This window comes from Calypte anna, chromosome 2 (assembly GCF_003957555.1).
Source record: "Calypte anna isolate BGI_N300 chromosome 2, bCalAnn1_v1.p, whole genome shotgun sequence".
Taxonomy (NCBI): Eukaryota; Metazoa; Chordata; class Aves; order Apodiformes; family Trochilidae; genus Calypte; species Calypte anna.
In genome coordinates, this window is record NC_044245.1 from 66491803 (window position 1) to 66617362 (window position 125560).

General features: G+C 41.8%; 1 protein-coding gene across 2 annotated transcripts; it reads left to right on the top strand.

Moving 5' to 3' along the window:
* The first annotated feature begins 59321 nt into the window (after positions 1 to 59321).
* F13A1 (coagulation factor XIII A chain) lies at positions 59322 to 118795 on the top strand. Of its 2 annotated transcripts, XM_008492578.2 has the most exons (15): positions 59322 to 59401; positions 60274 to 60425; positions 66173 to 66361; positions 77216 to 77467; positions 84705 to 84823; positions 90294 to 90401; positions 92926 to 93100; positions 96806 to 96944; positions 102774 to 102877; positions 103718 to 103806; positions 104766 to 104919; positions 105495 to 105782; positions 109654 to 109814; positions 112991 to 113127; positions 117849 to 118795. In XM_008492578.2, exons 2-15 carry the CDS (start codon positions 60275 to 60277, stop codon positions 117991 to 117993), a joined length of 2211 nt encoding a protein of 736 aa, XP_008490800.1. In that variant the 5' UTR covers positions 59322 to 59401; position 60274; the 3' UTR covers positions 117994 to 118795. The 2 variants fall into 2 exon arrangements, with proteins under 2 accessions (XP_008490800.1, XP_030302200.1); XM_030446340.1 differs by lacking the exons at positions 103718 to 103806; positions 104766 to 104919.
* Positions 118796 to 125560: the final 6765 nt, after the last annotated feature.

The following is a 125560-nucleotide window of genomic DNA, read 5'->3' on the forward strand; positions in this document are numbered from 1 at the left end:
ACGAAGTTTGATTAATTCTCATGGCAATAGTAGAGCAATAGATGTGGCAATAGGGAGAGTGCAAATGGAAGCTCATTTCAGTGGATGTTCTTACTCTGCTGCTGCTTCTGCTGCTGGAAGAAAGGTGTCTGAGCGATAACACAGATGGCACAGCAGCCTGTCAGCTACCTTTCTTCATTAACTTAGACTGCAATAAAACACAGCTTTAAAAACAAAGTTCAAGTAGCCAGAGCCTCTCGGTAGAAATTAATTTCCTCTGGAAGCTGGTTCCACGTAACTCACCACCTACTTCACTGAGCATAATTCAGCTCTGTCACTGATGACAGAAGTGCTCGACAGAGCAGCTGGAAACTGGGTCGTGTGGTGGATAAAACATAGCCTGCTTTCCCAGGCAGCTTTTAGTATGGACCTCCGGAGATCACAGTAAATAATAAATACCTGCAGGCCACCACAACCACTTTGTGTGGGGTTGCAGAGCTCATCTTGGGTCCATGAGAGGAGGAGATTGTGTAATGATATTAGTCCATCAAGTAGATAATGCAGATACAAACTTTTTGCTGCCTGTCTCTGCTTCTGAGCTGTTACTATGCTGATTTTTTGCCAAGTATGGGTAGGTGTGTACTGTTGGACAATGCAATTCCTACCCTCACAGGCCTGCTTCCCAGCTTGGGAATTGCTTCTGAGGACTTCTCTGGTGTGGTGATAGCAGCTGTGGGTCACTGATGCCTCAGCAGTCGCTCTGACAAGATGAGTCCTGAAGGTGCTTCTCCTGGGTAAGCACAGAGCTATGCCTGGTTACAGGGGGAGATATTTGGCTGTGAGATCAGCAGTTGCTGCCAGAACAGCCATTTCATGTGTCCCCCCATAGGAAAAGGCTGTAGGCCACATAGAAGTCAATGTCTTTAAGAAGTCTTTATTAAAAGTACAAAGCAGTGCAGTTACAGGCTTTTAAAAACTACCATCTTTTACTTGAAAAGGAACCTGCAAAGAACTAAAAAAATTAAATTTGCAATCTGCTCCTTTCCCTTCCCTTTCACTTTTCAATTCTTCCCTGAAAGATCAGGAGTTATCCCAGTCATTTTTTAACAGCTTGTCATCCAGCCTGTAAATGCTGGATTTCAGTGCTTCCTCTCACTGGAAGAACAAGGCACTGAATCATTAACAATGATGAGCCAAATGTTTGTTTGTTTGTGATTTATATTAAGCAGATTTTTTTAAAAGCAGTTAAAAGAAAAGATAAAAATATCCTATCTACTAAAGTTCTCGTGCTATGATTTTCTTCCACAAATATTTTTTCTTTTCTGTCAGAGTGTAGTGTGAAGAATTTTTACCCTTCCTTGCTCACCACTCTACCTGGATCCCTTTGCAGTGATGAGAGACAACACACCCTGTGATCCCAAAGGTGAAGTTGCATGTTATGGCTGAAGTTTACTAACAATTCACACCTGCTGAGGAGGAGAGATCCTCTTCCTCCTTGTCCTCCCTACCCTTGCTTTCAGACGTGCAGTCTCATGCTGACTCTGCACTTTTTACTGAAAAAAATTTGCAGAAAACTCAATCTACCCTGGCAGAAAACTCAATCACTTTTTCTGAGATAATTTGCTGCTGGATTACCAGCTTGTATCAATTCCTAGGGGCTCCCAGTAAGCTCCTGAGCTGGTTGAAGATGAGCCAGAAAGCATGTCTAAGAGTGATGTAGTGGTGTGGGACTCCCTCCTTTCAACAGTGGCATTGAAATGTTGGACAGGCTCAGCCATCCTGTGCTGCTTCTCCACTGAGACAGAGTCACTCATTGCTTGAACCACAGTAATTCATTGTATGTGAACCCTCAGCCTGCCTCAGGGATGAAATGTGGATGTGTTCACATAGAAATACTGTCCTGAAAGATCAGCTAAGTTGAGCATTTCTACTGTCTCTCAAGCCACATTTCACCAGGATGAAGGCTGCTCCTACAGCAAGTGCTGTCTGGTAGCAGAATATCCTCTTGGTGTAAATGGGGAATATTCCCTCCAGGGGATTTTTCAGGGTAAAGTGAGATGTGGATTTTGTCCTTCCAGAGGTTTTTTGATAGTAATTAGTTCATGGTTAGCCTTGAGGTGATGCTAGTCAGAGGAAAAAAATGAAGAGAACTGCCTGCATTGGAAGCACAAAATTCTATTAGCAAATACGAATTTCAAAGGGCTGCAGAGATGTGAAAGAAAGCTCCTGTTAATTCTGGAGTCCTGTCAGAATTTCATGTCCATTGCCTAGCAGTTACATTTGGGTGTCTCCCAGTTCCCTTAGTACAGGCAAGCAAGGAAGCAGAGATCCCTTCTGGGAAATGACACCTTTGTTACACTTCCAGCTCGGAATGGAAACGTACACAAAAGAAAACAGCAGGGAGGGCTTCATTAGCAAAATAGAGAGCAAGAGCAGCATGACCATTATGATGGTAGATGGGCACTATTGCCTTTAATAGGTTATCTTTTTCCATTACAAGACTGTTTAAATTTTTAAGTGGTGCACAAGCTCGTAAGGGCTTTTACAGTGTGGGTTCCCATCTTCATGTGGGTTTTGAACCTGTGGGAGAAGCTGATGCATTAAGAACAGCTCATGAATCTCCTCTATTTCCAGTCTTGCCCCTGGGAACTATTGATGGTCATTTCATCTTTCTTATGTGACTTTTAAGATCCTCAAAGAAAAAAAAAAGGGGAAATGGTTTTCTGGTTACTTCCCAGTGGGATATCTTACAAAGAAATACAAGGGCTGAAAACAAGAAGTAGAACTTAAATTCTAAACAGCAGGCAGCTTAGATTCAACTAAACTGACAATCAGAATCCTCAATTTTTAATTTTTTTTTTAATGTAAATTCCAGATAAAGTTAAAGCCCTGGAAAAGTAAAGAAAAAATAGAAATATATGACATTTTTTCTATTGCAATTTGGGTTAAGAGTGCTGAATAGTTGTACTGGTTCACAATACATCCAGCAATATGACTGGCCTCCAGATGGGAGGTGGTGGAACTGTATTAATGAATTATGGGTCTGATGAAAGACCATTTTTTTTCCCCTATCACATAGACTTCAAATCAGTCAGTGTGTCTCACTTGCTCTTTCTTCTAATCAGAATGCCATATATTCCAAAATCTCTTTTTCCTGGTGTTTTGCAGCTAAAGTAATTTCTAATTTGCTTTAAAACTTGCTACAGGTATGGAGAGAAGCTTAGTTACATAGAGAAAACACTCCTCACTTTGAAGATCTCATTTGAAGGGCTGATGGAGAAATGCCCTGAAATTAAAGATATTTTGAGGTTCAGAGAACAAAGGGAGGGGAAGCACACACACACAAGAAAGAAAGGTAAGCAACTTATCTATTGGAGAAATTGCCTTGAAGTAAGTGAAATTATTTCCCTAGAGATAATTTGGTCTTAGGAGTCAAATTGTCACTAAAAAAAAACCAAATCAAGAGCAGTGAATTGATTTTCTTCCAGTGTCTTTTCTCCATTTTTTTTCCTAATTAAAAAGTAAAGAAGGATGTGATAAATTCAGCTGGTTTTCTCCCCCTCCCCCTCACTGTTGCACCCAGCCCTGCAGAACCTCTTCCCTGTATCCATTTTGTTGAGTTGGAGGGTGGTGGTAGAATGAAAGCTCCATGTTTAAAATTTCAGAAGTGAGCACCTACATTCACTATAACTGTAGAAGTGATGGTTTTACAGACAGCAAACACCTGCATCTTTGCCTGTTGTATGTCCTGCATCTATGAGAAAAGGGTCACATACATAGATGTGAGGTGTAAGCACTCAGATGTGTGGTTTTGGATTTGAGTGATCCAGTGAAACACATACAGAAGCTCATGGTGGGAAGGGGAAATTAGAAGTTGTGGTTTTTTTAAATATTGAAATAAAGGACTTTGAGCTTTTTTTTTCATTACAAGGGTTTGTCTGCATCTTTTGTGATCATCTGTTTCCTTCCCCAGTACATGCATACTTAAGAGACTACATGTTGCTTCCTACTTTTTTGTCTTGCACAACTTTCCTTTCCTGCTCTTGGACACCCAAAGCACTTTGCCCAATACTTCCCTTTTGCTTTCTCATTTTCCCATATCTGACACTAGTGTTTCTCACTAGGTTCCTTCTCTCTCTTATTCATTTGCTAATTAAACACTTTCTCCTTGGTGTCAAGAAAAGCAAGGTGCTCTGGGGGAAAGCTTGGGGTTTCTGATGGATAATTTGTTTTTTATATTGCAGTAGAATGTGGTTTGTTTGGTTTTTTTTTTCCTGGGTCTTCAAAGATGTAACTTCTATTACATGTTTTGCAGCTCCTCCTGTATCTAAGAGAGTAAAGGGCACTTTGACTCACTTGAGATCCCTAGAAATGTTAGAAAAATAGAGAGAAAAAAGTACAAGGAAACACACTCATGAAACTGCTGAGGTGATGTAACTATGTGTCTTTTAATGTTTACCCTTTATTTTCTTTTCTATTTCATCAAATTTAAATGAGCTGATCTTATGAAGGATTAAAGCAGTAAAGTCTCCATGCAGTGTTTTGGTGTTGTGGGCTTTTCTCATGGGTTATTGTTTAGAGCAGTAATGAGCTTTGGGGTTTGATGGAAGCAGAGGATGTGACTATTTACACACGAAATGGTAGAAGATAGAGCCTTTTCCTTGGTGAAAGGATGCTGTTATTATCTCCAGTCATGATGAAATCTCCTCAGTCTGTCAAATGGCTTCTTAAAGCACCTGGGAAATGAGATGTTTCATTTGGGTTCATCAAGACTTGATTTGCTCTTTCTAGGTGGGGGACAGGGAGGAGAACTGATGCCAGAGGAGAGATGGCCTGGACTCTGTTCCTGATCAGGATGCCAAAATCAGTTCTGCTCTGCATAGGCTCCCTATGCACCTCAGCGTGATGGGGATGCAGAGATCCCTGGTTATTTCTTTGGAAATGCAGAGGGGATGACAGAGGTAGTGCTTGGGCTGGGACAGCTGTGGCCTGCTCCTGCCCTTGCTATCAAAAAGGGTGGTATTTGAGTTCAGTGGGACCAAGGAGCAGCCTGGAGAAAATAAGAGAGTTATGCAGAAAATTAGTGAAATTTAAAGAAATAAGGAGAACATAATGCAGTGACTTGCTCTGGGGGAGAGCAGAAGAAACTGGTGCTGATGGAAGAACCAGGAGAGCTGCCTCCCAGCAAGGAGAAAAGAATAGGGGCAGCACTGGGCAGACAGGCTATGGCACCAGTGTTTTCTGCAGATACAAAGCAGTTTGCTGCAGGACTGCTTGATTTTACCCAGGCAAGGAAGCTGGTATCTTTTGGAGGTGTTAGGGTTGGGAAGGTTCATATTTTATCCTCCCTGTTACTACATGGTGGATTTCATGGTGTTTGCTTAGGTCTGGCATATCTGGCAAAATAAATATGAAACCTGTGCGTGGAAGATCTGAGCATTTTGCCATACAATGAATCTACTGTCTGCAGCAGTGGCTGCCCAGTTGCTCCTTGATTTGGCCATGCTAGGTGCCTGGGCAGTCAGCAGTCCCAGTTCCCCAGACTTGCATGAGGGTGGTGACCAAGGGTGGCTGCCTGCTGCCAAAGCCAATGTATCTGCCCAGTGGTTCATTTCTGAGGGGTTTTTTTCAGGCTTATCATGCCAGCATGAGAGGAAGTCAGGAAATGTATGTGTTTGGTTGTTGTCAATTAATGTCTTTCATAAACACTTTGGGCTCCATCCAGTACACACTGAAGTCAATAGTATTCTTCTGAGCCTGAGGAGCTGGACCCAGCCTGTTTGTAGCCACATGCTATGAAATACGAGAGTCAGATTCAGAATGCATCTCCCTTGCACACTAATACTTTTTTCCATGATGAATTTCATTCAGTGTGTGCCAGCTTAAAGAGATGATCATTTTGCCCATGGTCAGTGCCTGAAGCCCTTTGCAATACAATACTGAGTTAGTGATTTCCCAATGTGACTAATAGTTCAAAGATGACACCCTGAGCCTTAATCCATCCTCTGTGACACACTCTGTTGGGTTTATTCTCCTGAGTGCAAATGGCAGTACATGAGGAGTCTGTACAATTCTGCCTAATAGAGAGAGAACTGATTACCTCCTGCTCCCTGTGGTCAAATGTTTGCATAGGAAAGTCCTGGAACTGAAATCCTGTCTTCCTGCAAGTGCATAATACAGACCCTGGCATCACAGGCTCCTTATTTTCTCCAAATGGGGTGAAGAGTTGACTCCCTGGTTGTGGCCCTTGTAGAAGAAACTTGCAAAAAGTGCCAGTGAGTTCTAACTGTGAAGTACTTACATGTCTGCTGTGGAAAGGACTGACTCCTGAAACTGGCTTTTAAAGGTCTAACTCACTCTGATCTGACCTTCCTAGTTGCACGCACAGTGTGACATTTGGATAATTAAGCACATAATTTATGGCTGAAAAAAGAGTGCAGCGTTTTTTGTTTTTTTTTTTTTTTTCCTGAGAGCTGACCCAAGGTGTGCTCCCTTGCTTGCCTGTACTGAGGGAGCTGGGAGACACCCAAGGTGTGGATAGGTCATGCCAATACAAGTCCTTATATCTCTTTCCTGACTTCAGTAAACTCACCCTGAATAGGTTATAAAGCGAATATTGATAAGTGGGCTATGAGAGGTAGCAGGTATGAATGATCTCTTCCGAAGTGAGCTGTTGTAGGTAGGGTGCTTCAGGATAGTCTCAAAGGGGTACAAACTATCCTTTCTTCTAGACAAAGATAATGCTGGTATTAAATATTTATATGGTTGGAAACACTCTCTTTGTGGTTGGCACTGTGGTTATCCTATAGAAAGATAACCCATGCAGTTCCTGTGAAACCACTGCCTATCTAACTGACACAGTGTCTGCTGGGGTGAATAATAAGGTTGGTCTGAATCTGAAATGTCTTGACAGCCCTTACTTTATCAGTCATGGCATGGGGACACAGCTGGGAAGGAGGAGGATCATTTGGGCATGCAATGGGAGTGCAGCATTCCAAGCAAACAAACCCCTCTGTCACCCTGAGAAGTCAGGTTTTTGGAGAGAGAGCTTTCCACTTGCATGAAGCCACCTTTTGCTGTATTTCATAACCTTCCCCCTTTTTTGTGGTTCAGCAAGCATACACATGCAAAGACAATGTAATTCCCTGCTGTGGCTTTATGGGAGCAGAAAAATCTTTCATGATTCATGAGCTGCCTTGTACACAACTCGCCAGAAACCATAGCTGGGTGTGGGATTACTCTTTTGTGCCAGTCTGATGGTCAGTAATTGCTGTGTGGCACTTGGCAGTGATTTGGGCAGGACTTTTGTCTCTGAGCATCCTGGATATGTGCAAAGGGCTGGAAGCAGCCCTTGCCCCATGGAGCTGGAGGCAGCATGTTTAAAAAGAAGGGATCTACATTATACTTGTCCAGAAAAAGTTTTTTTGCTCACAGCTTTTTTTTTTCCCCCTTTTTTTTTCCCCCCTTTTTTTTTTTTTTTTTTTTTTAATTGAAACCATTTCATATTGGTTTAGGTTACAGCTGGACTGCTCTTCCCTTGTAAAGTTGCTGTGTGTGTCTCTGCTGGTGAAAGAGGCAATGGATGACTCGAGGCTGGTGCTGAACTGGACCTCTGGAACAAACCCTATGAAACTTGGAAAAAAGTCCAAGTCCCATATTAAGCTCTAGGGCTCTGGGTCCTGGCTGCTGGGTAGGTCTAACACTGGGCTACAGGGCAAATGCACAAAACCCAGTTGTGCCAAAAATTTGTTTCTGAACTGTATGACACTAATGCCTAACACAGAGGTCTCAAACTGGCTCAGTAATGTGCTGCAGCCTGCTTATGAAGGGGAACTCAGAACTAGTTATTGGTTTTGAGATGCTCTCTAGAGTTTTTAATACTGGAGCTTGTTTGGGTATAACCTTGTGTTTTTAGAGACGCGTTTCCCAAACCTCACATCTGTTTTGTAAAAGCTGTAGATGCACTGGAATGCCAAGTTTTTTACTCTGTGTCCATAGCTCAAAAGCACATTTCTGTCTTGTTAATTAGATGTTATACATAGCCCCATAATGTCCAGTGTTCTATTTTGCTAAATGGCTTTGGGGTCTTGTTATTTCAGTGCTGCAACTGGTTCCTTTTTCTGCATATTACAGTGAGGAACCTGTCTTGTAATATTTACCAACACAGCATCTATTTTCTTGCTGGAATAACTTCAAGTGAAGGAAAAATGTTCAGGTTTTGGAGGATGGAGAGTTTTCTGCCACTCTAGAGGCAGAGTTCCTGCCTCTCATAAGTAATTTTTAGTAACCTCTTTGAAATCTCCTTTTTCTTGACCTGCCAGTGCATAAGAGTTAAAATGGAAAAAAAAAGTGATGAGAACAAACCTTCTTGGTAGTTTCCATCAAAGTTGCAGCCTGGCCATCTTGTCACTCTGCTTTGCTTTATGGGATCTGAGCCTTTACTGACATGCTGAACAAATATAATAAGGTCAAATGAAGATCAGGCTTTTGCTCTGCAGAGAGTCACTTGTTTTGCAGGGACACTGCATACTTAGCCCCCAGCTGAAGACTATTCTGAAGCACACTGGTCTGGAGAAAGAACAATGATTTATCTCTTTTTCTTTTTTATGTGTTTTTTACCTCCCGAATTTCTCATCACCCAAAAAAAAGTGCAACCAGCTGGACAGTGGACAGTAGACAGTAGAACTGAAAACACTCTCTGTAATTGATGGTTTGGTTTAAGACCACAGGAAACTACATGCCACTATCCATTAATGAGCCCTTTGCTAGCTGTTTGCCATCTTAAGAAATATAGATGATGAAGCAGAAAACCCACCATCCACTGTCCGCTATTCTATCCCTCTGTCAAATTAATACTGAACTCTCCACACAGAACACCGTTTTCATTATCTGTGCTCACTAATTTTTCCCGGCCTCATTAAAACCTGCCAGAATAAGAAAAAAATGAGCTAAATTCACAGTGAGCTCATTCTGTCTTGGTAGCAGGGAGGCTGCTGCTTCTCCTGGTGGTGGCCAAGTCAAGGCTGGACGCTGCTCAGTGCAAGAGGGAGAATAATTTCCCTGGGACATCGGGAAGTGTCTGAGGTGCAGAATTGGGCTATTTGTCCTGGCCTGCATGGGAAAAAATGAAGACAGAGGGACAGGGATATTGACCCATGTTCACAACCTGAGTGTGTGATCAGCATGGCAGCAATCTCAAACCCACCCAATGGGCAGGTCTGGCTGCAACAGCGATGTAAATAATTTAACAAAGTAATTTATAAGCTTCTTTGTCACTGTGGTGTCTTAGATTGTATTTAGTCACATTCACCAAGATAATTGCTCTGAACTCATTTGCTGATGGCATATTAATGTGTAAGAGCAGAGCTCTTTCAGGTCACTGACTGAAGGGGAAAACCTCTTTTCTTCTCTTGAAAAAACATGTGAATGGCTCTTTTCCTCTGTTGTTTTTATTTTTTATTTTCTGGATAGGTTTTAAAAGGCACAATGGAATATTTCTACTTGTTGACTTGGCATCTGTTTGGATTCAAGGCTCTTTGGCTGTAAAAGCTCATTGTTTTGCTCATTCTCACATTAATCAAACCAGTATGTCAGGCTTGAAATGTATATTTCACACAGAGGAGGATTTAGAAATTGCTTTGTGAGGGGGCAAAAATGGAGCTGTTGCTCACAAGAAAATAATTTATTTTAAAAACTGTAAAAATTCCCTTTTTTGTTTATTTGTTGCTCTGAATATCCACAGTCATTTTCTGATATGTAAATTCCATTTTATTTTTATGTGGGATAAATCCTTCCTGTGTGTTTCCCACTCTGTGAAATGAGGTTGGGGGAAAATACGCTTTTTTCCATGAAAATACTGATGACTGAATTAAAACATGACTCAAGTGGGTACTGTTCTAAGCAATATCAAAGTTGCCACAACTGTGTGTGGGATTTAATGTTCCTGGATGGTACTAGCAATTAGTCTGCAGATCCATGAGTTAAGTTAAAATCTCTCTGAATCTTAGGTGAGGCCCAAATGACTTATTTCAGCTCAGTGATATAGTCATTTGGAGACATAAAAGAGAACGGACTGAAAAACAGGGCCAGCCAAGAGCATGGGAGATGCAAGTTGTTGCCTTGTGCAGCAGCAGCCTGCCAAGGGCACAGCATAATGGTTGTGTCTTCATCTCCTGCTTTGCCTTTGTCAGTGCCCAGGGAAATCAGATTTGCTGCTGCTGCCAGGGCAGGGATCAGGGTGTGTGAGGTTGGGGCCAGCTGCTTTTGGCAGGCACTGCTTCTGCCTGGCAATTTACCTTCTGACAGCAAGAGCTGCCTGGATGAGATGTATGGGGTCATGATTTAATAGGATGCTTTCTCCTGGTGAACTTGGACACAATCCTTCCCAACCCTGGTGGCTTGTTCAAGTCCTTCAAGATTATAGCCTGTGTGAGCATGGGCTGAGTCTCTGCTGTGTCCCTGCTACCAGCCTGTGATGCAGCCTGGCTGGGTGGTCACAGCCATCCTCATCCTCCTCTGTCCTCTGAGCTGAGTTTTGTGTGAGGGCTTGGTATTCCCATGGGTGGAATGTGGGGATGCAGTTTGGAGCTCTGACAGCTCTGCAGTGCCTGCAAAGTGGTTATATTTTCCAGCACATGGAGGTATGGATGCTGTTGGAAACTTTGATGGTGAATTTCAATGTAAAAGTAAAGCAAAATTTATTATAGTACATAGAATATACGTCATGTGAAGGGAACAGGCCCCCAAAGACATGAGTCTGAGATTCTGAAATCAGTGTTGCTTCTCATTGACAGGTTCCTTCTTCCTTTGACCCTCTTTGTCCATGCTGGTAAGTCTTGTAATTGACCAAGTCATCTATTTATCTCCCCTTTAAAAAATTCTTGTGTCTTCCATGATCTTCCACAACATTGGGACTTTGCAGGAAACCAGAGTTAAAAGAAACCTCTTGATTTCTGAAAATGGAACCCTGTGAAGGATCAGCTCAGAGTCTTTCTAAAAGATGTGTCTAACTTTCACCATCTCACTACACAATTCTCTCTTCAGGAAGGACTCTTAGTGAAACAGAAGTACAGTCCCAGCAGTGTACTCAGAGGCTGAAGCACAGAGCTAAACAGAACATCTTATGTTCCAGCTGGAAAGATTTCTTTTTCTGGTAATCCTCACTCAGTGCCTACACATACTCTCTTCAGGCAGTTGTATTAGAAACAGTTGTGGATACTGCAGAATTGATTGGCTTCAGCAACAGGATGGAAGCTATTTCTTTGAGAATCTGAAAGCCAGAAATGGTTTTGCAGTTGGCTGCAGGATGGATATCATTACTTCTGAGACCAACAGCTCAGGGTTGTGTGACTGGCTTGGAACAAACATCCCAGGCAAGGCTTGCTCAGGTGGTGGTCTTTCTGAGCATTTCTTTCCTTTTTTTTTCCCCCCATAAATATACAAATATTTGTATGGGGGACTACGTTGGCCATTTTTTTACCCAGATTCAACTAATTAATGTCACAGCTGTCATCTGACACTGTCGTAATGGTTTCACTGGTGGAAAGTGATAGCAGAGTACCAGAGAGTGGCAAATGCAGGAAGATGATTTCTTCTAATAGCTATAAAAGTTAAAGGTTTCTCCTTTGCTGTTCCAAGAGGCAGTTAAAGAGAACCCTGTCTTTAACCATCATATGCATCTTTTTTTAGAGATATTTCTGTACTGCTGCAAGTAACCAGGTTTTGTGGCTGACCAAATGAGCTCTCCTCAGGCAGCTGAGGTGTGAGCACTGCAGATGTATCTTCTCAGAACCTATCTCAGCTGCTAAGGAAAACACCTCAGCAGAGACTGCTCCCTGACTGTCTTTGGTGTAATAGCCCTCATGGGGCACTTCAGAGAGGAGGAGATAACCCAGATCACTAGAACTCTGTTGCTGGTTGTGGTGATATTACAGATGTAACTGTTTCAGGTTGCTTGTATTCAAGCACCTCAAATCAGAGGATTTTTCATTTTTGCCCACACAATCTGATATACCAGAAGGCTGTGCTGCCATTCAGTGGGACCTGGACAGGCTAGAGAGCTGGCCAGGGAAGAAACTAAAGAAGTTCAACAAAGGCAAGTGTAGGGTCCTGCACCCAGGGAGGAATAACCCCATGCACCAATATAGGTTAGGGACTGACCTGCTGGGAAGCAGCCCCATGGAGAAGGATCTAGGAGTTCTACTGAACTTTGTGGCCAAGAAGGCTGATGGCATCCTGGGGTGCATTAAGAAGAGCGTGGCCATCAGGTCCACCAGGTTACCTACCTCTTCTGCTCTGCCCTAATGTGTCCAGTTCTGGCCTTCCCAGTACTAGAAAGATAAGGAGCTACTGGAAAGAGTCCAGCAGAGTGCTACAAAGATAGGTAAGGGGACATTTCTCTTGTGAAGAAAGGCTGAGACACCTAGGACTCTAGCCTGGAGAAGAGAAGGCTGAGAGACGACTTATTAATTTAGCTTATAAATACTTAAAGGCAGATATCAAGAGGATGAGGTCAAACTCTTTTCAGTGGTACCCAGCAAGAGGACAAGGGGCAAAGGACATGAACTGGAACAGAGGAAGTTCCACTGAACGTAAGGAAATACTTCTTTACTTTGAGGGTGACAGAGCACTGGCACAGGCTGTCCAAAGAGGTTGTGGAGTGTCCTTCTCTGCAGATATTCAAAACCCACCTGGATGAGATCCTGTGCAACCTGCTCTAAGTGAACCTGCTTTAGCAGGGAGGTTGGATTAGATGACTTCCAGATGCCCAGCCCCTGCCATTCTGTGATTCTGTGAAATTCAGCTCTTTACTTTAGTGTATAACTGAGCAAATCTCACAGGAATAAAAAAAGGAGAAGCTTTGGAAGAAAAAAATATCTCTGTAGAATAACTAAAACTCAGCAGAAATATTTCCAGGCTCTTCATCTACATGATTAGCTCCTAGTCAAGCACAAAAGCAGTATTTTCCACTGAGACTGTTTGAGACATCTATGCATTTATTGGCACTTCAATAGTGAATGAGGCAGTATACATTTTTAGTTACGCACTTTTTTTGTTTTCTTTTCATAAAGAGGGTCATATTTGATCTCTTTGAGACCTGGAATTACGGTATGCAAAATGAGTTTATGCTTATTCTTAAATGTGCTGCCGTTTTATTCTAGGGAGTATCTCATTCAAGGTGGCTCCTTAAGCAAGGGATTGCATCCTCTGAAAAAGTCAATGTACCTCTGATGGATGTGCACAGTGCCTGCACATCCTTGCAGTGCTATAGATTGAAACTTGACTGATCCCAGTAGTGAACTAGATGATGGCAACATCAAAGAGGCTTCAGTACCTGATGGCGAACTTTAGGTCAAAATGCTGTTTAAAATGAAAATCAAGTGATCTTCAAAATATATATTCCTAGCAAGTAAGTTTCAATTTTTTGCCTTATTGCACAGAAAGATACCCTCTGAAATTCTAAGACATTGTCATCTAACCTTTGGTGCTACCACTGCATTGCCTTATGGCAGCAGGAGCAAATCACTGGATGGTGAATATTTAATGAAAAGGTTGACGTACATTCACAGTGAATCATTTGCTACATAACTAAATAAAACAGTATTTCTTATTCACTGCCTAGATCTATTTAAGTATAGCATGTATGAATTATGTCCACAGGGGAGAGAAACTAAGGTTTAAGTAACCTGGGCTACAAGTTTGGTAGCATTTAAGTATATATTTTATCTTGTAACAGCAGGTGGTGTCTGGATCGATTTTCAGCATAGGTATGTGTGTGTTTGTATGTCTGCACCAAAAATGTTTAGATGTGCCTAATTTAAATTCAGCTGTTCAAACCTCCATTTTGTACCCCATCCTTTTTCCTGTGCTGTGTGTCTGTTTGCACTAAGACAGTCTTGAAGTAGGTGGTCACACTGTATTTTCTCACTTTGGACTTCTCACCTCAGTCAAGATGGATGGTGCTTTTTTCCTTCCTTCTATTCTCCTTCACATTACTTCATCCACATCATATGTGTATGAATACAGGCTTTCATCAGGAAATGCAAATACTCTGATCATAATTTCAAAGCTGTTCATGTATACAGGTGGATGTTTGCCTGCAGCTATCATTCCATGAGATGAAGTTGTCCTAGGCCTGTTTTTTGGTCAGCATCTGAGATGCAGGTGTTAAAGCCTGTTACTGTCTGACGTGCCCACTCATTTTGGATTCTGTATATGGAACCAGAGAACTTAGCATGTTGTTTTCTTCTTGTATTTGCATTAAAAGCACAGCTCCCGTTGACTTTTAGGGAGAAGGTGGGAACTTTAATGAATTATGCGTATACCAAAGGTCCCAACCTGGAAAATGAAACATGAGTACACTAAAATTGTTGACTTATGAAGGACCTTGGGGAACTCAGTGATGTAGGAAAGCTGTGCCCAGAGAAGGATGAAAATTCTGTTTTCCAGGATGGGGCAAAATTTTCAGTAGTACACGCACACTTTCAAGGCAATTTGGGAAACAGCTCAATCTCTCTCAGCCAAATTTGCTGAATTATAGCTTGTCCTCATGTCGGCTATTTGGACTGTGCCTCTCTCTCTTATGGTGTTTGGGCCCTTCCTACTCTCAGCCCCCCTCTCTCTACTCAGTAAACAGGGAGAGGACCTCCCATCCTGAACAAGAGAAGCTCCTCTGCAAAACTCAAAGCTTTTGCATATCTTCCCTGTGGACTCCTTTCACACTTTGCCAGTCAGCCCAGAGATTCCCATCTGCAGGACTAGGCACACAGGCAGTGTTTGCTGCTTCCTCTCCCACACTTTCCTATTGACTTTGCAGGAAGGGATTTAGGGCAAGAAGAGGGGCTCTTGTTCTACACTATCAAGTCTCCAGTCTGTGTGAGTATGCAGGAAGGCAATCCCTGATACTTTTTATTTGGAAAGCCACCTGATCCCCAGGTTTTTAACCAAAGGGAAGCACCACACATCTCCCAGCTTCTGTGACTGTTGAGTCCTGTCAGATCAAAGTTCACTTTTTTATGGCCCATTCATGTCCAACACTTCACTCATCCTATACACTGAATAAGGCTGGAAACTGTGCGGAAGTACTATATAACTAAACATTGGATCCTGGAATAGTACAGTCCATGGGGATCCATTAGGGTTTGCACAGTCCTCTCCTGACTTTTGGTAGCTTGAATTTGCAACACTTTTTTCTTTGAACTGAGGAGTACAGACTACATGCCCGGTCATTCTGAAAAGGAGGGAACAGTCTGCCTCAAAATGGGTCTTTGATTCCAGTTTGTTTTTTGCTCATTGCAGTTATATGATTTCGTAGGAATGACTTTATTCCTGAACTTGAGCACCTTCCTTGACAAGTAGCTTCACAAAGCAATGTGCTACAAAAACCAGCAGCAGTATGGAGATCAGTATCTGGCAAGATTGGCTGTTTAAGTGCGGTAGAAAAATAAAAAGAAAATAAGCATATGTGAGACCAGAAGGCCAATTATCCTACTTGCAGTTCTCATATGGGTTCACTCAAGCTTACTGTGACATACCCTGGGGACTCAGCGTAATGACAGAAACATTAAACTTTGACATTAAGGGAATAAACTGTATAAGTGGGTTGGAAGGGTACCCAAAAGGTTTTATTATTTTGCTTGTAATATTAATGGTGAAGCATCTTCAGTTTTCCAGCAATACATCTTAATTAATTTCCTTCTGAGAATCCTCTGTTATCAGAGGAGTTGGTTTAAAAAAAAACTGTGTAAAAAATAAGTAAACAGTAAATGTCTCAGAAATGTTTCTGTTGTATTTTTCTGATTGTTGTAGGTATCTAAAAATCTCACTGTTCTGAGATGCAACATGAAAACAGCTGAAAATCAGTTTGGGGTTTTGGCAAGCAATACATATTCATGAGGCCAAGAAGAGTGAGACTAACTTGACATTATACCAGCCAGGGCTCTAAGTGAAGAATGGAGACACACAGATTAAGTAAATTGAGTGAAGATGAACCAAGTGAGATTCAAAAGCCAGAACTTCAGAGTAGTCTAACAGGTGAGAAATACTCTTAAGAAGATGAATTCCCACTCCAGTTTCATTAGAAAGGAGAACCCTGGAGCATCAGCATCCCAGATGAATGCCTTCATCCTTGGAACTAGTGGAAAAAAGTCAGAGACTTCCCATCCCCTGCTGACTTGGTGTGGAGCACAGGTATGATAAATTCCTCTTCATCATTTTCAGATTCCTCCTACTCCTGCTTGGTTTAAAACATTAGATTGATCCCGTTTTCCTCTCTCCTGAATTTCAAAGTCTTTTTGAGGGGGATCCATCCCTATGTAATTGACTATGACTTCCTCAAGCCTTTGCAGTGCTGTTCTTTGCCAGGGCTTGCTGAACCCCGAGGAGGGGTCAGTGCTGGAGTCAGCCAGAGCTGCCTTAGACATTGCAGCCTTTGAGCTCTTACTGCTTCAGCTCTCAGCCTGACAGAAAAACAAAATGGAAATTAATCAGAAACATGAAGCAAAGTGGAGTTGCTCCTAGTACGGGTGGAAGAAGCAACCCAGAGGCCTTTGGCAGGGGATTATAGATGTCAGCTTTTGTGTTTCCTTGGTGAATGAGTCACTGTGGCTGTGTGTCTTCCCTTTTTAAGCATTCGCAACAACATTTTTTCCCTGTTCATATGACTGCTTCCAAATGCTAACTTCAGATACATCCATGAGGGCTTTTGCAGCTCTCTATGAACTCCCTCTGCTTTGCTGGATAGAAACCAGCTTTGACCCAGCAGCTGTTTAGCCATATTAGCATGGTCCAAAAGCTGGCCTGATCTCTCTGGCAGGATTTAAAATTTTGCTAGCTGGCTGTGTGTTATAAGAGTGGGTTCTTGTGCAGATGGATCAAAATAGAGGCAGACTGAGCTTGCAGTTACTTGCAAAGCAAGGCTGACTTTATCCTATGAATTTGCAGTAGAGAAAACAACAAACCTAAATAAAATGTCAGCGTCTGACTCCATTTTTCATTGCTTCTCCTGTTCTGGGAGAGCTGCTAACTTGTCAAAATACAGTATGTATGGGATAAAATACCAAAAAGAAAATAAAGAAACATATGGGATTTTCTCATTGTATTGCATTTTATGCTGGAAGATGAGACTGTTCCCTGCAACACCATGTACTAGAGATCATGCCGTGGTATATAACTTCAACTTGAACTTTCTTACTGCCAGTTTTGTTGTGTCAATGTTTGAGTACTCTGCTGAGTTGGCACCACCGGATGCAGGTTTTTCCTTATCGAGTGCTGGCAGGAAACATTGCACCAGAGGAGTGGACACAGCCCAGGGTGGCTGCTGGGTGCTTGCAAGGGGAGATAATTTCCTGAGTGGCATGAGACAGTGTGGTTTGTTCATCATATAAAAAGCCCATCATTTGCGGTATTTTCCTCTGATTGCTAAGTCCACCGCAGAAGAGTAAAAACATATGACACATAAAAATAGGATGTATCCTGAACCATTGCAAATGCCATCTGTTCTCAAAGAAACAACTGGTAGAAAAAAAAAATAACCATGGGTTGAAACCTTGCATGAAGTTTCCATTTAAAATAAGTGGGGTTGGCTTTGTTATTTTTATTTTTTGGAGGTGTGGAGAAAGGGCTGTTTGATGGCAACTGAAAGAAAACAAATGTGGAACTAGAGCGTATGAGCTACAGACATGTAGAGAAGTCATGTCATGAATATCTGTTAAATAGCAAAGTCTGGTTTCTAAAACCACAGTGATGCTGGAAAGGACCCATGTGTCAGCTGATGCAGATAACCACACTAAGGTGTCTATCTACCACCAGAGGGTGGTTCCGAGTGAAAATGTCTGCCTTACTAGTCATAAACAGAGTAAGAATTAATCTTATAATTAGGCCCAATTCTCTGGTGAATGGCATGGCTTCCTCACCCATTCAAATTTCATCTGGTCTGGCAGAGAAGGGTGATGGATCAGCAGCTTGGGGAATACTGACTGCTTCCCTGTATGCTACTCTGAAATCACACCCAGGGCCTGTGAGGACATGAGCAAAGACTCTTTGGGCATTGGCTCTTCTCAGCAGTCAGCACTGCTTCTTTTGGCACCACTAAGGTGTGAGTCTATGATTGAAAAGAGCTGAATTTTCAGACAGTGGAAAGCTGCTGTTCCCCATGGAGCTGCAGTAACTGGCCAAGCCACCTGCCCCAAGTCTGATGAAAAATCCCCAAAACCCATGGGCAGACTTGGTCACTTATGCTGCTTTGGATACTCTGCTGAGGAGTAAATTGGGATACCTTTAGTGTATCCCCAGTATTTGCTGTGTAAATGGAATAGTCTGAAGGTTAACAGTCAATTACCAAGCTGAGGGGCAACTCATTTGCCTCCTTTTACCTGAGCTGATGGCTTCAGAACATCTGTGGGCTCCATGCAGGTGTGGTAGCATGTGAAATTGTCAGGTCACAGTAGTGACACAAAGACTGTTTTTTGGGAGTCTTATACCAGCTAGAGATGTGAAAATGGGATGCCTGCATTTCAGTGAGTTTGCTCCTGTTCCACACTAATGAGAAGGTCAGCAGCCTTGTATCTAAGATGTATGGCAAGAAACTGAGCATGAGGTAAAGTGAATGAACCTTGCATGGTGTTTGCTCAAAAAGGATAATCATGTTTCAAGGGAGTGTCCTAATCCTGTCAGCCTTGCTGGTTTTGATAGTCCCAAGTAGGAGAGTGTGGTGAGATAAGAAAAAGGCATTTTAATGAATAGGTTTGATAGTGATGTTTCTGACTCTCTTCTTTTTTTTACATCTTGCAATCCAGGAATAGCTGCAGTGATGTAATGTTGCTATGTAGAATATTTTTCAAAGCATGTTTTGAGTTTGGTGTCTGTGGGCTTGACAATTTTGCTTTGAAAATGAGTGCACCTAAGGTAAAAGGCTGTGTGTGTGCATTTCCAGGCTCTGTTAATCTATCTGAATTTGGTCTGCCATACCTCCTCTTATCTCCAGCCTGAACATCAGAAGATTTGAGCAGTACTCACTTGTGCTCAGGATTTGTGAAAAGGATGGGGCAAATCTGTTAAACACATTCTCTGCTTCGTGGGAGAATAAAGCAACGGCCTGCTCTCCAGTGTTTGGTCCCAGTAGACCTAACTCCTGAGATTAAGACCTTTTGATATTTGCCCCAGGAAATGAGTAATTCCTTTGTGAAGTGCTGCTACAGCACATTTCTGCTGACATGCCTTAACCTGGCTGCAGCAAAACCTCCCTGCATCTCCGCACAGTATCGTCACTGAAGAGTGCAACCTTGAAGGTTAAGCTCCCTGGAAGCATGAAGAGGGATGTGGTTCAGAGTGGATGGGAGAGCAAACTTATGATTTCACAAATGATAACAACACAAAACCCTCAGTTTTGCAGGAACTCTTCTTCTTTTTGAAGAAGACTTACTTAGCAGCCTAACTCAAGGCTAACTTACCACAGAGAAAGGTGATACTGAGCCCTTTTTAAACAAAATACACTGCTCTTGCAGCACAATTTTTCTGGTTTCAAGCCTTGTTTGTGTATGTGGGTCAACTATAGTTAATGTTTTAATAATCCAGCAACATTTCAAAAAAACACTCTGCTTTTGTCTACTCACTTTTTCCATCTCTTGGCAAAGATGGTCTTGATCTCCCATGGCAGAAGTTTGATATCTCTCTAAAGCTGGAATAAAGCCTCCTGTACTCTAAAATGTTGGATCAGCCTCTTTTTTTTTTTTTTTTTTTTTTTCCAGCTGTCAAGCTTAATGCATTTTAAAAACATCCTTCTACTTTAAGGTACATCTAAAATTGTGAAAAATGAATACGTAATGGCACATATATATTTACTTTACACATGTACATCTCTGTTCATGAGAGACCTGCACTGAAAGCTAAATTCTTCCACTCCTTAAATTTGATGTAGATCAGCCTTGCTCATAAGTTTAGATATAGCTGTGAAGTTTCTAGCTTTGTGGATCTTTATAATGGGTTAAATCAAAACTCTGTTTTTAGGCAATACTAAATTCTGGCCCCCAAAATATGAGTTAGTTTGCAGTACGACTCCACTGTAGGCTTCTATATCTGTATCCTATCGTTCTCTTCTGTGACTTCTACCTCATGTTTGCTGTAATGCCTAATATTTAAACAAATTCATTAGATACATCCGTGTTTTAAAAATATAAACTACATTTTTCAGGCTATGGACCAACATGTTAAAAACCATCTGTGATATCAGTTGCTCAACTTATGCTCTCAGAAGAGCTTGCTTTACTTAAGGCGAGTGCTCTGCACTTACAGAAAATTAAGATGGTCACTTAATGACTCGATTCACTTTTGAATACTTCAGCTGAGACTCTACCATTACAGCTTTTATTATACCTGACCCTGTGGGCTCTTTTGAAAATGTGGCAAGGTTAAATACTTCTGTCATTTATCCCAGTTATTTATGAGCCCAAATGTGAAGTTACCTAACTGGTTTCAAACACAAAACCTTGAAAACAAGTGATGAAAGTGGTGAATAAAAACTAAATGAAATTCCACAGCCTGAAGCTTAGGCAAAATGTCCCTTTGGCTGTTCAGGTTAATGTGATTACCAGGGTTTATTTCCTGGTATGTTTCCAGGTATGTTATTCCAGATATGTTTCTTTAGCCCCTGCTCTGCTTTGCTGACAATTTGATGCCTTTCCTTGCTCTTCTGTATATAAATAAGATGAATTGTTAGATAACAAATTAGGAATTCTCTTCTTCTATCGGGATGGTCTCTAAAGAGGGTAAGATTGTTTTTGAGAAGAAAAAAAATATATAATTCTAGTTTGGGTTTTGTAAGCCACATTGATCACACTGAGGGTTACCTAAAATTGTCTTCTTGTAAAATGCAGCATAGATGGTGTAGAGGTACAGAGGGAAAATGCATGTTGCACAAAAATTCTGTTTACAGGGAGGTCTGCACCACATTTTTAAGCATTGAAAGTGCTAAATCCTAGCAAGTCACCAAGTTTTTATGTCATTTTGTTCAGAGAGAAAAAAATAAAAAACTTCCCTACTTGGGCCTCCAGACTGGGTTGTGAGCTTTCTAAACTAATGCTTGGTCTGGGTTGCTCTCTTGCAAAGAGAGACAGCCATTCAATGTGGCCCATTCTAGATGCCCAGAATATGTCTTTTGTTGTTAACTGTTGCTTCTTGCAGTTCTGGAAAGTTCCAGTACCTTCATGCTAGACTGTATTGATCATTAAGGTTTGTGAAAGATGTTGAATCATACTGTGCAAACTGTCTTTAGTCATGTAAGCCCTTCGCTGTTCACTGAACGTTGCTCAGACATCATCTTCCACCAATTTCTTCCTCACAACTCCTCCCCAGGTTATCACTTTGGTCAAGCAAGACTCAATGCTTGCTTCTGTCCTTCCAGCTTTTTCTAAAAATACCCACTTTCATGTTTGGTTACTCTGTGATCAGTGTTCTCTGATTTACTGTTAGTATCTTCTCATGTGAGAGATGAGAGGTTTTTTTGGGCTCAGGTTTTTCCATTGCTGATAGAATACATGAAGCAGCTCTGTGTTGCAACCAAGATGGTCCCCACACCTCAAGTTGATTTGCATTTTTGTAGAAATATCAATTGTAAAAATTCCCTTTTCCTACTGGGTTCTCAGCTAACCGTGTGACTGTATCAGCATTAGATACAATGACATCATTTACACACTTTTCCTCCTAAAATAGTTGGGATTGTCAGATTCTGATGGTATAGCTGGCAGCTGAGTTACCAAGATAGCAAAGTTTCTCCAGAGCAGAGGTGGGCTCCTGTGCTTGGCTTGGCCATTTTATGACTGCCTGGTCAAAACTAAAAGAAAAATGCTAAAGCAGAAATTTCCTCCTTCACTTGATGAGAGCTTATGGCTGAGTTAATTGGCTGCATGGAGCTGGCATGGCACACCATGCATGGCACACCAAAGGCACATCTGCTCGTTGTCGCCTTTCAATCTGGTGACTCTGTGAAGACAGAGAACATTATTCCTGATAACATTCCCACTTCCATTGCTATTATTATGGTATCTTATCATGTAAAGATGGTCTGAACTGTGGGGGTTATATCCTGATGTCAAACAGAAACACAAACCCCTTTGTACTAGCTGATGAAGTTGCCCAAAGTTCCCAGAAGTAAATAGGAACCTGAAAGGGTTATCTTACAAAGGAGAAGAAAAGCCACAGAACTCAACTCATATCCAGCTATGCTTTACCTGAGAAACTATTTCTCTCTCTGCTGTATTTTGTGCTAGAAAAGGAGATTCTGGATAAAGGTCTTAATTTACCAAACTTTTTTTTCCCACTAAAACTCTGTATCCTTTAAAAATTCACATTTTTTGGTACAAACAAATAAAAAAAATATTTTTTCTTAAATCAGCTTTGTTCCCTTACAAATATGAGTATGGGAAATCATATGTTTTTGATGAAGAGATGTGAATAGGGCACTTGGCTGAGGTTGAATATGGTGTGGAAACCCATTTCAGTTAAAGCATAAGAAAAGTGTATTGCAGTCAGCTCCAAGCTGGGAAAGAAAGTCTTTTCAAAGAGCCCCCTTTCTTTACAGCCTGTAGTCTACAGTTTCTGGTGAAAATAATGACTCCTTGATATTTCTGTCTGGGAAATGGAGACATTAATATACTCCCAGTGAACTCACAGCAGTGACTGTAAATTACATGATACTCTGGAAACACAGCAGGAGGTGTTTCCTTCCTTAGACAATTTATTACAGGGCCTTCATCCCACAGTCTATTGCCCATATTTAACTTGTATTTTGGGTAATATCAGTGTGTCAAACAACAGTGTTGTGGAAGCTGTAGCACATCTTCTCCTGGATAGAGGGCTGGCAGAGGTGACTGTCTGAGCAGGTGATGGTCTGGGGCTTACCCTGGGTGAAAGCACAGAGATGTAAGGTGTGGGATGCAATGTTCAGTGTTCCTTGGGATTTATTTACTGTTTTTAACAAAATTTATGAGACTTAACCTCCTTCTCAGACTTGAAAAGAGCTACTTTATTACATTTACTCATAGAGATATCAAATATTTTGGGAAGTTTCTTTTGCTTTATCTGGGGCTGTTGATTAAGCTGTGAGATGTTATCATTGGCAATATGGATTTTTTTCTGAATAAGCATAAGTATCAGACTAAACACTTTGTGGACATAGAAGAAGGACTAAGTCTGGACATCCTGGTTTCACTCTAAGGGGAGAATGGAATGTTCATCCAGGATGTCTATTTTACTGGGAACTCTTCTAGTTGTTGTTTTACCTAACAATGGTAAATTGTGATGACTGTTACTTCTTTTGTTTGTTTGTTTCACATATTTTGCTTCTCTTGACAGTTATTTAGACCAAGTTTTTTAATAGCTTTCCTTTTTTAAAGGTGTTAAAATAGAACAATTCACTGCCCATAGAAATACTTTAATTTAGAGGATTTCAGTGTATTGCTATTGGCAGATAAAAGTACAACTTTTTTCATGTATTTTTGTAAATTAAAGCTTTTCTTCTATGGGCAATTTTTTCTGCACCTTCTTGCAAAAGCTGCAAGACAGTAGTGTTGTCTGATGTCAGTCACCTGGTTACTGCAGGCACGGGCTAGAGCTCATGGAGGAGGGAATTTTCTCCGGTGCTGTGCTGTGGCTGATGTGTGGTCCCCAAATAAAGTACCCCAGGCTTTTCCTAGCATGGCACTCATCTCTTAGGTAGGTGGGGAAGGATCTCAGTGCACATGGAAATAAAAGCACCAGAATGCAGTGGTTGGGGGGAAATAAAAAGCCCTCAGAGAAATGGCCTTTCACTTAAAGATAAGGAAAAATCTGGATATTATGTGTGGATTTGTTTGGAGAAGGTTGGAGAAGGGCTGATAGATGATCCTAGTCTGGGTGATAAAATAAATTCAAAGAAAAATTACTGTAAAAGGTCTGACTTTTTACAGACCAATGAGGCCTCTCAAGCATAATATTCAGGTGACAGATAGTTTTGGCCAGAAGTATTTTCTGGCTGATATCTAGGGTCAGGTATGTTGGTTCATCATGAATAGGAACCAGAAAACTCTTTAGAAGATCATATGTGTTCTTGGAGGGAAAGAGTCAGAGTCTCTGACACCTGAGGCAGCTTTATTTTGAAATCACAGAAGTACAGCTCTCTGCCATCCTGAAACATAGTTCTCCTTTGGCTAATCTTCCTGAGTTAGATAGCCTTTATTTTACCCTTGGAAGGTATTTGGTTTGTTTTTACAAAGAAAAAGCTGGTAGTTTTGATAAATACACTTGTTTCATCCCTACCTGTATGCCAGTGAGGGCTTGTAAGCACTTGCCCTTCTTTTACAAGATCCTGAGGCAAGGGAAAAAGATTTCTATCAGGCATCTTCATGGCGCTGAGGTCAGTCGTGGTTCTTCTTTTATTTACTATGACACAATGCTGTGAAGCCATCTCAACTTGGAGTATAAAAATGAGGAGCCAGAGACCTGTGCTGTGTTACTTATCTCCCAAGCAGGGCAGGGCTGGGTTTTCCCTATGGTGTGGGAGGATGCACGTGGGGCAATTTTTCCCAGCTTTGCTGCAGTGTGGTTTCTCAGCTGGCAGAAAAAACCACGTTGTCACAGGGCAACAAGCCAGGTCTGGGGATTTCCATGTACACCTTCCTTCTCAGCATGTGCATTCATCTATGCATGCAGAGGAACTACAGCCAAGTACTGCACTGCAGGTAGAGGTGGGGGCTCTCTGGGAGGCCACAGAGAGGGTGAGCAGGAGCCCGGGCACGGCGCTGAGTGTGTGCCAAAAAGTCAAGCCTCTTTGAACATGAGGATTTAGACCTGTGGATAATAAATGAATGAGGCCAAGAAATAAACGACTTTGTAATGCTATGACAGGCGGAGGCTGATTCCCTGCATTACTTTGTTTGTCCACCTTGTAGTCTCTCTGCTCGCTGTGTGCTGCTGGCATCAAGCGTGAGCAGAGCGCAAGTCAGCATCTCAATTATTTGTGTTTTAAATACAGTGTGGAGAAAGGTTTTTATCTTTCTAAATACCTCAACTTATTCCTGGACAGACTCCCTAAAACCTGGGAATTTACCTTGTTTAGTGCATGTGGAATGTGGCATATAGCTTAAAATGGAGACTCCTCTTTCTCCTTGACTGGAAACTCTTTAAAATCTCAGCACACCCACACACTGAAGGTCAGGCTCATTTGAAGCATACCCAAGATTTCCCTGAGTAGTACAACACACTGCCTCTGCATAGCTTTCCTTTTCATCTTCTGTGCTGGGTTTTTTTGGCAGTAAGGCTATTGCAGTCTCTTAGAAGCACTAAATGCTATTTCCACAAGAGAAAGGGTGAATATTAATAAAAGAATGTAATATCTGTCTTTTTAAGCAAACATGGGGTTTGGGGTCTTAATCTGTCACCTTTGCTGCAGTAATGCAAACGATGAAAGGTCTGAGTGTACCTTCAAACAATATCATGTAGCACTGTCCCATGGAATAGCCATGGTTCCATGGTGGCTCATTTCTAATTCAAGTCCTAGGTCTGTTAAAGGTCTTGGCAGCATTGAAGATGAAGGTTATAAATAATTTTGAGAGGATTTAAAGGACAGAAATTTTCTCTGAGGAGACAAATTTAGAAATGTAAACTTGATAAACAGCAATTAATGTATCTGAAATGTCTGAGCGTATTTAGTTCAATTTCCTCTTCTTGTATGAAGCATGATCAAGAGCATTTCTTATTTTTCCAGAATGCTGTATCTAGGTTAGAAAGCATGATTGGATCAATTCTTAGACTGATAATAACATAATAGCCTGAAGTCCCAGTGCTGACCACTGAAGTGCTTCTTCAAACATCTCTTTTGAACAGTGCTGGATGTAATGAAAATAACAATCGCACTTGTAGTTCCACATGAGGAAAGTATGTCTTTGTAATAGGTGAAAGTGGAGTACTGCCTCTCATATCTCTTGTACATACAAGTGGCAGTCACTGGGTAAATTTATTATTGTGATCTGTAAGTAGGAGCCTCTGAATTATTCATACAAATGGTTCTTGGTAAGGCCAGACTTGTAGGGCTGGGTCTCTATTTTAGCCACTGATACCATGTGAATGGAACAGTTGTCTTTAAAGAAATTGCATCTTCACTGTAAGGAAGCAAATAACAGGCTTCAAAGTTTAGGCAAAAAATGCAACCATCACAACGTGCAGGACTGCATAGCTTACTATTACGGTGTTCCACAGCTGGAGAAAAATTTCTGTGATGGTTTGTTGGAAGGAAAAAACCTCAGACCTCTATCACCTCTTCTGATTGATAATTAATTATTTTTATAACATCTCAGGCAGGCAGAAAAGTTGTTTGGTTCTAAAAGCTGAAAGAAAATAAGCAGGTGGTAAAATGAGGTTTTCTAGAATTCTGTGGAAACACTTGTGTCTTAAGCATTACTTTTTAGGCACCATTTGTCAAGTCTCCTTGGGCAACACCCCATTACTGACTACAGAAATGTATTCCTGGTGCTGCTAGAGAGCAGAGGCACTTTCACACACTTCGCATGTGTGCCATGACTGTGTGACACTAACCACAGCTACAGCCTCAACAGGCTTTTCCCACAACTCTTACTAATACCGTGTGATTCAAAAGGTGTTGGTCTTTTTTCAGAAGCTGCTAGACTTCCAGGAGCAGATGCAACCCTTATCTAAAACGTTGAGCTCAGCCAGGTTACCTTTGGGAATAGGTGTTGCTGGTGCTACCACAGGCAAAAAGTCTCTGAACCTTCTCACATCTCTTAATATCTCACACCAATATCTTTGGATCACTTTGCTTTCTTGGTGGCTATTAGTTTCCCTAACTCTTCCTTTAGGCAGCTTCCAAGCCTTTTCCCTAAAATACCCTTCTTAATGTAACGTTTTATTTCATGTCCATCCAAACTCTCACCTCTAATGAGATGTCCAAGGCTTCTTACTTCTCTCCGTGTGTGTTCCAGTTGAAGCTGAGCAGTCTGTTGCCATAGGCTTTAAAATTCTTGCCCTTAAAGGACAGAAATTTTATTTGGTACAGTCCACCCTATGTTAAGGAGATGTTTCCAGTGATGGCTGATGGCTTACACAATCTTACGAAGAATCTGAAAAACCAATTGACAGGGTGAAGTACAAACATGCTCTTTTGTGTGACATGCTGGATTATATATATATATATATATTTACCTGTTTTAACAGATTTTTATTTTAGAAAGTTTTTCTTTCTGTATCTTTGTACATTTCTATTGAGAATCAGCCCAAAAAATGAGCAGTCTCTCTTTAGAAAAAAAAAAAAGAAATTTGAAACTCTGCTTGAAATCCCATTTTCTCCTTTTTTCCTACTTACTCCTCTTTCTACAGACATACATACATACATATATGCATACCTACATATTTAAAAATGAGACATGGAAAAATAAGCCTACTCAAAGGAATGATACCTATTTGAAATGATCTTATTAAGACAGAAAATGGTAAAAAGGAGTTTGTCACTTTACTAATTCTAGTTCTGCTTTTGAGAACATGAAAGGAAGTATTTTAATAGTCTAGAGATTTTTGCAAAAGCTTTATTTTTACAAATTCTTTACAACTGAGTAGCACTAATTTGGCAATATTTCTTCAAAATTGAACAGCTGAAGGGATAAAAATTGAGTTATATTATACTTGTTTTTACTGTTACTTTGCTTTAGGGATTAATATAAAAAACTCAGTTACCTTCAAAAGGCCTCCCAATCATTGTCAATTGCTCAACTATTGTTGTGTTAACTATTTATTTTGGCAGATGTTAGTTGTTATCCAGTATCTTATCTAAATAGTATTTCATCTTATTAAAAAAACAAAGCAAACCAAGATCTAAAACTTAATACCTGGGAGTTTTAGGAACTGAAATGTCAATTACACATGAAACTCCATTATTTCTTGTTCATTATTTCTTTCTTCAAAGAAAAACCCAAATACTGTGTATTTACTGGAAAAACAAGAAGTATTTGGTTTTCAAGTAAAGGGTATGACAATGCTGAACAGATCCATATTTTTTCCATTGTTTTTATTCATCTTGTGTGTGTTTAGCTTTGAATTATAGTGAGATAGCAATATTAAACGTATGGTAATGGAACATCCTAAATCAGGCTCTTTAAAATGAAAGCTGAGTACCCAGTTGTTTTTTTTTTTTTCCAGGATGAGGCTCTGCAGAAACCACATGGGCTGGCTTGGGACTTGATCTCAGAGACATCATCAACAGAAAAAGGGTCTTCCATAGACTACCAACATCTGGGAAAAACCTGTAGCTTGTAGCAGAGTGGTGAGCAGAGCCAGCCACAACCCTGGAAATCGGAAAGGAATCTGAGGCATACACATGGGCTCATCATCTGGTATGTGAAGTGAAATGTTCATCCTAAAGTAAGAGATTTCAGTAGTGTTCCCACTTTTCCTGCTGTAGAGTATCTGTAAGTCGGCACCTTCTTATTTCTATTCGTCCTTTGAAATTTCTCTCTTCAGAACATTCTGCAGTTGGAAAAACACGGGTGTGCCTGCAGCTCTCCAGAGGAGACAGTGATTCAAAGGCCTTTCTTAGGCTGTGATGGGAAACAGTGAACCAGACTTCATGTGTAAACTGGAGAGGGCTTTGCTGTCAGGAAGGCACCCTTTGAGTTAGCTGCAGCTCAAAAGATTGTTGAAATGAGCAGAGCCAGAGTTTGACTAGAAGCCAAGAAAAAAAGTACCTCAGATCAGTTAATCTACCATGTTGCATGTAGGGGATCTATGATACGACACTGCTCTGCCTGCTCTGAAATAATGTAATTGAAGGGATACAGTCTTTAAAAAGACCCTTGTGCCTTAACAGTGGGTGTTAGGGCTTGCTAGACACCACTGATGTAGGACTCAGGAAACTACTCCAGAAAAACCACAGAACTTGTGAGAGGAATAGTTATGTAGCAGCTTGTAGAACTCACGGGGTCTTTGGGAACAGATAGAAAAAGTATAGAAGAGGGAGACCAAGCTGTTCAAAGGAATGAAACTACTGTACAAGCAGCAGCTGAACAGAGTTGGAATCTTCATCCTTTCAGTGGTGGAGTGCCATGACAGAGACTGATAAAATCATGACTTGGAGGTGACTTTAAGTTTTGTTATTATTATTAGATATTTAGACATTATTAGACATTTAGATACTCCAAAACCTGAGCAAAGCTCCTGTGGTTTACATGCATCTTTTTTGACATGTCTTAGTCACAACTGAGGGTTCTTACTTTGCAGACACTTATAAAATCACTTTAGGAGCAGATGCAGGAAGTAGAAATATTTAAAACTGAGTGAACAATGGACCTTGGAATAACAAACATTCAAAGTAGTGAACTGAAATATTGGCTAAGATATTCACCATCACCTCTCCATTCTGAAGGTATTTCAATGCCAGAGTGTTGGTAATTCATATCTGCAGAGGTCTGACAATAAAAAAGCAGAGAGATCTGCAGTTATTGAAGAGGAATACAAAACATCCCTTACTTTCATGAAAATTATCCTCTCTCTCTTTTCCCCCTTTTTATCACAAACACACACTCACACCTACCCACAGTCTCTCTCCCCCAAATCCTAAAGAACAAAGTCTCCAGCAGATGATGAAGAAATTAAGAAGTTTTAGCCTAGCTGCACAAGAGGGTATTAGCTAATGTCAAGGTTCTTATCTGGCATCCCAGAAAGGTTACAGGGTTGATATATTTCTGGAAGATACCTCATTGCTTTTCTTTTAACCTCTCTGACTTCTGAGAACGCTTGTGTAATTGCTCATTTCACAGATCTCCAGCTGTACCAGAAAAATTTGTTGCCCTGAGGTCAAGATTCAGTTGTGTTGTGTCATCACTGAAGTGTGTTCTCATTTTTGGGTCTGGCAGGCTGGTGACATGGCTTCAGTGAAGGTGATCTGTTTGTACTTCAGTCCAGATCTGACGACGTAAGTGTAAAACTCACAGTGGTGAAACTGAATCATCTGAATGAAAAACTGGACTTCATAAACACATGACTGTATGTTCTTTCACAGCTTTTTTGAAATTTCCACTGAAAATTTGAACTAGTTAACTTCAGTTAACCAGGTTTGGAGTGGTCTACTGAGTGGATTTCTTGATCCCCTTTAAGGCTTGCAACAGAAACTAGCTGAAAGGGGAAGGATTCTAATGAATTTTCCACCCAGAAAATATCATTTGAGTCAGAGAGACTTGCACAGCAGTGGGCAACCTGGTCTTACAAAGAGCCTGCTCCCCTATACCATCATATTTGATGGCATCCAGCACTTTATGTGATCAGTTTTTCTTTATGTCAGTAAGAGCACCAGCCACAATTTTCCTCCAGTAGAGATCTAATGGAGGGTCCAAAATCAGCACCTTAATAACTGATGATCCAAGTTAAGTTACTCTTTCAATGCTATTGTTATTGGGCCCCATGTTGGTGAAACAAGCATTTGCTCTGAACAAAACCCCTTCCAGACAAAACATCTAAGCTCTGCCTACCTCCTGATATGCTAGGGTTGTCATGGTGTCTCACAGGATTCAAGGGGAAGGTAGAGAGAACTCTTCAGTAATTTGCCTGCAAGGAAACTATCTTCTTACTAGAAAATTTTCCTTAGCACTCTAGAACAAGCTCCATCTGTCTGACATATAGTGGCGTCTAGTTTAAGAGTTAAAACCAGGTTCATATTTATTTTATTACACTTCTTTTAAGTATGGTGCAATTTATATTTCCAGTGCGGAGATAGTCAGATAAGGTGAGTTGCTTAGGACATGTATTTCTCTCATGTCCCATTCTTGGGATGTGTTAATCACATCTGGATTGAATTCATGTGGACTTTCCTCCTTTGGGAGGACTGGATCACATCACACTGAAATAGCAACAGCTGGAATTATACTCAGTTTTCATCAAGTATATTTGAATGATCTTTCCTACCTTGGCTCCTTGTCAGTCTTTCCAAAAGCAGTAACTTCTATTGTGATTTCATGGCTCTCTCAATTGTGAATTTGGCCTAGCCTCAGCTTTCATCTGGGAAAAAATCTCCCAAATTAAATGCTTTTTGTGAACCTATGTAAGTGAGGACTTACTAAAAATGTAAGCCAAAAGATTTGGTCTGGTTAAAGAGTTATAGAAAGCTGCACCTCTCAGTAGTACTCTGGCAGGGGAACTGGACTAGATGATCTCCAGAGGTTCATTCCAGCCCCTAACATTTTGTAGTTCTGTGATTCTACAGTCCTCCCAGTGTGCTATCCCTTTTTTCTCCAAATTGCTAATAATGTACTTTTTTCTTGGATGTCCACTCTTTAAACTCTTCCATTATTTCTTGAATTCCTACGTAGGCTGAGTATCAAGATGAAACTTCTCCCTTTCGAGACTCTTTACTGCTACACTGCTGCTGGTCTTACTGACCTTGTGTCTAAATGCAACACTTCCGTCCTCTTCTTGGCTGCTGTAATTGTAGGTTTCTCCTGGGCATTGCAGTCCCATTGAAGTGCTGCATGTGAAGCCACTGAAGATTGTCTCTCCATGACCTCATGTCCTTCAAATCCTCTGTATTTTTAACTTGGTTGCACCAACTAAGGGACACAGCAGCTTCATGCGTGCAGCAAGGAGTTGTGGACTTGCAGAACAGGTGGCAACCATCAGGACAGGAAAGCATCTGGCTCTCAGGGCTCTGAAAGAAGCCAAGACGTGGCCACTGTGGGTAACTCACCAGCCATGCATACATATGTGGTCTCTGTGGAAAGAGTATTAACGCTGAAGTAGTTTTGTCCTGTGGGTGTATCTGCATGCAAACATGCTCAGTCCGTCAGAGACTTCATGGTGCTGTGACTAGTGTAGCATTGTATGTGATATATGTGCTGTGGCTTACCCAGTTGTATGGCTTGTGAACCATGTGGATTTTCCTAGAACGTAACTCAGTAGAAGAAACCAAAGGTTGCTTTAGATTAAGAAAATGTATTGGAACTGTGGTTTTTTTATCTGTTAGTAGGGACGAGTGCTTTCATCATCTCTGATTTTCAGAGATAAAAGGTAACCATAAAATCCCAGAAAAAAAATTAAATAATGTCATGACACTACGTGGTAGCCTCAGGACTTTCCAGGGCTTCAACGAAGTCCTCTCTGCTCCCTGGAAAAATCGAAATTCCACATATCCTTTATCACAGAGCTGATTCTTTGGTGTTGCCAGGATGGGTGAAGAGGAAGCTATGAAGAAGTCTGGAGTCTTTGGCTGGAGGATCGGTGGCTCATTTAGAGCAAAAAGGAGAGAAACTTTACCAGGTAGGTTGATTTATAAACTGCTGCTCGGAGTTACTCGTAGGATTGGGATGTGTTATCCTATAAATCGCAGAGAGATGAATGGCTAGACAGAGGACAGGGAAGCCTCAGGAGAGATTCACTTATTAAAAATCTCTATGATTTATTGTGTTGTGATCTCAGCTAACCCAATGTACGTCACCTTCACACGGTAGCAAGGGTCATCTAATATACAACTAAAAGGTTCCTGTAAATCTGCAAGGGACTGTTTCTGGACACTTTCTTCTCCAATTTACAAACATTTGCCCAAGAAAAGGAAGTAAAGCTCTTTAATGGAGTCATTGTATCTGTGGCAGAATACTTTAAGAAAACATGTTTGGGGAAAATGTTCTTAAATATCCCTTGGTTTTTTTCCTTCTTGTTTGTGAGATTATTTTATCTTTGTGGGGTTTTTATCAGTATAATGCTTGTGGTTGGTGTGAGGGAAGGGTCCTATGATTAATATTTTATCTTGGCAAAGCTCAGATCAAAATGTTGTGCTCTCTTTTTTGAAATTTAATTTCATATAGGCTGCTTCTTTTACAGGGCTGGCAATTTCCTCCACAACCTTTCTGTCTATGGGTCTTTGAAACTGTTGTGAATTTGTCTCTCACAACTTTTGACTTAATGTTGATGTTGTGACTTGGAACAAGAGCTCCAGGAGAGGGCAAGAAGAGGTGTCCAGCCACTGTTTGCTGTGTGGCTTTTTTTGGCCTGAGAGTTTCAGGAGGAGATACAAGTAAGGAAAGAAGGTGAGGAATTTTGAAGGACACAGACATGTGACCTGGTTTTCATTGCCTTTTGGTGGAGAGTGCTTGTGTGATTGCTCTTTCTAAGTTCATAATACCTTTTTTCCCCCATAATGTAATTATTTTAATTATACTAGTAATAATTTTTCTGAACTGTGTTACAGAAAATCCCTTTTCCTTCTGCTTGTTTATACATCTACCTGGTGGAAAACTTCCTGTTGCAGTGTTCAGCCAACAAATTGAATTGTTTAACAGAAATATGTATTAGCTTTGTTGACATTTTAATTTCAGATATATTATATTCCATTTATTTATGTAAAAGTCTACAAGATAATGATTTTATCCAAACAGGCCTTTCAGGCTTTCTGAAAAACAGTCAAATGAAATATTTATAGAGGATTTTGTTTCATGAAATATTTGGAGGTTTTGACTTCGAAAAGTTGTTTTTAAATGGTTGGGTTTTGTTGGGGCTTTTTTGTCTTGACTAAAATCTAGATGCTACTGCATGATGGAAAATTGGTCTTTTAATTGGCTATATTTGTAATGAGGAATTTTCCCATCTCTTTTTCATAAGAATAATAGTGCACCCTCCAGCTAAGTGACTAAATTCCACTCTGCCTATTAGGCTATAGGAAGCATTAATTGAATGTGATATTCCTCTTTGCTTCTTGACCTAAGATTATGTGTAGTCAAACAACAGTGCTGTTTTGCCCTCTAGTTGAATGCTTTTTAAATCCAGATTAAATGAGTCTTTCTACATGGTGACACTGAAATGTTTGTATTCTATAGGTGTCAAGAAAACTGATATACTAAAATGCAGAGCTGTGTAATTATGTACATTTACCCTGCACAATTTCTACGCAGTCTGAAACCTGCTATGTCTCTCAAGAATCCTCCACTATTCAGAGCAAGAGCTAGAAATGGAATTCTAATATATCTGAAAAGTAGAAATCACCAGCATTACAACACGCTGTACATGCTGAACAGCTTTTATTTCACACTGGTAGACTCTGAAATGAAAACCTGGTTAAGCTCATTTTTTTGGTGGTTTCTTCTATTATCTCTTTCTTGGTCCTTCTAAGATCTGTAGAGTTGGTAAGACAAGCAGCATTTTGCAAAAATCATCCCAGTGAAACAGAGGGAGGTGATACTCTAAAACTCTTGCTTACTCTAATTCTTCCAGTTTTATATCTGCAATGTGCATGTAAATTGGGGGGCATCTTAAAAGATTTGCTGGCAATTGTTTGGGATACCCTTGCTAATGGGTTGTACTCCTGATAAGAAGCAGGATCAGCCATCATAAACTGATTGACAATAACATTTTTCAGAGGTTTTTGGTCTTGGGGACCACTACTGCCTGGATGCAATGATGTTGCTCTGGGAGAGATTCTGTTTGAATATAAGAGGAAATATTTTCACTATGTGGACAGTCAGATACTGGAATGGTCTCCCAGAGGAAGTGGTGGATTTGGAAAAGTTTTAAGTCTCAGCTCGATGGGGTGCCAAGACATCTCATGTAAACAGTAATATTAGAAGGGCTGGACCAAATGAACCCTGAGGTCCCTTCCAAATTGACATTCTATGATCCTGTGGCCCTCTGCATTGTGTAACTCAGCCTGGTAGTGGTTTGTTATTTCATTGTTTACTTTCTTCCTGCCACTATGGGTAGTCTGACAACATATTTTTGGTGGTATATCATACAGATTCTTTTTCATGTTTGCTCAGCAAGCTAGGCATTTATTGATTTGTATAGGGTTTTGTCACAAAAACCAGGGGAAAACGATTTGTACAGCATTTTGGACAATATCTGCCCTGCCTGAGAACCTGTTCAAGTTGGCAAGGGAAAATAAGAGACCTGAAATAACTTAATTCTTTTATCAGGATACATTCTCAACTGAAGGAATATCCTTTTAGATAGACATGTGAAATCACAGGAGAGGAAATTATTTTGGTTTATAACTTGGACTCACTGTCAGTAAAGATATGCAGTCTCTGACTTGACTGAGCATTTCTTAGGTTGGACTTGGAAACACATAAAGGAAAATGAGAGTATAGATGCAGACATCAGTAAAGTCTTTGGTATTCCTGTTTACATACCTGGTAAGAATAGGAGTCCTAATGATAATGAGCAAAGAGGGAAGAGTGGACATGAGGAAGAAAGTATATATGAAACTATTAGGGAGATGCAGGCTTGAGGAAAGATGAACTTGTTGCTTTACAAAGGAGATGATCTTTTCATGGAATGAAGATAATAATTTTTGTTGTTTTGAAGACTGGAGTGGGGAAATTGAGGATCAATCTAGATTTATATCTTTTTTATTAATTTTAAGGTTTTGTAAGAATATGCAGATTTCTTGATACTGGCATTCTCTATTACTTTTAAAATGATCAAGAAAGGATTCCCTGCATACAGGAAACAATTACTTTCCTAACTCATGGTTCACTTGGCAAAGAGAATGAATCAAGTGGTGCTGTACTGACTTCTTGATTCTGAAAAAAATTGGAAGGGTATGATGAACAAAGAAAGAAATGTTCATGAATCCAAGGTGTCCTTGAGGAAAACAAGGCTTCTAAAGCTTAGAAGATAAAGCAGCAAGCTCTGAGACTCACAGGGACAGAAATTAATGGCAAATGGGAAAAGAATTAAAAGGCTTCAATCGTTAGTATTTTCAAAGGAACCATTTCCTTTGTTCTCCTTGTCTTAAATGGAGGCTGATGTGAATCCTGGAGAACTGAGCTTAACCTTGATGCAGAGTCTGTAAAGAAGTTTGAAAGAAATGTTTCTGGCTGTTGACCCAACTGATAACCTAACACTGAATATTGTGTTGCACAGTACTGATGTCAGCCCCACAGACTAGTGCTGAATATGCCCTCATGGTCTTCATAACCTCCAGGGGTGAGGAGAAATCACCACATCCACTCTCTCTTCTCAGCTTGAAAGTGGTAATGGAAAGGAGACAGCATCCAGGCTTCCAGAGGACTAAAGCTCTCAATCAGTGAGTCAGTCTCTGTCTTTTGGATCTTTATTATCTGTGTTGCTAGAGTGGCACAGCTGTATTGCAGTCATCTGAATGTTCAGCTTCTCATCCTAGGGCTGGGTACCTCCTTCTCTCCACAAGGTGATGCATTCCTCCCTCTCTGGAGTACCTGAATACAGTGAGTTGATACAGCTCCCTGGAGCTATCTCTCTTTGCTGCAGAGAAAACACAGACAACTAATCTGGGCTATGCTAAAGTCCTAGCTGGTTGTGGTGGAAGGAAGAGTATCCAGTCCTCACTCACTTGAGCTAGGTCTGAGTGTGATGGAAAAAAAGTAAGGGCTACAATGAAGGCAGCTGAGAAGAAGCTAAGCAGAAATAAGGATGGCAGATCCTTATTGCAGAGTCTGTAAGGCAAAATGTGATGTGTGGATGGGCCTGGGTTAATGGCACTTGCTGTAATACCATGGTGTGCTGAAACCTGGGTATCCCAGAGGACGTGGACACAGCTGGTGCAAGAGTTATTCAAGTGGCCAGCAGGGGATGATAAGAATGGCCACCAGATCTTATTCCCTGGTGTCACTGGTTGTGGTGAGCTCCAGGGTAGATTTCTACAAGAAAGGAGAGCTGAGGGCAAAGAGGAGACAGAGGTCTGTGCTGATCAGTGAAATCAGTAAAGTAAAAGGTCTAGGCTTTCTGAGGAAGCCTTCTTCTCGGAGGAAAGTAAGGTCCAAAGAGCTGAGGAGGAGAAAGAAGGAGGTCTTTGGCTTCAAGTTCCCCCTGTGTTCATAAGGGTTCCAGTATGAAAGGAGAGCAGTATCTCTCCCTGGGAGAAGCAAAATTTGGCTGACCAAGTACCTCGATGTACTGTTAATTTCTGTCCTTTTCTTTTGCCTGTGATCTCTTCATCCAGTTACCACTTGAAATGTAATGCTGCCATTTCGTTCACTTTCTTTCCTTGAAAGTAGAAGATACACAAATTGAAGGATACATGTATTCCAGATGTTTAGGTAGTGCTTGTGAGTTTTTTCATAACTGTATATACATTTCTGAATATATCTACTTTTGCAACTGTTCTCTACAAACTGAGAAAAGTGTCTGTAATTCTCAAGCAGGGAGGTGGGGTAGCTCGATAGAGATTTTCACAGAGTTCACACCATCTTTAGACAGGTCGGTGAGAGGCTATGTTGGAGACATCTAGCAGTTTCCATTCTAGTTTTGAAACAGTCTCTCAAGAATATTTGATTGCTCTAGTGCAAAGCTATTTCCTTGGACAAAACCGAGATGACTGGTGAGGGTGTTTGGGCATAGTGATCCCTAAATGGTAATGAAAAGAGAAACATCTTTGGCACCATTACAAGTCAGGCACTCTAAGGATTTCAAAATTGTGTCCTTTTTTTATAACAATAATAAATTTGGCATTTATGCGGGGAAACATTGTGAAAAATGAATGCCTTTTACTACTTTCACAGCTGCTGATCCAAATCCAGTGAGATAATGGCCAATAAAACTTTGAGCTGGTAGGTTGAGTTCTGCATTGCTAAAGCCTTCATTATCTGTGGTTTTAGAAAATGTACACGTGTGCTAGAGTGTCCCATTGTTCCTTTGCTGGTTTATTATTTTGACAGTTTGAAGTGGCTCTGATGCCAGCTATGAAATGCAGGTTTAGCTTATATCGAACCTGCTGTCTGTGTACTGGTCTTCAGCTGCTTTGCAGGATGCTGTTAAGAGCAGTTAGGTTTTATTTGCTGCCAGACCATACTACACTCTCTTCTCTACAGAAACACATTGCATCTCACATCTCAGTCCAAACGTACTTGATTTTTTTTTTCTTTTTTTCATTTTTCTATTTTTATTTTATTATTTTTTTTTTTACACACACAATGTCTAGAGTTGAAATTATGACCTTCAATTTTTTGGAATTCTTTGAGGGAGTTAAGAGCCAACCTACTTGGGCATCCCAAGGGGAATGTGACTTGGCAGTTTCCAGAACTCCAGAAATGTGTTGTTAAATGGCAGTCTCTGTTGTGTGCCTAGATCGTAGCAACCACAATGGGACCAAACTACTTTTGTTTTTATAGTATGGGCCATATTCTTTATCAGGTGCTAGGCCAAAACTCATTAGGTTATCTGCTGCAGCTTTTAGGATAACACAGGTGTCATTCACATCTTCGGCAAATCCAGTAGCTCCTTGTTTGAAGAAAGTTTATGTTTGGCCATGCTGGAATAAAATACGGAGCTCTTCTATAACCAGGTTCAGTTTTCCATACTTCGTGGAGATACTCCATCTCATGAGAAGTTACATCTGAATTGGTAGGTACATCCCATTACCAGTTCACCTGTTGGTTCTTTAAAGATTATATCCAGTTTACAACAACAATACTTCCCACATTGTGCCTTTTCTTTCCCTAACTGATGTACAGTTTAAATAATGATGTATAAGCTAGCACCCTTCCTTGAGAGATCCTTGAGAGAGCAGGGTTACAGACACAATGACTTCAAACAGCACTGAAACACTTTGGGGTGGGATATATGGAGTCTATTTGTAGTGTGACCATTGCTCTGTTAGGAAAAGTGTAACACCTCAGGCTGGAACAATGCCAGTAGATAAGCACGTGTGCTTGCATAAAAACTCTACCCAGACAAAAAGAATTATGTGGTACCTTAGAACTGAATTAAGAAACTGTTGGTCTATCATAAACCAGGCAATGTTCTGTCAGCACCAAGGGTCTTAACAAAAGACTCTGAGGGCTGTGATGTGCAACATCATTGATGTATCTCATCAGATCCCAACTGAGCTTCTTGAGGAATTGTGCCATTTGTTTCCTCATCATAGATAAAAAAAAAAGCTTCATGAAATTATGTCTGTAGACACCAGTGAGTCTCTGCAGGGGAGACTGAGCACAAAGCACATTAGGAGTTAGAGCTTACACTTAAGAAACTTTGTCAAGAGGGTGGCAGGAGAGTTGGGGATGGGCTGGCTCCTATCATGCTCTGCTCCAAAGGACACCTTTCTGGGAGGGAAGCAATGCATTGGTTGTGGGTCCCCTCCTTAGGTAAGGGAAGCTCAACACTGACACTAGCATATGCCAGAGGATCATAATAGAATCATAGAATGGTTTGAGTTTGAAGGAACTTTAAAGATCATCTACTTTCAACTCCCCTGCCACCTCCACTAGATCAGGTGTCTCAAAGTCCTGTCCAACCTGCCCAGGGAGGGGCCAGACACAACTCCTCTGCAACACCGTTCCAGTGTTTTACCATCATCACACCGAATAATAATACCAAATCTAAATCTACCCTCTTCTAGTTTGAAACTTTTACTCCTCTACTCCTTGTCCTGTTCACTCCAAGACCTTACAAAAAGTCCCTTCCCAACTTTCCTGTAGGCTCCTTCAGGTACTGGAAGGCTGATATAAGGTTTTCCCAAAGCCTTCTCTTCTCCAGGCTGAACAACCCCAACTCTCTCAACCTGTATTCATATGAGAGGTGCTCTAGCCCTCTGATCATCTTCATGGCCTTCCTCTGGACTTGCTCCAACAGCTTCGTGTCTTTCTTGTGCTGGGGGCTCCAGAACTGGACTCTGTACTCCAGATGGGGCCTTATGAGAGTGGAGCAAAGGGGGAGAATCACCTCCCTCAACTTGCTGGTCATTCTTTTCATACAACCCAGGATAAGGTTGGCTTTCTGGGCTGCAAGCACACTTTTCTGGCTCACGTTGAATTTTTCATCAAACAGCATCCCCAAGCCATTCTCCTAGGGGCTGTTCTCAATCCATTCTCTACCCAACCTGTGTTTGTGCTTGGAATTACCCAGACCATGTGCAGGACCTTGCACTGAACCTTGTTGAACTTCACCAGTTTGCATGGGCTCACCTCTCAAGCCTGTCAGGGTCCCTCTGGGTGTCAGCCACACCACACAGCTTGGTGTCATCAGCAACCTTGCTGAGAATCAGAAAATGGAAATTGTTGTTCTCTTCTACCTCTTTACTATCTCTGACTCCTTGTCTGTAGTGCATAATTTCAGCACAGTATTACCACATGTCTGGGTGTGCTGTACCCAAAAGGTGTAGAGTGATTTGCTGTTCCCCATAGCAGGTTACAGCATAAATGTTCCTCTAGGAAAACTCTTCCTGAAGTCACACAGACAGATCTTGCTGCTGGTTATATGCATTTGGAGAAATGCTACTCTCTTTGGTACTGTCCCTTGAATATATACAGCCAATGGTGAAAGGTTAAACCATTCTTTTTAGCTAAGGAGACAGAAGCAATTGCAATGAGAGGATTTTAAAGCAGAGAACTGGAAACAGAGGATTACTTTTGCTTTCCTTGATTTTAGAAGAGCCACTAAGTTTTAAAATTTATTGTATGTCTGTCAGATACAGTCAGGTTTTTCATGGTTAATTTTAGAGAGGTAAAACATACACCAAAATTACTGAAATACAGAACCAACTTTTGTCCTTTCCAGCCAGCATGTTTGTAAACAATACAGCATCAGAAATCCTACTTCTAATTGCATGTTACTGTTTCTTCTGTGAGGATGAGCAACCATTTATGCCCATGGGGAGCAGCTTTCCACTAAATATTTGGAGATCAACTGCAAACCTCGGAAAGAGGTCCAGATGGCTCCCTGACATCCATGTGCTTTTGATAACCCAATATTTTCTTTCTCCTCCATGACCAGGGAACCTGGTGTGCCCTTCCAGTTTACTTTCTGGTTGCTTAAAGCTCTGGTAAGTCCACTCAGCCCAAGTGTTGCCAGAAGTCATTTCTTCTTTTCTCCACCCTTTCTGGAGACAAGACCAGACACTCAAAGGGCTTCAGCTGACTGCTGCCATGGCTTGCCACGTTGCATAGCCCCAGCTGTACAAGAAACAGCATCTGTAGAAGAGTGCTACTGAAGTCCTCTCAAATGTTTTTGGCAAAGAAGAAAAGGAGAAGGCTCATTTGGAGTGTGGAAGGTTTAAAGCTTCTGTGTTGGTCCCCAATGCCTCTCGAGGAGCAGAGCACTCGAACAGGAGACTTATGTGGGGTGGGTTGGCTTGGGTCTTCACCAAGCCATAGAAGTGAGTGGTAGGAAGATGGAAAGGGCCTCAGCTGGGGGCATGCATCCTCCATTGCTCATAGTTTGTTCCTTATTTTCTGATGGGAGAAAAATGAGGTGAAATGTTCAGCTCCTCTCCTTTTCGTTTGTGCAATTGCTTTGCCCACTGCTAATTTACAAAAAGAGAAATCTTTTTGATGAAATGAAAACTCTAATGCTTCACTCTAGAGGCTATTAAAAAGAGCAGACAAAACATTGTTATATACTGAACAATATGCGAAAGGTTTACTTTTTACAGAAATATATGCCTGCAGATCTGTGTTCCATTCCAGAGATTTTAGAGGTATTTGATCCATCAAACCAACAAAAATCTTTACTGAAGTGGGGAAGCAAGGGAAGGAAGGAAGGGAAGAAAGGTTGAAACTGAGGAGAATACCCCATGAGTTTCTGGAACATTTTAAAATTCAAAAATATGCACATGTGGGTTGTGGACTCCTTCATATTGTTACAAGACCTGCCTCAAAAAGTCTGTCAGAAATGCCAGGGCACCAAGGCACTCATTTCTTTTTAGATCAGACTCTGAGAGTAGAGCAAATGCAACAGAAAGGTCCCCAGGCTTGTTTTACAAACATAGTGGCTGCACAAGACAGAGCACTTGTGCCATGTTTTTCATTCAGTTGTCTCCAGATATGATGGACATCTCCCAGATGTCCAAAATCTGAGGTTGGAAATAGCAATCACAGATTTTTTGCCAGAGCAGGTATTGCCTGTATCTCAGGTATTATGCCAAACTCAATAGAAATGCTGTCTTCTGCCTGGATCCAGTCCAGATCAAACTTGTGCTGCTGAGTTCCGTGCCCATGGGGACACCCAGAGTCTGTGACATCCTGGTGAGACTCTTGCACCCCTCTCCTCTCACAAGCCTATAGCCTAGCTTTATGCCACATACAACATAGAACAGAAAGATAGAGCTGATAGTTCCCTATCTTTCACCTGGAAGTTGTCTGTCTGGCCTAGGGGTGGTTTCTTCAAAATGTGTTTCCTGCTTTTCTTATGGCCAAACTATACTAAAGAGAAAGGTTTTATTAAATTTAAAGGATTTATTAAACAAAAATGAAGCAGGGAGGTGTAAGGGAGCCACTAGGATGGGGTAACTTTCTTTTTAAACAGTATAACTAGGTTGTGTTACGATCAGACTTTGTCATAGAAAATAAGGCTTGCAGAGGAGCTTAAGAGATCATTAAATCTTCTTTCCCTCTGAAGGTAAGTGCAACTATATCAACATAATCCCTAACAGATATGTGTCTACCTTCTCCTTAAAGGTGTCCAGAGATGGAGGCTTTAAACTGGGGGTTCGAAGATTAAATAAGCATTAACAAGATATAGAAATGATCAGCTGCAATTACTAGAATTAAGCCTGTTTTCTAAGGAGGTGGAAAGATTAATTTTAATTTAAAAATATCAGTGTGTTAATTAATTAGCCAAGCCACAAAGTTAATTGAAAATTAATCTCTGGAGAAAGGTGGGCGAGGAAATATCATGGTCTTGCCTCCCCACCCCAAACTGAGCTCTCTCTTTGTGTTTTATGATACTGGTTTGACAAAACCTGCATAAGTATCTTAATACTTTTTGGTAGAGGGCAAAGAGGGAGGAATGCAGTCAGAACTGAAAGCATTCAGTGTGGTTTTATTCATGAGTTACCCATGAGTTACCTTCTGCCTTCATTTCACATGATGGTATGTGGTGAGGCAGTAACTGGTTAAGGCTCTCTGACTTACCTGCCTTGACTTAGGTGCTGCTAAGCTCCCCTCTCTGGGTTTGCAAAAATGTGCTGCTGAAAATCTGTATTTATGAGTAAGGTGAGTTTGTCAGCTTTAAATGCCTGGCTAGCCAGTTTTCTCTCTTTTGTGGTTATGATGGCCTTCTTTTAGCACCCTTTCTCTCCAAAAATTGCTGAGGGATGCATGGGGAAAATTTTCTGTGAAAATTTTCTTGACTTCAGAATTGGGTCATGAGGTATTGTCTGAAAACTTGATCCTCAAAACTAAGCTCTCAGCAGGAATCACTGGAATTGCTAAGAAATATGTTGTTAAAAAATTCAGGGGGGTTTTTTTGTTTGGTTGTTTTTTTCACCTGGACAACTTTGATATCAAGCTCTGCAGGGATTTGATTACAAGTCCAGTATAGCAGAAGGAGGCTGCTGCTTGTACTACAGCAAGTCTAGGATTTACATATGTTAGGCTTGCTTTCTGGTACAGACTTATTTTTGTCACATATCTTCAGGTCTCTGTGATATTTTGCTCCAGAGCCAATGTAGTTAAGGCTACAGGCTTTTGAGCTGAGTGCATCCTTTACAGATATAAATCCCTTTTCTAAAATGGGAAAGGGAGAAGTACAGTGTGACTGAGAGCTCAATCTGAGCTTTGCATCTAAGCAAAACCCCAGTCCACATGCAAGGCAGGAAGTGAATTGCAGGGCTTCAGAAATAGCACAGAAACCTACATTCTGCTTGCAGATGCACCATTCATATCTCCCACAGGGGCTGTAGCTCAGCCTCCTCCAACAAAGGCAGGAATCCAGGTGTGGAATAACACATAAAAAGTTATGTTATGATATGCAGTCACTATAAGGCTACCTTACAGCAGGTAGGCAACCTTCTAATTGCTTGCAGTGTGTGATGGAAGGTTGCCTTGATGCAGAGAGTTCCTGGAAATGGAGCTGAGCTCAGTAGAGTGGGACTTTGAAGGTTCAGTCTGGTCCCATGAAGCTGCACTGAGGTCAGGCTTGGTGCAGGCTAAAAGGAGGTGAGCCAAAATCCAGCAACTTTTGGCTGAGCATGGGAAGTGAGGCCTGGCATGTGAAGCTAATGAGAGGTGTCAAAGTAGCTCTAGGCAGCTGGGCTCCATCCAACAGTGTCTGCTTTGCGTTTTTCATTTCTTTTTTTTCCTTTCTGTGGGTCTGTGGAGTGAACTCTGACTCTTTTAAAATGACCCAGAAAATGAGTCCGGCTGACCCTGCGTGCTTTTTCCCAGCTCTCAGAGTTGGCACTTCCTTTCTTTCTGTCCTTTGTAAGGCATGGTGTGGGCAAGAATACACATGTACAGAAGATGTATAAGTAAATGCATGCCTGCAGATTACTCTGGCAGCAGTGGCATCACATTATGGAACAAGGCATGGAAAAGGCCAAGGTGAAAGCAAACCAACTGTCAAATCCTGCCCTCCCCATACCTGTGCATGATTAAGATCATGGCCTGGATTGTGCCCTGCCTGGTCAGGGAATTAACATGGGACACCTGTTGGCATCCTGTGGATGAGGACAAGCACAGTGTCCCTGTTCAGCCACCTCACAGGATCCAGGGTGAACCCCAAAATATCACACAGGGTGCGGTCTAGCCATGCACATGTGTCATCCTGGTCCAATGCATATCTTTTAAGGAGCAGTGGAAAGGCAGAGTCCAAGTAGCCTCACTGGGCTGGTGATGATGGGAAAGGATTAGAGAGCTGTTGAGAAAGCACGTCCTAATTCCATCAGTGTGGCATAGGTTGTTTTTGTGCACTTCTGATGTAGTCTGCTGCATCAACAGGCTGATGAATCTACCAGCATCTCTCTAGAGAGTGTTAAGAACACGGAGGATTGTATTGCTTTTTTGGAAGGCATGAGTCTCTAGCACTTCCTGAACACTTGCAGAAGAAATCTCAAAAATCTTGAATTTTCTAGAGCACCAGTGGGAAATGAAAGATTCAGATGCATTTGTGCTGCGGTGTTCTGTCATCACATTTAATGCAGCTCATAGTAAATGTCTGTGTGGGACTAAATATCTGTGTCTGTTAAGCAATTTCTTGTTCTGCTGATGATTCTAGTAGTTTTTCTTATTAAAACAAAGGAAACATTGTTTCATATCACCTATATTTGCAACCCCATCGTAAAAGAGAAGTTTTGTGGTTGCTCTTGTTGTGCATCTCAAGCACAAATATCTGAATCTGGTTTATGCAGATGTACCAAATGCTTTTTTTTTTTTTTTTTTTTTCAGTGATGGAAATTACAAAACCTTTTGGAATATCACTTTTTATCTGCCTGAATGAAAAATAAACAAGCTCCTTGTTCATTCCCACCTCCAACAATAATAATCTGGAAATCATTTTAAATGCTGGAAAACACTCGTAGGGGATGCAAAATGGAGAAACAGAATTGCCAGCTTTCCTGAATGATTAATCCTGGGTTTTAAATTAGACAAATGGAATTTCATCTCGAAAAATAATTTTGAGAAATCATGACTAGATGAGAGGACAACTTTCCCTTGACCCAATTTAGTTTATTTTAAACTATACTGCATGGTATCCTTGTCCGTGATTAGTCCCACGGGGGAGCTCGATGTGAAGCAGATTATGGGAAAGCAGTCTAATGAAAGTCATTTTGCAACTTGGAAAACACAACCATTCCCAGGACGCTGGGGTTGGCTGCTCAGAGTGAAGGGAAAAAGAACAAACACAGGCTGTTTGAGGGCTGGATCTCCATCCCCTCCATCAGCACCTCCTTATGTGCTATGGACTACTGCCACGAAACAGAGATAGAGGTTTGGGGTGGAGGTGGTGACACCACCTTCACTTTGGTAGAGCTGTGCCCAGGCTACAAATGGAAATAACTTGCCATCAGCTGTTACCGTCAGTAGAAGTTTTGTACCTCTTTTCTTACTGTGCATAACAGTTTTCTCTGCCAAAAACTTCATTGATCAAAGCAGAAATGTAGGTAAGGAGCTGACATTTGCTGTCCTCTCTGCAGAGAGAGGACTGCTGGCTCTGCAGCTTCAGGAATGAAAGAAAAAAGTGAAATCGCCTTGCTCCTCTTTTACAGAGCACTCATTAACCTCACTAACAGGTAAGAAAGAAGCTTTTTTAAACCTCATGCCTGGGGATTACACTACTCTTAATGTCAGCATTGATGTTTCTACGTAGGTACCCTCCTGAAAACATAACCCAGGCAAGCAGAGGTTCTGACTGTGCAGATTTATCCTGAGGGGATGACGGAGAACAGAGTTGCAAAATAAAGGCCCAAATCAACCCTTGTCAAAACAAAGGAATATCTACATGGTTTCATTTGTAAATTTAAATTTCAAGGAATATAAATACGTTATTCAGTGTGAAAAATAAAAGGCTGTGTACAAATGTTTTAGCATTATGCCTTAATACAATGACACTTCCTAGAGCCAGTCATGACTTTGAGCCATATGATGGCTAAAAATATTAAAAGAAGGATTACCACAGCAACAATCACATTGCTTCCCTTCTGCAGAGGACATGGAAAAACACTAAAACTTTGCCAACCTGAATAAATTATCCAGATTATCAGAACGGTAGGGAAAGCTGTACATAATCAGCTGTGTGTGTGTGTGTGTGTGCCAGTGAGTGTGCACATGTGTTAACTGGGTTGCAGCCCATTAAATATGTGTATTAAAGGGGAGAGCTCTAAAAATATGACCAGGAGAAAATATTGCCATGGTTGTACCTTAATAAACCAGCAGATACACTACCCAGCATGGTGCTCACTGTAGTCCAGATGCTGGGCTGTGCTCTCCTGTTTGCAGTGGGTGGCCTGGAGATGGGATGTAGGACACCAGTGCTCTCCTGGTCTTGGTTCAGTATGAAGCTGGGAAATGGCTGGTTTGCTCACCCCAGGCTGGGAGTGCAGATGTAGTCTTAGTCCAGTTTGGCAGGTTTTTTAATGTATTGGCTGTGGTTTGCTTTGCCAGAACAAATTGCCTGGTTAGCCAGTGAGGAAAGAACAAGGGTGGAAAGGTGAGGGGAAAGAGTAATATTGTCACTGTTGGACTTTAAGCACCTTGTGCAGGAGTTCTTCACTGGAAGCTTCCTCTACCTAACCAGGCTGGTCAGTAGAGAGAGGGTGGCTCTTTTAGAGGCAGCCCAAGGAAGGGATATGACTTAGAGTAGTGGTAATGATGTCAAGATCCTTGGCAAATCCAGGATGCATCAAGGACTCCAAAATCAGGGAATCCCAAAAGCATGTGGCTTTTGGTCACATGAAGATAAGGATAATCTTGGAGTGCAAAGGCTGAATGTTTCCATTCCTCCTGCTTCTGCCAGTAGGAAGAGTAAGTGTGTAGTTGTTTGTTGAACCCTGGATTATCAGCCAGCCAGAGGGCTGCCATTGTTTTCTGAATTAGGTTTCTATCTAGAAACATCCCTCAGTTTTTCTGGGATTACACATTTTAAGGCAATACTGTGTGACTGGTCTTTGTTTTTAGCCTTTTATACTTCTCAGGATTGCAGATGTTTTGCACAGGAAGAGTGTGCTCCTGCTGGACAAATTTAAGCCTACTGATAACAGACTTGCTTTTCTTCATTTTCTTTCATGTAGGCTAGTGCAGAATTGGGCTTGGATACCAAGTAATGCCAACTATATCTTGGTTTCATTTGGAATATCTAAAGAATGACTGGTCCAGTATTTACTGTGATGTTGATGCAGATGGAATTCCAGTTATCACCTGTACCTGATGATAACATGGCTGGAAAAGGTGGTGGTTAAGGTGGCTGCTGTCAAAAGCTTACAGGGCTTCCTCCTGACTTTCAGCATTCAGGGGCCTCGGATGCTAGTGGCAGAGAAGGTACATAAGCAAACATGAGGTTTAATTTGATCACAGCTGAAGAGCCTACATGGCTTTCACTGCTGTTATCTTCACCTTGCTGTAAAGGGCAGTTTTTGACAAAATTGGTTAGCCTAAAATATTCTGCTTTTAATTTTTCAACTTTGCTTGACAATTAATTTCAAGAAACCTACGGGCCCATCTACTCCTTGCTCACTTTTCTGTCCTTTGCTGTCTGCCACCTTGCTGTGCCCACTGTTCCTCCAAGGCTGGCATCCTGCTGAACTGCAGAACCTTGCCACGTGGCATGTGCTTTTGCTCAGGAATTTGTGCTGGCTGGTAGTGACACTGAGCCATTGCAGTGGGGGAAAGCTAGCAGCAGCAGCTGAACTTAATGAATCCTCTGTCATCCTGCAACAGGGACAAGAAATCCAGAGCTCAGAGGGTTTTCATGGAGGCCTGCTCCAATATTGAGGTGTGAGTGACTAGAGGAGATGAAAGCACATCTGGATGAGCTAAGGAATACATATGTACTAGAATTATTTTGCATTATATTTAATTCAGTGCTTGCACCCTAGAATTTTTTTCCCCAGCTCTCCTTTTTTAGGATTAATTTCTTTTTCTGCATAAGGAAAGAGATGAGCAGTGCATATGGTTAGATGAATGTCTGCTAGATGAATGATTCTGTTCTTCTGTGCTGGACGCTTGAAAAGAAAATGTTCCCCAGGCTGTAGTCAAGGAGGGATTTCTTAAGATGGCCCTTAGAGTGAGTTACATGTTTGTTTTTCTCTCATGTATTTGTTATTTCTCTCTTTGCTTGTTTCATTAAATTTGAAACAAAAGCAATTCTGATTGTTGGAAATTTTGATACAGCTGTTCAGGAAATGGAACAGGATTAGGTCTGTGGAAAAGATCACTGAGGGAATCCTACAAGAACAGCACATTGCTTCACCAACCATCCCATCAAAGCCAGGCCTGGCAAGGACATCTCTGTAGCACCTTGACCTACCTGTTAGGAGATAGATTCTGAACTAGATGATAACCCAGGCTGATTTTTTTTCCCCTTTCAAACTCTCTCTTTCCAAACTGAGGTCCGTATAACCAGCACTCTTATCTACAAATCTGATGGAGACCTAGCTGCAAATCTCATATTCGTGTTCCTGATAGTGATGTCATATTTAAGAATCCACCAATTTCTTTGATCCAGATCTCCTGGATGAAAGTCTCAAATATCAAAGATATATCTAGACCAGCTGTGGATCAGATGCTTCTACTGCATATTTCTTTTTGTCACAGAATTAACTCGCTTGCATTATAGTTTGGGAATAAGAGACTCAGCAACCTCTAAGCTGAGCATGTCCTCAGAGTGCCTCCTTGGGGGGGCTGTTTCACGCATTTACTTGTACCTTCCTGTCAAATGTGATGTGAAATCAATGATGAGTAGGAAAACCATTAATATTTTTCCCTGCACAGTGTCAGAATTTGACTTGGATGCTTATTTTTCATATTTTTTTTTTACATATGACTAATTTACTTAGGAAGGGTAGGGGAAAGCAAGAGTGTGTTTGGGATTGGAGTAAAAAATGAGAGAAAGGAAATTTGGTAGTGGTTCTCAGCTGGAGCTTCTAGGAGGCCTCCAGAAGCCTGTCCCATACCTGCATCCCCTGACCTTGTCATCAACTCTCATGCTTTGTTATGTGCTCACAGCAGGGTCTCAGAGGAACACAGCTGCTGCAGCTGCTCATAGACTAAAAGGAGACCTTTTGAGTAGCCAGAGGATGATGCATTATTTAGTGCATTCCTGACTAAAACGGAAATGAAATGATTTTGTGAGCAGAATGATTTGTTTGTCCTTTCACTTGGATGCATCCTCTTTGCACCACACAATAGTATGAGGTATGAAGGCTGCAACAAAGAGCTTCTATATAAATAATGTGTCTGGAAAAGTGTACATCTCTAGATTATCAACTGATACTGTTAAGTATCATAACCAGATGTTATTTCAACATGAAGTATTTACTTCTTTCAATTTATCATGAGTCTCTTGGAAGGTGCCATAGTAGGACATTCATCAGGGATGTTTAATGAATAGAACATTTGTTATTTGCATAGACAGAGGCTTCAGCAACTACCTCCCAGGGAACTGTGATAGCCAGGTACTTAGGCATTCTCTGTATCTGTTGGGTGAAAGAGGGGAGGCAGATGGGAACAATTTTTCACAGTGTCTAACTTTAAATTTCCTATGTGGTCTTCCAGAAAGGATCTACCTCTCCTCCTGGCTGTGCATGAAGGCTGCAATACACTCTGCTGCAAGTCCATCTGCTCTTGAACTCTATAAATACCTCTCAAAAGATCTATCTAATAGCTTTTTTCCTTTGATGTTTCCAACACCATTCATGAAGGCTTGAAAGTGGTATTATTCACATGTCTGCCAAGGTAACAACTGATTTGAGAATGGGCAGCAAACTGAGGGAAGATCCAGTGCCTACCAGGGATTTCACTGAGCTCAGCAATCCTTGTTCCAAATGTAGGAAGAAGAAACCTGCACAAATGAAGAAGTACCCAGCAGACCATGAAACTTCATTGGAGAACCCAGTCATAAAAATGTTCAATAAAATGATAGCTATCTGCTTCTATGGGATTATTTTTATTACTCTAAGATTATATAAGGTAAGGCAAGTAAACAGGGGTTCTGTAAATTACTATAAGCGTTTCAGTTGCTTGATTGGTATTGTCTTAATTGTTAGAAGAAACATCACAGGATGACATAAAATGACCACCTTTCTATTCAGAGGACAAACCAGCTAAAAAAGAAAGGAATGAAACCCAGCTCTGATTTCTAGGATCCCAGTTAATTGAAATGGACATTGCTGGAGAAGCATAAACACTTGAGCAGCTTTCAAGCCATTTCTCAGCCATGTTCTTACTGACTCTGAGCCCTTATTTCCAACCATGGTGTCAGCTCATCCTATTGCAGCACCTTTCAAACCAGTTTTTCTCAAAGGATGCAGCAGATATGGTCTGGGAGAGGAGCTGAGCACAAGCTGGTAAGCATTTGCTGCAGAGAGTTCCAAGTGCTGGGGAATTTAGTCAAACAGTGAAGTGCAAGCTTCTACTATGACTCATGTGGTGTAAACCTAGTGCTAAGTATTGTACATAATTAAGACAACATTATTACAGTGAGATAGCACTTCTTTTTTTGACATGGTTGAAGTCTTGAAAAGGTGTAATGCTTGCAGCCTTCAGAGCTGTGAAGACGATGAGGAGTTCTGATGAGAGTTCATTCTAAAAGATACCGTGGCTACTGTGAGTTAGATCATAATTTGTGCTATTCCTGAAGGTCTGCATGTATATTTCAGTCGCCTTCTGAAAGGCTGTGGTTTTTGTGAGAATAAACACAACCTGAAACTAGAATTCATTAGCTAAGACTTGCAGCAATGGGCTCTCTAGATGTTGCAAGGGTTTGCTGATTTTATGCCCACAAATCACCAATTTTATTTTGAGCCACATTTCTCAAAGAGGTGCTATTGGTATTTCAAGTAACAGACAAAAATACTTTTATTTACTGTTTAGTGCAATGTTGGTAAAAGTGGTGTCAGAGAGCTAGAGCTCCAACATTTGAACACCAGCTCTCAGCAGGTACAGAACAGAAGTATTATTCAGCCACTGGATCTACCAATGGGAAAAGTTAAACAAGAAGGTCATTACAATTTGGCCACTAGCCCAAACTTTTTCCTTCAGGGATCCACAAAGAAACTTTGCTTTTTATGACTGCATGTTGTTGATTAAAATTCATTAAGCTTATTGGTTGCTCAAAAGCCATTTGTTCAGGTTATTTTCTTTGCATTACCCTGAACTAGTAACTGCTCTTTATGGTGTCATGAAACTGTTTGTGTCCATTGATATGCTGTCTGACTTGCAAGTCTGGGAAATCATACTGTAAGCAGTTGATGTGGGTTATTTTGATAGACAGGACTTTAAATGAACCCATTTCCATCTGTGTATTCCAGTAGATGCCTTTATGCTCATACTTGAAAATACATTGGTTACTTCTTTAACCTAATGGTACCATCACTTTTCTAACAATTTCTTCATGTTCCTCTTGTACCTCATTTTCATGCACTTTTCCAAGAAATTATCCAAATAGGTTACAGGGACTACAGAGTTTCAGGAGGACAAGGCACTGAGTCAAGACATCTGAGCCACAGACAGCAAGCCCCTCCTTTTTGCACAAGGTAAACAAACAATGAATTTTTATATCTGTGAAGATTAAGAATTCCACAGGCCTTTCTGAGAAAATGATCATTTAATATAAAAGCTCGATCAATTCCTGTTTTGTTTGCACTGCTGTTTTCTGAATGAGTTTCCAATCTATTAGTGAAACAGTAAATGCTTCCCCGGCAACCAACCATTGATGTTTTAAAAGGAAATCAAAAGCAGTGCAAGATTGTTGAAGAAAATGGCTTGAAAGGAGAAGAGTGAAAGATCATACCATTCCTGTGACGGCTGCAAAATTTTGTGAAATAAAGCTGAGAGAGAGATGGGCCAGAGAGAAAGATCAAGGAGTCAAGAAGAAGATATCTGCCTGCAGAGCTTTGTGCTAGAATGCCTTCTTGTAAGCTTACAGCCTAAAACTTTGTAGAGGTTGATCTGTAAGGGGCATTCAACCAGAGATGGAATTGCAGAAGAGGATGGACAAGCCTCAAATAGAGAAGGACTTATTGACTATATTTTTCTTTTTTTTTCCATGGACTTTGTGCATCTTTGACAGGATTACACAGCTTCTGGACATGTGAGAGAAATACTGTGAATGCCTGTTCTTCATAACATAGGGTTTTAACATTAGCTGAGCAGCCAGGGACCTTGCTGTAGCTGTGTGCTGAAGTTGCCCTCCTGGATGCAGTGCCTCTCATCTGCTCTGACTTTTCACTCCATCCATGAGTTCTCTACGAGCACAAAGGGAAAAATATTTATACTCCACTGTGCACAATGGCAGTAATTTTGTGGATGCAGCACAGTGATAGAGAAAGAGACAGGTATGTGGACCCTTTAGCATGCATCAATTTCTTCTTACGTTCTCCTTTTTTGAGCCACATTGCAAAAGGTTACAGTGGGAATAGCAAAGGAAAAAAAAATGCAGACTTCACAAAAATCAAAGCCTACAGCTTGTGCTGGACGGGTATATTTGGCACACATCTGCGATTATGAAATTACTTTTAAATTGCTTTTGAACTTCATCTGGATAATGAATCATTCTTTCAATTTCCTTTCTCCGTCCAGAACATCCGACGTTAACAAACTGACCAGTTGTGATGTTTTACAATCCACATTTGAACCTACTTCTCAAAAACATTGCACACTTCCCCAAATAAGCAATTGCTCAGCTCATTTGCACAAAGATAAGGTCAGCCTTGGGACTGAAAGATGGATCAGCAACCCACTTTGGCAACCATCTTTGAAGTGAGCCAAGAAGCAGTTGCTGCACTAGAGACCTGTAGGATTGCAGCATCATGTTGCAGAAATGCAGCATCAACAGGCAGCTTAAGTGCTTCTGTGCAAACAGATATTGTACAGCCTTGATTTGGTTGAGCTGAGCCCATTCCAGGACTTAGGCATATGCCTAAAGATGGAGCTACTTGCACAACTGAATTAAGATGTGGTTAAGTGTTTTGTTGTGTATGGGCCTACACACTACATCTGTGTTTGTATTAAGAGGAAAAGCTGTTTCACAAGACATTTGGGAATTTTAAAATGTATTATTGTTCTGAACTGGAATAGGAAGTTTTACCCTGAAATGAAATTTAGGAAATCTTTAATTCCAGAAATCTTGTAATTGAGTCTACTTGAAACATCGTGTGTCAGTAATGTTGAAACGCTTTGTGACATTAAGATTGAAACATTGCATGTCTGCATATGTTACTAAATTAATTAGAACCAACTGTCAACTAAGCATGCTGGGACTGTCTGAGTTGTGTATTACCCACCTCCTGCATGCAGGAAGAGCTCTGGGCTGATCTAGCTTCTTGGCTGAGCTTCTTGCTCCATGAGCACTGTTGTTCAGCCTAGCACTAAAGCAGAAATACCCATCTGTGCATGTTGTAGAGATGAACCTACTAAACACTCCTTAGCCCAAATAGCTTTTGGCAGTGACATCCCAAGTGTCTTTTACCACATCTTTGACTCAAGTGCTTCAGGCACACAGGATACAGACCCTGTGCTTGAAGGTGTTATGAGTCTCCTTGACTTACCAGATCTGGCCTGGATGTATCCAAGATGACTCAACACTGTCCTGGAGCTGTGATAGTTTGGGCACAGCACAAATGGCTCACCCTCATTTGCATGGGATGCTGTACGTGGCAAGTGAGCTGCAGATCTGCAGCAGCAGCCAGTTGGGGTGCAGGACTGAGCTGCAGCTACTTAAGCTGGGGCTTTGCAGAAACTTTAGGTTTCTCTTCCCTGAGCTCCCCAAGCATGTCCTGCTATAGACATTCCAGTACCTGACGGCTATAGTCTGGTTTTTATATCTTCTTACTGTTTTAATATAAGCAATTATAATTTTCTTCAAAATGCTGTGGATTCAACATTCAGTGTAAGTAGATTGATGCACCAGAAAAACATTCAAGCAGCTCTCTGAGAACATAGCAAGAATGATAGACAAAGTCTTACCAGGCTGAATACAGTGTTTTCTCTGCCTGACTCCAGATACAGTGGCTGTTCAACTGGAAGTAGGTATCTGTCAACAGATTCTGGAAAGGGAACATAGAAATTATTTGCTTCCCCTACTCTTCAAGTTACAGTCTCTCTTCTCAGTCTCACTGCCTGATGGACCAAGTAGCATTGGTCCCTAGGCCAAGGGTTTCTTTTTGGGCATGTGAGATAAAGAAAACAAAGTGGTACTGAAGTGATTGCTTTAGAAAGATCTCTTTCTTTGTCCCAAACATATAGTATGGATGGTGAAATTTATTCAGACAAATGTTTTATCTAAGATAAACTTGCCTGCTTAAGTCTGTATGTAGTATGGATCTGCTTTGATGTCAATCCTTTTCTTTTGGGGTTGAAACAAAAATCTAAGGTCCACAGCCATAAAGCTTCTGGGTCAGCTGGCCACAGCAAAAAAAGTTGTCCAATACCATTTTTGACAGTTCTTTCATCCTTTAAGATCTGAACTCCAGTAAAACATAAACCAGTAAACTTAGCTGGAGCTGATGAATATCATCTGTTACGAAAGACGCCTCTGCCTTACCTTGGCTTCTCTCTTAGTCTTTATGTATGAAACTTGGGCAGCCCCTAGTACCCAAATGATAGAATGATTTGGATTCAGATGTTGGTAAGAATAGGAGTGGGAACCTGGATTGTATGTTCGTAACAAACAATACAATTGTTTTCTTATTTTGCTGCAGTTACTACATATGCAGTTTCACTTCTGTCTAAGCAAAGCACCTTCATGGACAGGTAAAGAAAGATGCATGTGTTTTCCTGAGCCTGAACTCATGAGCTTGTACATACCTTACTGTAAGGTGATGCTAATTGTAAGAAATGTATTTTACATGATTGGTAGTAGCAGTTATATTCTCAGAGAAAAAAGTTTATTGGACTGTATACTGTGTATCACTGATAGTGATTTGTAGCAGTATCTTCCATAAAAGTGAAGAATAATTTATCATTTGAAAGCCAGGCTTCAAAACCAAAATAAAATCCTTTTCTTTTTCTGTACCTAGGTTAGGATTCATCTCACCTCACTGCAGACATTGATGGTGTAGACACATATGGTAGGACCTATCACCCCAAACTCCGTTTGCAGTCAGTACAGGGAACAAGCACTTTTAGGCCATGATTCATCTGACCTATTTACATGTCTCCTGTAGGAGGAGATGAATCACTGCCGAGACTGGATGTGTGGGGAGGATAAAGGGAGCCTATGATGGCCAGCTCAGATGTAGGTGCTAATTCAGATCTACAGCTTGAATTTAGACTTGCAGTTTGGAATAACAAATTTTCAGGGAAGGCTTAAGTTTCTTAAGCCCCATTTTTCCTAGTGGAATGTGTGTCCAAATACATATGTGGTTTATACACACACATATATTTTTATTCTTGCAACAGAAACATTTGCAACAATATCTTTTGAAAACTGGCTCTATATCCCTTTGTCCAAAGGTTCCACTGTCTGAAGAGCTGCCATTTCATCTCTCTCTGCCTCTGCCCCTCTTTAACACGTACACATGTGTGCACATGACATGTTTCAGAGCCAGGCCTTGTGAATATTTAGCATTAACTCAAAATATATTCCTCTGTGTGTGGTAGACAGAGCTGTTACACACAGATATATTTGCTTGTTTCATTTTTTAAAAAACTCAAGGCAAAATATATAAGCAAAAGCACTAAATGAACATTCCTGGGTTTGCTTCTTTTTAAAAATAACTTTTTAAATTATTATTCATACTTTCTGCTAGCATGTGCTCTGCTCTGCCTGCAGCCTTGGTGAGGCAGGGCATCAGAGGAAGAGGAACATCAGTTTCTGGGAGAGAAGCACTGATCCAGAGGGAAGGAGAAGACAGGCTTGATCATCTAAGAAAGGATGCAGGTCCTCATGTGCAGCTCTGAGAAGACAAGAGAGAGGTAGTGTATTATTTTGGGTAGAAAACCAGAGTTGAAGGAGTCTCATTTGTGGGGAGCGAGGATGATATCTTTGCTGTTGTGCTCATGCATATGTTGTAGTATAATATCCCAGTGCATCTGAACACACATCTAGACTGCATGTGACATGAAGGTAATGTTTTAAAAAAGGAAGAAAGGAATTCACCCTTTTGCAGATCTTTTCAAAGCTCAGCTGCTTTGCTGCTGGAGTGCTTGATGTAGCTACAGCAGCGCTAGGCAAAACATTTCTCTCATCCAGCCGCTGGCACACCACACAGCAACCCATTTATGTGAGCACCTGGTTGATGTGTTTGCTTGTGACAGATCTTGGCACGCCCTCTCCTCTGTCTGTAAAGCTTTACTGACTCGTGTTTTGTGGGATTTTTTTTTCCCTCTATCTGGCATGGGAGGACTTGGAACAGAGCGACACTGGGTCTGGCAACAACAGGAAACTGCATTTTGGATAAACCCTCTATGGTGCAAGCTTTGCAGCCACTTAAGGGCTTTTGTGTGGAGATCAGGAGGAATGGCTGTCCATCATTCAAAGTCCATTGCAGTGGGAAACGTGCCTGTGACTGCAAAGGTCTCTGGCAAAAGCCACCAGCATCTATCTGAAGGCTACAGTGATGGGCTCATGGTTCCCCGTAGGGTACAGTGCAGAAGCAGCTTCAGGAAGAGAGTGCTCTTTCACCAGTCATCCCAGTGCATCATTCATTAAATATAAGGCCCTACAGGAAAACCAGGGCTTCGTGTTCTCCATGCCCCCTCCTGCATCAGCCCTGACGTCAGTAGTTTCGAACCATGGAAGTTAAATTAAGGTCAGTGCAGTCTAACAGGCAAGGGAGAGAAAATGCAAAGAAGTCAAGGTAATGAGAAAATACCTGCCATCTGGAGCTGTCATAAGCACGCATTTACATCACTCCCCACAAAATAAATAAATTACAGCCTGTGGAACATTAGTCTCCCTGGATGCAACACTCTACTTCTGCCGCTACTGCCAAAAATTTTGGCCTCCCTGCCTTCTGCATGATCGTCGGCTCCTGCTGAAAGCCCCAGAGAAATGAGCATGGGCATGGGGAGGCATCTGCAGCCCCTGATTCCTGGAGTGCAATGGATGGAGTGGGATCTGTTCAGCTGCATCCCCTCGCTCCCTTCCTCGCTCTGACGGAAAGTTTTCCTCCCAGCTCTGACAGCATCGCAGCCACTCGGGGAAGCACATGACTTCCTCAGGAGACGGTGTTTTTACTTTGTGTTGCAGGCATGGCATCGAGGCAGTGTGTATCTCAGTTTCTGTAGCATGGTCACAGCAGCAGCTGCAATGCTGGGAGCTGAAATGCTGGCTGAAAGTGGGGATGGAGGCACAAAGTATACCAGTGCCACATTGAAATCGGGGTGGAAGAAAGGAAAAGGAAAAACAAGGAAAATCAACAAACAGCCTCCTCCAGAAAGCTTGTTTTGTTTCCGGGTGCCAGGGGTGCTGCTTTTACTCCAGATGGTTACCACGGGGCCCATCTGTCTAAAAAAGTGAGTCAATGGAAATCACAGCTCAGGCTTGCAGACTGGATCTCTCCCTGTGGGGCACCTGTGCTCCTGTGGGAGCAGGACAGGGGCAGGGGTGTCCCCAGGTGAGGTGGCTTGCCCAGCCATGTGGCCAAGAGTCTGGTGGGGAGGGCAGGAGGGAACATGAGCCCTTTGGCTGTGAAAGAGCATGGTGCAACCCTCATGTGTGGATAGTGAGGATGCCTCCAAAACCTAGAGGAGATGTGGCCATCCCTCAGCTATCAACCCAGGCTGATGGCAACAGTGTCATGCTGGTGCAGCCACACTGCTTCCCAGTCCATCTGGCACCTCTGCCCCAGGCTCTGCAGGTGTCCTGGCTTGTGTGGAGCTACCTCACTGTGGCTCTGGCCTCTACTGGGAAATCCCCAGGGAACTGGAGATGCCCAGGGGCCTTGTCTACCAGATGATATACTTGCTGCTTTCCCTTACAAGAACATGTTTCCTCCTAGTCTGTCTCCTGACTTGATTTCAGTGGTGTGAAGCCAGCAGAGGTTTGAGCCTTTGCTGGTATGAAAGACCTGGAAACCATGGCTTGGCTGTCAGTGGAGTAATCTTCATTGGGTCTCTTCACTCTGTCTGCTACCCTGCAGCTGAGGTAAAGCAGTGCTCATGGCTAGTCCCACCTGTGTAAGAGGGGCTCCCCACTGCCCATTCATGCTCCTAGGGGGTGATTTGTACGTCTGCTGCCAAACAGCAGCTCTGGCAGGACAGCAGGACTGAACTCTTCCCTCTACACTGCTTTTTTCTCCACATAACTCTGTTGGTCTGCAGAGTTATGTCTGATGGAGGAAGCGTTACACACTCACCAGTTAGCTTAGAGGAATTGAACAAAGTCAATGTGGAGCTAAAAATGCTTTCACCAGGTACTGCCCCCAGACACTGGTTATTGGGTGATATACATTTTATTATGGGCAAGAGCTGAAAGCCGTTTGCCCCAGACAGAGCTGTTTGGTGCAAAATACCTTAACTCTCTTGAACTGCACTGGATGTCAAGAAAAAGGTCCTCTCTGATGGGCCACCAGTGGGCTCTGCATGTCTTTCACAATCCTCTGAAAAGACTGCCATGAAGCACCAGGCAGTGGTGGCAGAACCATGGCTGTATGCTCTGAAAACCAGCACCTGCAGTTGCATTGCATGAGACAAAGACACCATTAAAGACTGACAACATGATGTGCAGGGCTTATTGGTCTGTGTCCCTCAGAAAATCCCCTCCAGTCTCCCACTTTATATGGCCCTGTGCCATTAGCAACTCTAAGGACTGAAACTTGAGTGCCCAAGCTTTTCCCTTAGCCCAAATGCTCTGAAATGCTCATGTGAGTTGGTTTGGGGTGAGAAGGGCAGAGGGGAAGGAAGGGAGTAAATAAAGACATGCCAGCTGGGGTGGCAGATCCTCAGAGGTGGTGTGGGGAGGGCTTGGCAGCCCTTTCAGCACTGTCCTATTGCAATAGGAGGGAGGAGGATATACAGAGGTTACTTAAAAGCCCCCAACTTTTTCCAGGCTTCTGTTGCACTTCAGAAATTCTGCAAGGGAGAAGGAAAAAAAAAAAAGGCTATCTAAAAAGAAGGTACCCTTGCTAACTAAAAAACTTCCTTTAAGAGCTTACTGCTATTAAATAATTGCTACATTTTGAATTGCTGTTTTCAGGATCTTTGGGAAGAAGTTGTGTTCTCAGCTATGAATATTTTCTTAGAAATTTAGCATGACTTTTTCATTGCTTCATGCTTACACTGGAACAGATGTGAAAGCAGTTTTGACTAGCTCAGAGAGAAGTCTCTGATCAGCCTACATCTGAGATTTCCCTTAAGGTCATTAGTGGGAAAGAAATAAGTGGATAAGTGCTTTTTTTTTTTTTTTTCTCTCTCTATGCCACCTTATTTTTAAATTTTTTTTTCCTCTCTCTCTTTCTACAAAGTGAATTTTCTGCATGCAGGACTTGGCCCTTTATATATTTTAGCGTGCAGTGCTTGGGATTATTGCAGTATAACTTAGAATGAAATTTTTATTAGGGAAGGTAGTGTGTTATGCACCTCCTGGAAATACAATTTGTTGTTTTGGATTCCGTGATACTGGTGTGGAGGGTGGGAGAGAGAATGATTTTCTGTCTCTTTAACCTGAAACTCCCTGATGTTTTAATTCCCTAATTCTCCAAGGCAAATACTTCTGTGTTAGACTTCCTTCTCCTGCCCCTCATCTTCTCTTATTCATGTGTTTTGACAAACACAAAATGCCTTCCACTCCTCAGAGAGCTGTACTCCATTATTAGAGTGATGTTTTCTGCCTCTCAGTTTTATTTATGTGAGTCTAAAAGCGTGTAACTCTCTAGCACCTCACACTGGGTTTTGGTTTATCTCATTTTACATGTGGCATGCTGGCTAATGTTTGCTTTGCCCTTGAACTCTTTCTTTCTTTCATGGTATTACAACATTTTTAATACAGGATGTCTGTAACAACGAACACCAACGAAGAGAAGAAGAAACCTCCTCTGAATGGGAGAAGAGCCCTCCCATCAGACAATTCCAATGATGAAGAAAATGAGGTCCCTGAGATGGAGGCTTTTGGATTGATACCCAGAGGATTTAATCCAAAAGGTACAGAATACAATTAAGACATTAGTCTATTTTTACATCTTCTGTACTCACCTCTGCCCAGGTCTGTGAATTAAAACCAAACCACTTTTTTTTCCTTATGTATTTTGATCTCAGATAACTTTTCTTGCTGCTCATTAAAAACTTGCTAAAAAACGTGCATAGAAATGTTACTGCTGGATATTAGTATGGAAGATAGGAGTGGAGAAGCTGAATTACCAGTTTCCAGCTTGAATTGTAGGAGTGGTTTTAAAAAAAGGCAAGAATGAGATTTTCCCTGTTTGATCACAATCACAAAGTCACTTTAGTACCTGCTGGCTTCAGGCATGGCTGTGGCAGCATCAGGGTGAAGGGGGCAGGAGCAGCTGCCCCTCTTCATGGACCTGCTGGTTTGTATGGCCTTAATCTGACTGTGAAACTATGTCAAAATGATGCCTGGCAGGGAAAAATTTTGTGTAGATGTTCAGCTCACTCTTAAAAAGGAATGTGAAACTGAAAGGAATCCCCATATTTTTGATTATTCTCCTGTGAAGTGTTTCAACTCTTTGGCTGGGGAGATCAAACAGTATTATAGCAGGGGATGAGCAAATCAAACCACATTCTCCATGCCAAGTCTTTGGAGTGAGCCAGAAAAAATTAGGTGAGATTTGGTTTAAAAGAAATCAGGATTGGCTCCTGAATGAGTCACCAAACAAATGACATTATTTTTTTTGCCAGTTTGAAGTGAACAGCAGAGCTCATCGAATGTGGCAACTTGGGGCAGCCAGATGTAATAATACTTAATGCTTGCATGGGACTTTTATTCTGGGGTTGAAAGAGTGCTTAATATATTTGAACAAGCATTCATTACTGCATTTTATGCGTTGGGAATCAGGCAAAGAGATTTTAAATGACAAATTCAATTTTTTATTGCAAAGCATTTTTTCTGTAACCCTAATCATGTGCCTTAGCCACACATTCATTCCTTCCCTCCCCCACCCTCCCCTACCCCCATTGTAATACAGATGCATTTATTTTAAAATAATTTCTTTTAAGAAATGCCTGAGCAAACCAACTGGCATATTAAGACTGTAGAAACTTTGCTTGAAGCTTTTAAAAAAACCCTCTAGGTTTGGGGCAGGTATGTGTGTTTAAATCGTCAAGTGTAATGCAATACAGGTCCCGACTAGATGTCCTTTCAAACCCAATGTGCACACAAAAGCTGGAGATGCGTAAGGGTGTGGGATCCTTGAGAAGGAATGCAGCCTGTAGCTAAAGCCCACCAGTGCCAGAAGGAAGATTCCTGTTGCTTTTTAATGTGTTTCACATCAGTCTCTGAATGAAATGCAGTGCTGGTGGGCGAGAGCCTCTTGCTTTTCAGAAATGCAATGGAAGCTTACGAATGTCAGGCTAAGTAAGTTGAGGCCTGAACATTTGATCAAGGTGATGATGCTGGTGAGAAAACCAGCCCTTGTCCAAAGCAAGCGTTTGTGTGGCCATGGGATGAATCTGGCTCTAGGACTTGTATGACAGAGAAACGAAACTGTGCATAACAGCAAAACTTCTGTACAGCTGGATCAGCTCTGTTCAGTTCATCTCTGCAATGCTTGTAGCAACAACACGCAAGGGGTGACCTGAAGGGAAGGGACTGCAGCAGTGTTTCAGTGCACATCAGCTGTGACCTGATCCTGTGGTACCAGCTGATGTAAGCCTGGTGTCTGGACACACTGTTTGGGGCTAGGATGCTTAAGTCAGCTGTCAGACCGTGTTAAAGGTTATAGCCCAAAGGAGCTCAGACCGGGACTTAAGCTCAGGATTAGGGGATAAAGTGAGAGTCTGCTGGCAAGAACAGGAGTGGCAAAGCATGACAGGGCCCTGGTGCCATGAGTACATCTCTTCAGAGGACTCCTTATGCCACCTATTTCCCTTCTCCTGCACACCTCTACACGTCTGTGTTGTCCAAATTTCTTCGTAGTGGTTATCTCATTTCATTTACATAAAACACTGGAAAAAAACAAGCCCAAACATGCAAATACTTTCATCTCTCCTGTTACAACTGAGGGGTTTTCTAGACTTTAGTGTAGGACTGGACACCTGGTATAAACATCTTAAATGCCAGTGTCTTTACCTGTGGCAGATCACAGTCAACACAGAGCCATTCTGTGAGGGGAAGGGAGGGCACAGGCTGTCCAGAGAGGCAGTCAGTGGCAGTTCTAAGCTGATCTGTAAACTTCTTTCAGCTCTATTGGCCACAGCAACTGGCCGTAGTAAGAGGTTAGCTCCTTGGCTCACATCATTTATATGCCTAAATTTAACTGAATCCTGCCCTTGATCCATGCAGTGTAGGTGTCCACAGCTGAGCCAGTCACCTTCATTTCACTTGACAGCCAACAGAGAGAAACAGACATTTTTAGGGTGTGATTAAATTTGACCTATTTTAGCTACTACTCTAGGATGAGGTAAAATCCTTTGCTTGACTGGTCTCTGCTGACACCCACTTCTTGTCTGCTAAATCACAGCCGTAGGGAGCTGCTGGGGATGGCTGCCCTCCCATCCTGGTCAGTGGGCTCCCTGCTGCAGGAGGAGATGTTTAGTGAGGGGGATGCACAGCTCTCTTGTGCTTCTTCAGCAAGAAGCTCGTGTCTCCGTGAACACGGCTGTGTCCTCCTCCTGGCTCTTCTTAGTCAGCTCATCTCACCACCATGTGTTAGGAGTGGGCTTGGTGCTTGGAGCTGCTGGGTGGGAGGACACAGCCCTGCAGCCCCACTGTCTGCAAGCTCCCCATGCACCCTCCTTCCCAAAGTTCCCTCGTCAGGGAATCGTGTTTCCCTTGGTAGCAGATGGGCACCTCCTTTGGAAACTCACACTGTACCATTTGTAACCCAGCGCCCTTTTTTTTTTTGGTCCTGCAAGAAAACCTGATTGATATTCTGGCTATTAGAAAAGCAGCTCAGGCTTCAACTCATTTATTTCCATACAAGCTTAACGTTGCAAAAGCTTTAAGAAAGCATCAGGCTGCTGCTTCTCATGCAGCAAACCTGCTTGCAGTAAACAGCAGAGTAGGATATGGGCAAATTGCCAAATGGACCTGACTGAAAGGAGCCCTGGATGGCTGCTTGGCCTTCACCAACAGATAAGCAGCGATGTGTGCAGCAGCACGTCAGGACCCTTCCTTTTGATTGTAACCTGGTGGTGGTGTTAGTGCACCCCATTAGTTTTTACTAATGGGGTTTTTGTCCTCTGTTTTTACTATTACTGTAATCAGTAGAGGCTCAGGTGAGCACAGGTTACCTTCACCTGGCAAACTCAATATATATTTTAAGAGTGAGTGTGAAATGTGTTTTCTGCAGTTGTGTATGGCTGCGTTTTGACAGGAACCATTTAAAGTTCTGAGATGAGATGAAGTAAATGATGAACCAGATGCTTAGCTTTGCAGTCCCTTGAAGGGAGGAAAGGGGCACTACTGCCTTTTATTTTGGAGCAAGAGATGAAAACATGACAAACCCTGAACTCCATTTTTATGCTGCTTTTGAAGGATCCAGAAGCTGATCAAGATGGATGCTGATCAAGAAGCCTGGATCCAGTTTGGATCGAGAAGCTGATCGAAACTTACTGATAACATCACCCCTCATATAGCCCCAAGATATTCAGCTTTTATTTGCAGGACTTTCAGATTGGGAGGGCTTAGGAGAGATAATGGAAGAGGCTCTCCCCTGCCCCTGCTTTAACATCTTCCATGAGATTCCTGCCTTGTGTAATTTAGTTGAGAGTTTTGTCAGAATTATGATGAGTGTGCATTGGTAATTTTTGCAGGGAGGGAGGCAGAGACACACTTCACAGGGGGACAATGAGAATGATTTCTGAGTAAAACTCAGAAACTCATTTGATACTTCACACAAAAATCACTTTAGCCAGCACTAGAGCCAGTGGGGTTCTTACAGAATTTACTGCTCCAGAAGCTCGGTGAATTGAGTGGCCAATAGCAATAATATTGCCATAGGACTCTAAGCTTGCTTCAGTATTGACCAGGGTGTTCCAGCCTTTCCACAGATTAGCAGTAGGTGGATTTTTTTGCATTCAGTTGTCCAGGGCTTCTCTATGAAAGGATCCTGATCTTGCAGAGTCTCCAGACAGTTTCCTTTCCTTCTGCTTCCCGCAGAGCAGGACAAGGCAGCTGATGGTGACGATGAATGAGCATCACCAGCTCCTGTTGCTTTTGTTAGCTGTCACCCAGGGCCCAGGCTGGGTGAAGGACTGTACTGGACTCCAGGGGACTTGCTGCCTGTGGGGCTCTGCTAATTGTTGAACACATTCTTGCAGAAGGGCAGGGCTGGCACACGTGCTGCTCTAGTCTGGAGGCCACATAGCCAACAGGGAGCTGATCTGCTGCTTGTCCAGAGCCTACCATTGATGCATTGATGCAGTGCCTCCCTGCCTTCCAGGAAAAGCAGTGTGCAAAGCTATTGCCTGAGATTCTGTGAAATGGGCTGCATTCAGCCCTCAGTGTCTTGAATTCTCTGAGCACATCATTTCTGCTCACAGTGTACTCAGCAGCAGGCCAAATTAGCCACCATCATGAGTACACACAGCTCCACCAGCTGCTGTAAATGTGCATCTCTTTTTGCCAGGCATGAGATTGGCTCCATCACAGTCAGTTTAAAAGGCAGAAATTAGCTAGTTTCTAACTGTAAGCACCAGGAAGGATAAGTTCAGAGCTGCAAATCAGGCTTTACTCTTCTGTCTTTCTGATGGTGTTAAGGAGTAATGGTCCTCTTGGAGGAGGTTTGGTGGTTGTCTCCCTAGGTATGTAGGCAAAAGAATGATGTCCAGCTTGTTTTCATGTGGTTGCCCATTGTGTGAGAAGATTCCAATTATGAAGATTCCTGGTATGGTATAGTTACGTAGCTTGTGGTCACAAGTGCCTTTGGCTATTCCAGTACCACTCCACACTGGTCATTAGCTGAGCAGACCAAATTCTAGCACTGGTAGGCTATAACCTTTTAGACATTCTTAATTTGAAGAGAGTGAAGATTTGCCTGTAAATGTTATAGATACCTACTGCTGTTTGCCTGTGACTCTGTGCTGTAGTTATACACTGTAATGTTATATTTAGTTTTCATAAGAAGACACTAATAGCAGTGGAGGTGTACTGAGAAGCTGAGTCTAGACAAATACAGTACACCAAAACCTTATTTAATACTGATGATCCAAGCTCTCAGCTGAATGCAAGGTGATTATCTGCCTCTCAGGCTCTTTAGCACTTGATACTAGTAACTTTTTGCAAACACAGGTCTATTTAAGTGTCACAAGCCCACTGCAAATCTACATTTTACAAATGGAGGGCTGCAAGAAAGGAGATAGGAAGCCACAGGTGTCAAAGCCCCACTGATTGCACGGGGCAACTTGTGACAGCAAGGCCTAGACAAGCATAAAACCAATGCCCAAGGAAAGATGGAGCCCAGTTCTCCTTGGGGACATTCAGCTTTCCACTTGTAGCAGCCTGCCCTTTCTGAAATTGCTTTCAGTTTTTGCTAGAAGCCTTGCAGCCTCTGTGAAAATGGGAGGTAGACAGAGAAGTGTCAGTCCTTAAGTCTCTGCTCAGCTGGGAGGGGGTAGGATCCAGCAGATCCAGCACACTCCATTGCACTTGTGCTCCTTGACGTGGCAAAGCTGCGGAAGGGTAGAAGAGGGCCTTTAATGATGTTGGTAACAATACTGACATTCCAACATGCTGACTCCTTCTCTCTCTGTTAATTTCTGTGTCTCTTCAGATTACCTGCGTGTCGTGGACATTCATTTGTTCAAGGAGCCTCAGGAGGTTAACAAGCAGCAACACCACACTGACAAGTACTACAGCCCCAAGCTGATAGTGCGTCGGGGACAGGCTTTCCAAATCCAGATTGACTTCAACCGGCCCTACAACCCTGAGACAGATCGGTTCTGGCTGGAGTATTTGATAGGTAAGTGCCTGACAAAGGCTGTGTCACATCAGCAAAGTAAGGTTGAAGAGTACCCTGTAAACAGGAGCACAGCAGTACTTAATGGCTGGGTCTTTTCCTGTTGTGATTGATAAACCATAAAACCAGAGTTAACCATAAGCAAAAAAGTATTTTTCTAAACAGGGGCTGAGTCCTTACTCGAGAAAGTTAGCTGGATTGCTTGTGAGAGAAAAAGCAGTATTTGGGGCTTTCTGTTTGGCAAGAAGCTGTACTTGCTGAGCTTTCAAAGCTACCTCTGGTTAATGCTGAATGGCAGTGCTGAAATGATGGTGGAACAAGCAACACTTTTTACTAGCATTGAGGAGGTGTGAGAAGGAGGAGTCTGTAGGTTAAGGTGGGAGAGATGACTGTGCATGGGGTAACAAAATGTTGAGTATTCAAGGGGGAAAATGGCACAAAAATATACAGAGTGGAAGAATAGGAGGCCTTGCAACACTGCAGCCAGCATTTACAGCCAACCTGGTAAGAAGGGAAAAGTTTCAGAGACTGCAGCTTTGGACCAGAAACTTAGAGCAGGAAGGTATTTTTCCTCTACTGAGAGATCTTCATCAGAGACCCAGGTCCTAATGTACCTGTTGACTTACTGAAGTACAAGGACTAGAGAAGGGCATGATCTTCCTAGAGAAAGGGAAAAGCAAAGGACAGAATGGAGCTTCCTGCTGTGCTCCAAAGATGATGAGCTCCCACTGAACACTGCTCCCTACATCACAGCTCTGGGAAAGTCCAGCTTCATCTAGTGTGACCTGGGAGTTTCGATGTTAAAATGGCAATGTTCCCCTTTTAAAACTCTTTAAATTAGGTTTGAATTGATGTTTTAATTTACTTCCTCGAGACAAACAGTTCCGAATTTTGTAACTGATTTTTTTTCCATCTTTGAATTATGATGATGTGGCCATTTATTAGATTTGTTGCCTTTTAAAGCTAGATGGGCATTTATCTCTTAAACATACGTGCAATGAAAATGTTACTATCTGCACTTTTTTTTTTGTGGGTCTCTTCTTGCTAGTTTAAATTAGGGTTGGGAGGCATGTTATGACAGTTCAGTGAATGATTGGCTGAACAGCCACAAGTGCCTTTAAAAATTTAATATGCATAAATATCATTAGATCTTTTGGGATTTAATTAAATTCAAGTTTGTTCCCTTAATCTTTATATTTTTAAAACAAACATCTGCAGCAAGAAGAAGTGGAAAATGGAACATTTGTTTATTATTACATTGTGTGAAGTTTCCATTTGTTTTAATCAGCTGTTCGACACTGGAAGAAAAAATTTAACACTTCTTTTGTCATTGTACAGTCCACTTATGAGAACATATTCAGTTATTTTCCTGTTGCTCTTTTCTAACATATCTGTCCATGGTTTGTACCTGGAATCACTAAGTATAGAAAAAACTTTTGTCCTGTGACACGATAGCAATGGGGTTAAATGCAGCCTAAGCCAGGGGAAACTTTGCAACAAACTGAGCTCTGAATGATGATTTTGGAGTCATCCCTGAGTCTGTGGTTTACTTTCCTTTCCCATTCTTCATTGTCACTGTCCTGTCTGTGAAATGGGAATGGTCATGCTGATGTCCCATGGGTGGTGGCAGGCAAGCAGCTGGAGGAAAGTGCTGCATCTACAGGGTAGTAAGCGATGCTATTGCTCTCTCGCTTTTTACACGGCTGCTTCTGTGAACACTGCTGCCCTCTTGCTACAAGCAATTTAGTGCACAGAGATTCAACTGGGAGATGTTCAAGCTCCTCTTCCAGGAAATGGTTAATACTCAGCACTCCATAAATGTTTTTCTTTATGTACGTGTTGTGAAAACACAGTACATTTGTTCTCAGAGACTAGCAGCAGGAAGCAAACCAAAAGCAGTCCACAAAGGACAAGGGAATTGTCCAGAATTTATCTACTTCACTATTGCTACTTTCTCTTTTAGTGCCATCTCCAATGTTTAATGCCCTGAAGGGGGAGAAAGAGATTTCTTAAACTTAGGAAAGGGCACCTAGCGCTCCAGGTTTCCATGCCCTGCTCTCAAACCTTTTCTCGGGGTTAGATGTGATTATTTGCATCCAGGCTTCTCCTGTTCTTCTGCCTGAAGAGTGGGCATTCAGCCCTCCTGCTGCCAGCTGCCCAAAAACCAGAGCCCGGTTCAAAAGCTGTTGCTGCCTCTGTGAGCAGAGGAGGGAGGAAGGCACCTCCAGGTGGCAGCTTAGCTCTGTGCTGTCTTAAAATGGGACGACCTCTCTTCAGCATTTTTTGTCTTCCTCCGTTGACTTTTCTCCCTTTAAACCAAGCTCTGACTTCAAGATCACCAAAGGTATTGGGGGAGGGGAGGGAAACTCACCCTTTGATACTTCCAAGAAGGAGCTACACCCAGGGACTGGCTGAAGCAACAGCCAGAGACAGCTCAAGCTCAGAGGAGATTTTTTTGCACTGAAACAAGGAATATACATCCTAGGAAAGTGCTGAGCTTGAGAGATTAAAGTGATGGACAGAAAGAAATACCAGGAGGTTGTTGTAAAAGGACATTACCAAGGACCTCTCTGCTTGCCTCAGAAGTAGGTTTAGGATGGTGCAGGAGAATTGTGGAATAACCTGGGTTGGAGGGGCCTCACATCCAAACCCTTGCTCAAAGAATGTTGAGATTGTTCAGGTTGCTTAGAACCTTGCCCTCCAGACAGGTTTGAAAGTGGGAAGGGTAAGCCAAGCAATGTGGATCAGGCTGTCCATGGGATGTAGGGGTTTTTGTATGTTTCAAGGGGCTATTCTCATAAGGTACAAAGATAATTTTGGTAGGGATGGCTGGGCTTGGGTCCCAGGGAATTCAGCTGGAGCTTGGAAAATGCAACATCTCTTTTTACAGGGCTGTGCCTACAGTGAGGGGTGTTTGTACAACAGCACTGAACAAAGCTATTCAGACATTATTTCCCAGCACTGGAAATTTCCCAGCATTGATGTTAATCCATCACAGAGTTTTTATCTATTAAAGACTAATTTTACTCCTGAAAAATGTGACAGTGGTAATGACTTGATCTTGTGTGTGTGCAGATCCATTCTATTTCCTTTATTCCCTAAAATTTAGTTTTATTTCTTTTGTTCCTATTTTTACTTCTTTTGCATCATTTAAAAGATGATTAATGAAGCAAGTAAAGCAAGCAGAGACTGATTAATCCTTCTGATTGATAATGAGTCAAGGGTACTTGGGGTTGATACTTCTTGCATCATGTGAAACTGTGTCTGAAACACGCACAGTACAATCTTATGCAACAATTTTTTTTTTAATCCACAGTCCATTTAAAGACCATTCACAAGGAATCTAGAGCTCATGGGCTAAACAAGTGCCTATAAATATGTAAATATATAAATTGCCCCAATCTCTTGAAAGTCACTTTTAGTGATATTCTTCTGAGATGGTTCCTCTAGCCATAACAGTTCTTTGTGACTAAAATCCTCTTTGCTTTAACAGACTGTTTTCCATAAAATCCTCTTTGGTGAAACTGGCTGAAGTGCTAACAAGTGAATTGTTGTAATTCGGTTTCACTTCATTAAATTAGGAGCATACTTCTCTGACAAAGTATGAAAAACAATGAATGTGCAAAAAAATCCACATGGAAAAATACCCACTGTTAAAGAGCAATGGGATGTTATTCCAGTTCTTGTGCTGGATTACAGCCTTGCCTCAGCACCTGTGGTTTGGGAGCTTCTCCATCACCACATATTCGCTTGTAGCCCACTTCCTGGCTTTAATGAGAGAAAAGGTGAGCATCACCCCTTGAGAAATATTTGTTTTATTGGCCTGGGATTGAGATGAAAGAGCCACAAGAGAAGTGAAGATGTTGTGCTTGCATCCCCTTCCCCCATAGTAGATATAATTTCAGCACCATTGAGCCCAGAGGAGCCAATGACTCCTGCACACATCTTGATATATCCTGACCACTGCCTTCATGGTACTGGGGATTTTTTTGCTTCTCTTGGTTTTCCGTAATGTGGTACACAGCTCCTGCACTGGGGACAGCCAGTTTGGCAGGAGTGCTGCGACGTTTCCACAGTCTCTGATGCACTGATTTCTCTGAAAAGCAGATGTGTGATTAGGTGGGTTTATACAGCCTTCAGTCTTGCTTGTAGTAGTAGTTTCCTTGGTTGTAAATCCTTGAGTAGTTGATAAGTGTATATGGTGCATCCTTTTCCTAATGATGTATTTCCCTACACCCTCATAAACTGTGTATTTGTGTTTTCCTCAAATGATAAATCCATATAAATTGGTCAAGCCCTAAATATTATTGTCAACATTTTATTCATTGGCATATTTCTGGAATGATCATAAATCCCAGTCCTCCAAGCTATTATCACATTTCCAAACATGTGCATGTGGGGACACCCACACACTCACCCATGTTCACCCTTCAGGCTTCTGTAAATCATTGGTTTGAGGCTTGAAACAAGAGCAGACACTCACTACTTTTTCTGTGGTCTTTCCAGGCCTGCTCCAGAGGAACAGTTATAAACATATGAAAGTATCTAAGAACAAAACCATGTTGGGGCTGATCCCATAGGGCTTACTTAGGTGAAACCAAATTCTCACCTGTAGTCAGAGGGATTTCTGAGTAATAAATTAATAGGTGTCTAATGCAGGACCTCCTCAAAGAGTGAGTGGAGCTCTTCATACTGCCCAACAGCATCCACAGCCTTTCTTGAATGTGATAGCAATGTTGGGACATGAGTTATTCCAGGAGGGTTGAGGTTTTGTTCCATTTGTCAAGCAGTAAATCTGTCTTAGTAGGAAGTACTAATAAGTCATCTGTCACTTGTCTTCAGCAGTTCTGGGGCAGGGTAGGTGGTAGCTAATGGGGTGGCTGGGACATGAGCTGTCTCTGAGAACCCTGTATGGGATGTCAGGCTTAGTTCTACCTCTTGGAAGAAGTTGCTGATTAGAAGTTTGATCCTGATTTTCTTAGAAGCCTTCTTGGGGTTATACAAGAGCAACCAACTCTGGTATTGGGGAAAACTGTTAGTGCTGGTACATAACTGAGCACTGAGAGTTTATGAAATCACTATATACCTGTTTAACAAAGAACTGTGAAATTGAACAAATAATACAGAAACACCTGATGATCTGAACATGGAGTCCCATTTTGGGAGAGAAACAGTGGAAGACATTTCCTAGAAACTGAGTCCAAACAGAGCAGAGACCTGTTTGCCAGCTCTTAGCAAAGAACAACAAAATTCGCTTTCTAAATGCAGATGCTGGAGTATTTTTTTCCCCTCTGGAATCCCTCTGGAATTCCTTGCCAGTTTCTGGAGTAGCAGAGAAGAGGGATTCCCTTGATGTGCTCCATTAATGAAATACTTCATACAAAAGAATATTCATCTTCAGTGTGCTCTCCTTTTGCACTCCTGCAGCATCAAGTGGCACATAATATTTAACTATATTTTTAATGGTTTTAATAGCTAAGGTGTGTGACTCCAGTGTGTGTTTTACAGCTGTAAAGTACTAGAAACTTTCACCCCTGGGACAGACTAGACACATTAAGGATTCCTACCTAGAGCCATAAGCAAAAATTATTTCAAGATCTTTGGATTTCCTACCTTTCTAAGATTGTATGTAGCACTTCTGAAGGCAATGAGGTTTGAGATAAAAGGAATTCAGATGTAATGTTAAAGCAGTGGCTCAAAGACACTCCTGTATTTTACAAAAATTTTATTCTCCTTGCTTTCTTGCTTCTTTTGATTGTTTGGTATTTTATTAGAGAATATCTCTCAATTTTATTTTTCTTTCTTTTTCTTTTTGTCTTCTTTTTTCCTTCTTTCCTTCTTCTCCTCCTTCTTTCTCAGCTTCTCTTCTTTATTTACTTTTCCCTCCTCTTTTTCCCTTTTTACTTTTCTGACATTTGTTGTAGTTATTCATAGTGATTAAGAAGGCATCGTCCCTGTATGCTCACAGTCATTCTTAGGCTGCTTGCTATAATAAGGCTTACTTCTGCTACACAGCTGCTATACTTGTAGCTTCCAGCTCAAAGGTATTTATCAATCTGTCACAATTATTCCACTTCCAGACTTGGCATTGAAATAGATTATTTACCCTTTGTATGAAAGACTGTACCTAGGTAAAAGAAATGAGCCTAATAGAAAGATTAACATTAATCTCTGTGTTTCTCCCTCTCCAAAGGGAGACAGATTCCTCAGCTCCTTTCAAACCAGTCCTCTAAGGGGAGTTCCTAGAAAGGCTATGGAGAAATAACTTTGTTCATATCCCTCTCTAAAAGGAAGGGTATGTCCTCTAAAGATCACTGGATCATTGATCTCTGTGATATAGACCAACTTTTCCCTTCTCTCCACTGAAAGTAAAACATGTACACGCTTGGGTAAGGTCTATCTGAGAGGATCCATCTGTCCTCCCACTGGTTTTGCTGCCAGCACATTGCAGGTTCAGTGGTGGCATTTAAGAGCAATGTGTGTATCCACTGAGGGTCAAGGGAAAAACTAAATTAGAAGGAGATAGGGACTTCCAGGGACTGAGCTGAGGAGGAATGTGCTCTGAGCAAGCCTTGGTTTCTGTTAGTCACTTGGAAGGAAGCACAGCAGACGGGGATAGCTGGAGGAGGAGGAGGGCTCGTGTTTTGCCAACTGAACTTGCTGTACCTATTTCTCACAATCCCTCTGTTGCTGTAAATCCCTCTCTGGAGTGGCTCTTCCACCAAGAATTAAACATGGCTTCCCTCCATGCCTCACGGGCCCAGGGCTGACATGTTAAGGAGCTGCAATGTATGTTTAAAAAACCCCAACACTTGGAACGGAACGCAGGTGTGTGTGGCCACAGTTCTCTGTTTTAAAAGACTCATTCCTTTGCTACTACATAAATAAGACTCTGGCAAGCTTTAACAAACACTGCACACTACTTTTTGTCCCCATAAATTGTATGGGTGTGGCAGAGGCCATTCTCTACATCCCCATGGTGACACATGGTTCAGCTGTGATGCATTTCATCATGTAGACCTTCACTCGTGTTTGCTTACTTTCAAAGCCTTGTGATGCAGCATTCCTTTAAGAGCAACAGCAGATATTTTGCCCCTCTTTTCTGGGTATCCAGGAAGCCCAGGAGATGTAGAGCTGAGCTGCAACTGAAGTGAGGAGGAGCCTTCAGGGGCCAGCTTGGATATCTACAGAAACCAAGGTGGGATAAGAAAGAAGTATCAGTGTTGCAGGCCTGTGCAATGTGAAGCAGGGGAAATATGTTTGGTCCGTTAAGCTGTCTGTAAAAGGAAGCTTTTTCCAGAAATAATGTGTACTGGTGGTATCATGGCTCAGTACCTAGCACTGAAATGCAGGGAGCTAGACCCATGCTCAAAGGCAGTGCAATCAGCAGCCCCTATTCAGTACCTGATATCTTCTGAGCTGTAAAAGGAAACTATAAAAAAATTCACCCTGTGACTGGTGGTAACAGTGCAGAAATGTCCAGGCTTTCCAAATTCTCAAGCTGGATTTTTCCATGTTCTGTTAGCAAGCAGACAGGGACATCCCAACAGCATGATGTCATGCAAACGACTTTGTCTTTCATGGAGCAATTGGCTGTGAAATGTCCTCAAGTAAGGGCCAGGTCCTCCTACACTCTCAACACATGCAAGCAACAGAGAGTGAGGCAGCCACAAAGAACTGGCTGCAGAGCATGATTCAGGCTGCCAAATCCTGGAGCAAATCAGAGCGAGAAGGATGCTGAGTGAAATGATGCTGCTGGCAGAAACACCCTCCTGTCAGCATAAAAAGAGTTTATCTTCTCTGCATGGCTCCTGGTCTTGACAAGAACCCAAACACCCTCCTGCCTCTCCATGGGTTGGGTTAGCACCAGAGATCCTGCAGAGTGCTCTGCCAGGTGTTCATGGGCTTTTGGTAATGAGCCTTTGGATAACATTGAATCTTCTTCCTCAGAGACTCTAACCCAGAGAATGAAACCACCATTGTACATTATCCCTTCTGAGAAAGGGCTGACTTCACAGATACAACAACTATGAGCCAGCGTTGGTCCTGCATTTCCATTGCAGCCAGAAATGTGTGCTCAAGATGTAGATAAAAGCCAAATGGCCAAGCCATTCTGCCAGGACTTCCTTACTATGTTGACAAACGTACTGCTGAACCTATGTAAGGATTCTGATGCCAGTAACCTTAACATGTAATGCTAAATTTATTCAGCTTTATAGTGTTTTAGTATCAAGACAACAGATGTGCATATATGAGATTAATGTGTCTGGTGATGTCACATGTTTAGATGTGTGATTACAACTCAGCTCCACAATCTCCTGTCAGAAGAAACAATTCCCATGCTGTACAATTCACATTTTGGTTTTCATTTCAAAGGATTAGGGAACCTGTCCTCTCTTCAATGGAAACTGCTCACTGTGCTCCTGAGGGCTCTGCACATCTTCCCAGGCTTCTGTGTGGGTCAGGATTTACACAACAGTTTGTGAGCCCCAAACCCTGCCAGTCTCTCAGAAGCAAATAATGTTGTTATGTTTTTACTGTTTATAATACCTGCAAATTATCCCAACTTCTGTGATATCCCTCCTGTGTCTGCAGGGATGCCTTCTCCTCATGGGTGAGCAAGACAGTGCAGTGGGTTGCCTCTCTGACTGTGTGGGAGCAGCTGTGTTGGGCATGCGTGGGTGCTGGGCTGAAAGTGAGAACACCAGAAGCTTGGCACTTTGTTTAGCATGCTATGAGGTGCTGGTGAGAGGGTTTCCATAAAGATATCTTGCAAAGGTCCCATGGCCTCTTTGGGATCTTACCTGGTTCCTATAGGCAGGTTTACTGGAGAGTGATTCTGCAGCCCCCCCATGTGCATGTAAGGTACATGGACCTGGTGGTTCCCACCTCAGCAAAGCTCCTTCTGTTCCCAGTAGGCTCCTAAACTGACGTGCAGCTTCCAGTGAAGATGACAGTGTCAGTTCCTGACAACATTAAAATAGTAATCTCTCCTCCATCCCACCTTTCTGAGGGAGGAAGGGGAGATATTTTTAAGAATAGCCCTTTCCAATGGTTTTCAAGGATGTCAGTTCAATGACTTGATTTGCTCTCCTGCTTTGTTTGTGTAGAATGTTGTTTGTTTTTTGTTTAAAAAAAACAACAAAACCCCACAATTATGTCAAAACTAGAAGCAAAATATCAAATGTAGAGGCAAGCTGGGTCGTGCCCAGTTCCACTACAAAGAACAAGAATATGTTTGGCTCTTAGATCACAATTGTTAGAGATGAGTCTTGTGTCTGCTGTTACCTCTATAGGCTCTTCTCTCTAGACTGGCATTCCTTTGATGGCTTATATTTGAAGTGTCCAGTGCTTTATCTTCTAGTGTTTTCAATTGATTTTGCTCTCTTATTGTAATCCTTTTATTTATTTATTTATTTAGGTCTTTCTCTCTGTTTGTGTCCCTTACTGATCTAAAGGGTTTTCAGCACCTCTGGGTGTCAGGGCAAAATGGGCTATTTTTGTGCACTGAACATTTGCAAAATGGGAATTCAGATGCACCGAATAATCCCTTGGATGAAGCACAGTAGCTCCAGATTTCTTAGAAACAAGGATGTTGTGTCAGTTCACACACTTCAGAATTAAAGCTGGAGCTGGCTTTCCCAGAGGAATGTAGCAGTGTTCAGATCTGGGATTATCTCTACATCAGCTGTATAAAAATAAGCAAGCAGGCAAATAACACCCCTGTGAGTTTAATTTTGAATTCTTAAGTAGTAGGAATGAAGAATATGGAAGTCTATCTCTCTGTCTGCCATCGTTGCTTTTCATTACCCTATTTTTGAATCAGAGAGTCTGACTTGCAGCCTAAAATATGAAATAAAGAACAGACTTGAGAATGAGATAAGGAACTCGGCCTTCTCACAAGCATCTTTTCTGTCTATGCTGCTGGTTTGCTTCCAGATATAGTTTGGCTCTACCTCAGGCTCAAAGGGTGGGTCCTCACACAACTTTGAATTCTGGCAGTGTACGTGTTTACATTTAGCCTATCTGTCTAGATGCTTTTTATATCTGGAAGAGTAAAACAGGCTTCTCTGGGGTGTGATTTGTCCTGCTGTGAGGTAGACTTGGTGTTCTGGAGATGTGTCATACCTTGGGATGCATTGCTGGCAGTAAAAGGTGAGCTATCCAGCTCAGATGTGCTGCTCATCTCTACTCTGGGTGTCCAGAGTTGGTTCCCAATCCATACATGAGGACCTAACACTCAGGAGATATGAGAGCTGGGTGTGTGGACTGACTTGTATTTCCTCCATCTGTGTGGGCTGGTGTGAAAGAGCACTTGATCTCTGCTTGTCAACACAGTAGCGCAGTGAGAAGAAGAAGGCTCTGCACTGCTAAAAAGCCCCAGAGCTGATATCTGGGACCCAGAGGGCATTTGTGTGCAGGTGAAGAGAATGGCAGGTCCATCTGAGCTGGGGAAGGGTCTCTTACCCACACTTACCAGCAATGTAGCTGACACCAAGGCAAGGAACAAGCTGGAGTGCAGATTGCTGAACTAGAGTAAACAGTGATAAGCAATGAAATCCAAGGACTACTCCAGGCTATACTCCTGGCAGTGACCAAGCCAGAGAGACTGAAGCTTTTTGGAGTGAGATGGGGTGGAGGGTTCTGCAGAGGCTGCCTGCTGGGAGGTGTTGCACGTATCCCTGTGTCTGCACTGCCAAGGGACCGGGTGCTGTGTGAAGAAGCTCTGAGGGAGGGAGGTGGCATCTGCCTGCTAAAACTTGCCACCTCCCTTGGAAATACAACAAAGTGACAAAGAGGTGTCAGTAAATTAAGAAACTGTCAAAAGAAGGCAAACCTCTTCACTTTTCTCTCCAGGTCGCTATCCACAGCAAAACAAAGGCACCTACATCCCAATCCCACTAAGTAATGTACTGAAACCTGGCAAGTGGGGAGCCAAGATTACCCGCAAGGAGAACAACTCTGTTCGTCTGTCCATCATGCCCTCTGCCACCTGCATCGTTGGGAAATTTCGTCTGTATGTTGCTGTCTGGACTCCCTTTGGCATCCTCCGGACACCAAGAAATTCAGCGCTTGACACTTACATCCTCTTCAATCCCTGGTGCCAGGGTAAGTACCTTATCAAAGGTTCCCACTTTCTTCTGCCACATGCACCAGGTGGTCAAGCAAGGGAAGCTTGGTAGCAAGGAGGTTGGAGACATGCCATTTTGGGTCTAGGAATTTTATGGAAACTCTAAGAGACAAGTTCTTCAGGCTGGGGAACGGCCCAATGTGAGTGGGGCTCCATGCTGCAGACCTGTGCCTGTGCTGTAGCTACACTGCAGTTTCATGAGGCCAGCCCTGTGTTTACCAGCTAGGACAATGCAATGATGCTCCATTTTTCATAATAAATATACCCTAAGTCTTTGCTCTGTCTTTGGTAGGCAGCAGCATGAGCCTCCTGCCTGCCTCTGTGTGCCTTAAACTAACAAGAGTCAACACAGGCATGTTTTTTTCTAGGATTTGGTGGGGGATGGGATGTGGCAGTACCTCATACTCTGTTGAGTTACATTGCTGATTTCCACATTTAGGACTGAACATCTGCAGCTCAAAGCCTGCAGGAATTCAATGGGAGCTGCTGCTCTTGCACAGGGTGGATGGAGTCAACCTGCTGTTGGCATCACTGCTGGTGCCTTCCCCCTGCTATGTGACATTTGCCCTTGTAACTTCCCCCTTAGTGGTGACTAATTACCAGCAACCCTGTCCTCTGTGAGGAACAGAACATTTTGCAAACGAGTCTTTTTTTATAATCCGGTGGGTTGAAGAGCAATTTATTTTTTTTAAATCTCCCTGGATCCTGGGTAAAAGCAGCCCTTATGCTGACAGAATTGTGTTTTACCAAATGAACTCTAAGGAGTTCATTTGTGGCTCTAAGGAGAGGACAGGAGGACTGGAGAGGTTTGGTTCAGCCTTCTGTCAGGCTGTAGCACTGGGTGTCAGCTTCCCACACTTGTAAGGCTACAAGTCATACTTATCACTATATATTTAGGTTTCCAGCTAACTTTAATATTCTTCCACCGCCTTTCCTTCATCTTTCAATTTTTTTTTAACCAATGTATATGTCTCAAATAATCCTGTACAACACAAGGGCCATCCTAACGAGTGACGAGTAAGTTTAGCATTATTAATGGAGTCCATTATTCAGCTGCACTCCTGTCAGTACATCAAATGATTTGTGCTGAATTCATTACTTGCCCCTGGTCCAAGGGAATATAAACAATGATTAGCTTATGCATTATTTAGGAAGATATATGTTAATGCTGAGTAAAGCAGAGTGAGGGGGAGAGATGGGCAGGGTCCAAGGCCCTGCAACACCATGAGACTTCTGAATGCAGCATGGGGGTAGGTACCTTGGAGCAGCATGCTAAGGCTTTAGTCTGAGAGAGAAAGGAGACTGTGTAAAAGAAAGAGAGGAATCATTGCTAAAGATATAACCCACTGGTGACTGGCCAAAACTGCTCAAGAAATCATCCTCAGCCTGTCACAGCTCCAGCTAGGGAGGTGTGGTTCTCCACCCCAAGAAGAGCATCCCTTTGTTTTAGTCCTAGGTATTTAACTGCCAGTTTGTTAGCCAGCATGACGACTCTACAGTGTCTCATCCCCTCTTTGAAAAGGTATAGCCCCCCAGAAAAGCTTCTTAAATTGCTTCAGATTGCCTCATACAACCACTGAATACTGCTTGAAGCTCTAATGTGCAGGAAAAATTTGATGTGAAGGGGTTGGCTGCCCTCCTTGTCCTGTGACTGGGACCATACAGGCTGGCTCAAGCTTCTAGTCAGGGAGTGGGAAAGGGAAAATCAATACCTTCTTGCATTAGAATGGTCTGGGTTGGAAGAGACCTTAAAGATCACCAAGTTCCAATTCCACTGCACGGGCAGGGACACTTTCCACTAGACCAGGTTGCTCAAGGTCCTATTCAACCTTGCCTTGAACACTTCCAGGGACGGGGCAGTCAAAACTTCCTTGGACAACCTGTGCCAATGTTTCACCACCCTCAAATTAAAGAATTTCTTCCTAATGTCTAACCTGAATTTCCCCTCTTCAAGTTTGAAACCACTTCCCCTTGTCCACTCTGTTACACTCTGTTACTCTGTCCCCTTGTCCCTTGTTACAGCTGTGTAAAAAGCCCTACCACAGCTTTCTTGTAGGTCAACTTCAGATTTTGGAGGGTTGCTATAAGGTCTCCTTGGAGCTTCCTTTTCTCCAAGCTGAAAACCCCAATTTCCTTAGCCTTTCTTCATAGATGAGGTGCTCCAGCCCTCTGATCATTTTAGTGGCTCTCCTCTGGACACATTCCAAGAGCTCTATCTCCTTCTTATGCTGAGGACTCCAGAACTGGACACAGTACTCCTGGTAGGGTCTCACAAGAGCAAAGTAGAAGAGAGATGCACAAGAGCATCTCCTTCCTCACCAGCCCTGCGTGCTGACTGATCACATCTGTTCATCCTCATTGCTCTTCTGTGCCCTCCCTCCCTCACACCTGAGCTGAATGGGACCAAATGCCAGCAAGGTTAAAGCTACATCATGGAAGTAAACCTGGAGGGAGCAAGTCAGTCATAAGTTGCCTCCAGCAACAGCCATCACCAAGGCCAACAGGAAAGTTCTGCCTCAGGAAAGCAAAAGAGAGTGTCTGGGCAGCAAGGATGCGCTGTGTGCCCCCAGGCCCAGGGGAGGCAACCCAGGGTCACCCCTGGAGGACATTTTTATCTCCACATGATGTGTTCAGGTATGACTCAATGTCTTCAGACTTTGTCCCTCACTGTCTGTTGTAGTTTTAGTTTTCTGTATGCTTCATTTGGATTTGGATTCAGTCTCATTTCTTGCCCCCACTTTTAATCCTAGGTAGTTTGGGTTAGTTTGCCTTTTCCCCCTTCCCTTATTTTAGAGAACCAGGGACTATTTCTCCAGGCTTTATCCTCTGACTGGAGAAAAATTGCTCAGTGGAATGACAAAAGGGTATAAAAACTCAGGCAGTTAAATTGCAGAGAAAACAATAGTTTGAAAATCTCCTAGACTTGTTTGCTGGGTTAATAACTAAGCAGAAAAGTCTGAGTGAAAAGCCTCATTAAAAAGAGAGAAGGCTGATGCCAGGAATGAATGGGGATTGTTAGAGCAGGGAGCAGAGTATGGGCTCTGTCAGTGTCTAGCACAGCTTTCCAACTCATCATTTTTGAGAAACATCAATGTGTCAGTATGAGCTTGTCTTTAAGACAGAGGCATTTGTGCCCTTTCTTATTACCTCTTTTCTGACTGTAGTTCATTTTTGACAGATCTTCCCAGTCAGGGTTGTAGGGTTTTTTTCTGCTGTTTCAGAACAAGTTTGAATACTTCACCAGTCAAGCTACAAAGTAGTTTGCTTCCTAAATCATCAGATGCTTTTATATATATTCTAAGCCCCAGACCAACACTTAAGGCTTATCACAGAGAATATTTTAAGGATGCAGGTGCAGGGCCTGATCCTGCCAAATGATGTACACCAGCCCCAAGCATCTGGAAATTCAGCAGGCTACTAGATTGAGATTTCAGATAAGCAGGCGGCATTTGCATTACTTAATAAGCAAGATAGAGCCTGCTTTTTAAGTAATAATAAGGAATGGCAGCACCCATTCTTCATCCAGCTAACATAGTTGGGGAAAACAGATGTGCTTTGGACCTTTTTCAGTTCTGAAACAGAAGATAGAAATGGCAAGTCGAGTTAAAATAACTTCTTGAAATTTAACTTAACTATTAGCAGTATCAGACTACATGAAAGCAAGGAAAGGCTCCTCTGATCTGAATATTGTGAGCTCTTTCCTAGGAGGTATGGAGTCCCAGCAACCTTCTGCTGAGGAACGTTCAATCCATATCAGGGTAAAGACTTTGTATTGACTTGTGTGGCTCTCCCACAGGTGGAGATGCAGGGTATATCTGAGTAAGTGGCAGACTCTGTGGGATGAGGTATGCTTTTCATTCAACCAAGTCTCCTGCAAAGTGTATTTATTTATGCAATTTATATACTGCAGCTTGATTGAGACAGTTGCACGTTTCTTCTGTTTACATGTCCTAATACAGTTTGAGGATTAGGAACATGTGGTTAACTTTGAACTCCTCTCACACTCTACCAGTCATCCCAATCTGCCCCAATAAGATTTTCCTGTGTTTATAGCTCAATCTTAAATTTGATCTCTTGCATCCTAACTGCTATGTGAGCAAAACTTACACAGAGCTTCACCCTTCTGCTACATCAGTGTAGGCAAGCAATAGCAGTCCCAAGGCAGCATGCTGATCTTGGCCCTGGGTGGAGGGGGTTTTGTAGGTAACTAGATCTTGAAACTTCGTGTTTGCCACGGCACTGTCCTGTTTCAGCAAGAGCCCCGGGAGTTTTGTGGTTCCAGTGAGACCCAGCCTTGCATTCCTGGTTTCCTCCAGGAGCTCACTGAGAGGAGGCTGGGTGCTCAGAACAAGCCAGACAACTCCACCCTCAGTAGTCTGCTGGTGCTGGTCTGTTCAGCAGTCACTTTGGGCATGAAGAAAGAGGATTTCCAGCTCCAGGTGGTTGCTCTGCTGGGAATGGGGTTTCCCACACTGGGTAGGGTCCCTTCATGCTCTCTCACCTTCCCAAACTGGAAGAGCTGCTCTCCTCTGCACTCCTCATCTCTTTCACAAGGAGCCTGTGTTCAGTGGGATTCCTCGCCTGCAGTACTGCCTCCACATGAAGTGTTTTTTCACCTTATCCATCTTCAAACAGAGAAGCACAGAGGCTAATTTGCTTCTTTGTAGCATTTCAACAGTCTTAGTAATTTCCCAGGATAAAAGAAGCGAGTGAAAAAAAGGCCCTAAACTGCAAGAGAAACAGAACAAACAAACCCAGCGCATTTCCATGGAATTCTCTGTTAGTCAAATGTGAGCCTCCACTTGCACGAAGTAATTAGGAGTTGTACTATGTAGAGCATGCTTAGCATCAAAGTAGCCACAAATGCCTCGTATTTTCTTCTAAACAGCCTCAAGGGCGGTGAAAGCTGTCAAAAATCAAAGCAGCTGCCTTCTCTGTGGAGCACAGAACCCTTTTTACTTTATCAAAACCCACAAATATTTTAAAATAATTGACAGAGAAGTTAATCATTTTTCATCTGATTTAGCAAAAATCATGCAGTCTTGAAATAATATAAGCATGTTGATTGATACCAGCCAGATCAATATTGATATTTTTAATCCCTGAAAGAAAACAACAGCTGTCAGGAAGCCATACTCACATACTCCACTGAATGCATAACTGTACAGAAGAAGGTGTGAGTTCTCCTGCTTTAAACATATACTTCTGCTTTTCTCTGTACCATTTGTGTGGATATGAATTAATAAAATCCAAAACTCAGTGAGAGAATGCGTATATTTCTGTAATTAGCAAATCAGGCATATCCAGCCTAATGAAATGGAGCCTAGGTGATCTGTAACATCTACTTTTTTAGTGTCATGTTATGCAGAACTTGTTAAGAGCTGAAGGGTGGACCTCAAAAAAGGTAATCTAATATACAGTTTCATAAGTATGAGAGTTCCTGCTGGCATAAATGACTGCAGTTTTTTGTTTCACTCTCAAATTTTAACATTCTCTTTCACCTGGTAGCCTCTGAATACAATGAACCTGAAATCTTCCACTTGATTCCTGGGTGCAGCTTGACTATGTCATGGGTAGTGAGAAACCTATAAAGCAATTTCTTGGTGGCTCAGCCCTTAGAAGCTGGGCAAGTGCCACCACCCTACCAAATGCCAGAGCAGCTCTCAGAACTGCCTGCCTTACAGAAAACCCAACGAGACCTCTCCCTTCTCCATTTGCTCAGATTTGGATGTTGTCTGCAGAGCCTATACTGCAACTCTGTCAAAAGCATAATGGCAAAAGCTGATCTCTTCAAATGCAATACATTCTTCTTACATCTAACATGTACTCCCTTATCATTCCTTGCACACCAGTGGGGAGGTTGTTATGTTACGTATCTATGAATAACCTCTCTGTAATAGACATATAACTATATTTAGAGAAAACACAACTTCCATTAGGGTCAGGTGTGCAGACTGGCAAACCCCTAGCTGAAGCCAGTGTGAGTTTTGCCATTGATTTTTTTCACAGGGCTCAGACTTTAACTTATTTTCAGACAAACTGCAGTTTTATGGGCAAATGAAGAAGCTTTTGAGGATGAGGTTTAAAAGGAATTACAATTCTGATTTACATTTAAAAAAAAAAATACTACAAATCAATAGGCTTTTAAAAGTTAAATGATCCTCCAGTAATTTGTAGTGGGATGCTGAAGAAATTCGCTATGGCAGAAGTGAGCAGTACTTTTGTACTTGTCCATATCAAACTATCAGAGTTCACTGCTTCCCTTTAATTTGCTCTCTGGTAGCACATGAATGATTTCCTTAAATTAATTAACTCCTGTGCTATTAATTGTCGAGCTGCATCTCTTAGTCTCACAATGCCAGCATTGGAACAGGAAATAAGTCCTCAATTATTCTAGTGTCACAGAATCATCACCTGCTTCATACTTACCTTTGGATGTCTGAATGGCTTTATGTCATTTAAGGTTATACCCTATTTATAATGGGGTATTTACATATGTGAATCATGTTTGCAGGGTGAGGGTCTGTGCGTATGCTCTTGATTCTTGATATAAGACTGATCTAGGATGTACCCTTTGTATCCATTTTGACAAATAATTGTTCCAGTTATTTCCAGTTTTCACTTGGACACTTGAATTTCTCCTCATATTAGCTGGTCAGTCAAGCTGCATGGGGGAGGGATGCTCCACTCAATAACACACACAGAAAAAGCAATCAAGCCCCTCAGTTAATACACTATAAAAGTGGTACTCCTTTTTTTTTTTTTTTTTTTTTTAATGCACTACAGATTTGTCTTTAGATCTCTTGACTTGAGCTGTTTTCCATTAACATTAATAGGTTTGAAATTGTTCTTTGATCTGTTTGTACAGATGCAGAATTGCATCATGGTGCTCCAACTTTTAAATTAGTGGTACACAGTAATAATACAATTCTTGATAAGATGTGACATTTTAATCATACTTTACAGATCCTGGGAAAACAGGCAGCAGTTGTCAGCATTTTTGCATCTTGCATGTCTTTAAGTTGTGTATCATATTCCTAACGAGGGTCACTACCTTCTTATACTTGTACTCTGTTGAAGCAAGTAATGTTTTCTTTGATGGAAGAGGGGTACTCTTCATCAAAAATACCTATATTATATGCTAAGATTTTGAATCTATCCTGTAGAAAAACTAAGTGATTGTGTTAACATTTATTTTTTTGTAAACTGATGCAGAGGATGCCGTGTATCTGGATGATGAGAAGGAAAGGGAAGAATATGTCCTGAATGATGTTGGTATTGTTTTCCATGGAAACATCAACGACATAAAATTAAGAAGCTGGAGTTATGGTCAGGTGAGCTATTTAGACTTTCTCTGGCTGCTTTCAGTAGGACAGCAAGTGAGTTTAATTGACACCAGACTGTGGTTGAGACTATGGGCTGTGGAGTGCATTATTGGTCTCCCTGTCAGAAAGATAAGGGACATGATTTTAAAATTGTATGAAGTAGGTAATTGTCTAATCCAGAAAAGCAACGCTATAATAGCTAATATTTAAAGATCCTGTTTTAGGGGCATATTTCAGATATTAAGAGGCTGCTTGTTAAAGTTACAGCCATTAGCTGAAGTTCCCACAGTGCAGCAGTATTTCTGCTGCTGCGGTGTAGCTGCTTAAGGATCAAACGAGTTTCATGAAAGAGCTGAGATTTATTTTTTTCCATTTTTTCAGCAATGGGTTGTATTGCTCTTTGACTCTTAATTTTAGCAGCTTGGTGGAAATAATTCTGGTCTTCTTTGAGGTCAGCTTGTCACTGGATTTCACTGACAACCTGGGATTTAATCACAGAGTTTTAAGTTTCCTCAGCATGGTGACAAAAGGGGTGCACAGTGACCTCTCCCTTTGCTGCTTGGACTTGACAACATTATTCTTCAGTGGCCTCTTGCAGGCTGGGGGGAACACCCCCTGCCAGGCTGGTGTCTGGTACTAGTGTGCTTGCAATAACATCAGCCTTATTGCTTGCCTGTTTTACCTGCATCAATTTGTAAGCACTAACCAGCCTGACAATCTCTGTGGGATGAAAAAATTCAGTTGTGTGAGAATGGGAAAAAGGCATTAACAAGCAGAATCAAAATGAGCAGAACTAACCCAGCTGTCACTCAGAGGAGCTCCAGCAGAACATTACTGAACACAGTGAACTCTGCTTGTCTCACCTCCTGGATTTTTAGAACTGCACAATTAAAAATTAGTGAAGTGTTTCTTTAATGCTATGGTGACAGATCCATTCAGTTTTTGTGGCAGCACCCTGACGCAGCCTTACAAAAAGGGCCTTCTTGCATTGTTTTCTTTCCTTCAGCTAAAGACAATCTCAAAGCTTGAGTTGGATGCATTGGCAGTGTGCTTACCCCTGAGAGCTCTTTGAGCTCACATCTCTCTTGTTTCTTTATTTAAGGGCACAATTTCATCGTTTTTTACTGTGGCATCCCTGCCTTTAGGAGTTCCTCCCTCTGCACCATTCCTTTGGGTGTGTCAGTGCTGTTGTTTGCAGGCCCTGTCTGTCATCCTGACTGAGAGAAAAATAACTCTTGAATTAGGTGGTATGGGGAGAGCAATTCCATAAGCTGGTGGTGCCTCTGATACGAGAGGGGTGGAATTAGAGGCCAAATCTGGGTTTGCATTTAAGTTGACCAAAAATGCCCCCTCCTGGCCCGTCCTTCCCCTTGCAAGTGCTTGTGCAGTGATTCAGATTGAAGTGTTGATCAAGCTGAATAAGCATGTCTTTGATTATTTTCCACCTCCCCCCACCCCTCAGCTTATTTTTTTGGCTTGCTCTGTCCTTGCTCTGTAGATTTGGGATTCATTCTATGACAGATATAAGGGAGAGGGAGAGACAGGAATGAGTGGCTGGATGTAGATGGTGCTGCTTAATCCAGTTGCTGGATTTATGTCCTAAGATGCTAAATTTTATGGTGGCTTGGCCTGAGGTGCTTATATTCTGCAAATCTGGCACTTTCCTGACACAAACACCAGCCTCTCTTGAGAAACTGCATTATTTATTTGGTTGTGCTAGGAGGTAGTTCTGCCTGAGAGGTTAGGGTTGTTCCATAGCCCTTTGTCATGTGCTTCCATTCCTGTAGTGTCTGAAATCAGAGGACCTGATTTCCACACTGTGCTGTGGTACATCTTTTGCTGTCATTTGCCAGTGTGAAAACTGAGCATGGCAGATGCATCTAAGGGTGCCCAAGCCAAGAGTTGTAATGGAATCGATCATTTTGTGTGGGTGTAACAGGCATCTTAAACAGCAAAGCAATGGAGAAATATTCTCCTGGTTCCCTTCCTTTCAGTGAGATGGAGGATGTGATGTTCCTGATCTTACTCTGACAATTTCCAACCATTAAAAACATGCATCTCCTGCATTTCAGCAGTCCTGCATGTTAAAAATGAGAGCATTGCTGTGAGTAAAAGTAGTAGCAGCAAGGCCTGCATCACAGATATATCACACAAGTGTGTGTTTTCTATTTATGATATATAGCCCTGTCCAGCAGTGTAAGTAAAAAGCATAAAGCAACATAGAATCATAGAGGTGAAAGGTCATATACAAATGGTCACATGCAAAAATACAGATAAACTTATGCATGGTAATATTCTTAGGCTAAAATTTTGCTTTGAACAATGGCAGCTGGAAGCTTTAACTCAGGTTGTAAATTAAAAAGGAACATACAGTTCAAAACTGGGTTACAAGTAGGAGATGGTTTTCACAGCTGCTCTCTTTAATGAGCAGCATCAGCTAGAGAGGAGGAAAGGCAAGAAAAAAGGACTGAGGAAGAAAAAAACAAGAGAGCAGCTGAAACATGGCTCTAATGAATGAGGATGGAGGTATCCCTTGAAACATGACTGTGATTCCCTTCTTCTAAGAAAGCGTAAATAGCCAGTGACTCAGAAGAGCCCACAGGGGATTCAGGGTAAATTTGGCTTTGGAAGAAATTTAGGCAGACAGGAATTCTCTAGCTGAGAAATGTCAGAAGCTGGATGCTGTATTGATCATTTAAAGTTGGTTAGGGCTTTTTTGTAAGAAAAATACAATGAAACAGGTGGTCATAGAGTTCTTGTTGCCATCATGAGTTGCCTCATGCCCACACGCTGAGCTGTGTTATCTTTGCAGCACGTGCACGTGTTCAGATCAGAGTATAGGCAATGTTAGATCTCATCTGTCTGCAACAGACTGTGAGAAATGCAGCCCTAATTCAACCAGTGCCAAAGGTGACATAGCCCCTCTTACTTAAATTTAAGTAGAAGGTCATCTATTAGAAACAGGTTAGCATGAAAGGGGATACCCAGTGAAGGCCAGCCCAACTTTGCATCGCTGTAACAGAATGCATGTCTGCCTGCAGACAGAACCCCTGTGCCTGTATATTTTCTCACACCCTGTTTTCCATCTGCAGCCTTTCCCAGAAGGCTCTGACCAAGTTCCTGGATCATGAATTTGGTTTATTTCCATTTCAGGTTTTGCTGAGCAGGCAGTGCCTGCTCCTGGCCCAAGTTCACTCACCTGTCCTGGTTGCTCACCACTGCTCTGTTTCCTCTCACATTTCAGGGGTGTTCAGCATTACAAGTGCTGTGTTTCTATTACACTTCCCTCTAGACAGCATTTTCATGCCAAGAGTGAGAGCAGGAAACAGATTTAGTTTGATTTAATGTTTTAAAATCCCTGATGGTGAAGAAGGGCAAAACTGGCTTCAAAGATAAGGCTGTTCTGCATCTTTAAGTACTGCACTAGTGTAAGGCATCTAAACTTTATAGATGGCCCTGTATCTCTTCCCATGTTAATCCAGTTATTTCACAATCATTCATGTCATTTTGTAAATGCTAAGGTGGAAGGCAACAATTTGATACCAATTTCTTTCCTCTTTATTCTTTCTGTATATGTTGGCAAGACTGACAGTGTCTCATAAACTGTAGATGAGAAAGATTTAATTTTCAGAGTAAACTTCTTATTGATTTAACTCAGGTCTTATGCGCTGCTGATGACTACAAGTACAGAAAGCAGATTTTTATCCTGTTGAAAGAGATAAATCACTAAGCCAGACCAGAGGAAAAGTGAACCTGAAGCATGGAGGTCCCAGAGGTTAGATTATCTGTTGTAAAAATCCTCCTTAGTAAGGAAGGTCCCCACAGCCCAGTCATCCCCTCAAGGTTATTTACATCACATACCAGTGGAGTGGACTGGAGTATCTCTCATGCAATCATTCAGCCTCCCAGGGATGATGCAACATTAGGAGTAGATCTGTGGGAAACACCGATCTTTCTGTCCCTGTTTGCCCAAACACCACAAATTCTGTTTTGCTGAATATGTACAAGGTGTTACTGACTAGTGAACATCTTCTCCAAAGAAAGTAACTCAGTGCACATGTGGATGATGATGACAGAGGTGTGCTGCTGTGGAGGATGCTTGCTGAAAAGGTTTCATAGAGAGGTGGCATCCTGAGCAATGAGAGGCAGGCAGGCACAAAGCTAAGGAAAAGATGAAGTCAGGAAATGGTGAGGGATTGTGAAATGTGGTGGTACCTCTGCTCTCTTGGCTTGTGCCAGAGCTCGGCTGCTGCTTAGGATGTCACTCCTGTCCCTCCCATTTTCTCTTCTGCAACATAAGCAGCAGTCTTGACTCTTTGGAGCTTGATTTTCAGACCTCTTGCTTCACTCTTCTGCCTCTTTTGACTCTCCCCAGACTTCCAAAGCATCAGCTTGGCCTGGGCTCTTGCTCTCTTCTTCAGGAAGCAAAACACAGATCATCCTTATCTGCTAAAGACTCTTAAGCCAGGCTGTAGACAGCTGCAAAATAAATCCATCTCTTATAGCAGCATGAGAGCAAAAATCCTGTTAGCTTGAATGATCTTTAAGGATGCAAGTGTGGAGCGTAAGACCTAACAGGGCAAGGGGATAAGCTCCATGAAGTGTCTGTCAAAGCCTGGAATGTTAATATAGGACTGTGTATCCAGAAGATATTTGTATGATTAATGTGTGTTTCCCTGTCTCCTACTGTTTTCCAGGGACAGAGGTATTTTCCTTTGCTATGCAATTTCTCCTAAGGAAAATGAAATACATTGCAGGGCAAGTTCTGTGACAAATAGTTTCTGGTCTATTTAGGCACCTCTGCCCTCAATTCATTCTTGTGCTTGTTCATTCTGGATCAAAGGAACTGTACCTTTTCACTCTGTTTTTGAAGAAAACTCCTCTAGGTCACTTGGTATTTTTTGATGTCTAAGTTTTCTAGAGCAGGATTAATCTATATAATCAGCTTTTGAGTTGTCAATTTTAAACAGATTTTTAAAATTATTTTAAAAGGAAATTGTCTTCAAATTAACTCTGCCAAAGCACTTACTGCTTAACTTCCCACCATTGCTTTGACTGTGTCAGGGAAGTCTTGAAATTAACAGGTCTGGCATCTGTGAAGGACACCGAGTCCTTCATGAGCAGACTAGCTTCTTGTAGTTATTATAATATCTTCCTATTATATACTTGTTAGCACTTAAAATATTATGTCCTGTCAGAAAGGCAAAGTTGTAATTTCAACCTTCTGGAAATCAGACTGAGATTGAATTGAAATGGACACCCTTTTTTCCCTTACAGCCTCTCACTTTTTTTTTGTGATACATGGACAATTATGCTAGGAGAAAAATTGTATTTTTAAAAAGAGAACTTTGACCTGACCAGCTAATTTTGGAGCTAACAAGCTATTATAAAATAACAAAAAATAACTTTGCTTTTGCTTTCCAGAATAAACGTCACTCCGTTTTTCCTTTTTAAAATCTTCTTATTTTATTTTACCTAGTTTGAAGAAAACATCCTGGATGCTTGTCTGTTCCTTATGGACAAGGCAGAACTGGAGCTCTCTGGGCGTGGAAACCCAATTAAAATCTGCCGTGTTGCCTCTGCAGTGGTATGTAGTAGATGCCTAGTATGTGTCAGGAGTGACTGACAAATCAAAGCCCAGCTGATTCAACTGGTCCTCATGCCACATTGAGCTCACTCCAAAAGGTGCCAGGTGCCACATTGTCCATTCTGACCTCTGGGGTCTGCCTTTTTTTTTTTTTCTTCCCTGAGGGCAAAATACTTAGGTCAGCTCATCACCCTTTCCTAAGAATGGTACCTCAGTGGCAGAAGAGCCACTTTTAGACATGACAGCATTTCTTGTGACACTGTGCTCGCTTTCTGGTAGCTAGAGATAATTAAGAAAGCTACTTCTGTCGTGTGCAGTAAGACACTGTGATGGGTGGAATTTGGGATGGAGAACTGAGACTTTATGTGGACTCCAGCACAAACCTCATTGGGGTCTTAAGACACTGCAATGGTGGGTGTTACCATATCTGATTTTTAAGCCTCCAATGGCCTAGGCAGGCCAAGAACATCTATTTGTGCTATCTTGACGCAGAAAAAAACACTGTGAGAGCTGCCCTCTTAAACATGGGGTCCACAAAATTTACCCCACTTAGAATGGAAGTGCCTAAAATAACCAGAAGGGAAGAGTAAAAAGACTTTACGTCTCCACAAGTTCCATCTGCTATGTACCAGCAGTCATGTTGTGGCTGCAAGAGCAGCCCCATCCCTAATATTCAAGATGGAATATTCATCCAGGATGTGGAAGGCAGAGGCTGAATCCCTTCCTCTGCCTTACAGAGGTCTGAACTAATGCCTGCTTCTTCCTAGAATAATACTCTGGTCATGGAGCTAGCATAATTAGATATTCTCCCAAGTCAGCTACTAAAACAGACATGGAGATGGATAATCTTTTAACCCTCTTGTTACAGCATTTGCCCAGGCTTTAAGAGAATGAGATTTTTGCCTTAGATAGCATTGAAATGAGATCTCCAGTGCATCAGAGACACATGCTGAGTCTTGCATAGCACCATGTTAAAGAGAATAGCTTAATCAAGAAGTACTGAGAACATCCCCTCTTCTCTTTCTCTTTTAACCCTTTGGTAATTTCTTTCACCCCAGACACTAGAAATATGGCTTCAGACCTTCAGATAGAAGTAAGAATTGAATGTGATTCTCTCATCATTAGGCTAGTAGGTGTAAACGGACCCTTATGCAGGGACCATAGAAGCCTTCAGGGCAGAGTACACAAAGTTTATTAACTCAAAGATAGATTGAATATTACTTATGTTTTGAGCCATTCCGTCATTTCAGGAAGGTGAAGAAGCTCACCATTGTAAATACAGGAGTCATTGTAAATACAGTCAATACTAATACAGTAAATTAGACTTCAGGTCTAATCTGAAGGGTTAGGCCATAGCTACATGGAATTTTTTCCCATCTGAAATCTGGACCTCAATAAGAAGTGGCTGAGAGGTTTTAAAGTCCCACCCATGTTCATTCCTCTCGTTTTTGCTCAAGTTGAAATGCAGTGGAGCTGAACTTGCCTGAGAAGGTGCTGCCACGCTGGGATCCTTCTGAGGCATTCTGACATTTCAGAGCAGGCAGGCTGGCTCACATCTTCCTATGGTTATAGCCAGAGGAGAGCCTGAAGATCAAAACGATGCTCTTTCCTTGGCATATCTCTTTTCTTGGCATGTTTCCCACAAGAGTGAGATGGGCACAGCCCCTTAACCCTTTGGTTATGATTCTGAATACTTATCTTTATTCAGTCCCCGGGTTCACAGGAAGTCGATTTTCTAATTATAAAACAGTAGTTAATCCAGCCAAAAGCTTTTAAATGAGAATTGTGATTTATTTGGCTGGCATGTAGCTGTTCCACATTAGCATAATTAAAAGGCACAGAGCGAATGAGCTTTTTGCACAGCCCCAACCGGTTTGGTTCAAATTGCAGCCAGGAGATGTATTGCTCGTTAACGCCTATCAGTGTAGCCATTAGTCAGCAAAACCCCTTGCTTTGTATAATCTTACAGGAGGAAAACTTACACAGCAAATTCCTTCTTGTTTTCATGTGTGCTGGACCAAAGAAATTAGTTTCTACTCTAAAAATAACAGTGGACTCTTTCGCCTCTCAATCCACTGTAAATCAGAAGTGATTTCATTAAAATCTCTGGGCTGATACAGACAGAAAGACAGATGATGTTCCAAAAGAATCAAGATTAATATTTTTGAGGCTTGCTTGCCAGTGTATAACTTATCATGTTTATTAAAAAGACATAGCAGTAAGCATGTTTAAGGTTAATAAAACTTACTTAACTGGAACATGAATACTCAGTATGGTGATTTAATGTCACCATTATTTTTAAGTATCTGACTTTCATTCAAAATTTTTCAGTGATGGAGAATACATGGCCCTTAGCAAGATTGTTCTTTTCATCTTCTACCTTCATAATTAAACATTTCTGTCTTATTGCTAGCCTAAACCTGGCTATATTCAGTCTGTCGCATCCTATTTTTTTCTGCTGGCTTAAAGAGCTCTTTATTATTCAGACTCTGACATCCCTAATGCCTGTTTCTTTTGTCTTTAGATTAACTCCAGGGATGACAATGGTGTGATTGCTGGATCCTGGGACAATACATATGCTTATGGTGTTGCACCCTCAGCCTGGACAGGAAGTGTGGACATTCTCTTGGAGTATTACAGTTCTAAGCAACCCGTGAGATATGGCCAGTGCTGGGTCTTTGCTGGTGTCTTCAACACATGTAGGTACCAGTGAGGAAAGCTCCACCCTGCTATATAATTTTTGCATAACAGGCAGAGCTTTTCGGTTAAACTCGCTAAAATACCTCCTGGCTCTGGGATGTTCAGGAGTAAATAGTAGAGATACTTAAAAATACATGGCTAAAATAGATGTTCTCTAAATAAACTTCTGGCATTTCTTTCAGTTTGGCTGCTCTTCCACACAAATCTGTTGACTATTTATTTGTTCATTCAAATGTATTCAGTGACTCATAGAGGGTAAGTTTGGAAGAGAGAAAGTCTTTTGGCACAGTCCACATTTCTGCTAGGAAATCTAAGATGAACAGGGGCCTTCTTATCTGCATCTGCAACATGAAACTGTTACCCCAGGTGGTATATGTGGTGGTATCTTTGCTACCAAAAGGATAAATCTCACCTACCAAGGATTGCTTCTAGCAAGACTGACATGGCAGTACCTGTCTACTGAGCAGAGTTCACATTTTGGGGGGAGTTTGTGAGTGAGAGCAGTGACGAAAAGGCTGACATGGTTTAAGAACTGTCTTGCACTACAAGGTTAAAGTCAAAACACGATTGCCTGAACGAGAGTTCCAATTTTGCAGCAAATGGGGTGTTGCAGGTTGTAAAAACCAATAGGGAAATCACTGTTGGATTGGTCCCGTTTTTTTTACTGTCTTGTGCCTGCTAACAGCAACATTCGAGATGAACTCTACTAATATAGTGGAACACAGTGCAACATATTAGCAATCAAGAAAGACTCTGGGAGTGTAAAAAATGTGCATGATACAGATAATGAGGGCCAGACATTGAAAGTAATGCTTATATCAAGTGCCAAGGTAGAGGCAGTCAAGCTCTTGCTATGCTTATGGCACTGGCCAAACCTGAACAGAAACTAAAATAAATATGTTTCTTAAATCCAGATGATCTTCATTAGAAACATTTAGAACATAGACATTTAAGTATCAAACTAGATCAGCTTAGAATGAGGGGAACACCTTAAGTATTTCTGCAGGCTTGAAGCCTTCTTTTCATCAAGTGCTTTTTCAACCACAGCTGAAAGTCTAAGCTTTGGTCCTTGTATTTAAGATGTGAAAAGGAAATTACAGAAAAGCTCTTCATGAAATGTTTTCCTTTGTCATCTGTCTCAATGCTGTCACATGTTGCTGTCTCAAGGTATTGCTTTACACTTCTCTTTACTTTATCTGTCTATCAAAAATGTAGGATATTAATCACCCACATTCTGCAAGAAACATGGAAATTGAATAATTAATGACAAGTTACAAAACTGGTTCTTCACCCTCAGGCAGCGCTGGACATCTCTGCATTTTCACTTTCTTTCTTTCCCCCCTTTTTATGTGTGTATGTTTCATTTTTAAAATAATTTTCCTCCAATTTGGATGATTTCATTTCATAACCAATTCAGGGTAACTGGAGTAGTTCAAAAGCCATTCAAAACAGTAAGTATCTCATAAATAAAGTGTCTTCTGACCACCTAACCTTCTTCTGGTACACTTCTCTTACAGCTGTGGCAAGGGATGCAGTTTTAGATTTCTCTGCTTCTCTTCCATATGTTTGTGACGGTTCCTGTTTTGATTTGACATGCTGACAGGTGCTCTGTCCTTTGGCACATGAAATGCTTCATTTTATTCCTGGTGCAGTGGGATATTGAGTAATCATGCAGAAAGGACCTGAGAGACATCTAATCCCTTCAGTGCCTGAGGTCACTTGTTTTGTTCTTGGTGCTCCTTGGCCTCTGTACAACACAATGGTTCTGAAGAGGCTCCTGCAAATGGTTCCTATGTTTGAAATTCCTTCCAGTGGTTTCCTTCCACTTTGTTTTCCCTGCCAGGTGTCTCATCTGGACTTCTCTAGGTGACAGGCAGACACACAGCAGCTCACCCACCTTCCCCCTACGCTGGCCCTGAATCACCACTACGCAGAATTTTGCCTGCAGGCCACAGTGAAACTGGGGCAAGGCAGCAGAGGCTCAGAGCCTGCTGTGTTAAATGGAGAGGCATCTTTATCTGGGGCAAAACCTGACTCAGTTTGCTGACTAAGTTAGTCAAGTCAGAGACCTGGCACTTTGTCCTACTGCAAGGATTGCTGAAGTATAAAGCTTGCTAAGCATTACGAAAAAAAATGATGCCCTGTGGCTGGCCTGATACGTAGCCACGGACATGTCCCACTGCTGACCACTGCACAGAGAGGACAGCAAAGGTCCAAACAGCCTTGTGCAGCTAGAAGGGTTGTTTTGAGCTGATTTTGTGTCTTACTCAGCTGCCAATGTTTTACCATTGTGACCAGTCCAGCTTTCCAAGGTTACTCTGTCATACACTCTGGATAGTCATCCGTTAAAAATGCTAAAACATTCTGAAAAATGGTCATTAATCTTGAAATTGTCAGACAAATTATTTTCAATGAGCCCTGATGGCTCATGTGCTGGAAGCCTGGGAGGGTGCTTGAATTAAGTTTAATCAATAGGTACATCTGGTATTGGATGCATCCAGGTAATTTGTCATCCAGGAACTTGAAATGAATGTGCAGGGTTACACGTTATTGGAAGTCACAGTAGTGACACTAATGAATATACAAAACTCAGCAGTATCAGGATGGGCTGTTCAATGTTGCAGCATCAGAAATATTTTTAAATAGAATTTTCAGTACAAATGTTTTTACTTTTCAGAAAGAAATCCCTGTTTTCTGCAGAGCCTTGTTGGCTCTTGTATTGGATAGCAGGAATATGTTTTGGCCAAGAGACAAAATATCTCATCTGGAGAAGCTGAGGTGATGTGTCACTTTGCAGTCCCTCTCTCCCCATGGGAGCTCCATGTCTATTATCAGTCAGGTTGCACAGCAAACACAGAAGCCTAACGATGCACTACTGCAACTCAGTGTAGCCCTAATGTTTCCACATATCCCAAATTTACCACTTGCCAAATGGTAAGAAGAGGCATTAGTGCTACACTGCGATGGTCTGAGATTTAGGGGTACGGGCTTCATGTTTGGTTTGGGCTAGTTTGGGTTTTTTTTGATCCTCCTTTCAAGATCCTTTCAGGGATCATTGACTCCAAAATACTGTTACTTAACCATCCATACAAGTTATGTGATGCATTTTGTTCAGACTGTCTAAATGATATTTCACTTGCAAGCAACACAGCTATTCACCCTTGTTAGCAATAATTTCCTGCTTTATTCTTTGCGTTCTCCAGATCTCTTCTGATGGCAAATGTCAAACTGGAAACCCCCGAATCAATCAAAAGGAGACACTTTCTATTAATTTTCTTTTCAGCACAGTCTCATGTTTCTCCTGAATTACTGCTACTAGGAGATTTAATATATTTTGAATTTCTTGCTAGCTCAGACTCATTTTTCCCTATACCACATGTGGTCATGCAATAGATCCGTTACACCCAGATTTGCCCTGAAAAGCTGCAGTGTGGTCTCTATGCAAGATTATTCTGCAATTGTTGCTAATTGGCTGCTTAGGTTATAATGACTGTACCATCACATACCTTTAATGCTCATCATTTTGGGACCAAATGAAATATTTAACATATTCTATATAAAGGCAAATAGGAGGAATTACTTGGGTTGATTTGATGGAGTTTTTCAGTCTTATTCCAGCTACAAGTTTCTCACACCCCAACCTGTTATCCATGAGCAATATCTTCATATTTGTCCTTCTCATTACACTTCTTTCTTTGTCACAGTTCTGAGGTGCTTGGGGATACCTGCAAGACTTATTACCAACTATTCTTCTGCCCATGACAACAATGCCAATTTACAGTTAGACATATTTCTGGATGATGAAGGGAAAGTGGACACCAAACTTACAAAAGACTCTATCTGGTGAGTTCTGAGTTCTCCTGGCAAACGCCTTCAATGTGTCAACTATACAAGTAGTAAAAAAATGTGACAACAATGCCTGTAGTTTATTTATTTCTCTGTACATTAAAGAACACTGCTAGCTTATGTAAAACAGAATGAATGTATTGTTAGTAGGCTGACTAATATGAATTGCTTGCCATGTAGAGAGAAATACCCTAGGGTATCCCACTACTAATTTTACCATTTAGTATAGTGCACAATTAAGCAAGAGAGCTGGAATGGCTTTGTGCTCCTTAGGGCCAGGGCATTTCTAGAAATGGAAACTGGTAGGATGGGCATTTCCATCTGTCAGTGTGAAGCCAGGCTCAAAGAGATACCTCAACATCTATGGAAAAACGCCCTTTTTGTCCTGCTTCTGCCCAGTTCCCATGCTTATAGGCTGATTTTACATCATGTACATGCAGTTACTGTCACAAATAGGTGCTTTCAAAAATAAATCCAGTTTGGCTGAGAAAGAAACAAGCCAAAGTATCATGGAAGTTATTGATATACTATCACGAGATTTATAAAAACAAAAATCCCTAGGAACAATAAATGGAGTCTACTTTCTTTTGGACAAGACAGTGCTCTAACTTCCTCCTCAAACTCTTATTCTCTCCTGCCTGACAGCAGAAGTTTAGCATATCTTGATTATATGCTCTGTACAGTAGAAATTATGTGTGGATTATGGGGCCTCAAGCCATTCCTCCTCAGAGTGAAGCACTGAATGTGACCTCTGTCTATATTCCTATATTCAGGAGGTATTTGTTCTAATCAGTGTTAATATACCTGATTTGTGCCAATGATATATTCAATCATCAGCATAGGTGCTCATCAGCATGTTTCATTATCAACCTAATCTCTGGAAGTCTTTGTACTAAAACTGCAATAAACCCATTCTGTGGTGGAGGAAATTACTGAACCTGTTGTAACCTCTTTTATATGGTTTCCATAATCTGCTACCCCCAGGAGAGAATCTGAGGGAAACAATTACGTACGTTTACATCGGAAGCTTGTATCACAGCATCACAGAATAGTCTAGACTGGAAGGGACCCCAGAAAGTCAATCTAACCCCCTGCTCAAAGCAGGGCCAGCTAAAGCAGATTGTTCAGGGCTGTATCCAGTTAGGTTTTAAACGCTTGAAAGGGTGGACACTCCAGAACATGTCTGGGAAACCTGTGTTAGTGGTCAACCACTTTCACAGGAAAAAAGTCTTCAGACAGAAATTTCTGTGTTTCCATTTGTGCCCATTCCTTCTTGTCCTGTTACTGGGGGCCACTGAGAAGATCCTAGCATGGTCTTCTTCCCCCTCACTCTCTAATGAGGCATTTGTACATGTGAATTAGGTCCTATTGAGCCTTCCCATCCCTAGGCTGAACAGTCCCAAATGTCTCATCCTCTTCTCATGTGCAGTCTCTAATGTATTAGCCATTCCTTCCAGTTTTCTCTATCAGCAAACTTGTGGAGGGTGTAGTAGGTCTCATCACCCAGGTCATTAAATGAAGATGTTAAACAGTATTGGACTCAGCATCAAGCCCTGGGGTACACAACTCATGACTGGGCTCTAGCTGAAGCCTGTAACCTTTCCAGGGACCAGGGACGAGGCTGAAAAATCTGTAGTCCCCTGGGTACTCCTTTTCTTTCTTGAAGAAAGGAGTGGCACTTGCTTTCTTCCTGCCCTCAGGAACTTCCCCTGATCACCATGGCCTTTTGAAGATAGATTTGAGTGGTCTTACAATGACATTGCCTAGCTTCCTCAGAACTTTTAGGCACATCTCATCAGATCCATAGAACTTCTGTGTGTCCAGTTCATTTAATTAATCTCGAAATTGCTCCTCCTCTGTGGAAGATAAATTTTTGTTTCTCCAAATTTCCCCATCTGTCTCAGGGTGCTGAGGACAAATATTAGCAGTAAAAATGAAGGTAAAGAAGACATTGAATAGTTCTGCCTTCTCTTAGTCCTTTGCCACCACTGACCCTTCAGCAGCAGACCCACATTTTCCACAGTGTTCCTTTTGGTACTGATGTACTTGCCTTTCTTACAGCTCTTTATGTCTCATTACAGACTTCATTTGATCTGGGTTTTGGCTTTCTTAAACCTGTCTCTGCATGCTCAGACAGTGTCTCTCTATTCCTCTTGGTCACCCGTCCCTGCTTCCAACTCTTGTGCCATTTTTTTTTTTTTTAAGTTTGTGTTTAGTTGGGACCACCTTATTCACCATGCAGGCCTTGTGCTGCTTTTGGATGATTTCCTGCACATAGGGATGGAACATTCTTAAGCTTGGATAAGGAGACCTTTGAAAAACAACTAGCTCTCCTGGACCCATCTTCTATCTAGAACTGCCTTCCATGGTATTCTTCCAAGCAGGACCTTAAACAGGCCAGAGGCTGCTCTCCTTTCATCCAGGATTATGATCCTGCTATTTTACTTGTTCCCTCCTGTTAGGATCCTTGAGTTTTCCCAGTTTACTAAACTGCATCTGGTCTACGTGACAAGAGGGCCTCAGTACATATCATGGGCCTGGTCCTTCCATGGCTCACAGAGAAGTAAACAAACTTTTTTTCTGAAACTTCCTCTGCTTATAAATTATGTGAAACAAAACCCAATTACTTGCTGCCATATACACCCTGTAATGAGTCATTGCCACATTTCAGACTTTTCATGATTTCGGCTCTTCTCCCCTTCTCCTAACCCAGCCTGTGAAACAACTTTTACCCACTTTTGACATTTCTTTTTACTTCTTTTACTTCCCTACTTCTTTTCTAAGATGCTTCCCAAGACTTCTTAATTTAGTCCTGTTTTTTAGCTCTGTTTTGTTTTCCATTCTTTTGGGACAGAGCCAGATCATCCATAATCATCCTTGCTGAAATCCATATGCAACTTCACACTAGCATTTCATCCTCCATCTTAAGTTTTCTCTTTTTTTTTTTTTTTTTGCTTGATTACTTTCTGAACTGCCTTATTCATCCTTTTATCCTCTTGGTGTATTTATTAGTACATGGTGCACATAACCCTTTGGGCATGACTTAATATATTACACACCTCTTTCATTTCTCCTCTGTGTCCTTTCTTTTTATTACTCTGTAACACTCTGTGGTAGCACACATAGCAATTTTAAATGGCTCGTGTCTTAACCTTGATTTTATTTTTAATGTCTCTTTTATTTCTTTTATTTGCTTCTTTTAATTTTTTTAAGAGGACAAGCTGAAGGTATTTATAATGTTTTTTTTTAATGTATTTCTCAGTTTTATTTATAATCTCCTGAAAACTAGAAGCGAAGCTCTTTTTCTTTATTAATATATCATTTCTATTGCCATGTACTGCTGGAGATGATCTCTCTTCAGGTTTTAAATACTCTCAGGCTTCAGTGTTACTTGGAGCCAGAATTTTTAGTTCGATCAATCTCTGAGTGTGGGGCTCCCTCTGAATGTTATCTGGCTTTTTTTTATCTTTATTAAAGATCATCTTCTCCCTCAGGATAGGAAACAACAACGACAGAACAACACATATACAAAATTACACCGACATTGCAAAAAGTTATTTTTATATAGAGCAGGCCGGATTTGGGCCCATCAGTACTGCCTCTGTCCCCTTACTTTGTTCTCCTTGTCTTCCTTAATGATGATATAAAGACACTTAAAAAATATTTATCTTGGATGGGTATCAAGGCTCATTCCTAATGTGAGGTCCTAGCAGACTGATGAGCAGAAACTTGCTCGAAGTCACACAGCCCCAGGGGGGTTCATCCAGGCCCATGGATGATGCCCCTCTGAGACCTCCTCTCTCCCATTCACTTCCATCTCACTTTTCCCTAATTTCTCAGTAACATTGCCAGTGCCTCTCTCAACCCCAATGCTTGAGCTTATTAGCTAATGAAAGGGCAGCAGCTGTTTCCAGCATGTGCCTGTCTCATAAGCAATACCAAGTAGCCTTCTTAAATTGTCTTCCAGGCATAAAACCCACCTGGTCATCTTTTATTAATTTCCCCATTGCTTTGTTTAGTCTATTTGTAATTATCCCTGTAAATATTTAATGGTCACTACATTGATCTGTATAGCCATTCTAGCTTTTTTTAATGTCTAAGGCTTGCTGTAGAATACAAGAACTACAGAATCAGTTTAACAAATTATGGCTACAGAGCCAGCTCCTCAGCTGTGCTCACTTCTACCAGAGAGGAGTTTCTGCTACATTTTGGAGAGGCAAATGTTTCCCTCACCCCCCTTTCCTTAATGCTTGCGTGCTTTACAAGCAAAATCCTTTTTGCCCATTCACATTCAATATTCCTAAGTCCATTTTCTATTTGCATGGCAGCAGACCCACCAATTTGCTGTTCTGCTGCACCTAGCACTACATCAGTAGAAACCAGTAATAAAGGTCCTGTCCCTAGGATGAATATAGAAAAAACATAGAAAAAACTGCATTACCTAACTGCAGAACTGAAGCAGAGCATTTCTGTACACTTAAGCCCCACTTGGTGTTTTCATCCTGCCCTCCTGCCTGCTCTTCAGGTTCTTCTTTTACGAGGCCAGTGACACATCTGAGCTTAATTCAAAGAGAACCAATGAAAGCTGAAGGGCAAGGGTTGTCTCTCTCACATATTGGCATAACTGTTTCCAAAACCCACCCTACCAGAGAGCACATCCCCCTTCTCTGGTAGCCTTCAGCAAAGCTCTGCAAGCATGATTCAGCATTGGCTACTCTCAGAAACATCAAAAATTCTCTGAATGTGTGCCATTTTCTTGAATAATTCCTTTCTCTGTAGTGCTGCTTCATTAACTCTTCTAACTGACAAGTTTTACCGTGATCCAAGCTTTCATTTCCACTTTGAAATATCTTGTTAGACAAGCCTGAGATCCTTCCAGTTCCGCTTCATGTCTGGTTTTCACCTATTATTAATGAAATGGTCAGAGTTTAACAATCCCCATTTTGGTTGCTAATATCATTGGATGTACTAGGAGCTGTATCAGCAGCTACACAGATGTAATTTTATTCATGTTTGCTGTAGGATATGTATAAATTGCAAGCAAAATTGCCCTTGTCTATTTCTTCATCCTTTTTTCTTGCAGTAATGAAATTCAAACACTTCACTGGTGTTACTGCAAGACCTTCTTCCTTTGGTTTTTTTTTTTTGCTTGTGTTCTCTCATAAGCACCAGTAGCCAACAGTGGTCATAGGTTTTTGAGAAACTGTATGTTCTAGGAGATCTGACCTTTCTCACTGATATGACACACTGGGGAAGAGTTCGTAAGAAATTCAAAATGAGGATGGTCTTATAAAGCCTGTAGAGGGTCTTTTTCTCAACCAGCTTACATGGACACCAGCTCAGCATATTTGGCTTGAGCCATGAAAACAGAACTACATGCTGTACATTGTACTTCAGCCTTAATAGTTGTAAAGCAGACCGTACTTCAGTGGCTTGAAGATGATGCATTGCTTGCTTTAGCAGGCACACTGAAGTGGAGTTGCCTGGATGGAAAGGAATTGTAGTTTGTGTAGCTCTTCATATACCCCGACAATCTCCAAGCACTTGTAAAGTTTTCTGAGACATTTGCATTCAAAAGACATCAGATGAATCAAAATTTTCTTCAACTTGAAAGCCGCAGTCCTTTGTTTTAGTTTCTTGACTGCAAGTTTTAACAGAGGTACCAAACTTTTAGACTGAAAAATCTATTCTCTAAAAAGACCCAACTTTGCCACCTCTAAATTTACAAATGTTGCTACTGAAGCAATTTTAGGACATAAATGCATGTGTTGTTTTTGGTCTATATACTTCTTTTCAATAATTTAATTTTTTGGTTTCACGTCTAAGGAACTATCATTGTTGGAATGAAGCTTGGATGACAAGACCTGATCTTCCTGTTGGTTTTGGAGGATGGCAGGTTGTTGATGGGACACCCCAAGAAACCAGTGATGGTAATATTGATTGAAGTCCTCCTTAGCTCCCTTTCCAAAGCTTGGGTTCTTTGTGACAACCAATGAGCTGAAAATAGCTGAGCCAGTGGCACATGTGGCTAGTAACAACTTCTTGCACCAAATAACCATAATTACCTGTGCTCAGGACCTTGTCCTGATTTATTTTGAGCTCTAAAAGGTATCTGTTCTTATTATAACACTGCTGATGATGAATGTGCACAAAATCCTGCATGAGAAGGGCACTGCTAGCTACAGAGGAGATGTAGACCTGTTGCCAAAAGAAGGCTTCTAAAATTTTAGAGAACCTACAGAGAAGCCTGATCAAATTAATTCTCCTTCATTTTGTGTCTGTATGCCTTACTAAACTTCCTGAGCAGGCAGTAGGCAGAAAACAAAAAGAGCTATTTCTTCCCAGTCCTTAATTTTCCAGTTCTTAAAAAACACCCTTAGTAAATTTGTGGTGAGATCTTTCTCAGTCTGTGGTGTGAATGAGCCCTCCCAAAATTATCTGCTTTAATCAAAACCAGCTGTAACTGTGTGGTTCAAGCACTTGAGACTTACAGTGGACTTTACATTGCCAGTAATTTACCAAACCATTAGGTTGTTTCAAACTTGAGTCTGTTTTTCGGAGAGCTGAAAACAGAAATAAGGTTTTTCACTTCTTGGTCAGGAGTAAGAAGGGACCTGTAAACAGGGAGCTGTTAATTATTAAAAGAGTTAACTAAATGTCAAGGATTCTTATTCTTTGACATGTTTTTAAAATTTTTTTTTATTTTTAATTAGTTTAGGGTTTCTTTTTAACTAGTTAAGTCTCTCACTTTGTCTGTCTTCTCCCCATAGGTATGTACAGGTGTGGCCCAGCCTCAGTTCAAGCCATTAAACATGGTCACGTTTGCTTCCAATTTGATGCTCCTTTTGTCTATGCTGAGGTACAAACCTAAAAATTTTTAGTGCATTGAGTGATAACAGTGGGACCATAGGTGGGACAGAATAGGGCTTGACTACAATATATGCATTGAAAGTTACTTCATGTATACTCCATGTCAAGTATTTCCATGTCAAGGAAATATTTCATATTTATGTTTTGACATGCAGACCAGTAGGTGTGGTATGAATGACAGAGATTTCTCTAATCTCTGCTCATCAGCGTAGTAACCAGAAAAAACTACTCTGGCTGATGAAACTTCAGGCTTTAACCACCTCAGATTCCAGTTATGCTGGCAAATAGGTCACTAGCTATGGCTACTAGGCTTTGTGCTTTGTTAGCTGTTACCTCCCTCTCAGGCACGCCAGCAAAGGTGCTTATGTTGAGGTTCTCTTCCTTATTTCAGTCCAACAGGCTGCAGTGAATTTGAAGAGGCCTTTTCTCACTATGTCCATGTGGGCTGCAGTGGGTCAAGGAGAGCTCGTATCGGTGGTTTGACTGGCAGCTCTGAGAGGCATCTGAGAGGCATATTTCTCTATGAGGAGTAAAAGGGCATGGTCTGGAACTTAATCTCTTGCACCACCAGAGCTGGTGTCCCCAGAACTGTACCAGCTGTAGAGCAAATCTCTCTCTAACTGAATTGTATAAAGTTTAGGACAGAAGAGAAAAAAGTTTGTTTATGAAGCATCCCCTTCTCTATGACCATAAGCTTTTTTGTACAAGGAATGTGTAATCATGCTCTCCAAGTCCAAACAGGAGCTCTGTAGCCTGTCTGTTGTTCTGGAGCTGTGAATAGTAAAATTAAGCAAGTCACTATTGCAGCATATGACTAATTTTAAATGTGGAACTTCAATATAATTGGGATTTCAAGTCAGTGTGTCCCTTTTTTGAAGGGAGATAGGCTGGCTTCCCTTCCTGTCTTTAGTTCCATGTATCTCAATCCTTCTTCATTTAATTTTATAGGTAAATAGTGATATTGTTTACTCAAGAAGGGAGAAAAACGGAACTCAAGTGATAGAAAAAATCGACACAAACCATATTGGGCAGTTGATTGTGACCAAGGAAGTTGGGAGTGATGGAATGCTGGAGATTACTGAGGAGTACAAGTTCCAGGAAGGTAACCTGAAATGGGGTGGGATCGTGCCAATGTAGTTTTACCTCTGTCACATTTAGTTGATAGATTTATACACCTGTGGCACTGACGGAGTTGCTTGAAAAACTACCGAGGTTCCCACTGGAAATTTGTGTTTGTAATTCCATCCCAGAAACACTGCAGGTGCTTTGATGACAGCACAGGATTTGCCACTCAGAAATGCTTTGGGCTGAATAGCTGTAGTGAAAACAAAGGGCAGTCATGGAGTAACTCAAAGCATTAAAAACAGTTCTAGGCTTCGTGTTGTTATTTCTTACTCAGGCCAGGCATTTGCACAGAGTAAATTAGTGTAGCTTGATTAATATCAATTAAGATAAGTCAGTTTATCTGATATATTTTGAGTCTTTAAGACCAGCTCACTTGGAAATTATGAAGTTCTCCCAAAATTAACTTCAACACAGGAAGATTCACCATCAGGAAAGTCCTCATCCATTTGTCTCAGGTACCACAAACTATGGTAGATGTACCCTTGTGATCAGTGAGTGAGCTAATGCAGGACCTCTCTTTCCCATCTAAATTTAATTTTCATTCATTCCTAGGCTCAAAGGAGGAGAGACTGGCTCTTGAGACAGCCGTGATGTATGGAGTTAAGAAGCAAACTGCCCAAGATACCACATATCAACCACAGACAGATGTTGACATGGACTTCCAAGTGCAAAAAGCAGTCCTTGGCAGTGACTTCAAAGTCACTATAACTTTCAGGAACAGAAGTCGCAACTACTACACTGCAACTACATACCTTTCAGGCAACATAGTGTTTTATACAGGAGTGGCAAAAAAGGAATTCAAGAAGCACTCTTTCAGTGCAAAACTGGCACCCTCTTCATGTAAGATTGCATAGTTGTTTTCAAACATGCTGGCTGCTTCTTCCTCTGGTAGAGATAGAGACCAATGTCTCCACCCATGGGTAGAACTGATTCTTGTTGCTAACTGTAGGATACTCAATAAAGTATCCCAGTTCTTGTCCTGCTGCCAATGTTGTTTAGAGCTGAGGACGTTTTCTTCAGGCTGTTGTTACCTGCATAATTCTCTCTTACACCAAGCTTCATGTCTGGGAACTGTTATTTTTTCTTATTTAGTACAAAAGAAAGCAAAGGGGTGCAAATACTAAGCTGCAAGGTATTATTTTTCATACCTGTAGTCTCCTAGCAGTAGCTCAGCAAGTGAAGGAAAGTTCTGGTTCCCCAGGTTATCATTTGCATGGATGAAAAGGTGAATATCTTGTCTTACTTGAATGAAGCTGACAAACTCTGAGTAGGTACAAGTGCATATGTGGCTTCAGAGGACTGCATGATCTGGGCTTTTATATTTCCAGTGATCTGAAAGCTGATCTGTAACTAGTATGTGCCACTATAGAGCAGGGGCATTTGTCAGCTGGGCAGGCACCCCAAAGGTGAATTATATTTACAGATGCAGCATTTGCTGTTCCTAGAGTCCTCTGGAGATCCTGCCTCCCTCTTCCCATGAGAAAAGCAGTTTCTGGTCACCAGCTCACATATCTGAGGTCAGGATTTTATAGTGCTCAAAGTAGGAACGTTCTCCTTTTTTATTCTGGACATAACCAATTTATTTTCAAGTGTTGAGAACCTTCTGTACTCCAAAGCACTACGGAGCCCTACAGATTGTAGCTACTTGACAGCTCCAACAAGAAATGAGTGCCAATCACTTGTTCTTTTGACACGCCTGTGCTTTTGGGTCAGTGCTTCCAGCTCCAAAAGTCATGAGAATGTGCTCTTGTGAAGGCTAAGTCAGAGAAACCTCTACTTGTGTTCCCTAATGAGAAAGTCAGGAGCAATGGCTTTGCCCTCTTGACATTGCTGCTGGGCAAAGTGATCTCTGTTGAGTGCAGCAGGAGTGTCAGGACTTTGGAAGGCCAAAGGATGGGCCTCCTGATCTGGTTCTGGTGCTGGACCACAGCAACCCTGGCTTGTCTAGGTTGAGCTGTCATGCCATCTCAGGGGACACTGTGCGCCCTCTCCCCTCAAAGAGTGTAAGAGAAAAGCCTCTGTGGAATCATAGCTGCTATAGCACCATGTCAAAAAAACGCCTCCATATCACCAAAAATGGCATGTTTTGATTTAGAGTTGATTGATCTCCTTAAAGTAGGAATCTGCTTAGAGGGATCTACAGGTGAAGGTTAATAAAAATTCTATCTCTGGTGTATAAAAATGCCCTGACAGCTGCTTGCTGATTCTTTCTAATTCCCTGATTCATATGCAAGGGATGTGGAAATGGGTTGTGTTGGGTTGTACCAACACAGCTTATCAAAACACAATGTGGGGTTTCATATTGGCTTGCATATATGCAGAAATACTGCAGAACTTTCTGGAGACTTGGCTCAGTAGAGTGAAAAAAGCAATTCCAGTGCTCAGTCTAAATTTTTTGCCACTTCTTTGACAGGGAAAGGTTCAGTCTCATGCACGCTCTTGTATCAAAGGTGAATGTAATGTATTATTACCTAAGACACAGCTTCTGCAGTGCTTTGAGGCTCATCTATCTCCTTTGGACAAGAAATTAAATGAATATATGATGTTTAAGCATCACTGAGCCTCAAAATACATTTTTTCTCAGTTAAGTCAGTTTTGTAAAAAACCTATTGAAACTGGATGGAAATTTTGAATTAACCAATATTGAGTGAACAGAGACTAGAGAGAGGCAACAGAGAGAACAGAGCATGAATTTATTTGCATGTATACCAAAGTTTGTCCCCATCATTACTTATAGCCAAGGACACATGTTTTAAGGTATTACCACCCTCCAAGGTAGAAATTAGCTGAGCTACAGTCATGGATTTGTGGTGCACCTTGTCTCACAACAAGCCAAAAACTCTCACCCGTTACACTATCTCTGAAGGTGAAACATAAAACTTAAATTCTTTCATCTTTACCTTGGAAAGGAGTAGTCATGCAATCCAGAAAAGTGTCTGAGCAGATGGACAGTGTGAAGGGAGGCAGCATAATCATTTGCAACTCTGTGAGAATACTCTGTCAGGGCTGTGATAGTAGGATACCTTCCGAGGCACTCAGGCAGGGTTTGTAGGCTTCATTCATGGTAAGATGTGTGTATAAGTGTCTGCAGGTAACAAAAAATTACAATATAATGCAGATTTGTCAAAGGCATCATTCCAATGTGTGCTACTGAAGGAATGAAGCAAGCTAAGTTTCAAATAGGAAGTGAATGCTTGATTTTCAGAATAATAATTAAAGTATTGTGTGGGTTGAAAACCTCTTTGAGGATTTGAATAGCTTAAACTTTCCAATGCCTTCAAAGGTACTCTTGCATCTGCTTGGTTATATTTAGCCTTTTTTGTATTTTTTTGAAAGGTTGTAAGACAGCTCAGTGTTGTGTTTCCTTTGGCTTTCCTAAGTGCAGTAAGTGGGACTGGCAACTCACTAGTGCAGCAAGTGCTAAGGAAATTGAAGTCTATTATTCTTATTTTTTTCCTGTGGTCATTAAACACAAAAGTTCATCTTTCCTTCTACTGTGCAGTAGATTTCTCTTTGATTGTAATTTATGTATTTATTTACTTACTTTACACCGGTGAAAAATGCCTTGCCTGATGTATGCTTTACAGATTGGGCCATTGTGGGAAATTCTTTTCCAAGAGATATAGAGTGAGAAGGAAGGAGAGAGTGAAAAAGTGGGAGCACAGAAGTAAATTTGCCTGGTAAATCCAGGTCAACTGGTCACCAAGGCGATTTTGAAACCAGTTCAAGGAACTGGTTTTGATGTGAGTGGATCAAAAGAGTTAAAAGGAGTGAATGTCACTTACCTGAGTTCAGTTACCTAAGCGTGTACAGTGTATATCACAAATACAGTACAAATAATGGATAGCAGTATTAATCATACATCACAGATGGGAGATTTTCATATGCTTATTAGGGTTATAATGAATGTTTATAGAAGCAGGAGCTCCTGATCTATATATCCCTCCCAGCCACTTATTTAGCAGGTCTGCTTCTCAGCATCACATTCTCACACCATTGTTGGCCTGGGAATTGCAGTTCAATATGGTTAAAATTAATGATTCCCTGCCTTTCAACCATCTAGCTTAGGGGAACTTGTTCTTTCCAATAATTATTATCAGGGAGCACGTGAAAGTTCTCTGGAGGGCACGCTGGTGACAGAAAGACCTTTTTGCTGAATTTTTGCAGCCAGGTCCAGTGTAGAACAAAGGCAGATATCCAGACATGTCCTGAAGAACAGGAGGTCTCCCAGGTTGCCTGAACGGACTCCGAATGCTTTGGTAGCATCGCTGGTGGCATCTATCTGCCAGCAAAAGAGACAGAGAAAGTACAGGAATAAGAAATATAAGAAAGTACAGTAATATGAAAGAGCAAACATTTGCAGGGGTGACACTCCAAAACTGGTTTGGACCTTCGAGCCCAGTAGCTATGTATTGCTAGTCTTGCTTCTCACTCTTTTTGTGATAGTGACTAGAAATCTTCAGCAGTGACCTGGACCTATGCTGATGGGCACTATGTGCAAACCCAGCCCCTTGCCCCAGGGAGCTCACAGCCTAAATGGAAAGAGGACAGGATAAGAAGGGTGAATGGTGAGGTAAAGAAATGAAGATAGTTTGGGGAAAAAGCCCAAAATCATTCCTTGGTGATGGCCCATCATTTCCCATTTGCTAGGAGGAGCAATTAGCCATTATACTCTTTGAGATGGCTTTTTTTCTCCTGTTTCTCCCCTCAGCCAGCTCTTTCGATGTTGCAGTCCAATCGAGTGAGTATGTTAATGATTTCCTGGACCAAGCCTGCTTTCATTTCTTTGTGACGGCCCAGATCAATGAAACAGGGAAGATCCTGGCCACACAGAAGGCAACTGTCCTGGATATTCCTGCCCTAAGGATCAAGGTATATCAGGGCTGGGGTGGAGGGGAGCAACATCCGTGTTGCATGTGTTCTCTTCTCTACAAGGCTGTCCCACTGACTTTTGAGATGGGGATGGGATGGATGGGTATGTGTGTGCATGCAATTTAGAGCTTCTATCTAACATGGATCTCATAAAGCAGCAGTTGGATGGAGTGTGCAAGGAGGTGCAGTTATGTTATATATTGTACTGAGTATCCCTCTGTTGAAGTCTGAGGTTGACAGCATCACTGGTAGTATAGAGCTGAAGTGGTCTCCATGGAGAAAGGGCAGGCAAAAGATCTGAGAAAGGTGGAGAAATTCAAAGGGTAAGAGAGATTACTCACTCAACTCACTCAGATCTTTAACTACTTCAGAAGTCTATTATATTTAAAGCAACACAGCACAGAGACCTCTTGCTGAAGAATGACTGACAATGCTTGGAAAGGTCCTCCAAAACTTGGTTAGGCAGCATTCATTTGGGACTATGCTTTCAGGACTCCAGTCCTTTGCTGCCACTCTGAACATACTGTTGGTGGAGTTTCCTCAAAATTCAAGCCTTTCCATTGATGGTGGCACTGTAGCTATGAAAATGTGAAAATGTAATGTTTGTGATGGGACAGGGGCCCTCCATTTTATGGCAAATTCAGGGCTGAGGGTGAGAGTTCTCAATTCATGACTTGGAATCCAAATAAATTGCATCATTTTCAAAAGCACTGAGCCTTCATCTGCTTTGAATGATGTCATTTGGATCTGCCTTTTGCTTAATATTAAAAAAAATTAATAATTAAAAAAATTAAAACCTAGTACACCTGTTCAGGAAGCTTTACATAAACATGAATGCAGCTTCCCAAGATTCAGGACCTTGAAAGAAACCCAACTTTATAGATCTTTTGCTCCCAAAATATCTATTTGAACCAACATTCGTGTTTCCATATAATTTACATAATAACTTAAACAGCAGCCTTCTGCAAAAAAAAAGCTTTTGAAAAAACATAGATCAACATTACAGTGTAGTTTGCAAAATATTTCATGACCTGCAGAAATGTCACTATTATCTAATCAGATTATTGGTATTTTCAAATAGAAGTTTTTGGGTTTTGTGAGCATTCTAGAGAGAAGGTAAACAAGAAAGATAAAATCTACTTCAAATGCCTGCCTTCAGTAATCAAATTTTGCAAGTAGAAATTTTTGTCAGTTCAATACTTAAACAGAACTTCTTATACAAGATCCCAAATTTCAGCTTCAAAATAGCTTATCCTCCCTGATGTTATGAGGAAAGGAACTTTAGTGTATCAGACAGGTTGCTGTCCAATAATTATGTCTTCAAGTAAAACTGATTTTGTCTGTTCTGTGCTCCTTTGTGATGTGTGAAAATAAGATGAAATTTTAATGACAGTATTTTTTAAAGAGTATGTGTATACCTATGTGTTTATATAGGAAACTTTGCTCTATTGTTTTTTTAAAGAAATCTAAAGAATCTTATCTCCCTAGAATTTTTTGTCAGATTTCTTCGTTAAATTTGACTGGCAAAGTGGAGTTCTTGATGTGAGAGTAAGGGAGAAGAACAGAAAAATGTATTTCCCCTCATGTTGTCAGAGACTCCTTTGATATTTCTCTGCTGCTCCATGGAGATTATCAGAATTAACAGTGTAGGAAAAGAAACCTTACTGTAATTTATCTTGAGGCGAGGTTACAACAATAAGCTCAGTAAATACAAATCATGGTCTCAGCTGTATGTGTGAGAGCTCAGGATGATACTGAACCCCTCCTCATGTAACAGTGATCTTAGATGGACAACTGAAAATAAAGAGGACATAATACTTCTAATCGGGCTAGGATTTCTCAAAACATCCCTGTCTTTTGCAAACTGAAGTGGCCAAATGCTGTTGAGAGCTTAGCTGTGAGTCTATCATGCTTTACTCCAGTCGACGTGTCTGTGTTTGGTACAGAGTTATCCCTGAGAACAGAATAATTCCAGCTTTTTGCTGCTATCATACTCCTCAAAAATTTGCAGGAGGGCTGAAGACCCCAGCATAGCACCTTTAATTTACTGACAAGATACTGCTGGAAGAGAATATAAGGAAGAAATTCTTGACTATGACAGTGGTGAGACACTGGCACAGGTTGCTCAGAGAGGTTGTGGCTGCGCCCTCCCCGGAAGTGTTCAAGGCCAGGTTGGATGGGGCTTGGAGCAACCTGGTCTGGTGGGAGGTGTTCCTCCCATGGCAGTGGGGTTGGAACTAAATGATCTTTAAGGTCCTTTCCAACCCAAACCATCCTACATTCCATGATTCTTAGCTATTTTTCTCAAGGCCCTTTAAGGTTGTCCATGAATCAGCTGGGATCTGCCAGCCATAAGTTGAAAATCTTTGCCTGAGCGCTTTATATTCTGTTAGAAATGGAGTCTATTTTAGAGGGGAAAAATAAGAACCCCCATGAATGTAAGCTTTGTCTAAAACATGTTTTCATTTGGAGGTGTTTTTCTGGCAGCTTTACTACCAGGACTGATCTGAAGGGAAAGATAGATCCCTTCAACTGAGAACCACACTACACATTAGTCAATGTGACTGTTCTTAGTCTCTCAGTTCAGTATTTTTTAGTGCAAAATGTATTGCTTTTCTGTTTTTTGAGAGTTTCGGAGGATAACTTGCTCTCAGGTCTACATAGAGAGCATCCTTCAGAGCGTGAGAGGTGGTTGCAGAGTAAGGAAAAATGCAATGTGTTTGGGGGGTACAAGTGATGCAACCCAGTGTTTCTAATTTAAGCTAATAATATCAGCCCCTCTCTTCTGGAGTTTATGTCCTAAGCAAGTACTGCACTTCAGTGCTGGTGGGGAGCTTAGGGTGGGGGCAGAATATGGGAGAGAGGCCCCCTTAGCTGGACCTGCACTTAGCTGAATGACTGGGCATGCAGATACCCATTTTTTCTACAGGAAGGAGGTCCTGCCTCTTGTCCTGTCATGAGGGAAAACTGCAGTGGGCAGAAAAATCTGCAGTGGGAACTATGGCCCCATCCAACAAATCTGACTGGGCTTCGTTTGCCTTATACTGTTTTGCTTTGTGCTCCATTGCCCCTCCTCTCCTTCCTTGAAAGTGCTATGTGTTTAACCCCGTGGATTTCACCGTGGGGCATTTCATTATTATCAGTTTGCAGAGTGTTTTCTTTTGCTTTTCTTGCAGACCCAAGGTGAAATGGTGGCTGATAAAGAAATGTCTGTGATTGTGGAATTCACCAATCCTCTGAAACAAACCCTGGAGAACGTCACGGTCCGCCTCGAGGGACCTGGAGTCCTGAGGACAATGAAAAAGTTGTTCAGGTAGGGAGGAAAGAACAAGTAGCTGGGAGTTCATTCCTTGCTTGCTCACAGGGGTAAGTTTACACATGAGACACTTAACTAATGCTGTGCTGAGTAATTTAATTCAGACACTTTCTCCTTCCTTTAAAACTCAATACACAGGGGAGCTGTAGGTCTCAATAGTCAGAAGTATTCTGGCTGTCCAGAGAGAGACTGTGCAGAGAGATTGTGAGAGTGTTTCATTTGTTCAGTAGCAGTGTTAGAGAAAGGAGCAGTGGTCATGGATAGTTGCTAATGCAGGCTGAGTTCACTTTTTCAATGTATTACATTATTTTTAGCACTTGACAATACCACCTATGAGCTGCTATCACAGAAAGACAGATTTATCCTACACATGACGTGTTTACTGCCACTCTCTCAGTATGTGCAAATGAAGCTCTGTGCTGTTTTTCAAAAAGGGCTTTTCTCTGCTCATGTTAATCATGATTATACAAGACATTCAGATGCCTCAGATGATCTCTGCAAGCTTATCATCAGACATGGATACAGCAGAGCCCGCTGCAAGCACACAGCTCCACCAGGCAGCAATACTAGTAGCAGAGGACTGCCCTGGCCCAGAGGTGTGTTCCCAGCACAGAGAGTTCTCCCAAACCTGAGGAAAAGGAAAGACACCTTCATGGTGTTTAGTGTTGTACCTCATGTTGACACAGAGCAATGCGTAAGCTAAGCAGGTTTTTTCCTAAACCCATTTTCCATTTGAGTTCAGTGTTTAAAGCTCAGGATTAGCCAGTCCCAGGATATATAACAGGGATCCTTGGGAATTTTCCAGTCATTGCTCAGTCTTGGGCAGCCAAAGCAATGTTATCTATCATTACCTGAGCTGATGGTCCCCAGGTGTGTGCAAAGGGAGTTTGAAAAATGGCCTCTGCTTCAGCAGCTGCATAAATTGTCAGCATTATCTGCAGCCAGCAGGGGAGGTTGGAGCTTACCTGCACCTGGGCCAAGGATAAAAAAGATCAAAACCAGTCTCCAGAGTGGAGCTGGACAAAAAAATGACTGTGAAAGGGCATCACACTGTGCTTCCTTTGTGCGCAAGGGATGTCACAAATACTGCTGAACATGACTCAGCACAGTCTGCATGAGTTCCACAAGTTGCTGCAGTTGCCCCCCTTGCTGCCCAGCCCTGCCAGGGCATCAAAGGTGCATCAAAGACATGGGGTTTAGGGTGAAAAATCACTCATAGAACAGATGCAATTTTCCTTCAGTTCACCATGTTTTTCCCCTTTTCTGTAGTGTCCTTGGCATCATTTAAAATGGAAATGGATCAGCTTAGTCATTTTATGATTTAACTTCTCTGAGATGAATGAAGGCTGCAGGTTATACACGCAGAGGACAGAACAGGGGGCAGTTGTAGTTTATTTAAATAATAATCACATTTGCCTCCATGCATTCAGGATGATAAATGTCTCCAGTGAGGTGATGGCTCAGCATATTACACAGAACCATTCATCACTGAATTCTCTCCCAGAAAAATCAGATTTGGGTGGCTTTACTTGATTTACAAAGAGAATTAAATGTATTCTAGGCTTTCCCCACCCTTCCACCATTTCCCTGTCCATCAGGAACTGTCACATATGGAACGTGGCTTTTACAGTTCTTTGTGAGGATTAGACTTTCAACCTCTCTTTATTTTTAAGGTAGCTTTTCTATATTACTTGGGTGACTTCAGAAAAAGGGTATGTGTACAACATTATTCTAGGAATGAAGTGGCTATGGGGATATATATACCATTCATAAAGTAGATATATACGTATATATATATATAGAGAGAGAGAGAGAGAGAAAGTGATATTTAGCTATTAGCCTCAGACAGATGGGGACCATGACTTATGGGAAAGCCTTTGGCAGCATCAGTTCCTACATGGGGCATAGTCTTTGCATGAGAAATGATAATTAACCAGGCAGTGATATATAGCATTAAAGGGATTTTAGCCAAGCATGCATACACACTAGCAGATAAGTCACCTTAGGTGCTTCTACAGTCCTAAGGTCAGATAGCATTAGCATTTCTAGAGAGAAAAAAGTAGGACAGTAGAGAAACAGGAAAAGGTAGGTTTGGATTCCCGTCTCAGTTCATAGAATCCCAGAATCATAGAATTGTTTGGGTTGGAAGGGACCTTAAAGATCATTTAGTTCCCCATTGCCATGGGCAGGGACACCTCCCACCAGACCAGGCTGCTCAAAGCCCCATCCAACCTGGCCTTGAGCACTTCCAGGGAGGAGGCATCTACAGCCTCTCTGGACAACCTGTTCCAGTGTCTCACCACTCTCATAGTCAAGGATTTCTTCCTAATATCTAACCTAAATCTACCCTCTTCCAGCTTAAAACTATTACCCCTTGTCCTATGCACTTGTACAAAAGTCCCTCCCCAGCTTTCATCTATGCCCCTTCAGGTACTGGAAGGCTCCTATAAGGTCTCCCCAGAGCCTTCTTTTCTCCAGGCTGAACAACCCCAACTCTCTCAGCCTGTCATCACAGGAGAGGTGCTCCAGCCCTCTGATCATCTTTGTGGCCCCTCCTCTGTTCTTGCTCCAACAGCTCCATGTCTTTCCTCTGTTGGAGGCTCCAGAACAGGACTTAGCACTCCAGGTGGGGTCTCACAACAGCAGAACAGAGGGGGAGAATCACCCCCCTTGGCCCATTCTCTGCCCAGCCTGTATTTGAGCTTGGGATTGCCCTGACCCAGCTGCAAGACCTTGCATTTAGCCTTGTTGTATTTCATGAGGCTGACGTGGGCCCACCTCTCAAGCCTGTCAAGGTTCCTCTGGGTGGTTTTCCTTCCCTCCCTCTGGTGTGTTAACTATACCACAGCTCAGTGTCATCAGCAAAACTGCCGAGGGTGTGCTCAATTCCTCTGTCCATGTCTCTTACAAAGATGTTAAACAGCACTGACCCCTGGATAATGCCACTCATCACTCTTCTCCATTTGGATATCGAGCCATTGACCACTACTCATTGAGTTGTTGTCTTCCTGCACAAGCACATAAATCACAATAAACATAAACCACTATAAATCAGAGATGGTATTGCTACCCCCTCTCACTGGGGCACTCTGTAGATGTGGTCTGGAAACCTTTGTTCTTAGCAAGTCTGGCCTCTAAGTACTCGAAAAACTAGACTGAATCTTACTGCATAGCAGACACATACAATATCTTCCTCACTTACCTCACTTACAGACAATCTCTTGCAGATCATGTCCATAAACTTTAAATTTCAAAAGGTATTTAACCTTGTGCAGTGACTGAAGTCATTGCTTTATTGTGCTGCAATTTTAGTGGGCATTTGGTGGAGCAAGCAGGTCAGCTGAGGGGAACAGAATATACTTCATTAAGAACAAAGATAAAAAAAGGGAAAACACTTGCTGGAAGCAATCTGCACATGCTCACACCAAAAATATGATCCTCCTCTGCTTTTTCTTTTCTAAAACTGAGTACATGCCCCAGGGTACCTATGACTGTATACACAAAATGTGATGCAGTGCCATGTGGAGATACCTAAGGTATCCTCTAAGGAGATAGAATACCTCTCATTTTAACAGGGGTAGCCTTCCACTGAAACAAATATTCAGGCAAGAGGATCCCAGGATAGCTCATTTAGAGCTTATTAAAAAACTTGTACAAAGTCTGGGCCATCATTCTGTTCTGACCCTGGCATTGGACGTGGAATCTGAGTGCCAGTTCCTACCAGATGACAATTTGAAACAGTGAATAAAGTTTAGGCTTTTTTTATTCTCACTTTATTCAGTTATTTGCAGAATACCATATCCATGTGAGATAAGAACACTTGCTAAATTCATTATCCTCTTACTTAATGCTCAGGAAAATGACAATCATTTTAGCTCTCCACTATACCATTTTCTCCATTGGTTCCTTCAAAGCGGCTGTATCCTGACATTCCCCAAATATAATCAATCAATCAATCAATCAATATCAGCCTTCAAAACCTGCACACAGAACATAGTGAAAGCGTGAAAAAACATGGAAACCCAGTACTCAAGGCTCTCTGTGCATCTTAATTGTTTCAAAAAATTGAAAATTGAGAGCAGCACAGAATACAGTTGGCTTACAGTATGAGTTATAAAGAGTAACTTCTAACAGCAGGGCTCCCAAAACCACTTTTACTTTTTTTGTATGGACATGAAGAAGTCATCTGAAGCAACCAGTGAGATCTGCTGGTGTTTCTGCCATAGCAGGGTAGCTCAGGGTAGAGGCTGGAAAAGGGGCTCAGCATCTCATCATCACTGTGTAAGGTTTACATGGGGATGCCCTGACACTTTGTAACAAGGACTGACTTAACCATTTCAGAAATCACCAACTGGCTAAAGGCTATAACAAACAGATAAAATGGTCTTGTAAAGTAGAAAACAAGTACGTTAGCAATAAGATCATTCAGAGAGTGATTGCAAGTGGAAGTGAGAGAAGGCAGAAGAAAATGGATTAATTTTGGAAATTTAAAATTAGCCTGGAGGAAAGGCTAGAAAAGGTTTTGACTGAGTTCTGAGAAGAATGGAAGATGGGGAGAATAAATTATGTGACACTTATGAGAATGACTGAAACAGAAAAAAATCTGATATGTTATACTGTCCACCTCCTATTTCTCTAGTGGTCTCAATTTCTTGTGTGTCAGGTTGAGAGAACTGACTGACTGATCACAATATTGTTACTTTCCTTTTTCCCTACAGGCAAATCCCTATGAACTCTACCTTAATCTGGGAAGTAAAATGCATCCCAAGACGACCAGGGTTACGAAAGCTGATTGCAAGCCTGAATTGTGATGCATTGAGGCATGTGTACGGTGAGCTGAATGTCCAGATTCAGAAACCATAAATCAAGATGCTGCCTTCATCTCTCGTTTACCTAGATTTCAAAGTATCAGAGAGGGGTGGAGGAGGACGAATTAAAATCTGCTTATTGTTTGTTTGGTTTGTTTGTTATCGTTGTGCAACACAAAATGAATTGCTAACACTGGGAAAAGCATTAAAAAGCACCAGGATAGTGAATGATTTAAAATTAGATATGTGTCATTAAAGGCAACTCTAGGCCATGTTATTCCTATAGTTCACTTGTATTTATGGTCTTTTGCATTAGTGCTGCAAGGGAATCTGGAAAGCTCCATTCACCAAAGCAGTCTGAACTTTAATTTTAATTAAGGCCTGATATTTCACTGAAAAGGTGAAAAACAAAGAATCCAGTGTTATAAATTCTTAGACTGAATTACACAACCTTCTGGTAGATCATTCCAGATGCAATAAAACCAGGTATTTCCAGCTAAAGGAACTGCTTTATCTGATAATGTTACAATTTTCCAGTCCATGGAGAGCTCACTTTGCTGGCAGCAGCTCTCAGGATGCATTATCTCCAGAATATTCTCAGCTTTGTGTTCCTTCACAGTTTCTATGCTGCTTCTTTTACTCTCATGTACACAGGCACCCATACATAGTCTCTCTTTTATTTCATACCCTAATCCCACCCTATAAATGGTTGATACACTGGTCTTTTCCTTTGCTTGATGAATATCTAGAATTTTTCCTGGCCCTGCCTGGAGCTCTTCACACCAAACTTGCATTTTCTGATCACGTCTCCTTTGTATGATGTAGTCTCTTTTCATGCTTTTCTGCTTTTTCTTCTCTCCTGGACCCACTCTGTAGCCTCATTTCCCATGTATGTTTTGGAGGTTTTACCTTCCCCAGAGCAGTCCAGGCTCTGCCAGCTGGATAAATGGGGTGAAGGAGAGTGAGTGGAGGGGTCAGCATAAGGGTCTTCTGCCAGTGCCACAAACCTGGCAAATACCCTGCATGGCAGCTTCCACTTGGGATGAGTTCAGATGAAACCATGCCTGAAAGTTCCCAGGAATCATGGCTACTGTTGAATGAAGTCCTGTTGCATAAGCAGCCCCAGGAATATAAAGGACAGCAACTTCTGAATCAGTAGTTTCTACGAGTTTTCCATGCAGGGTACTGCTCCATCCTAAACTGTGCACATTGTGTAAGGGAAGCAGGGGTGTGAGGGTGTATTCATTTATCATCTCCCCTGATATCCTTCTTGGGACCTTTTTCCATGAGGCAAAGATGCATGTGCCACAGGCTTCAGCAACTCCTCTCCATCAGCCATGGTGTGTGAGAGTATGTCCCATACTAACAGCACAGGTGAACTAACAGGGCTTCCAAAGAAGTTAAAAGGACCCTCATGCTCATTAAACACCAGAGCTTTATTGTACTGTGCTCGGCCATGTCATCTTGTGGTCCCATCACTGGGAAAGCAAGGGAGATGACTCACCTGCTGCTCCTCTTCTTGCTGCACATTTTCTCCAGCAAAACCTATGACCAGCTGTTAAAAAGAAGCAAGTGCTGGGAGGGGAGAAATGCAGGCTGCTATTTAGCAAGAAATAGTCTGTAGAAAAAAGCAAATATTTGTACCACCTCATGTGTTCAATGAGTATGCCTGGGTACACGAACACCAGATTTTGGGGGGCTTACACTTCAGACTTGGGCACACACTCATTTTGTGCAGCTTATGTGACCATACCAGAAACTATGCAATGTCACAGTCTCCCATATAAGTCCTCTGGGGTACAAGGGACTGAACAGCGTGTTGTAAATGCAAGGTGACAATCTATATTAAGTAATTAAGCAATCTTACCACAGTCTACATCTTATAATAGAATTATCCATTTTTTTTTCTCTTGCATATAAACCTGCTTTTTATAACTACAATGTAATAAGAATTTAAAATAAAGCATGTCTGACTGCACTTGTGTCTCCTGCTCTGTATTTTGATCCATCACTTCCACATGTAGCAGTATGGTCATCACTTGATGCATCATACTTGTAAAAGTTAAAAAGTTTGCCTCTCAGCCATACTGATGAAAATGCCTTTTTTTTTCTTTTTGGTGCTAAGGAGAAAACTCTATATTTTACTAATAAAAAACATATTTCAGGCTTAGTTTAACTATTTGCTTTTGTTTTCCTTCTGTTTTAACAAATCACTACGTAATGAATTGGAGAAGGTGGTAATTTCCAGAGCATATCACAGTGTCAGCAAAGAGAATACCCAGATTCCCCCTGAAAATTCCTAAAGATGTCAGAGCCCACTAAGTAACCAGTATTCTTCTGGTTAACTTACCTATGTCCCACTTCTAAAGTGTGCTTCTCTCCAATAAATATTTCAAGGCATTTGACCAGCAGCCATTAAAGTGAATGATGCTCAACAGGAGACAGGAAGTATTTTATTGATAGTTTATTGAGGGGTATATTGAAGCAAAGAGAAGTGATGACTGGGAATAAAGTCTGGGGGTGTCAGTGGCCCTTGGCATCGTCTGGATCTGTAGAGCTGCTCACAGAAGCCAGAGGACAAAAGGAGGATGGCTGCTAGGATTTCAGCCACTTATCACCCTGTTCATGGGCTGTCACTTGAATCATGGGTAAAATCTGACTGGAGAAGCAGTGACTGCTGTGATGGCACTATATGTATGCATAGAAAGTAATTTGTCAATAATAAGGTCAGATTGGCAACCCCAGATCTGGCAGATCTTTCATCCTGAAAAGAGCTGGAGGTTAAACTCTTCAGCTGAAGGTCTTTTTTTGAGTGGGCTGGAGTTGTGTACTCTACACAACCACCACATCTGAGAGATGGACTGAAAAGGGAAAAGTCCCAAACCAAATTCCTGCCTTCGCAGATCCCCCACTCCAGCAGCTTAGAGAAGTTAAAAGCTAAAATCTTTGCTCCTGAAAGCATGCCTCATTTGTTACCAACTTATTACATCCAAGCTATGGAACAAGTTGCCTCAGTCCCCACCAATTTGTCACATTCAAAATCTTGTTATGAGCAAATGGAAACACACCTTACAGGCAGACCTGGGAAGAATATATAGTTTTTTCTTCTTAAAAGTAGACTAATCAAAGAATTCTTTTTAACTGAGATAGTCAGGTGATGGAATTATATACTTGTATTTTTACTACAATGATACTAACACTTATTATCCAAATTATATCTGGTCGAACTGATACACATAAACATTCTAGCACACTCCCCTTTCTCTGCTTTTGGGTGCACCACTACACTGCCCCATTGATGTCTTCATTCTGAGGTGGGGGCATGTGTCACAGCAATCATCAGTGTCCTAGGTCCTCCACCAAACAAAAGCCTGTGCTCCGGGGGGGAGAGTTTCTCTCCCTCTTTTCTGGGACAAGAAGCACAACTGAAAATTTCTTCCTTCTCACCCTATGATCCACCAGAGGACATTTTAATGTGTTTATTAATGCACTCCACATCATTCTTCACTGGTTCACAACTCCAGAGGAGATCTATCTTTTCTGTATGTGATACATTTTACCTGTGTTAGGTACTCATTGGTTTTTCTCCTTTGTTACATCTAAAATTTGCCTTACCTGCAAGCTTTGATGGTCAGTGATTAACCATCAGTGAGGTATTTGTAGCCTGAGGCCTCCAACATCATCTGTACTGCCAGGGCCCCTCTTATGCTCCTTTGTGCTGCATTTTACTTTAGGGTCATTAATAGTTCGTTCTACACAGAATAACTATCTGCTATTACTGTTTGTTAGTTACAAAATCTACATACAACAACAAGCATTCAGTGTGCAATGGATTAAAGCTAAGGAAAAGGAAAGCAAAGTCACTAATAGGCATCAGGTCATTAGATAATTAATCTTAGAGCTCAACAATGCACAGAAGAAGCTTGACAAGCCCTGATGCCTGTGTTGCTAACATGTTACCAGGCTGTGACCTTTCACAAGCAACAACAGCATCTTGTTTGTGGAAGGAAATCAGAGAATGTGACTGAGTATTGGCTTTTCTAATGACTGGTGCTGCCAGTGATAATTGGTTTGAACTGAAACTAATCAATAAATGCTCTGCCAAATGGGTGACACCCCTTCCCCTCTGCCCTTTTCTTCTCCTGGGGACTTGTGCACCACCCTTCCCTCAGTATATTGTTTTTGTGTTTGTCCTTGTTTTCCGTGAGGAGGAGGTAGAGGCTGCTGGTGCTGCCTTCTGAACTTGAGTGATGGTGCAATGGAGGAAGATGACCAGGTCAGAGGGGATGGGAAAAGTGTCTGAGCTTGTTCAAACCAAAATTAATAGCCCAGTTACCTAAGATGAAAGCCAAAGTATAATGTGAGTTGTAGTGAAATGAGGCAATGAGGCAACCAGGTGCCACTAATTACCAGGCTGTGGGCATGAGCTTGTGTTAAGCCCACCTGTGCCTGATTAGGGCAGGCCCCAACTGCGCATGAGCAGGATTAGGGGGCCAATAAAAGGTGAAGCTTAAAGCACAGGCTCAGCTCAGTCCTGAGCAAGCCAGCAGAGAGGTTGGTTGAATCTGGAGCAGTAGCACTGAGGCAGGCTAACTAATTCTGAGGACAACAAACTCAGGGCACTGTCTGTGCACTTCTGCCGGGACACCTGTTAGACCTTGGAGCACCGTGACCTAAGAGAGGTTTGTCTTGCAACAGTGAGTATTGATGGAAGGAAAGGGGTTGTCCTGAATACTGGAGCTGGCATGGTAGGTGGTACTGAGCAGAGGTGTGATATGTATGTTGGACTGGCACCTGTAAGGGAAGACAGTGCCTGAGAGAAAGTAAGTGGTTTTGGCCCTTGTGAGAGGTTTTACTCAGTGCTTAAAGGCAAAGGGGAAAAGGCTGAGTTGAATACTGAAGAAAGAAAACAAGGACTGCATCCTAAAGAGGGAAAACATTGCCAAAGTGTTGCAAAGGGAAGATTCCTGGTGGAAAGAAAAGCAAGCTGTAAGAGGGAGAAGTTCCAATGCTGCGTTGCCTAAGATTGACAGGAAACACTGGCAGTGGTGGCAGAAAGCAAACCTTCTGTGTGTTACCTGAGCTGGACATGGGCTGGCAGCACAGGGACTCACAGGTAGGTCAGTCAGCCTTTGCTGAGGGACACAGCTGGGCTCAGGAGCAAGCTCTGTCTGAAAGGCTGGAAAACAATGGGGAAGGGAAAGGCAGAAGGTGGGCTGGGTGATGGAAACCTGGGCACTGACAGACAGTCAGCAAACCCACTGTATGGCTGAATGTGCAGTATCCAGGCTGGGCTCAGTGTTTTCCTCAAGTCACCTGCAGCCCAGCCCAAAGGTTGCTGTGTTTCTCCACCTGGCCTCTGCAGTATTAGGCTGGTAATAAAAGGGACCCCTCCTGGCTGCTCACTCAACTCCTGCTTGGGTTTTTTCTAGTACACAGCTCATGCCTTGAGCCTGATGAATGCTGGGAGCAGTGGCTCAGAGCAAGAGCAACAGGTAGGCAGGATACTATGGATAGGGAGGACTAGAGGTCATTATGCAGCTATTATCACCTGCAGCTTGCTGTCTCCTGCAGCCATAATCCCTGTGTATTGATTGTGTGACAGTTTCTTCAGAATCCCCTAATTTATGGAAATGTTGTAGATCAAACTTCCAAGCTGGAAGGTATAAATACATCAGCTTACCCAGAAAGCTTTTGAAGCAGGTCCAACAGCAGCCAGAGTGCTGAGCCTTTTGTCCTTCCAGGTGTGATAAAGGGGTGATAGGGGAGGAAGAATGAGTAATCTCTCTGTTAATGGGGTAACTGTTCTGCTCATAGATGCATGAGTTGCAACTTATGAGTAAGAAAACTTTTGAGTTAGAAACATCATGAATTAAGTGATGCATCAGTGATTTCCCATTAGGCTACTCAGGACAAAGGGGATTTAGACCTTGTTTGAAGTGTCTGTTTTCTTTCCTAGTGTGTTCATAAAATAAAGTTTCATTTGCAGAGTAGGTAGTTCTGTAAATTTGAGTGATTCAAATGGATCATAACACCCCTAATCATGAGAAATAGGAAATGTCTGGTCTAGAGAAATCTGTCATAGCAATTATTGCCATTGCAGATGCAAATATTTTGCCTATGCTACTGTAGCCTCTCCTCTGGGCACCAATAGTGTGGTCTCTGTTTGGTAGCCTTGGTGGCTTTTTCCTTAGTGAGATTTTGCAGTTTTATAAGCCTTTAATTTCTACCACATGGCTGGGATAGGTGTTCCTCAGATGTACTACCAGCATCTCATTTACTTTGAACCTTGTTTTCCTACTGACCTCCTGTGATACTATATATTTCTAGTACTGGAAGCATCATGGAAAACTTCTCTCTTCAATGTATGGTCTATAATTTCATAGACTTCTATACTGTATTCTCCCCTAGCACATCTATTTCAGACCTAGGGATCCTACCTTAGTCACTTTGGGAATGAAAACTGTTCTATGCCTGTGGTCATTCTTTTTTCTTTCCTCTAAGCTCACCCCAATATTATGTTCTATTCAAAATAGAACAGGTGTTTTAAACATCTGCATTTTGAAAGGACAATGCTCATTAGCGAAAGGCACAACTGTGATGGGAGAATGTGGGTCTGCTGGAATCCAGGTAAACCTGGACCCAACTGTGGCTGAAAAAAAAGTAGCTTCAAAACATGCCCTGTCTGCAAGCTCTGACCTGTCAAGGTTAAACACATTTTATTGTTGTGCATGGAGTGTTTCATCAAATCCCCCACTGTCTCATACAGCCACCAGTGATACAACCACCAGCATGATTGACCTTGAGAAGACCATGGTCCATCTTTCTGCAACAATTTACTGATAATGACTATGACATTACTGTTTCAAAACCATCTGATTTTTTTTTCATCACTATGTGGATTCATAAGGTTCTGAAATGCTTTTAAATGTTATCTGCATTCTGCTCTTCTTCACAATCAATACATCTCAATATCACTGTGGTTATGTTGTGCTGTTTAGGTTGTTTTATCTGATTAGGAAATTCCTGTGCCTGCAAAAAATAGTGAAATGCTACTATTAACTTCAGACAACAAAACAGCCAAAACCTTGTAAAGAGTAAATCCAGTGAACTGTAACTCAGTTTTAATATTGGTATGCTAAATTTACAATAATAAGTTTAAAAGGAGCAGGTCTGTAGAGTGGAATGGCTGGTGTTGAGTACCTAATAGCTACACTGTATTGTGTAGGCTTCATATTGGATTTGCCTCTCCGATCTGAATGGCTGTGAGTACTTGGAGAGCATTTGGTGCACTTTCAATCCCCTCTTTCAGAAAAAAATGAGCATTTCCCACAGCATTCTCCTAGAGAAGCTGTCAGCTCATGGCATAGACACGTATACTCTTTGTTGGATTAAAAGCAGTCTACGTGGCCAGGCCCAGGGAGTTGTAGTCAATGGAGTTAAATCCAGATGATGGCCAGTGGTGTTCTCCAGGGCTCAGCTGTGGGTCTGGTCTTATTCAACATCTTCATCAATGATCTGTTGAGGGGATTGAGTTTCTCCTCAGCAAATTTGTAGATGACTCCAAGTTGGGTGGGAGTGTTGATCCTCCGAGGACGGGAAGGCTCTGTGAAGGGACCTGG

What these genes read in the sequence shown, in the direction of transcription:
- F13A1 (XM_008492578.2), top strand. Translation starts at nt 60,275, where the DNA reads ATGTCTGTAACAACGAACACCAACGAAGAGAAGAAGAAACCTCCTCTG. An exon ending in CTTACAAAAGACTCTATCTG is followed by an intron (nt 96,945 to 102,773) that starts GTGAGTTCTGAG and finishes TTCACGTCTAAG; the next exon opens with GAACTATCATTGTTGGAATG. An exon ending in CTCCTTTTGTCTATGCTGAG is followed by an intron (nt 103,807 to 104,765) that starts GTACAAACCTAA and finishes TTAATTTTATAG; the next exon opens with GTAAATAGTGATATTGTTTA.